Source organism: Tachypleus tridentatus, chromosome 6 (assembly GCF_004210375.1).
Source record: "Tachypleus tridentatus isolate NWPU-2018 chromosome 6, ASM421037v1, whole genome shotgun sequence".
NCBI lineage: Eukaryota > Metazoa > Arthropoda > Merostomata > Xiphosura > Limulidae > Tachypleus > Tachypleus tridentatus.
The window spans coordinates 3,223,090-3,339,597 of NC_134830.1; the positions used below are offsets into that span (position 1 = coordinate 3,223,090).

The window sequence follows — 116,508 nt, forward strand, 5'->3', positions numbered from 1 at the left end:
TTGGTATCATATTGCACACTTCACGAATATTAACTGGCAGTATAAACTCTGTCTTACACCCAGCGTTTTCGATTACTGTTGTTTAATAAGTGTGCACTCTTGGTCCAAAGAAATTTGTTTGTTTGTTATTATTGAGATTGTAAATTGTTGCGAGTGTCAGAAAAAGTTTCCGCTGTTTATGACATAATATAGAGGTTTAATGGTTACAATAATATTAACAGCATAATATTAATTGAAATTAGCCCCCGTACTAATTACTTACCTTTTGGGCCCTTAGATATGCTAAACTTTCCAATGACTCGTGTGCCACAGAGTTTGATATTACGAGAGTAAATTAAACACAGTGTTTATAGGTTAGGTGGGTGGGGTTTTGTTTATACAATTTCAGGTTTGAATTTTCATGTATTCGTCCCATTTTGCATAAAGAAATAATTCGAACTTATTAACAGAGTACTAAATATTTCGAATGTTACGAGAAAATGAGTTGGAATTTGTAGCTGTAGAAGATATTTTTTGTTACTAATTGAGTAAGTGTAACAATTAATGCGGATGACAAGTTAAAAAACATCTTCAATGAAAGTTTCATTAGGACGTTTACTTATAGATTAATAATATTAATAGTAGGTCTTAATTTTTGTTAAATTTTTAAATGGAATCAAATAAATGTATTCTTTTGCTTACAAATGGTATTTACACTAACAACGTAAGTGTTATATTACAGTATTGCCATGATAGTTTGAATACTCAAAATAGAATCTGGTTTTACAGATTTAAGGAAACAAATCTATAATATTAATATGTATGTAGTTATGTTTAAGAATTAGTAACGTGCATATTATTATAATGTTTCTTTTCATGTGTGTGCGTCCTTACACGTTGCTACACAAATCAAAAGTAATGGTTAAATACTTTGAAATAAATATGAATGGGAAAGCTGACTATAATAATATGATAGAATGCATTAATTTGATAGCAACAACCTTAAAGATTTTACTAAATGGTTCCACTAACATCTGATCTGATACTGTAGAGAATACCTTTGGAAAGATTGTGTATTGTAATGGTATTTTTGAAATGGATGAATTGCTAGTTTTGTAAAGCCAAGGGTAATGAAGTAATTCTGGAGTTATAGACAGGTTATCACTGTTAGCTGTGTCGGTTAAAGCAGTCATGAGATGATCACTTAGAAAATAATTTGTTTTATTTTTCTTATAAAAAGACAATAAATAGAGTTAAGAAACTAGGAATTACTCTGTCATAAATCATCTGATGAGTTCCCATATGGATATTATGCCTGCTGGATCATTTCATTTGTGTATTAATGGAAGAATACATTATATAGATGTGGACAGTTGTATCTTATGTTTTCAAAGTGTTAATTCTGTTCAGACTTTCATGCCATGAAAGTTGACTACATATTGTAATATCTGGCTTGTATTTTTTAACAATTAAAGTGGCTAGACTTTGGTTTGATTTCTGGGAGCATGTGTTTGGTTGAGATAGGTGAACAAAGTGTGTGAAATACATTAAGGGTTTACATTTGATTAGTTTAAAAATTGTTTGTTTTTAAAGAAGTAATAGATAATTCTTTGAAAGAGTTCTGTGTAAGTGAAGAAATTTGTGTGGAATCTTAGACTTGATTGTTTAAAAGATTGTTGTGATGTGGAATTCAGAGAAGTTGACACGTGATTGTAGAAGATGGCTATATGTAGGAAGTGCGTAAAGAAGTTGATACGTGATTGTAGAAGGTGGCCATGTGTAGGAAGTGCGTAAAGAAGTTGATACGTGATTGTAGATGATGGCCATGTGTAGGAAGTGCGTAAAGAAGTTGACATGTGATTGTAGAAGATGGCCATGTGTAGGAAGTGCGTAAAGAAGTTGACATGTGATTGTAGATGATGGCCATGTGTAGGAAGTCGCAAAAAAGTTGACATGTGATTGTAGAAGATGGCTATATGTAGGAAGTGCGTAAAGAAGTTCACATGTGATTGTAGAAGATAGCCATGTGTAGGAAGTGCATAAAGAAGTTGACATGTGATTGTAGAAGATGGCCATGTGTAGGAAGATGCATAAAGAAGTTGACACGTGATTGTAAAGATGGCCATATGTAGGAAGTGCGCGAAAAAGTCCACACGTGATTGTAGAAGATTTACCATGTGCAGGAAGCGCACAAAAGAGCCGACATGTGATTGTAGATGATTACCATGTGCAGGAAGCGCGTAAAAGTTCACATGTGATTGTAGATGATGGCCATGTGTAGGAAGTGCGTAAAGAAGTTCACATGTGATTGTAGAAGATGGCCATGTGTAGGAAGTGCATAAAGAAGTTGACATGTGATTGTAGAAGATAGCCATGTGTAGGAAGTGCATAAAGAAGTTGACATGTGATTGTAGAAGATTTACCATGTGGAGGAAGCACAAAGTTGACATGTGATTGTAGAAGATACCACATGATTGCATAAAGAAGCCGACATGTGATTGCAGAAGTGTAGGAAGGAAGCAGAAAGAAGCCGATCACGTGATTGTAGAAGATGCCAACGCAGGATATCCATAGAGAAGCTGGCAGTGATGCAGAAGGTAGCCACGCAGAATATCCATAGAGAGCTTGGCAGTGATTGTAGAAGGTGCACACGTGTAGGATATTCATAGAGAAGTTGGCAGTGATTGTAGAAGGTACCACGTGTAGGATATTCATAGAGAAGTTGGCAGTGATTGTAGAAGGTGCACACGCAGTAGGATATTCATAGAGAAGTTGGCAGTGATTGTAGAAGGTGGCCACGTGTAGGATATTCATAGAGAAGTTGGCAGTGATTGTAGAAGGTGGCCACGTGTAGGATATTCATAGAGAAGTTGGCAGTGATTGTAGAAGGTGGCCACGTGTAGGATATTCATAGAGAAGTTGGCAGTGATTGTAGAAGGTGGCCACGTGTAGGATATTCATAGAGAAGTTGGCAGTGATTGTAGAAGGTGGCCACATGTAGGATATTCATAGAGAAGTTGGCATGTGATTGTTACCTTTCCCACACATGGAAATCTCTTTCACACAATCTCAAGTGAATCTTAAATTCCTCTACAAATTTCCCGCACACAGCTACCTTCTACAAACAAGTGTCGACTTCTTTATGAATTTCCCACACACACAGCCATCTTGGACAATCACGTGCCAACTTCTTTATTCATGAAGACATTGAGATGTGATTGTAGAAGGTGGTTGTGTGTGGGAAATTTGTAGAGAAATTTATGATTCACTTGAGATTGTGTGAATGAGACTTCCATGTGTGGGGAAGGTAACACATGACTGTTTGAATAAAGTTACAAAATGTTTGAATTTTAAAATAAAGCTAATATATGAGAAAGAGTGATTGATATATCTGTGAATTTCATAGAGAATGTAACTGACTATTTCAAAAAATGATATTAACGTTTGCATGCAATTGAAAGAGTTTTTTGTATGTGTTATATTCATTATGAATTTGCATGTGATTAACAATGGTGATTATGTGTGGGAAATTTATAGAGGGATTTACAAATTGTGAATTATAGTTTTATATACAACTTTAGTTCTTTTCTTATACAGCATTTTAGAGAATTATAAAGCCACAATGCAAAAGTACACTAGATTTGAAAATGACAGCATTGGGGTCGTAGAAACTGACCATGTAGATGTCCAGCTAAAGGGAAGTTTGAATAACTCACGTGATTTAAAACACACTGGTATTAATGCTGTAGATGGAAATAAGGATGGAAAAGTAGTAGTTGAAATATCAGACCCAGCAGGAAACGTCAATCGCAACATGAGTTTCAGGTAGGAATATTTTATTTAGTTACATATTGTACATAAATAATTGTTAAAGTTCTTTTTTAACTCATCATATAGAAATGTAAATTAATTTATGTGTGTGTAAATAATATGACATTGTTCACAATGTATTATTTGGTATTATGCAGTTGGTCAGCTGTTTAATAATTATACTACAGATTTCATTTCATCAAAGATAAAATTGAAATTATATTCTGTGATATAGAGGCTTAGTGCATGTGTAAGAATAAACCAGGCATACTGATGTAATATCATTAACATACCTCCTAAATTAATTTAGATCAATATATGTAAGTTATAAAGGACATAATATCCTATAACTTTATATTCTTGTTAGAGGTCCTACTGTATTTCTGTGAATTACTTATTGAAGCTGCACTTTTGAGCCTTGAATTGGTGAAATTACAGTCTACATTTGAGGGTATGGCAGTTCATATAATGCATTAAGTTTCCATGTTACAGATTATATTAAATTCTACCTTTGGCAAAAAACAAAAAGGTATCTGTTTTTATGTAGTCTTTATTCTTCAAGTTTATAAAAAATGTATGCAGTTTTGAATGACTAAAGGCCAGATTTTCATTAGTAAGTTAATTCAATTGTATATATGTATAAACAGCTGGTTTGGGTTGAGAAAATTTTTTTTATGTAGAGCAGTGAACAATGTTTCGACCTTCCTTCTTTGGTCATCGTCAGGTTCACAAAGAAAGGAACAGGTAACACTGACCGATAGCTGACCACATGTTTGAAGGGGATTGTGTAATTGAGTGTAGGAATGTAGAGGGCATGCTAAGATGTTTGATTATATTTATTAATATAGGTATAAAGGCATTCCTTTGTATTGGTTTATTTTGGGCTTGAGTTGTTGTATAAGTAAGGCTTCTTTAATTTTACGTTTGTTTATGTTTGTTTCTTTATTTAGTATTTGAGTATTTTCTATGGTTATGTTGTGTTTATTTGACTTGCAGTGTTCATGTGTGAAGGTGACTTTTACTCTTTTATTTTCTTTTATATTCTTTTCTTTCAGTGACATCATATCTTGTTTCTAACAAGATGAATCCCACACGAGTACAGCGGTAAGTCTGCGGACTTACAACGCTAAAATTGAGGGTTTGATTCCCCTTGTTGGGTTTAGCAGGTAGCCTGATGTGGCTAAAAGAAAAACACACTCTTACAAGATGAGGTTCAAATTATTTGTTTTCTTTCACTGATAGTTTTGATGCCCTTTGTTCCCAACAGTGCTGTACCTGCTCAGTACATATTAATGTTGAACTTTAACCTTTGGTCAGAACTTGTCAGAGTGGATAAAAATTTTTTTCAATATAAAATTATTAAACTTTAGCTTACAATATTTTGACCATTAACATTTTATAATTATAATTAACAATTTTGATAGTTTCCAGCATAAACTACGGAAAATAGTGGAGCACCTGGCATTTAGGTAAGTTGTGCCATTAAAATTGATATTTTGATACTGCATAGTGTACTTGAGACACTAAGGTGTAAAGCACTCGATTAATTTTATAAAAACTTCACTATGTACTAAGATATTTATTATAAGGTTCTTAAGTGTTTGTTGTTTGGTGAAAGAAATGTAATTTCAACCAAATATTTTTGGAAAAATTGAAAATATTTTAAGTTCATTATATGTACTTTAAATTATAAGTGTTGTATATAACACATTAGGATGTTCTGTGAGAGATTAATAAAAAGAAAGTAAAATGCTTTAGTTGTTAAACTTTAAAATATTTGTTCTAAATACAATTTTATTTAAAAATATCTTCTACAAACTACAGATAAATTCACTGTTTGAATACTGTGTTTTCAAAATGTCTACTGTTCCAGGGTTTTTGGACTGCTTCTAATTATAGTTGATATCTGTGTTCTAATTGCTGACTTGGCGCAACCCAATCTTCCTGCTCAGAAACAAGAGGCATATGATTTTACAGCTATGTGTTTTGTTTGTTACTTTGTTGTGGAAGTTTTCCTGAGAATTATTGCTAAAGGGTAAGTTAGTGTGGATTATAAGTACAAAATATCTCAGTTACTGAGGTATAGATAAGTTTACTAATTAGTCTAATTCATCAGGTAGTTGTACCATGAGTCTTACATCACAAAAAAGTACCTCCACTTATTTATTAGCTAATAATACAGGTGTAGTTGTTTCAGTAATTGATTTATTGTACATCACTAAACAAATTCCTTATTGGCTTATATTATGTATATTGTGCTTTATGAGTCACTGATTTAGAGTGTATTGTTGGCTTATATTATGTATATTGTGCTTTATGAGTCACTGATTTAGAGTGTATTGTTCTATCAAGAAATACTACAGTTTGAACACAAACAAATTTTAACAAAATTAAAACTTGTCATAACTCAGATGTATAATGAACATAAGATTTTATCTTAGTTGTCCCTGTTATAAACCATTATAGAGATAAGTACAACTGGGGAAAGAAGCAGGGTAACTGAACTGTCACTCTGTTATAAACCATAATAGAGATACGTACAACTGGGGAAAGAAGCAGAGTAACTGAACTGTCACTCTGTTATAAACCATTATAGAGATACGTACAACTGGGGAAAGAAGCAGAGTAACTGAACTGTCACGCTGTTATAAACCATTATAGAGATACGTACAATTGGGGAAAGAAGCAGAGTAACTGAACTGTCACTCTGTTATAGACCATTATCGAGATAAGTACAACTGGGGAAAGAAGCAGAGTAACTGAACTGTCACTCTGTTATAGACCATTATCGAGATAAGTACAACTGGGGAAAGAAGCAGAGTATCTGAGCTGTCACTCTCAAGGACATGTTAAATTTTGTTTGTTAATTCTGATCTAATGAAGTTTTCAATAACAAAATAAAATATATTTTAATTTAAGATGAGAGAACTTTTATGGAATAGGTTCCACTTAGTTTTAGTTACTCAAAACTAAAATATGTGGTATGTTCATTATCAGAAAGTATTATTTATGTGATATTTTAAGGATTGAAATGAGAAGAAGGATTATTTGATGGCTGTTTTCTGATAATGTCACTTGTGTGATTAAACTGTGCGTTGTCTTGTGTAACAAGCAGTAAAATGTATATTAAACATGTTCTGATAATGTCACTTGTGTGATTAAACTGTACGTTGTCTTGTGTAACAAGCAGTAAAATGTATATTAAACATGTTCTGATAATGTCACTTGTGTGATTAAACTGTGCGTTGTCTTGTGTAACAAGCAGTAAAATGTATATTAAACATGTTCTGATAATGTCACTTGTGTGATTAAACTGTGCGTTGTCTTGTGTAACAAGCAGTAAAATGTATATTAAACATTTTGATTTGATCTAAAGGACCAAGGAGTTTTTTCACATATGGTACAATGCAGTTGACTTTGCCGTGGTGATTGTAGCATTTGTGGTGACTGTTGTTTACACAGCTATAGACATTGCGGGATATGCAAAGTAAGTTTGTTTTCTTTTTGAAACCAAACTAAGTTTTTACACCTTTTTGTAGTTAGTTCTTATAATTAAGTACATAGGTTTGTTGACATATTTATAGTTACATGATTTCATCAAGTGGTGTCAACTTGAAATTAATGTTTTTTGTAAAATGTTCCGCTTGTTTAAAATTACTTTAAAAAGTAAAGTTTCTCTATAATTACACATTTTATAGATGCAACAATCTTTTATGCAACAATGAATGTAACATGACTTGCTACTCTTAGTGTAACAGTCATAAGTGGTAGAGACAGTTGTTGAGCTGATATGCCCAAACACTTCATTGGAAAAGAAGACAAGTAAAACCTGTGTTTATGAGATAATTTCATATTTCTATGTGCATTACACTTTCTAACTTGCCTTAGGAAAGAGTGTAGTTGTACATCTAATTTAAGAATTAGATCATGTTATACAGATATTGACCAGGTTCACATGTACAGATACTTGATGTGTTTTGTCGGATGTTTTTTTTCTTTCTTTTTTGTGTGTGTATGTGTGTCTGTAGGTACGGATGTCGGACTTTTTTTGTGTGTGTGCGTGTGTGTGGGGTACGGATGCTGGACAGGTTCTGTTTGTACAGTTTGCATTGTAGGAAGTTCTAATCCAGGCCTTAACAAAATCCAGGTCAACTAAAGATTTCATCATGATGCTTATTATTTTCTGCTAAATAGAACTTCTGTACTATTGGAAGTCTGGAATTATTTTTGTGTTCTATGAGTCCCAAATTAATCTTTGTTTCTATTATTTTAATGATGGATTCATTATTTCTTGATGTTTATTTCAAGAATGAAGTGCTGCATTTGTAAGCATTTTACTTATTTCATGCTATTTTGTTTTTTCTTTCTCTCAATTCAACCAATCAGTGTGCATGTTTAGACTCAGATTAGGCCAAAAGCACTCAATGCTGTGAAAGTAGATAAATATACATTTCTGGGCACATAAGTAGTAAAGTTAGGTTAGGTACTCCTTGGGCTGGTGGCCCGGCATGGCCAAGCGTATGTTAAGGTGTTTGACTCGTAATCTGAGGGTCACGGGTTCAAATCCCAGTCGCACCAAACATGCTCGCCCTTTCAGCCATGGGGGCATTATAATGTGAGGGTCAATCCCACTATTCGTTGGTAAAAGAGTAGCCCAAGAGTTGGCAGTGGGTGGTGATGACTAGCTGCCTTCCCTCTAGTCTTACACTGCTAAATTAGGGAAGGCTAGTGCAGATAGCCCTCAAGTAGCTTTGCATAAAATTCAAAACAAACAATCCTGAGGCTGGATCCTTGGTTCGAAAGTATTTGATGAGGCCTGTTCTTATTGCAAGATACTTTTAACCTTTGTTAATATGAGTGAACTTAAAACTATTATTAACAGTTTGTCACTAATCAATGATCAAGAGGACTTATAATTATTGAATTGGTAAAAATATTAAGCCTAATAACCATTGATTAGAGACTTAGTTTGAACAAATAATTATCAAAAGTGTCATTTCTCTTTTAAAAACTGTTTGTCTATTTAATCACATGTGATAATTTATAATTTGCCTATATATTTACTATTTGCTTTAATTATAAAATTATATATATTATTTTCTAATTTCTGTTAAGGTTAGTTGTTATTGGACGACTAATCCGGATTGTCCTCTTTGTTCGGTTATTTACTGAGAGGAAGCACTTGGAGAAAGGAGCCAGGCACGTAGTATCCCAGAATAAAAGAAGATACCAGAAAGATGGGTTTGATTTGGACTTAACATATGTAACAGGTACCAGTTCAATAACCACAAATAACACTTGTCACAGTGTTAAACTGTTAGGGTCTAAATGAACGTAAATAATGTGAAACTACTCAAGAATCTGTTTACTAATTATTATGTGAGGCTTAATAAATATAAAAAAAATAGCCATAAACTAACGTTTTGTGTAAGTTAATCTGTACCCTCTGTGTGAATATGCTTGGTCTTTTCTGCTGTCCTGCAAGTTCCCACTGTGTATGTATATATATATGTGTGTGTGTGTGTGTGTGTATATATAAACTTGATCTTTTCTGCTATCCTGTATGTTCCCACTGAAATATATACATTTCGTCCTTTCTGCTGTCCTGCATGTTCCCACTGTGTGTGCGTGTACATATAAACTTTGTCCTTTCTCCTATCCTGCTGCATGTTCCCTCTGCATATGTAGACATGTTCCTTTTTGTTGTGTGTAGCCACTGTGTGGATATGCATGCTTAAACATATATATTTAACTTTTTGTAAAGTATGCAGTATTGCTTGTATTATCTTGTTTGAAAGTGTTATATATTCTCTGATATAGTAAATCTTACTGAAATGTGTTTATTTTATTGGATAGAATAATCTGGTGACTGAAATGAATGATACAAAACTAAACATTGGTTGTTTTAGTTAAGGAAGTTTTATCTTTGGAAGACAGTTTAATGTAAGATAATAGTAAAGAACAAGCTTGTATACAAAGACTTTTACCAACTTAATGTAAGATAACAGTAAAGAACAAGCTTGTATACAAAGACTTTTACCAACTTAATGTAAGATAACAGTAAAGAACAAGCTTGTATACAAAGACTTTTACCAACTTAATGTAAGATAACAGTAAAGAACAAGCTTGTATACAAAGACTTTACCAACTTAATGTAAGATAACAGTAAAGAACAAGCTTGTATACAAAGACTTTTACCAACTTAATGTAAGATAACAGTAAAGAACAAGCTTGTATACAAAGACTTTTACCAACTTAATGTAAGATAACAGTAAAGAACAAGCTTGTATACAAAGACTTTTACCAACTTAATGTAAGATAATAGTAAAGAACAAGCTTGTATACAAAGACTTTTACCAACTATATTAATTTCTTGTATTTCAGAGAGGGTGATTGCAATGTCTTTTCCTTCCACTGGTAAAATGTCCCTTTATAGAAATCCAATTGAGGTAAGTAAATACCAATTTATTTTATTTTGGAGTACTTAGCTGTAAATAAGAAAAGTGAAACATATATGGTTTACTAAGACTGACCAGGTTGGTTCATAGTTGGTTCTACATAACAGTTGTAGATGTTTTTATACAGTTTGATGCTTTTTGTCAAGTTCTTTTTTAACTGATAGTTAAAATACCTATTTCAAATGTGTAGGCTTAAGAAACAGTATCCTGCTACTGACCTTATGCTGTGTTTAAAAATGGTGATTTGATCTGACCTCATGCCATGTTAAATAATGGTGGTTTCATGCTAACTTCACTGTTTATTGAATAACGGTAATTTCTAACTGATATCGTGGTACATTGACAAACATTGTATTCGTGAAAGGGAAGAGAAGACGCATTAATGCTTCTGATTTCACGCTTCTTTGAATATGTCCTGCTTTATTTAATGTGTTTTTAATCAAATAAATCATTTTTAAGCCACCAATATTTTATGATCTTTCACTACTTGTAATCTTTTGTGTGTATCCTTTGACTGATGAAACTGAACACTATTCACACAGGAATTATGAATGAAGTACATTTAAAAAAATGATAGAAAAAGTGAGAGGTCATAAGAATTATTTTACCTCTTCACTGGATGTGAGTCCGTTGCTATAAGACACAGAAACACTGTTCAAATTTAGTGGTACAAAACATCCATTGATGTTATTGTTTGTTAACTGATAGAGTTAACTGGCTGGAACTAATTAATGTGTCAGTAAAATACGTAGAATAAAGATGAAATCTTTAAGTGTGAGAAGCTAAAGACAGAATGACTTAAGAAACCACAATTAATTCATCAATTTGTAGCTGTTTGCAGTACTGATAATGTTAAATTCCTTAACCAATCTAAAATAAGTGGTGTATAAAAACATATCAACAGTACGTCTGGATCTTAGAACAGTGGACTTTGTTTCCTTTTATCACTTGGCATGAAACAACACATATATTCTTCTCTTTTTTAAATCTTTTATAGATATTTTTATTTATACATTTATCACTTTGACTATTCTAAAACAGGTTTCCAAGAACATTATAAGCTGGTATGTTTGTGGTAAAATAATTTACTGAAGTTTGAATTTTGATGTAGTATGAGTATACTTCTCTAGAAGCTTCAGAAAACAATGCACATTTCTTGAAATGACTTATTATTTATTTACAAGCTTTCAGAAGATAAGTGTTGGTAAGTATATCAGTGACTAGTCATGAAGATAAGTGTTGGTAAGTATATCAGTGACTAGTCATGAAGATAAGTGTTGGTAAGTATATCAGTGACTAGTCATGAAGATAAGTGTTGGTAAGTATATCAGTGACTAGTCATGAAGATAAGTGTTGGTAAGTATATCAGTGACTAGTCATGAAGATAAGTGTTGGTAAGTATATCAGTGACTAGTCATGAAGATAAGTGTTGGTAAGTATATCAGTGACTAGTCATGAAGATAAGTGTTGGTAAGTATATCAGTGACTAGTCATGCCTTTTCCATTCATATATCAGTGACTAGTCATGAAGATAAGTGTTGGTAAGTATATCAGTGACTAGTCATGCCTTTTCCATTCATATATCAGTGACTAGTCATGAAGATAAGTGTTGGTAAGTATATCAGTGACTAGTCATGCCTTTTCCATTCATATATCAGTGACTAGTCATGAAGATAAGTGTTGGTAAGTATATCAGTGACTAGTCATGCCTTTTCCATTCATATATCAGTGACTAGTCATGAAGATAAGTGTTGGTAAGTATATCAGTGACTAGTCATGCCTTTTCCATTCATATATCAGTGACTAGTCCTGAAGATAAGTGTTGGTAAGTATATCAGTGACTAGTCATGCCTTTTCCATTCATATATCAGTGACTAGTCATGAAGATAAGTGTTGGTAAGTATATCAGTGACTAGTCATGCCTTTTATATCAGTGACTAGTCATGCCTTTTCCATTCATATATCAGTGACTAGTCATGCCTTTTCCATTCACTTTATGGCAGTGTGAGTTAAGTATACTGTGGTTTTATAATAGTGTTTGGTAAGTATATCAGTGACTAGTCATGCCTTTTCCATTCACTTTATGGCAGTGTGAGTTAAGTATACTGTGGTTTTATAATAGTGTTTGGTAAGTATATCAGTGACTAGTCATGCCTTTTCCATTCACTTTATGGCAGTGTGAGTTAAGTATACTGTGGTTTTATAATAGTGTTTGGTAAGTATATCAGTGACTAGTCATGCCTTTCCATTCACTTTATGGCAGTGTGAGTTAAGTATACTGTGGTTTTATAATAGTGTTTGGTAAGTATATCAGTGACTGGTTATAGTCATGCCTTTTTATAATGTTGCATTCACTTTATGGCAGTGTGAGTTAAGTATACTGTGGTTTTATAATAGTGTTTGGTAAGTACATTGTGGTTATCATGTTTAGTGTGTACATTATGATCAGTATCTATCTGGTTATAGTTGTTTGATAATCATGTTCGGTTAAAATGTTGCTTGGTGAGTGTCTGTCTGGTTACAGCTGTGTGCGGTAATCACGTTTGGTTATAATGTTGCTTGGTGAGTGTCTGTCTGGTTATAGCTGTGTGCGGTAATCGCGTTTGGTTATAATGTTGCTTGGTGAGTGTCTGTCTGGTTATAGCTGTGTGCGGTAATCGCGTTTGGTTATAATGTTGCTTGGTGAGTGTCTGTCTGGTTATAGCTGTGTGCGGTAATCGCGTTTGGTTATAATGTTGCTTGGTGAGTGTCTGTCTGGTTATAGCTGTGTGCGGTAATCGCGTTTGGTTATAATGTTGCTTGGTGAGTGTCTGTCTGGTTATAGCTGTGTGCTGCGGTATATGTTGCTTGGTGAGCTTTGGTTATAATGTTGCTTGGTGAGTGTCTGTCTGGTTATAGCTGTGTGCGGTAATCACGTTTGGTTATAATGTTGCTTGGTGAGTGTCTATCTGGGTATAGCTGTGTGCGGTAATCACGTTTGGTTATAATGTTGCTTGGTGAGTATCTGTCTGGTTATAGCTGTGTGTGGTAATCACGTTTGGTTATAATGTTGCTTGGTGAGTATCTGTGTGGTTATAGCTGTGTATAAAAGATTGAATGAGATTGATTTCCTAGCAGTTTTAATTTTCATTCAGTTTTAATTTCTGAAGGATCTTATTTATAATTTGTTTGAAACCATTTTAAAGTGCTTTTATTTTTGTTATGTACTCATCAGGAGGTTGGAAAATTTCTTGATTTGAAACATAGTGGACATTACAAAGTATACAACTTATGTAGTGAGTATATTTATAACTTAAGTATACAATAGTACTAGGTTCACATATCTGTTTTTAACATTAAGGTTATGACTGGTCTGCCTTAGAGCATCTTTTTTAAATGGTAAGGATTTCTGTTGGTTACCTGTCTAAGATTATCTAAATTCTTTATGAAATAATTACTTTAAATGCGTATCTTAAATATGCAAATGAAGCTATTCATGTGAAGCTAAAGGGTGTGGTGGTTGTTTAACATTTAGATAATGTTCTAGGTTATCTCTTGATGTGAAGCCAAAGGGTGTGGTGGTTGTTTTAAAATATAGATAATGCTCTAGGTTATCTCTTGATGTGAAGCAAAAGGGTGTGGTGGTTGTTTAACATTTAGATAATGCACTAGGTTCTCTTGATGTGAAGCCAAAGGGTGTGGTGGTTGTTTTAAAATATAGATAATGCTCTAGGTTATCTCTTGATGTGAAGCCAAAGGGTGTGTCGGTTGTTTTAAAATGTAGATAATGCTCTAGGTTATCTCTTGATGTGAAACCAAAGGGTGTGGTGGTTGTTTTAAAATATAGATAATGCTCTAGGTTATCTCTTGATGTGAAACCAAAGGGTGTGGTGGTTGTTTTAAAATATAGATAATGCTCTAGGTTATCTCTTGATGTGAAACCAAAGGGTGTAGTGGTTGTTTTAAAATATAGATAATGCTCTAGGTTATCTCTTGATGTGAAGCCAAAGGGTGTGGTGGTTGTTTTAAAATATAGATAATGCTCTAGGTTATCTCTTGATGTGAAGCCAAAGGGTGTGGTGGTTGTTTTAAAATATAGATAATGCTCTAGGTTATCTCTTGATGTGAAGCTAAAGGCCGTGGTGGTTGTTTGTTGTAACATTATAATAGTATTTAACTTTATATCCTCTCCACGGTTGCTTTTTTCTTGAAAATGTTTTAAATGTTCATGTCTCTATGGTTTTGCCATTGTTTAGAGTATTGTTAGTTGTATTCTAAAGATTAGTTAGTTTGGAGTGTTTGTTTTCTTTGTTAATGAGTAATATTGATCAAATATTGAGAAGAAATTAATGGAATTCTATTTTAGTATAAAAGTGTAGATTTACTTTCTTCAGTGGACTTTATTTCTGTTCTAGTTTTGGAATCATTGCTGTCTTTCTCTAGTCATATAATACATGTAAAGAAGTTGTAGATCCTGTAGTGTAGGGAAATTATTTTGGAAAAAATTTATTTCATCCAGCAGCCTAAAAAAGTCTTTTATGAAGGTTGACAGCCACAGTCTGTTATTTAAATAAAATGTATATATTTTTTATCTATGTTGAGGACTGTCTTTCTTTTTACATTTTTGAAATGTGAAAAACTACCTCTGATAATGATGCTAAGGTATTATTTTTTAAGGTAGCTATAAGTCTGCCATTGTGGTTAGAATTACCTTGTAGTATTTTTTTTCTTTTCAGTTAATGTTTTGGTTTGGAAATCTAGGAGTTTTGTTTCTTGTAAGAATGTGATGTTTTTTTGAAACTGTTAGTGTGTTTGTATTCTCTTTGATCAATGAAGTAACTTGTTTTGAAATTCTGCCATGTTAGTATGTTTTATCTCTAATAGTGTCAGTAAATATCCTTTTACTATAATTAAAAATAAAAACCTTTTCTGGCAGAATTGGAAAATGGGATTTCTTTGTCTGATATGTAAGAAAACACTTTAGTGAGACACTCTTTTTTTTATTATTATTATTATGTAAGTTTGATTAATTTGATGTGAAATCTGCTTAAATAACAAAAGTTTTTCATAATTAGATTGGTAATATATAAAACGTAAGCTGTTTTGTGATAAAACAACAATTTCTAACAGTTCTGTTTTGCATATAGGCTTAATAAAGTCTATAAACAAAATTGTGAAAATAAAACCTCACTATGTACAGTTTAAGTACACAAGTTACTGAAAACTTTTCCTGTAGGTGAAAGAACGTACGATGACACGTACTTTCATGGACGTGTGGAGAGAATCATCATAGACGATCACAACGTACCCTTACTGAGGTATTTGTATGTTTTATTAAGTTAATGTGTAACATACTTTAGGATTTTTATTTGAGTTTTATATATATATTTCATGTTATTCATGCTCTTAAATAGATATGCCAACTTTTGGCTATCACTCTACCTTTTGTTTAGCATGTAGTTCATAATTTTCAACACTATATAAGCTATAAAGCATGTAATTATACAGGATTTCCTGTAACGCAAATCTATAAAGTATGAAACATGTTTCACAGACTTGTTTGTTTATTTTTTATTAAGTAAGGAATAACTTACGTTACAGAGACATGACAAAGTACGTAAAAAATGTGCGAAGCTGGCTGAGTGAGGACAAAGAGAATGTTATAGCTGTGCACTGTAAAGGTGGAAAAGGTAGAACAGGAACAATGATCTGTGTTTGGTTGGTTGAAGCAGGTCTTTTTGACAGTGCTGAGGTAAGCCTTGTAAGGATTAACAGGTTTACTACTTCATATATGACGGTAAGTTAAATTAACAGTCTTGCACACCTTCAGATGAAGTGTGGTTAATTAATTTCATGATTGTTGACCACATGATATCCACCCTTTGTGATATTGTACCTTACTCCTTCACTTCATTGTGAACCTCTCTGTAATTTACCAAGAGTCTCCATTTGTACTTATCTTCTAATCTCTGCCAATTGAAGTGATTCATAGTTTAAAAGGCACCTCCACATGTACTTAGGTAAACAGTTTGGTCTGTCCTAGCATCTGACAGCTGGAACGATCAAACATTTCACAGATGATCATATTACCAACTGTGGATATCTAAAAACAGTTGAAATGAGAATTGTTTTGATTTTCTCTTTAGTAATAAAAATACAAGGAATAATCTTCCATTTAACCTTTAACACTACTGAGGTGTTTAGCCTTTTGTTACAAAGCTAGAAGTTTCATAAAGTTTTGTAAAGAGGTTAGAGAGTGCCTGTCATTCCTCTTTTCATTCTCTTTGTCTCTATTACAAGTCATTAAGTTTGGTAAAGGTCTTTCTGAAGGTTTGTTTCCAGCTACCAGACTGTGTAACAAAGTGGTGGTTTCTTCACTTTAAGCTGGCTGATAGTTATGTTTCTTTTCTTGCTGTTACTAAACTTTTGTCTAAGTTTAGTTGAACATTGTTTTGGACTTAGACTGTGTGCTACTTGAGTTGTTTCTTTCCTTCACATTAACTGATAGTTATGTTTTGCTTTACTTTCTATTTATAAGTTTAGTTGAATGTTGTTTTAGACGTAGACTGTATGTTACCTGAATTTTTTCTTCAGAAACTTGTTCCAGTCTGTCAGTGATACTCTTGTCAACTAGGTGTTGTATAACTTGTTCGTCTGTCAGTGATACTCTTGTCAACTAAGTGTTGTATAACTTGTTCCAGTCTGTCGGTGATACTCTTGTCAACTAAGTGTTGTATAACTTGTTCCAGTCTGTCAGTGATACTCTTGTCAACTAGGTGTTGTATAACTTGTTCCAGTCTGTCAGTGATACTCTTGTCAACTAGGTGTTGTATAACTTGTTCCAGTCTGTCAGTGATACTCTTGTCAACTAGGTGTTGTATAACTTGTTCCAGTCTGTCAGTGATACTCTTGTCAACTAGGTGTTGTATAACTTGTTCCAGTCTGTCAGTGATACTCTTGTCAACTAGGTGTTGTATAACTTGTTCCAGTCTGTCAGTGATACTCTTGTCAACTAGGTGTTGTATAACTTGTTCCAGTCTGTCAGTGATACTCTTGTCAACTAGGTGTTGTATAACTTGTTCCAGTCTGTCAGTGATACTCTTGTCAACTAGGTGTTGTATAACTTGTTCCAGTCTGTCAGTGATACTCTTGTCAACTAGGTGTTGTATAACTTGTTCCAGTCTGTCAGTGATACTCTTGTCAACTAGGTGTTGTATAACTTGTTCCAGTCTGTCAGTGATACTCTTGTCAACTAGGTGTTGTATAATTTGTTCCAGTCTGTCAGTGATACTCTTGTCAACTAGGTGTTGTATAACTTGTTCGTCTGTCAGTGATACTTTTGTCAACTAAGTGTTGTATTTGCTTTCCATTCTTTTTCTTACTCAATTTTTTGCCAGACTTTAGTTGAATATTCTTCTTGTGTTCAGAAGGACAAGTCTTTGTGACTTTTCACTGTTTTATTTATTGACTATATAACAAGTATATATTTGATTTTGTATTGTTTGTGTGGAAGGAAAGAAACATAAGGTAATTCAGAGCTTTTGATAAGTTACTTTATGCCTATGTAATTTTTTTAAAACTTTAAAATTTATTATTTTATCCTTTGACACATAAAGTGATCCTCTCTTCATGTCCACACTTTACATTACATTGCATCATTCTGTTCTTGTTTCATATGTTAGACTGAGTTGCTTGTTGAAAATGCTAGGATTTATATATCTCCTTTATTCAGTGTGATTTCCATATATATAGGCAAGTCTGGATTACTTTGGAAACAGAAGGACTGACCTGAGTGTTGGATCAAAGTTTCAAGGTGTTGAAACTCCTAGCCAAGTAAGTTTTAATATTTAGTACCTATTGTAATGCAGTTTTATCATTTTTATGATTTCATAAGTTATTTCTTTAAACGGCTTTTAAATCATGTTACCTTTGTGTGCAAGTGAGAAGATTACTTTGTGAAAGGAAGTTTTCCAAAATATATTTATAGGTGTCATCCTTTAATGTCTTGTTTGATTTTAGGATTTTCCTGTAGTAATAACTGCTATATCAAAAATAAGTTATAAGGAACTTTAATTCATTATAGAAAAATTTAAGTATAGGTTAAACCTAGCTCATTTTCTGGTTAATAGTTTGGCTTACAGTTTGTGTGTAGACTAAGTCAGTGTAGATAAAACTTATCATATAATCTGATAAATGTCCATCATATTTTAGACTTAGTGTAAATCAAGCATTATGCAATTTGGTAATAGAACATCAATGTTGTAAGTCAAGTGCAGATCAAGTGAAATGTAACCTGATTAGTAGTCCATCAGGATTCTAGGTTATGTGTTGATCAAACCTAATATGTAATCTGGTAAAAGTGCATCTCTTAGGCCTAGTGAAGATCAAACATAACATGAAAAGTGACGAGTGTACCATACTTCTATATTCAGTGTTAGTAGAACTCCTAATATATGATCTGACTAGTGGTTCAACATGGCTTCTAGGCTTTTTTTATCATACAATCCAACTAATAGTGTATCATGGTTTTTGTACCAACTGTTGAATTAACTTAGTAAATAATTTAGCATAATAGCTTTCAAACCATATCATGTGGCTGATAGTTGAACATAGCTTTAGACATGATGTTTATCAAAGCTAGCATGTAATCTGGTCATAACTACTAGGCTGCTTTTATAAATAAGTTTTAGATGAAAAAATTCAGATATATAAAATGCTAAATCAACATGTAAAAAGTTTTCTGAAAATTGTACCAGAACTTCAATGTAATTTTCTTGGTTTAACTAATATGTTATGTGGTTTTAAATATGACTAGCTTGTTTTGTGTACCATTGGAATCTGAAATAATTTTGTATCTGGTATCATAGAGTGCTGTTGTTTTGATTTGTATGCTATCAGCATACTTCAGTTTTAGTATTTTTCTAATGTTTAAAAATGTAATCCTGTAGAGTCGTTACGTAGGTTACTTTCAGCAGATTAAGGAGAAATACGGGGGTGAGCCTCCCGCTGATGTACCAACAATGAAAATACGTCAAATCAAAATATATGCTTTAGCAGGTAAGTTTTGGAAAAAACAAATGTTTAATAAACACGTGCTAGTAACTTGAGATTATGTGTGTTATAACTGTAGGTTATGCACTCTACTGTTTTGATAAGTTTGTGTTTCCTTCACTGCTTTATATGTTTAATAAACATGTGCTAGTATCTTGAGATTGTGTGTGTTATAACTGTAGGTTATGCACTCTATTGTTTGATAAGTTTGTGTTTCCTTCACTGCTTTATATGTTTAATAAACATGTGCTAATATCTTGAGATTGTGTGTGTTATAACTGTAGGTTATGCACTCTACTGTTTGATAAGTTTGTGTTTCCTTCACTGCTTTTCATGACATCTTTATAATTTGGAATTTTTTTTTATTTACTGCTTTTCTAGGTGTTATAATAACTTGTGTATATTATTAAAGTTATAGTTAATTCCTCAAACACTTGGTGTATTTTTCTAGGAGTGTTTATTTCTGTATTAAATGTATTTATATTCGTAAGGTAGCACAACGTACCTTCTATTTCAAGTTGTATATAAAGTACTTAACAGACCTTAATAAAAGTTACTTTTCCATATGTGTATAAATCTGTTGGTATGAAAGTTTGTTTTTTGTAGGTTGTGATAATAAAGTTTTGAAATGGCACCTCTAGGAGTTTTCAAATACTGTAATCTACAAAAAGTATCTTATTTACTAGTGTCTTCAAGCGAACTGAAGTAATATCATTATGGACCACTACAAATAAGATATGACTTAGACTGTTGCATTTACATAAACTGTAAATAAATGCAGTGGTCTAAGGTTACATCATTCATTAACCTGAAGCAGTATCATATTTACAGGTGTTGGTAAAAGTAATGGAAGCGACTTTTCATGTGAAATATTTCTTGAACGGAACAAGGTATTTGACTGTAACTTTGGAGATTGCAAGAACTGTCAGGTAATCAAACACATTTACATCATTAATAGTGTCTGTAAAGATTGTTCAAGTGAGGTTATTGTAAACATAAGTAGGTAAGAAATGAAAACCATTTGTATCAACTTTGCTTTTAACCTGATAATTACAGTTCTTTTATAATTCCTTATAAAATTCTTGACCACGTTTTTTGTGAAAGAAATTTTGAGATAACTGTTTACATATATTCAATCCAGGTAGAATACCAGAGTGAGGCAGATGTCTTACTTGTAACTTTGCTTAACTCTCCAGATCTAAGTGGGGATGTGAAGCTTCGATTTCAGTGCACCACGGTAAGTCTACCTTTCAGTAACATGCTCACAATGTAAGGTAATTACAACTAATTTTTACTTGTGTTTAAAGAAGGAAAACATTCATTTAGTGTAACAAAAGTTTCTTCTGATAAATTACTATTGCATCTGGAAACAATTTGTGCAAATAAGCTTGGTATTTGTCACTGAATGTTAATAGTTTTAACTGTTAGCATGTTGTTGATAAATGACAGAAACCTAGGTTTGAGATCAGTTACCTAAATTCAGTAAGGTGCTATGTAGTGGTTTCAGAAAGATACATTGTATAAAACTCATTTAAATATTATATCAAACTCTTACACCTGTGTGAATGCTACATGGATACAAAGAAATAATGTACATTCAGTGTTCTGTTTTACTCATGTAATTTAGTTACAGGACCATGGAAATTGCTTTTAGATACACTATTTCTTCAGGTTTCCCCTTCAGTAGCAGTCACTATCCTTCATCTATATCCCCCTCCCTCCAACCATCTTTGTTCAGTACCAGGTTTGCTACAGTTCATGTCTCTTTTAATCCCATCGTTCCATTACTAGTGATGTCTGTCACAATGGTACAAATCACCTGGTGACTGTTCTACTTCATGTGATTTTCTTTGGTTTTTGAATTTTGCACAAAGCTGCATGAGAGATATCTGTGCTAGCTCATGTGGCAGGGTAAGAATGCATGGAAGGCAGCTACTCATCACCCATCACCAACTTGTAGGATGCTCCTTTACCAATGAATAGTTGGATTGCAACTACAGCTTAAAGGGCAAGTATATTGTGATGGGGATTCGACCCTGCAACCTTCCAGTTATAAGTCAAACACTATTTCATTTGATTGAACAAATTATATATGTTAATAAAACCCAAGTATTCATAGTGAATATATTACACTATCTCATGTTTTTTCATTAACTTATTAATCCATTTATCTATTTTATTGTTTCAATCTTGTTTTAGTGGTTTGCATGAGATGTATCAGTGGTTCTTAAACAGTCTTTTATATATATATATATGAAACTGTTTGTTAGATATTATTTTTCGTAGAAAGGCAGAATGGGTTTTGAAAACTTTAAAAACAAAATAATGATGACACAGACACACTACATTATATATAAACTATTTACAGAAAAATGTTCCCAGAGGTTATGAAAACTGTCCATTCTACTTTTGGTTTCATACCAGTTTTATAGAGAACAAAAGGTAAGAAAACACTGTAATTTTATCTTGTAACAGCTTCTCGTGATTTAAAGTTTAAGCTGTATATGACCACTGTGAATGTTACTCTTAGCGTAGAAGAGTCCTGTGACCACTAGATGAAAATGCTCCTCATGTTTCTCTTTTGTCTCTTCTTAAGATTATACTTGACACGTGATTGCTTGGACAACCCTCACAAACCAAAAACGTGGCGAACATTCCGAGAGAAATTTGCTGTAGAATTACTGTTTTCCACACCAGGAGAAGAAGAAGAAATCCCTTTAAATTAATTCATAACATATCTAATATTTTGTTACAATAATTATAACTAGGCTTAATAGAATATTTTACTTCATAAGATGCCAACTGTTGATGTTTTATAGGGTTTTTGAAAGAAAGAAACATCAATGTTATTAGCGGAGAGGTGGTTCTCGTGGTTAAGTTTGTCTACTACAGAGAGTTTCAATATGGACAGACTACTGCGTAACAGCTCAATCAAATACAAGGGTTTCAATGTTTAGAGGACTTCCTGTGTTAGCTCTTCCACAAATCAAATACATTTTTGAGGTGTCTTGAGGCAATGTTGATAAACATAACCTCTTCAGTCATTCTAAATAATATCTTCTGGTGAAAGACCAGTTGAACTATCAACAAACAAAAGACGTGTTCTCAGGATAGTCGCAGAACATTCCATACATCAATGTGATTATGTTTCAGATACTCGAGTAGTTGCTCTGAACACTGGTTATAGAATGCCAGTTTATTTTTATGCATCAAATTAATTTTAATATCTTATCTAATGGCAGACATTAAAGTGAACTAATGTTTTTTTTATTACCAAAAATTATGCTAGCTGCTTGTAGTTAAGTAAGTCAATATGGCTTCCTTTAATATACATATTTATTTCATAGTGGTGCAATAACTAGATTATGTAAACAATAACATTGTTATAATATACTCAGCTGTGTTTTATTTACTGTTGTATCCTTGGTCCAAGGAGTGACTATTTTTCTCTCTCACAAAAATCCTTTTAGTAATGGACACATTAAGCAAGTACTATTTGTTATTCTCGATTACTGTTTGATTTTAGTAAAAGGAAACTTGTAAAGATGCATGAGAAGGAAATAAATACGATAATCTGGATGATGGATTGATTACATCTGAATGTAAGAACAAGCTATGATAACCAGAAGTCTAAATTACAAATAATCCAATAGAATTATTGATAGGGAGGTGTGACTTGACTTTCAGTATCCCAAGAATATAAATTTACATCATAACAAACAAAGTGTCAAATGATACAGAGAATTTATTTTTAACATTAGGTAATTAAACCTTACACTAACTGTTGAATTACAAAGTCTGTTTTGATGTTAACTTCACCTAGATCTATTCCTAGGGTTAAACTGATTTAATGGTGTCAACCACACACTAGTCTTATAATACTTTTTTATTTACAAATCAGTATCTTGATATCCAGTTAAGTGTATACTAGCTGATTACTACCTTATCTACGTGCAAAGGGATTCAATCTTGAGAACCAGCTGGAAGTAGATTCTCTGTAATATGGAATTGAAAACAAAATCACACACAATAAGCCTAATAAATGTAATACAACTTACCAGTAAACCAAAATAGATTCTTAAAATTAACATAAAGCCTGCAACATAACTGTAATAATATCAAGACACTTATCACACCACTTAACTCACTGTGCAGCTCATAGTGAAACTAATTCTTTCATTTATCACACCACTAAACTGACTGTGCAGCTCATAGTGAAACTAATTCTTTCATTTATCACACCACTAAACTGACTGTGCAGCTCATAGTGAAACTAATTCTTTCATTTATCACACCACTAAACTGACTGTGCAGCTCATAGTGAAACTAATTCTTTCATTTATCACACCACTAAACTGACTGTGCAGCTCATAGTGAAACTAATTCTTTCATTTATCACACCACTAAACTGACTGTGCAGCTCATAGTGAAACTAATTCTTACATTTATCACACCACTAAACTGACTGTGCAGCTCATAGTGAAACTAATTCTACTTACACTTGCTGGTCTTCATTCTTTTCTTCTTCTTCTGTCAAATTGTAATTTTAATTCAGTTATTAGTTATATTAACTGATTTATCTGAATATAAATCTTCTAACACAACAAAATGTGGAAGTTTATCAAAAGTACTTTCATGCTCAGTTTTTAACTTCCAGTACAATCAGGTTTCAGTTTATATGTTCTAGATTTTCTTTAAGATTTTCATTAGTAAACTATGAAATACCACTTCTACAAAACATAACACCTGAGTAAACTTTCCAACTTACCTTTTAACCATTTAATCAGTTCTTCCCGATAAACAGTTTTTAGAGGAACTGGTTTGTTTGTAGCTGCCTCTTGCAGCTTAAGTTTCTTTACAGCTTCAGACAATGATAACCCAAACCATTCAATTTCTTCTTCCTATATATTGTTGGGAAGAACTTATGTTAAACATTTCAGTTTTTGTTGTGATGACCACATGTTGAATTACTGAACCAGATAAAAACTCACTTAAAATGTTATTATCACAAGCTGACTGACTCTCTTAGGATGAATTGTTTATATTCGATCATGTATTCAACATGAAGGTCTCAGTTTATCAGTTTGGCATTAATTCTGTTAGTATGAAAAGATTTTTTAACAATCTTACATTTGAACACTGTCATATTCAGTCAATTGATGACAAACAATCACTTGTGAAGTAGTTGTTACTGCATGATACAACTACATTTGTTTAACCTTTCATTACAGGTTGGATGGAATCCATCCAGCTCATAACCACAAGTAATACTATAATTTTTTATAATGTATGCATATATTTACACATTGATAAACATTACAAGGCTTCATATATAAAGTATCAGATTATTGACTATCCCACATGAAAAGTTCATACATAAGTGTCAGATTATTGACTATCCCACATGAAAAGTTCATACATAAAGTATCAGATTATTGACTATCCCACATGAAAAGTTTACACAAAGTGTCAGATTATTGACTATCCAACATGAAAAGTTCATACATAAAGTATCAGATTGTTGACTATCCCACATGAAAAGTATTTTCCAAATTTACATGTGAAATCTTTATAACCTCCAGATAGTTAAAATAGAAAGTTTTTCTTAAAAATGTGTATCTGTTTTATTTTTACTATCAGATTGGACCAATCTTGTAACCATAATAAAAAAATTATGAAATGTATACAGATTATGCTTTTGATTTCCACAATGACTGCAAATTCCAACTCAAAAACACAAATGTTCAGTTTAATCAGTTTATACAGTGGAGCACCAGTAAGCCACGGACCAGTAAACCGCGAAATCGCTTAAGCTGCTGTAGCAAGTCTTGTCCCAAAATTTTTGATGTATTAAATCTACTACCTGGCTTTTTAAAGTTTCTCACACTCTCATAACTCAGCATGAAACTAACTTTTTTGTTTATATTTGTTATGTTTTTAAAAAATGTCAAATAAAATGGTTTGAAATGTATTTTATTTGTTTTTTCTTATTGTTTAACTGCCAGTTAATAAATTCGGTATTAAAAATTCAATAATTTATGCAACTGCTCAATATTGCTACCACAAGATTTAAAATGGCTGCCCACATGTAACAGAGGAAGACGAAATTTTACAATAAAAAGGTTTATTTTTATTGTAATCTTTATATTATTAAGAAATCTTAATCAAAATTGTGTTGTATATTTTATGTATTTAAAAGAGGAAAAGCGAACCATCGCAATGCATTGGTCGTTTGTGTTAAAACGGCACTTGTCAATTGTATCTGAATAGTCTATACATTAATATTATAATGATCACGCAATGGCTCAGATGAGGCTCCTTGGCAGAGCTGTTGGCGACTTCGGCTTTTCAGCCACAAAGGTTTAAGCCGCGGTTAAGCAGGTTGACCCCCCCCCAAATACCGCGGCTAAACGGCGCTCCACTGTACTTTATAACATTGCCTCTCTAACTGTATAGAAACATGGCACACATGCACTTTTGTTGCTGTATCCAAGGGTATAAAACTGACCTTTACAAAGTGAACTGTCTTTGCTGTGTTTTAGTGGACTAGTATTTTAAAAAATACAGTAACATTTCAGTTATAGTATATATATATTGTGTGTTAGTACTACTGACAAACAAGTTCTATAACTTTTTATTTTTTATATATAGCAAACAATTATCTCTTCTAGTTATGAACTATGTACTTGTTTGTCATAGGTTGCTAAGCCTTGAGAAATCTTGCATGTGGAGGAAGTGAAATAATATTTTTTATGTATATATACATTTGAATAACAAAAAACATTCATTACTATATCGATACACAGAATTCCATTACTGTAGCTAAGTCATTTTGAGCTTTAAAAAAAATACAAAGTTTTAAACATGCTAAAGACTAGAGTCACCAGGTGTGTCTCAAGAGATAATATTGAAAACGTACGAGAAAACCACTGTGGGAACATTCTAAGCTTTCTATTGGTTATTCTTGTGTCATATATACAAGTAAATGTTTGTAAAGGTCTGTGTTCAGAAATGGAAAGAAGTGAGTGAGGACACCGTGTTTGATTTTACTAATACATTAGTGGTATCTCAACAATTAGAAAAGATAAGAGGGTTTTATATTTTAACATATTCTAACTTGTCAATATTGGTAATTTGAGTTCCTAATTTGTACAGAACTATTGACATCACAAACATCTAATGGAACCAGTTCTGCACTCAAAAATTAATGTTCACGTGTTTTTTGTTAATAATTAAAATAATGTATAATATGAAAATTGTAATTTACAGGTTGATACAAACTTAATGACATGAATTCATAAAATAATAGTTCAATGAAATTCTGAATGCAAGTTGACAATGACAAGGCTTCTTACCCATGACCTGTATGTTAAGTAAATTAATAGCTGCTTTTGTACTTCAATCCATCCTTAGAAACAGGTTCACAGAAATATCACTTAAAAGCAGAACATAGAAACAAACTAACTCTGTCATTATGCAAATCAGCCAGCACTCCTACAAAATACATTTCACTATGTAACGTATTTCAACAAAATACATAATTATAAATAAAATAAATATATGTTTATGTTTATATGCATTTCTTTCCAGATCCAGGCACAGAATAGCTAAAACATTTGGCACCTGTCCTGTGAAAGTGGGTTTTCTCGGGGCACTCCTGTTTCCCACCACATCTCAGGCATTGGACCTTTAGATCCCAGCCAAGGCAATATTTTTGCCTGGCCCCGAATCCTGCCGTTTGAGATGATATCTCGATGACTTTTCGGTCAGCGGGTTCCGGCCAGGCCTACTTCCTTGTGCCTCTCTCACCCATCATTTTTATAATGCCCCACCTCACTTCATCACCTTAAATAAACCAAATCAAATTACAGGAAAACTTCCACATAAAAGTAAATAATCTTCCATAAGCAGGGACAAAGAGGAACCACAATGTTCCTGACCACCCCTGTTGGGGAGAGAATTCATCAGACTTCTCTCTCTCTAAACCCTTGCCAAGTTCGTTTGTGTTTGTACTTCAATATACACCTCAATCTGCTGGCTACTTTTCAACCAAATAGGTACATTGAGAAACCTATTTGTCAGTTGTCTTGAATTATGAACCATGTCTTGCTAAAAGTTTATTCAAGTATTACAAGTTCTTTTGTTATTATATATAATGTTTCATAACTCCAGGACATTGCTACTTTCTTGGTACAGACAACATTTCAATAACATTCCCAAATGTTTACTAGTTCTGTGTTATCTGTTAACAAAAAGTTGAACATTTTGGTTCTGAACTGACAAGATGTAAACATAGTATTTCATTTAAATATTTAATTAGATAGCTGGTTTCTTCATGTTTAACATATATAGACCCAAATATCTGGCATCAACACCTGACTAGTTTTTTATAATTATTCAACAGCTACTGTTTTATTAATAACTTATACAACTTGGATGTAACTGGCTTACTAATGTGTGTGTATATATATCCTACTTGCTGGTTTAAAACTAATAATTATGACAAAAGCTTTCAAATGTTGGTGATTAGCTGATAAACTACTGATTTATAAGCAATAAATGTCACTTGTACATAATATTGTTTATAAACACATACAGATTTTAAAATAACGTGTATATTTTAACTAAAAACCATTTCATCATATCTTTATTTAAGTCCAATTCACTTCTTTTTCATCTTTATCAGTATTATTTCTTAACAATAAATTACATGATTCCATTGTTGTGTCTCTTTTCACTTAACCACACCAACATGAATCAAAGGCCACCCATGCCAGTGTTTGTAAATTCATATTCAAAACTTTATTGAATTACTAGTTATGAATTTGTATATAATAATCATAATGTTAGTATTATACATAAGATAGTTTCTTAATTTAAAAATGAAATCCTAACTTTCAATTTTTGTATGTCACATGATATGTTGAATGCATCATTGGTTCAAATAGCATGTCTATAGTTTCTTATCGATTAATACTCAAACCACTGACATTGATAAACTGGAATACAAGACAAGAACTTCCTATCTTTTCTATTTACTGAGGTTTTAATATATTTATTTAATAAACCAAGATGGCCACACCAACCTCTTCCTAATGTACACTTAATTAACTCAATGACATATGTATCACCAACTAGCAACTCACAATGTCCTCTAGCAGCTTTATATTATATAAAAAAATGTTTTTCTTCATGTTAAATTTGAAGTGGTAAGGTAAGAGATTAGTGACCTTGAAATTACATATTTGTTTAGATTTGAATACAACTTAGTTACTAAGCTTCATAAATTATTGTGGAATTCTGTAATATCGATATATATTGGTGATTTTTTATTTCAAAATTTTTATATAAATAAAAAGCTGTTTTACATCCTCCAGCAACAAATGACTACAAAGTCATAACTAAAATATGATGAGGCTTAGCAACTTACAGCAGTAACAAATGAGTACAAAGTCATAACTAAAAGATAATCAAGATTAACAACTTACAGCCAGCAAGAAACGAGTACAAAGTCATAACTAAAAGATAATGAAGATTAACAACTTACAGCCAGCAAGAAACGAGTACAAAGTCATAACTAAAAGATGATGAAGATTAGCAACTAACAGCAGTAACAAATGAGTACAAAGTCATAAAATTTAATAATGAAGATTAACAACTTACAGCCAGCAAGAAACGAGTACAAAGTCATAACTAAAAGATAATGAAGATTAACAACTTACAGCAGTAACAAATGAGTACAAAGCCATAACTAAAAGATGATGAAGATTAACAACTTACAGCCAGCAAGAAACGAGTACAAAGCCAAAACTAAAAGATGATGAAGATTAGCAACTAACAGCAGTAACAAATGAGTACAAAGTCATAACTAAAAGATGATGAGGCTTAGCAACTTACAGCAGCAACAAATGAGTACAAAGTCGTAACTAAAAAGAGATAACTGTTTTCTTTTGCTTATTATTCAGTCTTATGTTTTAAGAAAAATAACTGAAATTTAAAAAATTAGTTGTGAACAATAATAATGTATATGTATACTTATAACCTAAATGTGATCATTAGTCATGTAGGCATTCTAGAAGGAAAAGAGGCATAATTTATATCTAGTTCCTAATTTTTTTTGGTGATTACAAGGTCAGTTAAATCAACCAGACCCATATAGAGATAAAATAGTGAAAATAACAAATAAAATATAAAGATTTTTTTCTGAAAAATTATTTGATAATTACTTGAGTGTTATAAATATTTCATGAAATATGAAAATTTTGTGATGCTTAAAATTACGTTGCATGTTGGACAGTCAAAAATAAAACAGGTCACAATACAAAATGACTTTGAAAAATCTTAATAAAAACACCTGATATTGTGCGTGTGAAGGCCATGTAACACTTAATTATAATCTTCAACATTTTGTGAAGATACTCATACAGTAGTGCAAAAACTATTAACCAACACAAAATGGTTGCAAGGTTAGTGCTAGGGACCAAGCTTATAGGGGAGATTTAATAAATTTGTTAACCTGAAGATGGCCTAATAAGATGAAAATGTTGTTCTCTACTTTATTTTAAAGTTTTACTTTTCAAACCAGACATCTTCAGAACAATTATAATTATTCTGTTCCTCACACTTCCTGATATCTCCAAACAAAGAACCTGAACATTTTATTTCTGTGAGGATGAGTTACCACATCACTAAAGATTATTATTCTGGCTTGCGCACACCATGAAAGGTCTAATCAAACCACCCTGAAAATAGAAGGTCGAATGAAACCCCCCTAAACATGGAAGGTCTAATGAAACCACCCTGAACATGGAAGGTCTAATCAAATCACCCTGAACATGGAAGGTCTAATCAAATCACCTTGAACATGGAAGTTCTAATCATATCACCCTGAATATGGAAGTTCTAATCAAATCATCCTGAACATGGAAGGTCTAATCAAATCATCCTGAATATGGAAGTTCTAATCAAATCACCCTGAATATGGAAGTTCTAATCATATCACTCTGAATATGGAAGGTCTAATCAAATCACCCTGAATATGGAAGTTCTAATAATATCAATCTGAATATGGAAGGTCTAATCAAATCATCCTGAATATGGAAGGTCTAATCAAATCACCCTGAATATGGAAGTTCTAATCATATCACTCTGAATATGGAAGGTATAATCAAATCACCCTGCATATCAAAGTTCTAATCATATCACCCTGAATATGGAAGGTATAATCAAATCACCCTGCATATCAAAGTTCTAATCATATCACCCTGAATATGGAAGGTATAATCAAATCACCCTGAATATGGAAGTTCTAATCATATCATCCTGAATATGGAAGGTATAATCAAATCACCCTGAATATGGAAGGTATAATCAAATCACCCTGAATATGGAAGTTCTAATCATATCACTCTGAATATGGAAGGTATAATCAAAGGTCTAGTTTCTAAAACACTCAGGTGTATCTTGTAATTTACAGTTTTTACTTATTTCTAAACAAACAAACATCTTAATAAATGTAGCGCTTTATGAAAACAACATTTATAACTTACTGGAATAATGAATTTCTTATATTTTTCATAAATCTGTTGTTGTTTGGTTTGATCATCTTTATACATTTCTCGACGGACTAATGTTAATAACATCTTTCTTCGTAGATCCAGAGCAAGCTGAGACTTCAAATCTTGTACAGGGGTCTATTTAAAGAAAACAGTCATGTATTATAAAGTTTAAATTTATTGAACACAATACCACACTAGTTTTAAATCAACATTTGATTTTGCCACATTTAGTTTTAGAATATTTTACTATCACTTCTGTATACATGTATAGATAAACCTTACATGCAATCACCATACTTATGTTATATACAACTTCTCTACCTATGTAGAGATACAACTCACATGCAACTTGTACAACTTCTCTAGCTCTGCAGAGATACAGCTCACATGCAACTTGTACAACTTCTCTACCTGTGTAGAGATACAACTCACATGCAACTTGTACAACTTCTCTAGCTCTGTAGAGATACACCCCATATGCAACTTGTACAACTTCTCTAGCTGTGTAGAGATACACCCCACGTGCAACTTGTACAACTTCTCAAGCTGTGTAGAGATACACCCCACGTGCAACTTCTACAACGTCTCTAGCTGTGTAGAGATACACCCCACGTGCAACTTGTACAACTTCTCTAGCTCTGTAGAGATACACCCCATGTGCAACTTGTACAACTTCTCTAGCTCTGTAGAGATACACCCCACGTGCAACTTGTACAACTTCTCTAGCTGTGTAGAGATACACCCCACGTACAACTTGTACAACTTCTCTAGCTGTGTAGAGATACAGCTCATCTGTAACTTCTATATCTATGGAAATATGGTAATAAATGATATTGTTTTCCTTAAGTGAACAAATATTTCAGGTAAATGGTCCTCTCTAAGCACAATAAAAAACTATTACCTCATGCCAAAAGCCTTAAATAAAGTTTCCAAACCTGTAGTGTCAACAAGTACTGAGCCAGCTTATGACATGCACAGTGAGCCTACTATCTGAATAACGACTCATCCTCGACAAGGCAAAACTGAGAAGGATTGGAGTTGTGCAGAGTCATACACTCTCTGATAAGGAAAACTTTATCCATCTGTCTGCTTAACAACCTTATACTGATGATATATTGGATGGGCCAATATAGATAAAGAAATGAGGAACTGAGCTAGTGTTTTGAAATAATAACTTCATGTAGCATGTAACCCACTTGAGGAAGGGGTAGCCTAGTGAAGCATTACTTGGTGGGAGCCAGAATCTTTTTTATATAAGGAATATTTTTTTTGGCCAATAAAGGTAGTAGAGGTACTGTGAAAAGAACCTTCCATATGGAGCTAAGGTGAGTGTTACGAGAGATTGTTCAACCAGTTACCAAATTATGTATTTCAAGTGTGGGTAACACAGGCAATACAGTATTGGTTAAATGCTCGGTAAAAATCAATTCTGACCCGAGAGAAACACAAGACTGCTTTAGTTGTCCTGACTACTGGGAATAGTCTTATTCTGAATGTAAGGGGTGGCCTACACTATGCTTACAAATAACTAATAACCATTGGGATTGGTCTGGTTCTGAATGTACTACACTTACAGATAACTAATAACCACTGGGATTGGTCTGGTTCTGAATGTAGGAGATAGTCTATATTACACTTACAGATAAATAATAACTGCTGGGATTAGTCTTGTTCTGAATGTACTACACTTAGAGATAACTAATAACCACTGGGAATAGTCTGGTTCTGAATGTTTGGAGTGGCCTATACTACAGTTAAAATAAATAACCCAGCTCTACATTCACTTAAGGGGTGTGTTCATTTTGTCTCTTACCAATGAGATTATACAATTGTCTCAATTTCTCTAGTGGCTTGGGACTGGAAAGCAAGGATTCTCCATTATTCCACAGAAGAAAGAAAATGGAATTTGTATATGGAAGGAAATCTGAGAAGTGTATGGACTTTCCTGTTATCTACATAAGATCCCACACTGCTAGTCCGTATAATGGGTTACCAGCAATAGTGAAGCAGTTGTGAGGGCACACATATACACCTGGTGCTTTTTTATTTCTACCTGAAATACATCTCACAAAGTAGAAAATGAATATATACTGTTCAAGCAGTTTTGTGGGAAATCAGACTTGAGCAGCTGGCATTAAGCAGGGCAGACGATTTCAATACTTTGTGTTACTTCACATTCAATGCAAATTTCTGGAGAGAAAAGCTACAATAAAATTGGACCTGCAAAACAAAGAAAGAAGTAACATATCACCTAAGTAAAGCCTCTGTGAGGATTGGAGTATAGTAACTTGATGGAGACAAAACCAGATCCCCTTCTACAAGATCTCATCCATGGGATGCCAACAGCTAAAGTCAAGAAAAACAAAAAAATTACCATGACTGGAGGAAGTATGAAAATGTGAAAAGTTTCCTCACCCATATAAGAATAAACCAGCTAGATGAAGATACAATCCAACAGGTCAAATTAGAAAGAGCAAATTGCTGGTTGAAGAGGAATCACATGGCAAGGAAAAACACTGTAAACTCCTTTGTAAAGGAGAGAACTATGAGTGATAACAATGCACAGGAGACAAATAGGGTAAGGAGGATCATACAAAATGTAGGTATGCAAGGGAAAAATGTTACAATGACAAGTACTGCTAGCAATAAAGAGAAAGATAATATATGGAAGATGTGGCCAACAGCTTAAATGAAAGAACCCTAGAAACTTAACAAAGGTTCCAATCAGAAATAGGAGTTGGACATGGTGAGTGTCTAACATAAATATCGGCTCAGAAAATATCCATAAAACCAAAGAATGAAATTGACAATAGGTAGAGAAGAGATGGAATGTGATTTATAAAACCATAACTAATGACTGGAGAAATGGGAAGAGGTCAAAGAGTAAAAAGGCCTGAAGAAAATGAATGAACCAATCCAGACTCACAGCATCCAAGCCAGAGCTAGACAGCCTGGGAGTGAAGATCAAAAGAGTGATTGCTAGGTATTGAGGAGAGTCGGAAAGGCAGCAATGAAATGACTTCCAAAGTGAGAACAAGTCTGCTAAAAACACTTAAAGAGACTGCTCTGTGGGAAAGATCTGGTCTTGGTGAAATAGTCAACTTGCCACCAAATTTATAGCTCCCAAGATATGACAGACTGACAATCAAATGTGGTGGTCTTTAGCCCATAAAGGAAAAGTCTAAAGCAAGGAAAACATAGATTATAAGAGTCAAAGCCCCACTGTCAACAGATCAAAGAACTGGCTGAGGAGGTGTCTGAATGGAATAAGAAAACCAGACACACAAGTTAAAGATTGAGATAAGCTCATGATGCATCCAACATTTAGGACATTGATAAAGAGAATTCTCTGGTGACTGAAATAAAGCAGGTGTTCAACACTGAACACAGAGGCATCATGTAAGACGTTTTAAGTAGATTCATGCCAAGCTACATAATATATCACCTGTGCTGCACTCTCCATGAGTAAAGAAACCTTAATATTTGAATGTAATTAGCCCTGTGACTTTCCACTGAACCACTGGGAAGTATTAAACAAATTTAAGTCCAATGAAGGTATGTAAGAGCAGAGCCAGGATCAAGTTAGTTACTATGACAGTGAGAAGCAACAAGGAGGAGGGATGCAACATAATAGAAAATAGTAAATATCTGGATGTAACTCATTAACTGGCTAGAATCCAGTGATAGACACACACAAACATGTTCAAAAGGAACATGGGACATAAAAGAGCCTCCAGAAAGACATTCTCTTACAGAGATAAATAAGATATGACAGCCTTGATATCAGAATTTCCAAGTCTTGAAAGTAAAAGACTACAACTGAGCCAATTCTGCACATAAAGTACAAAGAGATGCTTCAGAGATACTGGGTGTAAGTCAAGACTGTAGTGAAAAGGGAGGTCACAACCATGGATGTAGAAAGCAGAGGTCAAACACCCACGGAATATTGGAACAGCAGACTTAAGTAATGCAACTTCTGAGCAAAAATATACTAAACTTAATGGAAAACACAGCTACCCCGAAGGGAAAGACTGTGAATGGAATATTTTACTTTTTGAATGAACCAAAGGAAATGAAAGGCAGGCAAACAAAGCAAGATGTCGAGAAACCAAATTCTGGTGATCCATATCCAAGGAGATTATCCATTCAGAGAGAGAACTAAAGTTGGTTTGAGCGGAACACATCTATATAAAGTAATAAATCTCCTGTCTTCAAAAGAATGACAAAAATATGAGTTAAAACTCAAAGAACTGTTTTTTGGTATTCTGATGATGCTAGGTGTTGAGTGAAAAGTGAAGGAAGCACGTGTGTAACTCATTAGTCTGTGATAAAAAAAGATAGAGATGAGTAGGTGAAGAGGGAAAGAGAGAGCATTAAAATATGACTCAAGTTGGTGAAGATACAGTAAAAATAACGAGGAAACAAAAGACAAAGATTTGAAATCCAAGTAGTGAAGGACAAAGGTGGGGTTACCTAATCCTTGTCCACAAGATGGAACCAGAAGCAAAAGTAGGTATGACAACAATTAGTCAAATTCATTGAAAGATGGAAGCAGAAAGTGAATCATCCTTGATTCAAGATCAAAACAGAACCAACCACCTGATACAAAATGGCAATTACATCAGTGGCCATCAGAATGCTCTCACTCATCATTATAGTTATGCATGGATCCTGTTGACAAGTAACAGAACCTCTGGAAACATCAGAAGAAATGTGAATTTGTAATTCATATTATTCATGAAACCTGTTTTATTTTATATATAAACAAAAGTTAGCTTGGTATGTTGAGGGTATATACTATATAGGGCTAAGTCACTGATGTAACAACTGCATAAAAAGCACTGAACTAAACCCATACAATGGGTTTAAACAATGGCATATAGTTTCACGAATTTATATCACACACAATGGAATAAGTGTCTCCAACACTGAAACTTGATGGAAAGCAAAAATCAAATTGGAAATAATACAGCATTTTTCATCCACAGGAGAAATTATTTAAAAGCTCTAATAGAGGAGCAAACAATGTTTCGACCTTCTTCAGTCATCATCAGGTTCACAGTGCTTTCTTTACCCATACCAGTCATTTTTAAATATATAATTTTCTCTACAAGTGGGTTTTCTCATCATCACAGATTATTACTTACATTACATCTTTTGTACTCTGAGAGGTTACCCACGGTAGCCAAGTATTCACTAGTAAGACACCCATAACAAAGATTACCCATGGTACTCAAGTATTCACTAGTAAGACACACAGAACAAAGATTACCCATGGTACTCAAGTATTTACTAGTAAAACACACATAACAAAGATTACCCATGGTACTCAAGTATTTACTAGTAAAACACACATAACAGATTACCCATGGTACTCAAGTATTCACTAGTAAGACACACAGAACAAAGATTACCCATGGTACTCAAGTATTCACTAGTAAAACACACATAACAAAGATTACCCATGGTACTCAAGTATTCAATAGTAAGACACACAGAACAAAGATTACCCATTATACTCAAGTATTCACTAGTAAGACACACATACCTCCAGTATGTAGTTGTCAAATCCAAAGTGTTTATGAATTAACTGCAATGTTCTCTCTGTGACTGTGACTGCCATGTACTTGTCTAGGATTTCACTATAGACCACAGCTTTCTTTAATACAGGTATCCAATAATGAGAAACCCTAATATAAAAACAAAGTACAATGAAATAAAAACTTTCAAAACCATAGAATTGTTACATAATGTTGATTATAAATCACAGATGCCCACCAATCCTATTTTACAGAATTGTTTCTAACCTCAAATTATGATAATAACCTTTAAATTCAAAGTTTTTTTATGAATTTAGTAAACAATCTGGAAAATTTGTTATTGTATACAACAATACAATTACACTGTTGAAATCATTGTGATTTATTCTTTTGTAGCTGTAGTCAAACTTTTGTAACAATGAAATATTGACCAATCAGAAATCGTAGAGATGATTAGTTTATTCAGAAGTTGAAACAGCCATATTAATTATGTTGGAAAGATCTTGAAATGAGTGTCATTAAGTTAAAAATATGTATCTGAAAAAGCATGGATAGTGGGGGAATTGACAATCTTAGAAGATACACCTGAATAAAAACCTAACACCAACATACCACAAATTAAAACAAAAACTACAGAAGAATAAAGTTATGCAAGCTCAATAACTAAACATTACCCATAAAGGTAAAATAACAAAAACATTAACCACAACAGTCAAAATGGTGTCAAATACTGAAAGTTTTCCAAACACAAGTTCTATAGAAATTCAAATGTCAATATTCCTTTGACTGCTCTGTTCAAACTATTGAAAACTTTAATCTTTACTCTCCAGATTTAAGTATTACTCATATGTTGCAAGAAAGCAGCTACAGATGTAAAATCCTTCCTGCTTTTCTTCTCACAATCTGAGTTTTTGTTTTCATACTTTGAACTGGCACTCCTACTTTACATCACTTAAGGTTAATTAAGAACTTAACATTACACACAAGTAATTAGGCTTAAGGGTCTAAAAAAATAATTCAGTTAGGGGTTGATATAACTGTTCAGCTTTATCATAATTAACATTTTAATTTTCAACCCATGTGTGTGTGTGTGTGTGTGTGTGTGAATGCTAGGATAAACATTAAACTTATATCTAAGTATAAATTTGATCACACATTAGACATTATTTTTTTAAATACATGCAAATAATATTTACATAATAGCATATAGGCCTTATTACAGCTAACACAAGAAATTTAGCTGGTATATCACCACTTTATCAACAAAATAATAATACATGCTGAAATGGTTATTCTATTACAGAAAGAACATAGTACCATTGAGTCCAGAAGAACCAGACTAGACCTAGTTCTTTTGTTTGGTTAAGTACATCATTCTGAAATTTCAAAATCAATGTTTTACCACTTCATCAGCCAATAAAAGGATGAAACAAAACTGTGTCACATTACTGAAAAGTCAGCTATGTTGACAGCATTCAGCAATAGTTTTATTTTTACCACAAAAAGAAAACTGAAGGCAAACTGACTTATAACTATGTTGAAGGTCAAAGTGAATGACAATATATATAGAAGCAAATTTAGAAATAACTGGCAAACTTAAGCTTCTCATGTTAACTGAAAAGTTGACTTGTAAAAACAGTATGAATAGTGACAGGTGATTATGGAAATTGATAACAGACTAACCCTCAGGCCTGTTAACCCTATTGTGATATAGCATGTATCACAGGGTATATCATTATGTTTGTTGACTATAATTAGAGCTGGGTGATTATGGAATTTGATAACAGACTAACCCTCAGGCCTGTTAACCCTATTGTGATATAGCATATATCACAGGGTATATCATTATGTTTGTTGACTATAATTAGAGCTGGGTGATTATGGAATTTGATAACAGACTAACCCTCAGGCCTGTTAACCCTATTGTGATATAGCATGTATCAAAAGCCATGTCATTGTGTTTGTTGAATAGCATTCAAAATTTTATTCATCTGTTTGTTGTGAATTTACATCCATCAAATTATAATTTAAATTTTAGTATTATATTAGTTAATTTCTTAACTTAAAAGTAAATATTAAAATAACACACCTAAATATCAAGTTTTGTATGTCATGTAATATGGTGAATGTAGTATTTGTTCAAATTATACATTTGTGATGTCCACATACGAAGTCTTTAGTTTCATACAAACTATTACCTCAAATTACCAACACTGACAAGCTAGAATATAAAATAAAAATTACCAATCTTTTCTAAGTGTCAAGATATAACCCATGTTCCAAAACATGTACACTGGTCCCCACCCACACACCCATTCACCTCTTTCCTTGAGTGCACATGCACCACATCACTGTAACTTCTGTGATTTTTGCTAACAAAGGTTGAGAGGTCAGATTAATAAAAATAATAACTATATACAGATGCATGTACATGGTTATGAGATTTAAGCTATTTAGACCAAACTTTTTTGTTTTCATGTCATAATCTGTAGTCATTTCATGAAGAAAAATACATAATTTATATTTGTTTCCTAATTTTTTGTGGTGGTTATGAGGTTGGTCAAATTAATAGACTATATAGTTAGGGTAGATAAAATAACAGATAAAATATAAAGTTTTACTGAAAGCAAACATTTACAATGTATTTAAGAAGTTTTACAGAATACACAAATAATATCTGACTTTTTGTGTGCAAATAAACTTGCAATCTTTATTAAAAGCCTACCAAATCTTATAAAGATACACACACTGCATCAAAAGTTATAGTATAAATAATTAATATGAACTCACACTGAGCCCATCTTATACAAAATACAGGTAATAATTAGAAATAACAGAAAGACTAATTTGTTAGGTAGTTATGTTTGTGGCATTAATTCATTATTTCATATAACCATTATATATATCTCCTAATGTATCAAGTTGATTACCTACTGTAATATAATATACAATTTACTTAAACAAAAGTGTACAAACACAGTGGAGAAAGTTACAATGCAAAAAGAGTTTATTAAGCTATTTCTGGTTTAATCAAAGCCAATTAAATGAAAAGTAAGCTAGAATTTATACGATTATATAAACAGCTTTGTGAAAAAACAAACAAAATGATTGGAATAATGTATTGCACAAGATATCTTAAATAATAAAAATCAAAGCAGGGAAATCTTGGGCTCTACTGCTCACATTCTTCTATTTTGAAAAATATTAACTAAAATTAGCATTCTGCCACTGTGTGAAAATTATATTTCAGAGATGCCAACTATTTCAAATGACTGAGCGTAATGATTGTAGACAGACCCCCTTTCACAATTTTAGTCCTTTCAGATTTGCCAGAAACAAGACAATCTGGTGAACGAGGCCTCTTTTTCTCATCTTGTGAACGATCGCATTGGTGTTTCTGTGCCGCTTAGAAAATGAGAAATACCCATCTACGCGAGCGCTGATTGGCTGACAAGCACTGATGATGTAACTATGGATTCCCCACGTGCCCAGTATGGAGAAGCACCGCACTCAAACTATTGGTAGATGTCGGAGATACAAATAGTTTTTATTATTTCAAGTACAAACATGATTACTGCAAGTAGCCATTTGAACTGTCTTTTATTTATTATCAAAATTTATTTGTATCTCACTAGAAATTTTCTTTTCACACCTTTCAAGCCCTGGGGGAACAATTTATCACTTTACTGTATAGGCCTATATAATATATAATAATTTGGGAGTTGCAACAAGTTGTAATATTTGTCTTTATGAGTGTTTAATCGTAATGTATACACAAAAATCATAATGATTACGCTCAAATCGTAATGGTTGGCATCTCTGTATTTTGCATCAGTTCTTAATATTGTGTGCAATAATTGACCCTGAAAATCCAAAATACAAGAACTAGAATACTTTACCAAGTACAGGAAACCTACTAAAAAACTAGATGGTAAAAACAAATTTTCATTAAGTAATAACAATATTTTTTTATATAACCCATTACAACAGATTTCAATATTTAGGTAACAATAGAAGTCAAACTAACAAGCCTAGAAAACACTAGTTTCTTCCTTAACCCATTTAGTTTAATATTAAAAGTCAAATAGATCCACTTATTCTAGGATAAAGCAATTATTTACACTATGAAACTTTTAATCTTTAACATCAGCTAAGCATATAGATATGAATGCCAGTAATTTAACCCTCTTGCTACAGGTAGGCCACAGTGAACATGTCATAACAGTTAACATTCACATTCAAAATTTAAGTAAATTACTGATGAAAACAAATAATAAAGTTGGCATCACAGTGTAGTTAATAAATCAAATTTTTATATTATATAAATTTTAAGTTCTATATTTAAAAAATTCCCCAGTGTGAGAATTATGACGTTGTTCTCAAGGAGTTCTTCAATGTATTTACCACCCCTCTCTGAAGAATGGAATTTGGTTGGTTGGTTAGTTTGGTGTTTTATGGCACAGAGCAGGTAGGCTATCTGCACCAAACGTCTGGTAAAAAGTTAAAAGTAAATTTAGTAAAACTCTTAAAAGGAAATCAAGGTAAAACAAACAAAGTTTAAAATAAACAAACAGCATTAAAACCAATGTTAACATCTAGTATACAGTGTTAAGACAAAAACTACAGTAATACAATTTGTAAAGAACTTTCTGTAACTGTCATGACTCGCCAGGAAGACTAACAGGTAAGTTCAAAAACCACTGTCAGTCACCTGAAGTTGGCCTTTCCAGTCCTGGTTTTGAGCTATTTGACATTATGGCTATTTTCAGAGAGTTAAGTAATAAAAGTTTTAAAAGACTTGTAGTAAAACTGTATTTATAACTCACCAGGATGACTGATGGGTAGTTCAAACAGCAGCGTTAGTCACCTTAAATTGGCCTTCCCAGTCCTGGTTTCGAGTTATTTGATGTTATGGGCATTTTCTAATTTCTAATCAAACTAGATGTACTTTGATTCTTAATAGGGAATCACGTTAAAAAAGGTCTAATGTATAAATTTTCCATGATGACGAGAAAACCCACAAAAAAAATATATATGTAAAAACAGCTGGTATGGGTAGAAAAAGCACTATGTAGAGGAGCGAACAACGTTTCGACCCTCTTCTGTCATCGTCAGGTTCACAAAGAAAGAAAGAGGTAACTGACTGATAGCTGACCACCTGTTTGAAGGCAGTTGTGTAATTGAGTGTAGGAATGTAAAGGGCGTGCTTTTATGTTGGATTATATTTATTAATATAGGTATAAAGGTGTTCCTTTGTTTTGGTTTATTTTGGGCTTGAGTTGTTGTATAAGTAAGGATTCTTTAATCTTGCATTTGCTTATGTTTGTTTCAGTATTTAGCATTTGGGTGTTTTCTATGGTTGTTTTTATTTGAGTTGCAGCATTAAAAAGATTAATGGCCTTTAAAAAACTCAAAACATTTCTAAGGCTGACAGTGTCACCAATAACACTGTCTAACATCATGGATAAACCTTGGGACAGAATATGTTTAAAATGGTGCAGTTGTTGAGTCATAACGACAGTAAGACAGTAAAATGTGGCTTATTATGACCTAAGTGTTACACAGACAATACACTGGTGCATTAGTCCCAGATACAAAAAAAACAATGAGTTAAAAAACTGTGACCAATGTGTAGTCTAGTTAGAACAACTTCCTCTTTCTGTTCCTTACAGTAGCAAGACAGCCAAAGTCCAATTAAGGGTTTTATTTGAAAAAGATTGTTTTCACATTGCTCACTCCAAGTAAATTGCCAACTGGCATGGAGCCGAGCCTTGAATATAGGACCATAGTCCATGTATGGAACAGGAACAGCAGTGATGGCGCCAGAGCAGACAGATTTAGCTGTGGTGTCGGCGAGCTCATTCCAGCAAATACCAACATGGCCTGGTATCCAGAAAAATTGGATAGAAGTAGATGTTAAAGAGAAATGGAGTTTGAGTACTGCTTAGCTTTTATGTGATCCAAGGCAAGAGAAATGGCATACAGTTTAGCAGTAAACACAGAAGCTGTAGAGGGGATTGTGCGTGCAACTACCAAACCACAACAAACCATGGCAGAGCCAACACAGTCACCTGATTTCGAACTATCTGTATAAATAGGAATGGAAGAATGGTTCGAAAGATGTTCAGCAAATAGCAGACAGTATTTCCAATCAGGAGCACCTGCTTTTCTCAGATGACCTAAAGATAGGTCACATTTGGGGACTGTAAGAAGCCATGGTGGGATGGGCTGACCAGTGGATACAGAAATGTCATCCAAGGACAGACCCAATTCATCCAACAGCACCTGGATACAAAGGCCAAAAGGAGCAATGGCAGATCATCTGTTCTGAAAAAGTATGGCCTACCGAAGAAGTAAAACACAAACCCAGGTGGGATTCTTTGGTAAAGAATGAAGGTTTGAAGCATACAGTAAAGACAGTTGCAAACGGTGGAGGTGGAAAGAAGGTTCACGAGACTTCATGTATAAGCTCTGAACTGGGGAAGTACAGTAAGCCCAAGTACAGAACCAAAGTCCTTAATGATGAACGGGGTCTAGCATCTTTAAGGCTGAGGTCATGGCAGAGCCACAGACCAGTGATCCATAGTCTAGTTTCGATCAAATAAGAACACGATATATCTTTAGCACAGAACAATGATCTGCTGCCCAAGTGGTGGAAGAGAGGACACAGTGGATGTTCAGTGCTCTTGTACATTTGACTCATAGATGCTTGATGTGTGATATAATGGTCAACTTACGGACAAAGATAAGCCCCAAGAACTTTGTCTCAGGAACCACAGGCAGCACAACTTCACCGATATGGAGTTCAAGATCAGAGTGAATACCCTGTTGGTGGCAAAAGTGCATGCAAACGGTTTTGGAGAGTGAGAGGTTACAGCCATTTGCTGTGGGCCACTTCAGTAAATGACTGAGGGCAGTCTGTAGCTGTCACTCAATATACCTCATGTTTGATCACTGACATGAGATGTGAAAGTCATCGACATACAGCCTATTTGCAATAGTGAGAGGGAGTTGTTCAGTGATGGCATTAATCTTTATACTCAAAAGTGTGACACTCAAAATAGCCCTGAGGGCTCAATGTCAAAGAATATTAACACAAGATGTTTTCATCTGAGAAAAGGCTTCTCTGATTGATGAAGTTTCAAGTCAAATCAGGTGGTCCATGGTGGAGTGTTGTCATCAGAACCTACACTGGGTGGGCAAGAGGAGATTGTTTGATTTGAAGAACCAAACAAAATGAGCAATAACCATCCTCTCTAAGGTCTTACAGAGACAGATCATCAAAGCAACTGGATAGTGGTTTGAAGGAATCTTGGGATCCTTTCCAGGTTTAGAGAAAGGTAGGACAATAGCCTGGCACCAGGTATCAGGAAAAACATTCTCCTGCCAGATCCAGTTAAAAACAATAAAAAAAAACAGCAAGAAAACCAGGAAATATATGGTGTAGCATTTCATAGTGTACATCATCAGGTTCAACCAATGTACTGCCAGTTTCAGTTCCACCAGTGTGAAGGGATGATTATAGTCATAGAGACAATCAACTTGAAAGGAAAGAGGTGATTGCTCTGCCCAAATCCTGATGGCTAAGATGGAGGAAGAAGCAGAAGTGTTAGATATCCAGCCAAAGCTTTCACCTAGAGTATCAGTGAAGCTCCAGGTATCAGCTACTTCCTGGCCATCAGAGAGCAAGATCAAGAAGGGGACAGAATTATATTGCCCACTAATCTTTCAAATTTTTTCCCATATGACTTTGGAACTGGTGGTAGAAGACATGCTGGTTGTGAACTTAATCCAAGTTTTCTTCTGGCTTTGACGTCTTACCCATCAAGCATGAGCAAGGGCCTGCTAGGAAAGCGATGCAATATGAGAGCGTGGAATACCTACAAAAAGTATCCCAGGCCCGTTTCTGAGCCTTTTGAGGATATTGTGTAAAATGTGTTGAGGTTTTACAAATATATTCAGCAGCTGCCTGTATAATATAGTTAGTTACTGCTGCCATACAATCAACTATTGATGGCTTACAGACAATGGCAGGATCAAGTTCTGGAAGAGCAGTAAAAGAGGGCCAGTTTGCTTGATCCAGCTTTCATCAGGGCACGCAGGTCAGATGGCATCAATCATGGCTACTCTCTCTCAAAATTATAGGAAAATGATCACTGCCTCGTGGATTATTGTCAACCTCCAGGAAAAGTTGGAGAATAGTGAATGGAAGCAAACTGAGAGATCAATAGGAGTAAAGGACTGACTAGGTGCATGAAAATAAGTAGGAGAACCAGTATTGAAAAGAGAAAGATTGTGATCAGAGAGCATACACTCTACAGAGCGACCCCTCCAATCAATATCAGCACTTCCCCAGAGGGGATGATGTCCATTAAAGTCCCCCAGGATAGAAAAGGGAGATGGCAACTGTTTAATGAGAAAATCAAGGTCTAATTGATCATAGGTCTCTCCAGATGATAGGTAGAGAGAATAAACAGTGATGGTAAGACCCAAGGAAACACGGATGGTTACAACCTCCAAAGGTGTGTCAAGTGGCAAAGACAGGGTGGGCACATGCTGATCAACCAACAGTGCCACTCTTTCGTGCACTCATCCATCACACAACCTATCATTTCTGTACAAAAAAAAAACACACCAAAAGGTAACTGTATCAGCAGGTTTCAGAAATGTTTCCTGTAAGGAAAGACATACAGGATGGTAGGAAGCAATCAATGTTTTGATGTCATCCAGAGTAGAACATAAACCTCGACAGTTCCATTGTATGAGGTTGCTATTTTTATTTACATGTAGTGGAGAACCATTCTGTTTACAACTACTTCTTTATTCTTTACTGTCTTTATTCCAGGGAGGTCTATCGACCTCCATGGATCCTGCCCTGGGTTGATTGGGCAGATCTTTGCTTTGGAAGGGGATTCCAGTGATTGAGGACATGAACGAATGATTGTTTTGCATCTTGGGGTGGGAGAAGAAGATGTACCTGAGGAAATGCCCATACCCAGAACCAAAAGAAGTGGATCTTTGGATTTGCTGGAATGTGTGTTAGGGACAGAGATGGGTGTTGAAATTGATTCACCAACTTTTTTAACCATGGAGGTCGAAAGACTTTTCATTTGGTTTGAGAACGATTCTTTTGGAGGCACAGAGAGATCCACCTGCCCTCCCACTGTAGTAGTGAAACGAAGTGCAGCAGCATACATCTTAGATGTACTGGATGACAGCAATTTTCAACCCTCATGATAGGTAGTGTTTTGAACCATTTTCAAATGCTGCACCTCTTTTTCTTCCAACCATTTAGGGGAACAACAAAAGTAGGATGGGTGAGAGCCATTGCAATTGATGCAATGAGGGTCTGTTTCACACTCATAGGCATCATGATCCTTTCCACCTCAATCAGCATGTCAAGGAACCATGACATGACATCTTCGAGTGACTGAACTGTTGAGATTGAAAACATATGCTCAGAATCTTCAAGATGCAGTCATTTACCTATGAACTGTTTTTCACTATTTTAGTTAAGTTTTTATTTGAAGGATCCATAATAAAAAAGGAATATTTTGGTACACACTGATCCCACCTACCATGGAGCCCTATGAGAGGACACTGCAGCAATGCCAGGGTTTCATGAGCACTATATCTAAACACCAACATCAGTTTCAATGTCCACAACACCTGTTTAGAACATCCAACACTTGTACTTGGTTCATCCTAGAGCAAGTGGACCAGCCAAATGACTCTTAGGGGGCCACCCCAAGGCCATCCATCTACAGGAATTCAAGGCCAAAATGGTGGGTAAGGGTTGGACCCCTCAACCACTGGATACTCTACTCCCCTTCATGGATCACCACACACTGCAAATATGTGGGTGGATGTTTAAATCCTAGAGGAGATAAACCAAAAGAACAGAACCTTCCCTGGGTGGTCCTCTCACAGCCTACAGAAATCCACATTGAGGGGAGTATAGAATTTAACATAAATTATTCATTATAATATAAACCGTACTGAGGTAAAATTTAATTTTATAGGTTTTATTCCATTTTCTGTACAAAGTTATAAAACAGAAAACCAGACCCACTTGTCCCACCCACCTGTCACATTCTCTCTTTCACAGGTTGGTGATAATTCTTTGACATTTTACACTAAATCACTTGTAACCAATGGAAAAAAATAATTTCAATTTACTGAATGATATATAATGCAACATTGTTTTCAATACAGACTACTGTCAATTTCACCATTATTTTGAAAGGTTATCTCGTGGTGTTCAGATGAAGCAATTAACAGAATTATTATAAGGCTATTTTCTCTTAATTAAAAAGCCAGTTAAATTACAATAGTCATTGGACATTGTTGGTTTTGTATATGTTGCTATTATGTGTTAGCTGTATTATTTAAGTAAACAAAAATTATTTGGTGTTCATAAAAAAAAAGTAGGTTTAAGTTTCATCAGCAGCTTACAGCAAAAATACAAGAGGTCAAACATAAACACTATATACAAGAGGTCAAACAAACACTATATACAAGAGGTCAAACAAACACTATATACAAGAGATCAAACATAAACACTATATACGAGAGATCAAACATAAACACTATATTGGCTTTTTATGGATATAAATTTTTATTTATTATAATTGAAACAAAATTTCCCACAGAGTGCGCTCAAAAGCAGCTAACTCATAACAATGTTGAATATCGTGCACTATGTGTGGTTCAATCATAACACTGTTGAATACTGTGCACTACGTGTGGGTCAATCTTAACATTGTTGAATATTGTGCACGACATGTGGGTCAATCTTAACGTTGTTGAATATTGTGCACTACATGTGGGTCAATCTTAACGTTGTTGAATATTGTGCACTACATGTGGGTCAATCTTAACATTGTTGAATATTGTGCAGTACATGTGGTTCAATCACATTATTGAATATTGTGCACAACATGTGGTTCAATCATAACACTGTTGAATATTGTTCACTACATGTGGTTCAAAGAGCAATAAAACAAAACAATAAAGTATAAACAGGTTTGTTTGTTTTTGAAATTTGCACAAAGCTACTTGATGCCTATCTGCAGTAACCATCCTTAATTTAGCAGTAAGACTAGAGGGAAGGCAGCTAGTCATCACCATTCACTGCCAACTCTTAGGCTACTCTTTTACCAATGAAAGGATGGATTGACCATCATATTATAATGTCCCCACAACTGAAAGGGAGAGCATGTTTGGTGTGACAGGAATTCAAACCCAAGTATAAACAGACTTAAACTGTTTACAAGCCTTAACCTAATGATGATAAACAACTGTAGCTTACGTCTGCAATTATTTTAGAAAGAAAAATAGTAATTTCAATTTATTTTATATTTTTTATGATGATTTCAAAGTTGGTCAAATTGACAAAATCTACAAAAAGTTACTGTATAGAAAATATACCTTAAAAGTATAAATATATTTGAATGTAAATTACAGACTTACTGGAAAAACAAAGTTTCATGTTTATTATGAAGGTTTCACAGGCAACACGTATAAAATTTACAATATTTCAGATTAGGACAAACACTTGATTTTAACACGAAAATCATTTTGCATTCCAAGCAGTCAACACTGATTCTATTTATGGACAAATGTTTGGAAGAAATAACTAATTAAAAAATCTGATCTGTGTGTGTATAAAAGGCTCGTAATGTTTACTAAAAGCTTGCCAAATGTTTTGAAAAGTACAAAAACTATTAAAAGTAAAACTATGAAAACTGTTACTTTGTTGTTATATACGGTTGGTTACATTGCCTGACCCTGCTGATTTCTCCAAGCCTGTTCCCTTGTTATAAGGTTGGTTACATTGCCTGACCTTGCTGATTTCTCCAAGCCCGTTCCCTTGTTATAAGGTTGGTTACCTTACCTGACCCCACTAATTTCTCCAAGCAAGTTCTCTTGTTATAAGGTTGGTTACATTGCCTGACCCCACTGATTTCTCCAAGCCTGTTCCGTTGTTATAAGGTTGGTTACCTTACCTGACCCCACTGATTTCTCCAAGCCTGTTCCCTTGTTATAAGGTTGGTTACATTGCCTGACTCCACTGATTTCTCCAAGCCTGTTCCCTTGTTATAAGGTTGGTTACATTGCCTGATTCTGCTGATTTCTCCAAACCTGTTCCCTTGTTATAAGGTTGGTTACATTGTCTGACCCTGCTGATTTCTCCAAGCCCATTCCCTTGTTATAAGGTTGGTTACATTGCCTGACCCTGCTGATTTCTCCAAGCTTGTTCCCTTGTTATAAGGTTGGTTACATTGCCTGATGCCACTGATTTCTCCAAGCCTGTTCCCTTGTTATAAGGTTGGTTACATTGCCTGATGCCACTGATTTCTCCAAGCCTGTTCCGTTGTTATAAGGATGGTTACATTGCCTGATGCCACTGATTTCTCCAAGCCTGTTCCCTTGTTATAAGAATGGTTACATTGCCTGACCCCACTAATTTCTCCAAGCCTGTTCCCTTGTTATAAGGTTGGTTTCATTGCCTGATGCCACTGATTTCTCCAAGCCTGTTCCCTTGTTATAGGGATGGTTACATTGCCTGACTCCACTGATTTCTCCAAGCCTGTTCCCTTGTTATAAGGTTGGTTACATTGCCTGATCCTGCTGATTTCTCCAAGCCTGTTCCCTTGTTATAAGGTTGGTTACATTGCCTGACCCTGCTGATTTCTCCAAGCCTGTTCCCTTGTTATAAGGTTGGTTACATTGCCTGACCCTGCTGATTTCTCCAAGCCTGTTCCCTTGTTATAAGGTTGGTTACCTTACCTGACCCTGCTGATTTTTCCAAGCCCGTTCCCTTGTAATAAGGTTGGTTACATTGCCTGACCCCGCTGATTTCTCCAAGCTTGTTCCCTTGTTATAAGGATGGTTACATTGCCTGATGCCACTGATTTCTCCAAGCCTGTTCCCTTGTTATAAGGATGGTTACATTGCCTGATGCCACTGATTTCTCCAAGCCTGTTCCCTTGTTATAAGGATGGTTACATTGCCTGATGCCACTGATTTCTCCAAGCCTGTTCCCTTGTTATAAGGATGGTTACATTGCCTGACCCCACTAATTTCTCCAAGCCTGTTCCCTTGTTATAAGGTTGGTTACATTGCCTGATGTCACTGATTTCTCCAAGTCTGTTCCCTTGTTATAGGGATGGTTACATTGCCTGACTCCACTGATTTCTCCAAGCCTGTTCCCTTGTTATAAGGTTGGTTACATTGCCTGATCCTGCTGATTTCTCCAAGCCTGTTCCCTTGTTATAAGGTTGGTTACATTGCCTGACCCTGCTGATTTCTCCAAGCCTGTTCCCTTGTTATAAGGTTGGTTACCTTACCTGACCCTGCTGATTTTTCCAAGCCCGTTCCCTTGTAATAAGGTTGGTTACATTGTCTGACCCCACTAATTTCTCCAAGCCCGTTCCCTTGTTGTAAGGTTGGTAACATTGCTTAACCCCAAATGGAAAGAGTGAATTGTAGAACCTATTAATCAATTAATACAGTGTCACCTAAACCATCATATAATTAATAAGCAGTTTAACAGTATTTAAAAAGTTGGCATTGGGTGCTGCCTACAGTATTAGAAAGCAGTTCAAAATTGATGACAGTAGCAAACAGCCTTAGCAGCTATGTTATAACAAAGTAAGTTTGATGGTAATATTTTAATTATTGGATAACTGGAATAATAATAAATAGTAACAATCAGAAACCTTAACTTCAATTAGTTGCTACTTCTTATAAATTAATTTACTGTAATTTTGATGAATTAACACTAATCAATGTAATTGCTGTTTATAGGTAATCAATTACATTGACTAAATCACTTACACCTAATCTTGGCACTCAGTTGAAGTGATACATTTTTGAAAACAGGTTTAGTCTTTCAGAAAGTAAAGGCAAACTCTTTGAAACTTTCAATCAGACACACATGTAGAAGAATCTAGTTGGTAATTAAAACTGTTAAAAACCTACTTCTACGCCCGTGGTTTCCTTTTTTGGAAACCCTTGATAATTCCTTCTCCACCCCAGATTCCTGCATCAGCTTCCTTTGGGAAAATGAGAGGAATTGGAACATTTTCTACTCTCTGCCTGAAAATATAAATCAAACCTTTCACCATGTCAAATGTGTAATAAATCAATATGTTTTAAAATTTAATCTTAAGTGCAGTAAGTTGTGTTTTTTAAAAGGATGCAACAAGAATTATCTGAACAGTTGAGTTATCTGGAGAAAATCAGAAGATGTAGAAAATGTTTAAAGAAAAATCTGTCAACATTCAAAGCAAATATATTCCCTACAGAAATAAAAGCTTAGCTGGAAGTAAACAAACAGGTTACTCACAAAAAGTACAATTTAAATAAAGTTTAACAGTAATATGGATGATAAGGTCTGGCTTTATTTTGTTATTATTATTATTGAATAATTTTATTTTGGCTTAAAGGACTGAAAATTCAAGATGGACCAACAGGTTCCTTGTTGTCCCCAAACACTGTTAACCCTAAACAACTAACACAATAATCTCAAATTATAATAAATCACACATCACTAATTACACAGCCATGACATCAACAACAACAGTTTAAGTTTGCACACCACATTAAGGATCCAATCAGGAAGTTGATACTGGATGTGAAGTTCTCTTTTCAGCATGTGTTTTATTTAATCTTAACATGGCTCATAATAAACTTAACAAATATAATATAAATTATGATTAACAAATAAGAAAGGTTACCTTTCTCCAGTTTCTGGATCTTTCTTCCAATGGCCAGCAATACCTGGTTCTTCTCTGTAGTGAACTGGACTTGAAGGCTTCTCCAACTCCATTCTATGACGTTTATAATGCTCAGGTAAACGATCTAATATTCTGCCATATTTCCATCTTAAAGCATTTCTTGCTGATGATGCAGCCATAGCAATAAAATAATGACTGCTAAGAATGTATTAAAGAGATTCTATAAAATGTGAACACAAGGCCATTACCAACAAGAAAACGAATTCTTGTACTAGTATTATGAAGTTTTTATAAAACAAATTAAGTGCAATTTTCATGTGTTTTACTTACATAAAAATGATTAAATATTTCTAGTTCAAACGTTGATACATAAATTATATTTTAAATTTGTTATCACAATTTGTTCTGTGACAACAACTTTAGTATAAATGATAGAAATGTACCTATAAACTTTCATAGAAAGTTTCACAAAACAAATATCTATGTATATGTTACTGTAACTTATTAATCAACATTAACATTATTCTAACAAAAATATTTTACTAGAAGCAGATCAGTAAAAATAGCTATCCCTGTCTAGAAGTAACTGTTTATAAGTTTCAACCAACATGGGTGTTGTATAAAGATACTTCTACTTTCATGTGGGTGTGCCTTGTCACCTCACTCTATGTTGCAGTGTGTTGTATAAAGATACTTCTACTTTCATGTGGGTGTGTCTTGTCACCTCACTTTATATTGCAGTGTGTTGTATAAAGAAACTTCTACTTCCATATGGGTGTGTCTTGTTACCTCACTTTATATTGCAGTGTGTTGTATAAAGATACTTCTACTTTCATGTGGGTGTGTCTTGTTACCTCACTTTATGTTGCAGTGTGTTGTATAAAGATACTTCTACTTTCATGTGGGTGTGTCTTGTTACCTCACTTTATATTGCAGTGTGTTGTATAAAGATACTTCTACTTTCATGTGGGTGTGACTTGTTACCTCACATTATATTGCAGTGTGTTGTATAAAGATACTTCTACTTTCATGTGGGTGTGCCTTGTTACCTCACTTTATATTGCAGTGTGTTGTATAAAGATACTTCTACTTTCATGTGGGTGTGTCTTGTTACCTCACTTTATGTTGCAGTGTGTTGTATAAAGATACTTCTACTTTCATGTGGGTGTGTCTTGTCACCTCACTTTATATTGCAGTGTGTTGTATAAAGATACTTCTACTTTCATGTGGGTGTGCCTTGTCACCTCACTTTATATTGCAGTGTTGTATAAAGATACTTCTACTTTCATGTGGGTGTGTCTTGTTACCTCACTTTATGTTGCAGTGTGTTGTATAAAGATACTTCTACTTTCATGTGGGTGTGTCTTGTCACCTCACTTTATATTGCAGTGTGTTGTATAAAGATACTTCTACTTTCATGTGGGTGTGCCTTGTCACCTCACTTTATATTGCAGTGTTGTATAAAGATACTTCTACTTTCATGTGGGTGTTTCTTGTGACCTCACTTTATGTTGCAGTGTGTTGTATAAAAATACTTCCACTTTCATGGGGGTGTGTCTTGTTACCTCACTTTATATTGCAGTGTGTTGTATAAAGATACTTCTACTTTCATGTGGGTGTGCCTTGCCACCTCACTTTATGTTGCAGTGTGTTGTATAAAGATACTTCTACTTTCATGTGGGTGTGTCTTGTTACCTCACTTTATGTTGCAGTGTGTTGTATAAAGATACTTCCACTTTCATGTGGGTGTGTCTTGTTACCTCACTTTATATTGCAGTGTGTTGTATAAAGATACTTCTACTTTCATGTGGGTGTGTCTTGTTACCTCACTTTATATTGCAGTGTGTTGTATAAAGATACTTCTACTTTCATGTGGGTGTGTCTTGTCACCTCACTTTATATTGCAGTGTGTTGTATAAAGATACTTCTACTTTCATGTGGGTGTGTCTTGTGACCTCACTTTATGTTGCAGTGTGTTGTATAAAGATACTTCCACTTTCATGTGGGTGTGTCTTGTTACCTCACTTTATATTGCAGTGTGTTGTATAAAGATACTTCTACTTTCATGTGGGTGTGTCTTGTTACCTCACTTTATATTGCAGTGTGTTGTATAAAGATACTTCTACTTTCATGTGGGTGTGTCTTGTCACCTCACTTTATATTGCAGTGTGTTGTATAAAGATACTTCTACTTTCATGTGGGTGTGTCTTGTGACCTCACTTTATGTTGCAGTGTGTTGTATAAAGATACTTCCACTTTCATGTGGGTGTGTCTTGTTACCTCACTTTATATTGCAGTGTGTTGTATAAAGATACTTCTACTTTCATGTGGGTGTGTCTTGTTACCTCACTTTATATTGCAGTGTGTTGTATAAAGATACTTCTACTTTCATGTGGGTGTGTCTTGTTACCTCACTTTATGTTGTAGTGTGTTGTATAGAATGAAAACTACAGAATGCAGTTCTTATAAAAATAAGTTTCATCAAAATTTCACAACTGTATACTGTAATTTTTGTTTTATATACATGTGAGACAAGTTCTTACAAATATCTCTAGTTTTATACCTGTGAAAAGTACAGATCGGTACTCTGAAATAGAGGTTCCATTTTATTATTCCATACCTCTTAAAATAAAAAAAAATTGTAACAATCTATTTACAGATTGTATCTCCTGAACATGAACTTATAGTATTACATTAATAATATAGTCTTATATAGCTTAATATCCTTTAAACAAGGAGAAAATATGTTATTCTGGCCCTTTTTTTAAAATGCTATTTCACGTTATGTTTCGCTTCATTTGTATATCACAATCACAAGTACAAAAATATTAATTAATATAATAATGCTGTCATGATACATTATATGTAGCAACATAAAGTTAGTTTAAATACACAACTAAAGGACTTAACAAGTTTTATGTTAGTAGCAACATAGTTTAAATAGACAACTAGGAGCTTTACATGTTTTATGTTAGTAGCAACATAAAGTTAGTTTAAATACACAACTAAAGAACTTTACAAGTTTTATGTTAGTAGCAACATAAAATAAGTTTAAATACACAACTAAAGAGCTTTGCAAGTTTTATGTTAGTAGCAAAATAAAGTAAGTTTGAATACACAACTAAAGAACTATACAAGTTTTATGTTATATTTGTAAATACACAACTAAGGAGGTTTACAGGTTTCTGCTATGTTTGTAAATACACAACTACAAAGGTTTACAAGTTTTCTGCTACATTTGTTACAGTTCGTAATAACTCTTCTTTCAATGTGAATACAAATGTGAAATACTCATTTATACTCTTACTCTTAAACATTAAACTTTCCAATCTTCAGTTCAGCTTCATGTCCAGTTTCGACATACACAAGTTATAACTAATAAAAACACACAATACAAATTATTTTTGATTAACAATTAACTACCCAGTTTTTCTCAGATATTAAATCTAAACTATACTACTTAAGTGTGTAGTTGTTACTAATCTCCACTAACTACTATACAGTAATACTAACAGCACTATTACTAGTATAAACACCAACGACTACTGTCAATAATGATGTTCCTAAATACCACATTATTCATATTTTTATTGGTACCGTACTATTAATATGAAAGATAAGATGACGAACAGCTAATATCAATACACCAGTTCTAAAGCTCAATAAAAGTAAATTTAAGTGCAATTACAATGTACACTATTTGATAAATGAATGAACAATTTACAGATCTTGAAAAATAAAATACATCTATGCTTATCAATCAATTTAATAAATTACCAGTTCCTAATCTCTTACTAAAGAGATTATTCTGCTCTTTGATAATATTCTAGCAGCGCCATCTGTCAAAGAAACGAATTCCTGCGAGAAATCCAAATATGGATAAAAATTAGTAAGCAAAACACCCAAACTGTGTTATAAATAAGCATAATACAAAGAGAACTATGACACTCACATTATTTATGAGTCAAATTTAAAGCATTAATGATCTGAAAAGCAGATTTTGTTTACATCCGGTTAACAAAAAGAACGAAAAGTTGGTTTATATATGCAAAAACGGCTCGTTTGGGTTGAGAAAATATTTTACTCAATTTTTACTCAATTTTGAGAAAAATATTTTCTTAACCCAAACGAGCCGTTTTGATATATATTTCTCTACAAGTGGGTTTTCTCGACATCACTGAAAAGTTGGTTTGTTTTGAATTTCGCGCAAAGCTACACGAGGGCTATCTGCGCTAGCCGTCCCTAATTTTGCAGTATAAGACTAGAAGGAAGGCAACTAGTAATCACCACCCACCGCAACTCTTGAGTTACCTTTTTACCAATGAACCTTTGATCGTAACATTATAACGCCCCCATGGCTGAAAGGGCAAGCATGTTTGGTGTGATAGAGATTCGAATCCGCGACTTGAGATTACGAGTCGAGTGCTTTATCCATCTTGCCATACCGAGCCAAAACAAATATTCAATATGATTTCGAGATTGTGTTATAACGTAATGAGAACTGTGATGAAGATGGAATAGCTCGTCAGAAGAGCCCCCTGTTAGTACAGCGGTATGTCTACGGACTTACAACGCTAAAATCAGGGGTTCGATTCCCCTCGGTGGGCTCAGCAAATAGCCTGATGTGGCTTTGCTATAAGAAAACACACACACACACACAGTCGTCAGAAGAATTATTTAGGTTATAGAGAAATGGTGTTGTTGATTTCTTAACGTAGAACTATGCAAAGCTCACCACCTTGTCTAATATTTGCTCTTTTCAGAATATCAATCCTCAAAATTGAGTATTGTACGCCCATAAATATTTACTACTGATCCAATGTATGAGTTTTCTTACAGTAAAGCCACATCGGGTCTCTGCTGTGTCCACCAAGGTGAAATCGAAACCCCTGATTTTAGCGTTGCAAATCCACAGACTTTTCGCTGTCCCAGCGGGATACCTGATACATTGGAAAAACAAACTGAAATACTATTCTTTTTAATAAAGTAAAATAGTAAACATTTCAGTAAAGTATAACAACATGTTGTTTTGGATTTGTACATAATATCAAAATTATTAATAATTTAACATTTGAATGGTATTTCTTTAAAATACTCCTGATACAAATTTTACTGTTTTTACAAATTTGGACATCGTGATCACTTAAACAAAAGTTGTATGAATATACTTAGGTAAAGACTTTATAGAATTTTACCTAAGGGTGTTTTGTAACCTGTTCTTTCGTTGGGCGAGTTCCTTTAAATTATTGTATTAAAATAATGCGAAGTTCATTCAATGTAAGATAACAAATTAGTTTATTTATCCCTTATTGTTTACTACATGATGCTGTCATCTTTATGCATTTCTAGCTCCTATTTCACAGTCAACATTTACTCTTTAATGGGACTATAATTAATGTCAAATAAACTCATTTATACAATAATTTCTCGGCTAATTTGTCGAGTAATTGAATATATGCCGTAACTGATGCTGATCTGAAAACTTTTCAGTCACTGAACAAATCGAAAACAACTTATTGCTTCACTGATTCTCAAATTTATAGTGCACACTTGTTTTTAGATTTTTTGCAAAGCTTCTCGATTATTAACATTATAAATCTTCTGGAACAGAAGCGTTGCTAGTCTCTGGCATAAGAGGCTCGTGCCCTCAAATCCTCTGTTGATGTCTTAAAAATTAAATTTACAAATAATGATTGATGATATACTGAAACATCAAAAATTCCATAGTCCCGGAACAGAGACGTCTATAAATGCACTTTCTAAATCACTGTGTTAGTAGCTCTCTCTAGAAAACTACTAAATTAAGAGATTGAAAAGATAGCTCACAACACATGCTATAATCAAATTATTTTACAGTCTTATCACAAAATGTTTCACTTTTAAAAACCTTCTTTGAATATATTATTTATAACTTATAACTTTATTAATATTCGTTGTTCTTCTTTCAACTGGTGTGGAAGCCACTGCAATAAAACTTACTATTGGAACTGTGAGGCGAGAAATTATTTTAATTATTTCATTCAAATTCCTTTAATTTATAATGGGGAATTCTAAAATTTTAATAAAACATTCATCCTAAGCTCCTAGTATTATTTTGAATTGTTTATTGACGGTTACACCACGATATGTACCGAAATTTATTTATTTTAAATATTTTGTTCAAAGCTTCATAAGGAATATCTGTGTATAAGCGACCTTAATTACGTAGTGATAGAGGTAAAAGGAAGACAGATAGTCCAGTTAGCGATGGAACTTGAATTAATTAAAGTTATAGATAAGCTATTAAAGGCGCCATCTAAAATAACTTTTTTAATTGTTTACATATATACTTGGTGTTTGTGAAAGTATATTAACACACAGTAGTAGTTTTATCATGAATAAGATTGGATAACTATATGTATAGTTATAAATTATAATTATATTTAACACTGGTGACGTGCAAGATTATTTGTTAGAAGTGAATTTCATAATATATTTAGAAATTTAAACGACTATGCGATCTTTATTCCAAGAAATCATTGATGTTTTAAGTGGGTGATTAGTATGATTCATGGGGCATGCTCAGTGTGTTGATTTTTACTTATTCACAAGCTGAAAACCGAATGTAAAAACAGATAAATACAACAAATTCTGTAATTTAATGATCTATCTATTTTTTTATTACCGCAAGTAAAATTTAAATGACATTTGAATCAATTGCTTTTTTTTAAAAAAAAGAAGCACGTTTATAACATCTTTACTACACGCCGGATTCTCAGACATATGGTCGCCACCTACTTACCAGGATTCTAGGCCTGATGTGTATGGAGGATATAATGGGGAAGTGACGTTGAGTGAGAAGTTTGATATCGTTGTATAATCAAAAGTAAGATAAAACATAGTTTTTCTTCTTAGACTTTCTGAAGTCTAATATTGAAATAATTTAAGTATTGTAGTAAAACTAAATAGCATAATATTATATATATATATATATGGATTTAAAGTTAGTGTTGTAATTAGGTATAATTATGAAATGACACTACCACGGTATAAGTACTATTAGTATTACCACCAATGCAAATATTGAGAATAGTGATACTTATTATTTATTGGTATTACTACTTCCACTACTAAGTATGATGCACTGCTTTATCTTGTATAACTTCAAGTCAGCCACTACTGTGTAGTTATACTATAATATACAAGTTTATTAGTTGTGCATACAATACAACAAATAGTAGTAGTAGTATTAGTGCAGATATTATTAATATATTTAATTTTCATACATTGTGTAAAATATTAACTTCACATTTAATTGACAACAAATGGAAGATGTTTTTAGATCATGATTTTTTTTATTTAAATACAAAATTTTTATTTGAATTGTCTAAAATTTGGCAAACTAAATTTGCAAAGAATAGGTTATCTTATAATGTTATAGTCTATATTATTATATGTAAATTTGTCTTCTGTCTGTTTCTTTGAATTTATATAGTCAACTTGGTACTAGTAGAAATATTTTGTTAAGCCAATAAAAATATGTTGCCTAGTTTGCACCTTTTTTCAGATTTTTATTTCATTTCTTTAGTAGTTCCTGTGTGTTTTTTTTTATTTCAAAATCATATGAATCTGTGGTTTTTAGTAACATACCTATAATTTAAGGAGAATGTGGGACTTGTTGGTCCAACCAATCTACTGAACTTTAAAACATTTAAAGCCAATTCATATTTACCATGCCTTCCTTTAAATTGATGAACACTTTCCATAGAGTTGTAAGGTGCAAACCTTCTTGTTACATCTGTATTAACTTATGTCTGTATTCAGTTATAACTTATATTTTCTTTATAGTTTTATTAACTGCATTAGTTTTAATTTCTTTAATTATTTTGTAGGATATTTGTGTCCATTTATATGTGATTTTTGGACTGTAGGTCTTTGTTGTTCTAGTTTGTTATGTAATTTATTTCTTGTTATTCTTGTATGTGAATGAACATGATTGGTTCATATCTATGATGGTTTACAATTTTCATAATATTTTTTGGTTAATTCTATTTCATTAGCTTCATTTCCTCTTCATAACAAGAAACCCTCTTGACATCAAAATGTATCAGCCATTCTGAGATGTATCTTCATTTCCTCTTCATAACAAGAAACTCTCTTGACATCAAAATGTATCAGCCATTCTGAGATGTATCTTCATTTCCTCTTCATAACAAGAAACCCTCTTGACATCAAAATGTATCAGCCATTCTGAGATGTATCTTCATTTCCTCTTCATAACAAGAAACCCTCTTGACATCAAAATGTATCAGCCATTCTGAGATGTATCTTCATTTCTTCTTGATGACAAGAAACCTTCTTGACATCAAAATGTATCAGCCATTCTGAGATGTATCTTCATTTCCTCTTGATGACAAGAAACCCTCTTGACATCAAAATGTATCAGCCATTCTCAGATGTATCTTCATTTTCTCTTGATGACAAGAAACCCTCTTGACATCAAAATGTATCACCCATTTTGAGATGTATCTTCATTTCCTCTTGATGACAAGAAACCCTCTTGACATCAAAATGTATCAGTCATTCTGAGATGTATCTTCATTTCTTCTTGATGACAAGAAACCCTCTTGACATCAAAATGTATCACCCATTCTGAGATGTATCTTCATTTACTCTTGATGACAAGAAACCCTCTTGACATCAAAATGTATCAGCCATTCTGAGATGTATCTTCATTTACTCTTGATGACAAGAAACCCTCTTGACATCAAAATGTATCAGCCATTCTGAGATGTATCTTCATTTCCTCTTGATGACAAGAAACCCTCTTGACATCAAAATGTATCAGCCATTCTGAGATGTATCTTCATTTCCTCTTGATGACAAGAAACCCTCTTGACATCAAAATGTATCAGCCATTCTGAGATATATCTTCATTTCCTCTGTTTCTCTTTGACTGCTGGTCATTCTTGTGTGTGTGGGATTATCACAGTAAGGAATGTTGCTTAGTTTTGAAAACCTCAAGGAGTGACATTATTTGCTGCTATCTTTTGAAATGCTGAGTCATTCTTTTGTGTTAGGATTATCACATTAAGGAATGTTGAACTTAGTTTTGAAAACCTCAAGTAAATGTGACACTACTGTAGTTAGTTTTCTATTGTTACCATTTGACTACAGAATTGTTTGAACTACCTATATGTGTGTGTGAGAGAAGCCTGTTGTAAATGTGGAGCTTACTACTGTAGTTAGTTTTATATTGTTACCATTTGACTACAGAATTGCTTGAACTACCTATATGTGTGTGAGAGAAGCCTGTTGTAAATGTGGAGGCTTACTACTGTAGTTAGTTTTATATTGTTACCATTTGACTACAGAATTGTTTGAACTACCTATATGTGTGTGTGAGAGAAGCCTGTTGTAAATGTGGAAGCTTACTACTGTAGTTAGTTTTATATTGTTACCATTTGACTACAGAATTGCTTGAACTACCTATACGTGTGTGTGTGTGAGAGAAGCCTGTTGTAAATGTGGAAGCTGACTACAGTCGTTAGTTTTATATTGTTACCATTGGATCTCATATTCTAGTTTTATCAGTAGTATACCATAATAATTCAATAGGTTTGGTGACTTACCAGTACTTTGTGTATCCTTTAATATGAATTACTGAGGAAAAACAAAATGTGTTTTAATTATGTTTCAGTGAAAAAGTAACATAGGTTATTTAAAGTAACATTTTTTTGAATTAATTAATTTCAGATATGTTTTCAGTAAACTCCCATTATTTCTCCTATTGATTTTGCAATGTTGCATATTTTTCTTCCTTTACAGGATCTCATCCTGAAGGAGAAGAAACTTTCTACATGTGTTAACTATGAGATATCTTAGATAACTATCCCAGATCACTTCTTGATTTGAGACGCACTACATTGGAAGTAGAAAGAAGGGTAAATAGACATAGAAATAAGTAACTTATGACCTTATTACTCACTTTGTCTGTAAGCAGTAATATCAGTGTTTGTATTTATATCAGCAGTTCATTATAGTTTTCCAAGAGTTAAAATAAATATTCTATGCTGCATGAGAGACCTATGTGGTAGCAATAACCCTGTATGAGTGACAGCCAAGCAGTCCTGTGAGGTAGTTGTGTATGAGTGACAGCCAAGCAGTCCTGTGAGGTAGTTGTGTATGAGTGACAGCCAAGCAGTCTAGTGAGGTAGTTGTGTATGAGTGACAGCCAAGCAGTCCTGTGAGGTAGTTGTGTATGAGTGACAGCCAAGCAGTCCTGTGAGGTAGTTGTGTATGAGTGACAGCCAAGCAGTCTAGTGAGGTAGTTGTGTATGAGTGACAGCCAAGCAGTCCTGTGAGGTAGTTGTGTATGAGTGACAGCCAAGCAGTCCTGTGAGGTAGTTGTGTATGAGTGATAGCTAAGCAGTCCTGTGAGGTAGTTGTGTATGAGTGACAGCCAAGCAGTCCTGTGAGGTAGTTGTGTATGAGTGACAGCCAAGCAGTCCTGTGAGATGGTTGTGTATGAGTGACGGCCAAGCAGTCCTGTGAGATGGTTGTGTATGAGTGACGGCCAAGCAGTCCTGTGAGATGGTTGTGTATGAGTGACGGCCAAGCAGTCCTGTGAGATGGTTGTGTGCGAGACTGACGGCCAAGCAGTCCTGTGAGATGGTTGTGTGTGCGACTGACAGGCCAAGCAGTCCTGTGAGATGGTTGTGTGCGAGACTGACGGCCAAGCAGTCTGGTGAGATGGTTGTGTGCGAGACTGACGGCCAAGCAGTCTGGTGAGATGGTTGTGTGCGAGACTGACGGCCAAGCAGTCTGGTGAGATGGTTGTGTGCGAGACTGACGGCCAAGCAGTCTGGTGAGATGGTTGTGTGCGAGACTGACGGCCAAGCAGTCTGGTGAGATGGTTGTGTGTCTTGAGACTGACGGCCAAGCAGTCTGGTGAGATGGTTGTGTGCGAGACTGACGGCCAAGCAGTCTGGTGAGATGGCCAAGCAGTCTGGTGAGATGGTTGTTATTGGTGTTAAATTTTATTTTGAACACAAACAAGTAACTGTTTCAACTTCTATAGATCATCATTGAACTAAAAATTTTCCATTGGGTTCCTTGTCAGTGCAGAATAACTATCTTCATTGTAATTGTATGTATTCAAAGAAGTCTAAACATTTCACACTTTTTATTTTGTTCAACTCAACCAAAGTTTATGCTTGTTTAGTACTTACCACAAAATGGTTTGGGTTTAATTTAGATCGCAGATTGTAGTACGAGGGACTTCCATGTATTTCAACTTGTAAATATTCAGTTTCAACTTGTGTTTGTGATATGAATGAATGAATGTTTTGGAAAGGACTGTTAAATATCTTTTCCCAAAACAATCACACTATGTACTGAATGCCAAATAGTTTTGGTAAGACACTTGGTGACTTGATATCATATGTGATTGTCGTATGACTTGCTGTTCTGCATATTCACAATTGTTTTCAGATATTAAACCTCTTAATTATAGAGCAGTCTTTGTTGTTTGATAGGTACAGTTGTCTCATGTGGACATGTCTAGTCTCAACAGTCTCTTCTCCTTCACAAGTCCTGCAGTGAAAAAGCTGTTAGGCTGGAAACAGGGTGATGAAGAAGAAAAATGGGCTGAGAAAGCTGTAGATTCATTAGTGAAGAAACTAAAAAAGAAGAAAGGTGCCATTGAAGAACTAGAAAAAGTCTTAAGTTGTCCAGGACAGCCCAGTAAATGTGTAACAATTCCTCGGTCTCTAGATGGCAGGCTGCAGGTAAGTTGCATCTGAACCTTATTGACTGTTTTCAGTGAGTGTCACAGTATGTATACAGTATCATACTTATTACATTTGTGTCAGTTTACTTAATTTTCTTGTGTTTGTGTCATTTATACTGGATGTATAATATCTTTTGTTTAAAAAGATTGTCTATGCTTCCAAAAGTATAATTTTAAGTAAAATGTAAAACAGTATTCAGTATATAATTACAGGATTGTTTGAGGATGGCCGGAAGCTGGCTGATAGAATCACATAGAAATTTGGAAATTTGAGAATAATGGAACTTTAAAGTTTACAATATTTGTTTTTATAATCTAGGTATCTCATAGGAAAGGACTCCCTCATGTTATTTACTGTAGAGTTTGGCGTTGGCCGGACCTTCAGAGCCACCATGAACTAAAACCTTTGGATATTTGTGAATTTCCTTTCTCTGCAAAACAGAAAGAAGTGTGCATTAATCCATATCATTACAAAAGGATAGAAAGCCCTGGTGAGATCTCAGAGCTGTTTGTTAATTTTGTAAAAATTAACTTTGTATTTGAAACTAATTATCATACTATCAGTGTACATTATCTTTTCCTTCTATTGATGATAGAACCATTTTGGCCTTGAATTCCTGTAGATGGGCAGCCTTGGGGTGGCCCCCCTTGGCTGGTCCACTCGGGCTAGGGTCAACCAAGTACCAGTATTGGATGTTCTCAACAGGTGTTGTGGACATTGTATCTGACGCTGGTGTTTGGGTATAGTGGGTGGGGTTAGTGGGCACCAAAATTCCCCTTTCTATATTATGGATACACCAAATACAAATCTAAATAAAATTGTGATAAAACAGTCGATAGGTAAATGACCATGTCTTAAAGATTCTGAGGAGCAATCCTTACCATCTGTACCTTATTTTCTTATATTACATTCACTTTCAGACAAACCTATAGGGCAGATGTCTCTCTTTTTCATTCAGAAGGGACTAGAGGGACTTGCTGGCTCTCCAAAGTCAGTAAAGTAGCTTCGATCTGATGGCATATTGGTGGAAACATCTCAACACAGTGAACTCCTTATTCAAAGGCAATTGGAGATATACCTATTGAGGTTACACTTCATGCTACTTTATATTCATCATGAGGAGTTATTGTTGAGAGGGATTTGAAGAACATCTCAGAGTCCGAGATTCTCGCTGGTTTCTCCACCCAAGGAGTTTCTGCAGTGTAGCGTATCTCTACTCACAAAGATGGAATCATGATGCTGACCAGTGTCCTCATTCTCAAATTTATGTCACCACATCAATCTGCTACCATCAAGGCAGGTTATCTTAATTGCAGAGTACGGCTGTCTATTCCAAACCCTCTCCGAAGTTTCCAGTATCAGCTTTTCAGTCACTCGAAGACATGTCGTGGTTTCTTTATGTGTACTCGTTGAGGTGGCAAGGACCATGATGCCTACAAGTGTGAAATGGATCCTCATTGCATCAATTTCAATGACTCTCACCCATCCTACTTTTGTTCTTGCCCTAAATGGTTGGAGGAAAAACAGTTGCAGCATTTGAAAATGATTCATAACATTACCTATCCTGAGGCTCGAAAATTGCTGTCCTCCACCTCATCTCAGACGTATGCTGCTGCACTTCATTCCACAACTACAGTGGGAGTACAAACAGATCTCTCTGTGCCTCCAAAAGAATTGTTCTCCAAACTAGTGAAAAGTCTTTTGACCTCCGTGGTTAAAGAAGTTGATGAATCAACTTCAACACCCATTTCTGTCCCTTACATACATTCCAACAAACCCCCAGATTTATATCCTTTGGTTCCAGGTACAGGCACTTCCTCAGATACATCTTTTTTTGCCACCCCAAGATGCAAAACAATCATTCGTTCATATCCTTAATCACTGGAATTCCCTTCCAACAGCACAGACCTGCCCATTCGACCAAGGGCAGGATCCGTGGAGGTTAATGGACCTCCTTCGAATAAGGACAGTGAGGAAAAAAGATGTGGTCGTAAACGGAAGGGTTCCCCACTCAATTCATTTACATGTAAATGAAAATGGCCACCCTCATACAATGGAACTGTCGAGGTTTACATTCTGATCTGGATGACATCAAAACACTGATTGCTTCCTACCATTCTGTACGACTTTCCTTACAGAAATATTTCTGAAACCTATTGATATAGTCACCTTTTGGTGATTTTCTTTGTACAGAAATATAACAGGCTGTGTGATGGACGGGTGGCATTGTTTGTTAATCAGCATGTGCCCACTCTGTCTTTGCCACTTGACACACCCTTGGAAGCCGTAGCCATCTGTGTTTTTTTGGGTCTTACCATCACTGTTTGTTCTCTCTGCCTGTCACTTGGAGAGACATATGATCAATCAGACCTTGATGTTCTCATTGAACAGTTGCCATCTTCCTTTTTAATCCTGGGAGACTTTAATAAACATCATCCTCTCTGAGGAAGTGCTGATATTGATAGGGTGGGTTGCTCTGTGGAGTGTATGCTTTCTGATCACAACCTTTCTCTTTTTATTACTGGTTCTTCTACTCATTTTCATGCACCTAGTCAGTCCTTTACCGCTATTGATCTCTCAGTTTGCTCCCACTCACTATTCTCCCACTTTTCCTGGAGGGTTGACAACAATAATCTATGAGGCAGTGATCATTTTCCTATAATTTTGAGAGAGATTGGCCATAGTGGATGCCACCCAACTCAAGTGCCCCAGTGGAAGCTGGATGAGGTAAACTGGCCCTCTTTCACTGCACTCGCAGAACTTGATCCTGCCATCGTCTGTAAAGCCATCAATAGATGACTGTGTGGAAGTAGTAACTGACTGTGTTATACAAGCAGCTGCTCAATGCATTCCTAAAATCTCGACACGTTTTCCACTATATCCTCATCCATGGTGGAATCCTGCCTGCCACATGGCACTTAAGGCTCAAAAAGGGGCCTGATATACTTTCCGTAGATATCCCACACTCTTGAACCACATCGCTTTCCAATGGGCCCGTGCACATGCTCGGTGGGTAAGATGTCAAAACCAGAAGGAATCTTGGATTAAGTTCACAACCAGCATGTCTTCTACCACCAGTTCCAAAGTCATATAGGACAAGATTTGAAAGATCAGTGGGCAATATAATTCTGTCCCCCTCTTGATCTTGCTCTCTGATGGTGAGGAAGTAGCTGATGCTCTAGGTGAAAGCTTTTGCCTGGTTTCTAGCACTTTGCTTCTTCCACTTTCTTAGCCATCAAGACTTGGGCAGAGCAGTCACCTCTTTCCTTTCAAGCTGATTGTCTCTATGACTATAATCGTTCCTTTAAACTGATGGAACTCAAACCAACCCTTCATCAGTCTGACAGTGCATTGGTTGGATCTGATGTTGTACACTATGACATACTGTGCCATCTATCTCCTGTTTCTCTTGCTATTAATCTGGATCTGGCAAGAGAATGGTTTTCCTGATGCATGGTGCCAGGCTATTGTCCTAACTTTCTCTAAGCTTGGGAATGATCCCAAAATTCATTCAAACAATCGTCCAATTGCTTTGACGAGTTGTCTTTGTAAGACCTTAGAGAGGATGGTTAATGCTCATTTTGTTTGGTTCCTTGAATCAAAAGACCTCTTCTCACCCACTCAGTGTGGGTTCTGATGACAGTACTCCACTGTGGACCACCTGATTCAACTTGAAACATCAATCAGAGAAGTCTTTCTAAAACGATAACATCTTTTATCAATATTGAGAAGTCTGATAATACAACATGGAGGTACGGCATTTTCTGAGACCTCTATATATGGGTTGCGTGGCCATTATAATGGACAGGAGATTCCGATTTCGTGTGGGTTCGACACTTTCCCTTTCTTTTCTACAGGAACTTGGAGTCCCTCAGGGCTGTTTTCTGAGTGTCACACTTTTCAGTATAAAAATTAATGCCATCACTGAACAACTTCCTCTCACTGTTGCAAATGGGCTCTATCTCGACGACTTTCACATCTCATGTCAGTCATCATATTCAAAACAGACTGGCCCATTTCTCTTTAACATCTACTTCCATCCAGTTTTGCTCGATACCGGGCCACATTTGTATTCGCAGGAACAAGCTTGCTGACACCATAGCTAAATCTATCTGCTCTGGCACTGTTACCTCTCTGCCTGCTTCATACATGGACTATGGTCCTGTATTTGAGGTTTGGCTCCATGCCAGTTTGCAGTCGACTTGGAGTGAGCAACACGAAAACAAGCTTTTCCAAATAAAACCCTATATTGGTATTCAGCCGTCTTGCTTCCATAAGGATCAGAAAGAGGAAGTTGTTCTAACTAGACTACGCATTGGTCACAATTTTTTAACTCATCCTTTTCTTTTATCAATAAGCCACATTTTACTTTCTTGTCATCATTATGACTTTCAACTATGGCACCACTTTAAACGTGTTCTGTCCCAAGGTTTGTACATAACGTTAGACAGTGCTATTGGTGTTGGTGACACTGTCCACCTTGGTAATGTTTTTAGTTTTTTAAAGTCTATTAATCTTTTTAATGCCATCTGAGTTTTTAATTTATACTTTACATCTTTTTAATGTGGCTCGCTTTTAAAAAAAACAGTTCATCTAGTTCAATTTGAAATCAGAAACTGGCCTTAACATTAAATAACTCGAAACCAGGATGGAAAGGCCAACTTCAGGTGACTAATACTGCTGTTTGAACTACCCGTTAGTCATCCTGGCGAGTTATTGTTACAATTTTACTACACATTTTTTAAAGCTTTATTACTTTCCTTTTTTAAAATGGCCATAATGTCAAATAACTTGGAACCAGGACCGGAAAGGCCAACTTCAGGTGACTGACAGTGGTTTTTGTACTTACCTGTTCGTCTTCCTGGTGAGTTATGACAATTACAATTCTGCTACAGAAAGTCCTTTACAACTTGAATTGCTATAATTTTTCTTTTAACATTGTAAACTAGATGTAAACACCAGTTTTATGTTACTTATGTTTTTTTAAAATTTGTTTTGTTTCACCTTAATTTACTTTTATGAATTTTACTAAATTTACTATTTACTTTTTACCAGATGTTTGGTGCATATAGCCTAGCTGCTTTGTGCCATAAAACACTAAATCAACCAACGAACCATTTGTATTCTCAGCACCTCACGAGGTACACGTGTAGGTTTACAGATGGAAGACCACGAACCATTTGTATTCTCAGAACCTCGTGAGGTACACGTGTATGTTTACAGATGGAAGACCACGAACCATTTGTATTCTCAGCACCTCGTGAGGTACACGTGTATGTTTACAGATGGAAGACCACGAACCATTTGTATTCTCAGCACCTCGTGAGGTACACGTGTATGTTTACAGATTGAAGACCACGAACCATTTGTATTCTCAGCACCTCGTGAGGTACACGTGTGTGTTTACAGATGGATTAAAAGTAATGGTTTAAATACCAAAAGCTGGCAAAATATCAAGAAACCAGTAATCCTAATAAATGTAATTGCAGATGTATCCTCAAGATGGCTGATATGGATATTAAATTTTTGATTAAAATGAAGTACAGAACAATGTTTTCATTTTCTTAGGTCATCTTCAGGTTAGCAAAGAGGGTTTGCAACTAACCGTTGCCAAGTATGTCTTACGGACAAGAGTATAAATTGGTACAGAATTGTAGGGGCGCTGCAGTTGTATATTGGGTTATTAATTAGTATAGGTATAAAGGTGTTCCTTTATATTGGCTTAATTTTGGTTTTAGTTGTTGTATTAGTAGGCCTTCTTTGATTTTGCATTTTTTTATATTTGTTTCCCTATTTAGTATTTGGATGTTTACTGTGGTTCTGTTGTGCTTATTTAACTTGCAGTGCTTAAAAATGTGTGAAGGTGTTTTTTGTGTTCTTTGAATCTGGTTTCCATTTTTCTGCTTGTTTCTCTGATTTAAGAGTTGTGGCGGTTGTTGCATTGTATTTTATAAATAATGTTGGTGTGATGTTTGTCAGTGTAGTTTTTACATAGTATTGACTTTAGTTTTGTGCCTGGTTTTTGAATAAATTTGGTGTTTACTGGAATGTTGTGTTTTGTTAAGTTTTTTTCCAAATATTGGTTATTTGTTTGCTGATATCAAGAATAAATGGTATGCAGCAATGTCAGGTTTTGTAGTTTGTTGTATCTTGGGATTTATTGTTGTTTGTTTGTTGTTGGTATAGGTGTGTGTGTAATTTTTTCCACGGTTTTTTGGGTTTGGTTTTGTTGTGTTGACAGGTGAACTTCAAGTGGGGTTAGTTTTCTTGTGTTGACAGGTGAACTTCAAGTGGGGTTTGGTTTTGTTGTGTTGACAGGTGAACTTCAAGTGGTGTTTGGTTTTGTTGTGTTGACAGGTGAACTTCAAGTGGTGTTAGTTTTCTTGTGTTGACAGGTGAACTTCAAGTGGTGTTAGTTTTCTTGTGTTGACAGGTGAACTTCAAGTGGTGTTAGTTTTCTTGTGTTGACAGGTGAACTTCAAGTGGTGTTAGTTTTCTTGTGTTGACAGGTGAACTTCAAGTGGTGTTAGTTTTCTTGTGTTGACAGGTGAACTTCAAGTGGTGTTAGTTTTCTTGTGTTGACAGGTGAACTTCAAGTGGTGTTAGTTTTCTTGTGTTGACAGGTGAACTTCAAGTGGTGTTAGTTTTCTTGTGTTGACAGGTGAACTTCAAGTGGTGTTAGTTTTCTTGTGTTGACAGGTGAACTTCAAGTGGTGTTAGTTTTCTTGTGTTGACAGGTGAACTTCAAGTGGTGTTAGTTTTCTTGTGTTGACAGGTGAACTTCAAGTGGTGTTAGTTTTCTTGTGTTGACAGGTGAACTTCAAGTGGTGTTAGTTTTCTTGTGTTGACAGGTGAACTTCAAGTGGTGTTAGTTTTCTTGTGTTGACAGGTGAACTTCAAGTGGGGTTTGGTTTTGTTGTGTTGACAGGTGAACTTCAAGTGGTGTTTGGTTTTGTTGTGTTGACAGGTGAACTTCAAGTGGTGTTAGTTTTCTTGTGTTGACAGGTGAACTTCAAGTGGTGTTAGTTTTCTTGTGTTGACAGGTGAACTTCAAGTGGTGTTAGTTTTCTTGTGTTGACAGGTGAACTTCAAGTGGTGTTAGTTTTCTTGTGTTGACAGGTGAACTTCAAGTGGTGTTAGTTTTCTTGTGTTGACAGGTGAACTTCAAGTGGTGTTAGTTTTCTTGTGTTGACAGGTGAACTTCAAGTGGTGTTAGTTTTCTTGTGTTGACAGGTGAACTTCAAGTGGGGTTTGGTTTTGTTGTGTTGACAGGTGAACTTCAAGTGGTGTTTGGTTTTGTTGTGTTGACAGGTGAACTTCAAGTGGTGTTAGTTTTCTTGTGTTGACAGGTGAACTTCAAGTGGTGTTAGTTTTCTTGTGTTGACAGGTGAACTTCAAGTGGTGTTAGTTTTCTTGTGTTGACAGGTGAACTTCAAGTGGTGTTAGTTTTCTTGTGTTGACAGGTGAACTTCAAGTGGTGTTAGTTTTCTTGTGTTGACAGGTGAACTTCAAGTGGTGTTAGTTTTCTTGTGTTGACAGGTGAACTTCAAGTGGTGTTAGTTTTCTTGTGTTGACAGGTGAACTTCAAGTGGTGTTAGTTTTCTTGTGTTGACAGGTGAACTTCAAGTGGTGTTAGTTTTCTTGTGTTGACAGGTGAACTTCAAGTGGTGTTAGTTTTCTTGTGTTGACAGGTGAACTTCAAGTGGTGTTAGTTTTCTTGTTGACAGGTGAACTTCAAGTGGTGTTTGGTTTTCTTGTTGACAGGTGAACTTCAAGTGGTGTTTGGTTTTCTTGTTGACAGGTGAACTTCAAGTGGTGTTTGGTTTTCTTGTTGACAGGTGAACTTCAAGTGGGGTTTGGTTTTGTTGTGTTGACAGGTGAACTTCAAGTGGGTTTCTTGATATCACAAATTAATTGCAGGTGTTTGTTTTTCCTCTTTTCTTTGTGTTCAAAGTAAAATGTCTAACTACAAAATACATAAATAAAACATTTCATGTTTTGTTTCAGTAAGTTTTTCTTCAGTAACAGAACTCATCAATTGGACTGAATGATAAAAGATTCTATGAAATCCCATACATTCCAAAATGATATATTTACCTGTCTATACACACAATAACTATTCTGTCTTTGAGAATTTTGATATACTATTAGCTTTGAGCTACCTCACTCTTAAACTGTGTTTTAACATACACTGTACTGTTCTGTCATGTCATCAGTGTGTAACAATAGCTCTTTACCAATAGAAGGGTGACACCTGCTCCATCTGCTGTATATCTCCATAAGTGCTTGTCATCACTGTGTAACAATAGCTCTTTACCAATAGAAGGGTGACACATCCTCCATCTGCTATATATCTCCATAAGTGCTTGTCATCACTGTGTAACAATAGCTCTTTACCAATAGAAGGGTGACACCTCCTCCATCTGCTGTATATCTCCATAAGTGCTTGTCATCACTGTGTAACAATAGCTCTTTACCAATAGAAGGGTGACACATCCTCCATCTGCTGTATATCTCCATAAGTGCTTGTCATCACTGTGTAACAATAGCTCTTTACCAATAGAAGGGTGACACATCCTCCATCTGCTATATATCTCCATAAGTACTTGTCATCACTGTGTAACAATAGCTCTTTACCAATAGAAAGGTGACAGATCCTCCATCTGCTGTATATCTCCATAAGTGCTTATCATCAGTGTGTAACAATAGCTCTTTACCAATAGAAGAGTGACACCTCCTCCATCTGCTGTATATCTCCATAAGTGCTTGTCATCACTGTGTAACAATAGCTCTTTACCAATAGAAGGGTGACACCTCCTCCATCTGCTGTATATCTCCATAAGTACTTCTCATCACTGTGTAACAATAGCTCTTTACCAATAGAAGGGTGACACATCCTCCATCTGCTGTATATCTCCATAAGTGCTTATCATCAGTGTGTAACAATAGCTCTTTACCAATAGAAGAGTGACACATCCTCCATCTGCTGTATATCCCCGTAAGTGCTTGTCATCACTGTGTAACAATAGCTCTTTACCAATAGAAGGGTGACACATCCTCCATCTGCTGTATATCTCCATAAGTGCTTGTCATCACTGTGTAACAATAGCTCTTTACCAATAGAAGGGTGACACATCCTCCATCTGCTGTATATCTCCATAAGTGCTTGTCATCACTGTGTAACAATAGCTCTTTACCAATAGAAGAGTGACACATCCTCCATCTGCTGTATATCCCCGTAAGTGCTTGTCATCACTGTGTAACAATAGCTCTTTACCAATAGAAGGGTGACACATCCTCCATCTGCTGTATATCTCCATAAGTGCTTGTCATCACTGTGTAACAATAGCTCTTTACCAATAGAAGGGTGACACCTCCTCCATCTGCTGTATATCTCCATAAGTACTTCTCATCACTGTGTAACAATAGCTCTTTACCAATAGAAGAGTGACACATCCTCCATCTGCTGTATATCCCCGTAAGTGCTTGTCATCACTGTGTAACAATAGCTCTTTACCAATAGAAGGGTGACACCTCCTCCATCTGCTGTATATCTCCATAAGTACTTCTCATCACTGTGTAACAATAGCTCTTTACCAATAGAAGGGTGACACATCCTCCATCTGCTGTATATCCCCGTAAGTGCTTGTCATCACTGTGTAACAATAGCTCTTTACCAATAGAAGGGTGACACATCCTCCATCTGTTGTGTATCCCCGTAAGTACTTGTCATCACTGTGTAACAATAGCTCTTTACCAATAGAAGACAGACACATCCTCCATCATTGTTTAGTGTGTATTAGGTTCATTAATGTCTTCATCTTAACCTTCTTGTATATGGAGGGCTTTCTCTTTCAGAATCCAACCACAAGAGTGATGATTTTGATTTTTTTTTTTTCATCTGTATGGCTCGTACTATACTTCTCTTTATCTGGAGAGACCCCAGTTTTCCTCTTTTAAATCTCTCTGTGGTTTTGATATCTCAGGTTTGTTATGTTTTTTATCTTTCACCTATTTATTTTGATTTTTCGCATTTTTTATTGTATGTTATTATATTATATTATTTTTTATTATATGCCTCTCATGCTGTGAATCATTTGGTTTTCTTCCTTCTTTAGACTTCTGTATACATGTTAACACACTTCTGAATCAGTTGTTTTTTTAACACACTCAAATGCATCATCCTTCTTGACTCCAGGGTTCCTTTGCTGTAGCTTATGAAAGTTCCTCCATTCTATTCTTGGATTTCCTTGAACCATTTTGAAAGGATGATTCTCTGTTTGCAGTAACTCTTTCTTGTATCAGTTTTCTTGTCTTTTTTTTTTTTTTTATCCATTTCTTTCTTTACCTATTCTCCTTTTATCTGTTTTCTGAAGCCTTAGATTGTGATCCTCATAGTTTTTCTGAAGATACACAGTTGGTTCTTTTCAATACCCTTACATGGGTTTCATGTTCTGTTTTGTCCCTGCTTACTCTGTTGTAGGGACCTTCTGGGACATGATTCTGTTTGTCTGTTCCATTCTTACTTCTGTGAGCTCTCTCCAGTTTCTATTCTTCATCCTGCATTGTTAGGTTGTGTTCCCAACACTGCAAACTTACTTCTAACACCAGTCATATTGTTCCACCATCATTTCTCATCTCTCCCAGAATCTTTACACATTTTTTACCTGCTAAACCCTCCATCACTTTTCAGTCTCCCATTATTTTTGTCCCATTGTTATGTCCCCAGTGTAAAATATTATACTTCATGACATTTTGCTTTAAATTTCATTCTTTAAAGTGAGTTCATCTAGCTTTTTGCAATTACCCACTGGCTCCTCTTCTCCATCAATATAGGGTTCTATCCATCATGTGAAGAGATGTAAGGATTAGTCTCAGAGGTTAACATTTTATTCACATAATGTTTTTCTAAGAGACACATTTTCTTTCCTTTCCATAACTCATGTACATTGTTTTTTACCTTCTCTAAGAACAAAGTTAATTTTAAGTAAATATACTTATGAGGAATTTACTGCTCTTGAAGGATGTGTTTCTGTCCTGTTGGTAAATGTCACATGCAGTAGGAATGTTTATGCTAAACGTGTCCCAGGTGGGATGTACCGAAAGACTAGTGATGTGTGTTCAATCTGAAAATCATGTTCACAACAAATAGTTAATGTGTAAAATAAGGAAAGCTTTAGAATTACTCTAACAGGTGTAAGAAAAATGTTAACTTCAGTTAACTTTATAAAAGTTACAGTTTAAACACTGAAAGCTGACAAAATACTTAAATTCAATAGCAAAAAAATTCTTGTACAATCAAATTAACTACAGGTTTTTTTCACATTCCTCTAATTTGTCTTTTGTGGCTTGAAATTAGAAGTGTCTTAAAATAAATTTCATTTCAGAGCTATATTTTGTCTCCCACATCACTATGTGATAACCTATCCAGAACTTGTCAAGAGATTGAAGATTCTATGACATGCTATGTATGTTTGTGTGTGTGTTTATAGAATATAGTGTTAAATTTTTAGGGTTTAAATGCTGAATGTGAAATATTGGAAAATCTGGGTCTAAACGTTTTATAAAAGTATCTTGTTTTAATTAGTAGCACATTACCAGTTGTATAATTACCAGCTGTTGAATCTTGCTGTTGACAGTATTGGGTGTATAAGTATTAGGTTGTCCAGAAATAAATGTTTTTGAACTGCACAGTTTGAACAAGTATAAACCAGTGTTGTAAAACATGCTTTAATCAAAGTAATCACCATTTGCTTCAACACACTTTTGTAAATGTGTAATGATGCTGTTTATGCCCCTGCTATAGAAATCAGTTTCTATGGTCAGTGAACTCCCTAAAAGCTTCTTCTGCAGAAGTCTGGTGTTGAAAGCATTTATTGTTCAAGGAGTTGTCAAAGTTCTTGATAAAATGAAAATTTGTAGGGGAAAGGTCTGGGTAATAAAGTGAATGAGGCAGAACCTTGATTCTAAATTTGTTCCATTTTAGGAGCATCGTCGGCTCGTGCAGAACACACTTGTACAACTTTTTCACCTTTCCAATTGCACATAGGTGGTTGGCAATGCTTGATTTGCTTGTGCCTGGATTTTCTGCAAGTTCACGTACTGTTGTGTGAGGGTCTGTATCAACCACTTCCATTAATGTGTTTTTATCTAAGGATGGCTTCCTGCCACAACCTTCATAGTCTTGAAGGCTTTCATCTACATGTCAAAACCTTTGGAACCAATGTTGAAACCTGTACGTTCAGTAACAGGTGAAATGCCTGGTTTATGTTCCATGTAGTTTCTGTAGCTTTTCATCCAAATTTGAAGTGCTAGAGGAAAAATTAATAAAAGTCCTTGTCCATAATGCCTCGGGGGGTTGTGAAACTTTGAGTTGAGTTGAAATGGCAGACTATCAAATGTTGAAACCTGTACGTTCAGTAACAGGTGAAATGCCTGGTTTATGTTCCATGTAGTTTCTGTAGCTTTTCATCCAAATTTGAAGTGCTAGAGGAAAAATTAATAAAAGTCCTTGTCCATAATGCCTCGGGGGGTTGTGAAACTTTGAGTTGAGTTGAAATGGCAGACTATCAAGATACCTTGTAAACAACAAATGTTGGATTAAACCAACCAACGATAAGTTACTCTGACATCGTGAGAATTTCAACATTCATTTCTGGACAACTTAGAACGAGTATTTACAGATGGTGTTGTTATATGTTAAAAAGTACGACTTTCTGGAAGTATAAAAAATATTTTATAAAGATTCCTAATATAAACTGGAGTTTTATTTAATCTTAGATATTGAAAAATTAATATCTTTACATTTTTAATCACGAACATGGTACTACTTTAGTGTATGAAGTTAAACCCAACTTTTATAATTTAGTGAAAAGTTCTAAATCATTAATTTAAACTCACTGGCTCACTGTAAAACAGTTGACTCTTGTTGTTTTACTGTTGAGTCGAACAGATTAGAAACGTTTTGATGATCTCCAATAAATGTGAAATGGTTGTGGCTAATGTAAAGATGTCATTATTAGTCTTACGTACTATTCTTATAAAACACTTGTGAAATAAAATATTAACACTTGAAGTGATATATATTTTATTTTCCCAACATTGTGTGTAATTTTCCAGGACAAAACTTTGAACTTCTGTTTTATAATTTTGAATGTAACTTTTTCCATAGATTGTTTTACCTTTATGGTGGTGTTATCTGAATAAACTGACTGTTTTTCATATTCTTGAATACTTAGTAGTTTTTCATTCTTATAAATTTGTTATAAATATTTAAAGATATAATTATTCTACTGCTAGTGCTGCCACCTGTCTTAGTTCCACGTCACAGTGAATTTCCTCCAGGCCATCCAGTTGTCAGCAACTTTCAGACAGTTCCTGACACTGCCATGCCTCAGAATGTTAGTTATTCAGTTCAAGGCTTTGCATCTCATCCTTCTTCACTAAGTAACATATCTGTCTCAGCAGGAATTGTCTCTTCTGCAGGATCAGCACCAAATAGCCCTTTTGGACTTCCTGGTAGGAAATTTTATTGTACTATTTTAGATGATGTTCTAATCATATTTTTATCAGGTTTGTCATTTCATTTAATCATTTCTTATCATTAAGCTGGACTTTCTGTTTTGTGGATTTTGTTATACTTTTAAATTTTCCGGTAAATGTAAAACATTTCTTCTCTTAATAGATGTTACTGTTTGAAAGGTTTGGGTGTGCACATAGTAGTCTATGATGGTTTGACAATGTAATTATGAATGTGATTATATCAAGCTGTGTGTTACTTAAGCTGATCAATCAATTGAAAGTGATGTTTGTGATTACTCCACCAATTAATTAATCAAAATTCAGGTTGTATTAATTAACAGAAAAACAATTAATTCTTCAAAGTTAGTATTTCATGTTATTCAGCAATTGAACACTTGAAAGTGCATTTAAAAATGATTGTCGCAAAACACATAATTGAAATTAGGGTTTCTAATTATTCTAATTTATTGAATTACTGCAATGAAACATGTTTATTCTTATGGTTACAGTTACTATGACTTTGTTATTACTACAGTTACTATGACTTTGTTATTGCTACAGTTGCTATGACTGTTTGTTATTGTACCTAACTTGGAACTGCTGAGTAGATTTTTTATTATTATTCTTATTGAATTTGTGACTTAAGGGAAAGAAACTGGCTGACATCACCCACTCTTTGTTTCTGTATTCTTGTCGTATGGCTTGACGAACACTGGACTAATGATCAAATAATTTTTGTATTCTTGTCTTATGGCTTGACAAACACTGTACTAATGATTGAATACTTTTTGTATTCTTGTCGTGTGGCTTGACGAACACTGGAGTAATGATCAAATGCTCTTTGTATTCTTGTCGTGTGGCTTGACGAACACTGGAGTAATGATCAAATGCTCTTTGTATTCTTGTCGTGTGGCTTGACGAACACTGGAGTAATGATCAAATGCTCTTTGTCGTCTTGTCGTGTGGCTTGACGAACACTGGAGTAATGATCAAATGCTCTTTGTCTTGTCTTGTCGTCTTTGTGGCTTGACGAACACTGGAGTAATGATCAAATGCTCTTTGTCTTGTCGTGTTGTCGCTGATCAAATGCTCTTTGTCGAACACTGGAGTAATGATCAAATGCTCTTTGTCGTCTTGTCGTGTGGCTTGACGAACACTGGAGTAATAATCAAATGCTCTTTGTCTTCTTATCGTACGGCTTGACGATCACTGGACTGTAGGGTTATTCTTCTGTAGAAATATAACACATTTGTTGTACATACATACTCATGTAGGGAAGTGTGTTGATTTGTGTATGAATGTTTCTTTAAGGGTAGCAGTGCTATTATGGTATTATCTTCTGTAATAGTAGTCTCACTATTGAAGTAATATATAACTGTTTTGTATTGTGGTCATTACAATCAGATTTGTAGTAATTAATATTTCAAAGTTAACATGTGACCTGTAACAGATGCATAGTGGAATCAGAGTTGCAGTAATTAATATTTCAAAGTTAACATGTGACCTGTAACAGATGCATAGTGGAAATTGATTTCATGCATGCACACATTTGTTTTTCCACTAACTTAACATAAAACTTCATCACTGTAAGTTATTTAGTTATTGTTGAATGTAAGTTGTTTCCTTTTTGTTCTTAACTTTGTTAATCTCAACTAAAACAGCAGAAACTCCACCCCCAGCCTATAGCCCACATGATGATAGTCAACAAGGAAGTGAAACTAGCCATCAGGCAATGGATACAACCATCATCCCACCTGGTATGAGTGAAATATTAGCTCATTCTCTTATAGAAATGTTTTATGTGACAAAGTTGGTTAAATTGAGTCATGGATCTACACGTATTTGAGATACAAGTTAAATTATTTTGTTAAGATGGTAGTTTGTGATCAGGAAGAACAAGTGTGGACAAGAAACATTTGATAACGTTTCTTTAGTAATACTTATGAACATGTCACTACACTAACTGTAATATCCATGAGGCAGCGAGTATTATCACCAGGCTGTTACACATGAAATGTTTGATTTTCAGGGAAATGTGAAATAAGTACACCTCTTTGTTGTTTAATGTATTTAATCAAAATAAGCTCCTCTAAACTCAGTACACTTCTGGCAACGAGTTGCAAGTTTATAAATGGCATGCTTAGAGAACTGGATGTCCTTGGATGCAGTGAAGTCTTTGAAAGCTCTCTCAATTGATATTTGGTTTGAAAACCTTTTTTTTTCTTTTAAAAATGACCAAATGTTTAAGAAAGTGATAACCAGTAGGAGAAAGATCTTGGGGATGAGATAAAGTTTCATGTTGAAGTGTGTTTCGTTTTTGGACAGTAACGTACAAAACGTGCAGTTGAGCAATGTCATCAAGAATTATGGGCCCATTGTGATTGACTATTGCTGGATGTTTTTGTGACAACTTTTAATGCAAAAGTACAAATTCACAATGGTGTTTTTCTATTGTGATTGTTTCTCCTGAGTTCAAGAATGAATAATGGATCACACCTGCTGATGACCACCCAACACTGACCATAGGCTTCCCAGGATGATGATCTGGCTTTGGCAGATGTTTTAATGCTTTTTCATAGTCAAGACACTATCTGGATTGTTGTGAACAATCCATTTTTGTCACAATTCTGTGGAGGAACAGGTCATTGCTGTTGAGGAACAAATTTTGACTCATCTTATTTGATGTGGAGGAACAGGTCATTGCTGTTGAGGAACAAATTTTGACTCATCTTATTTGATGTGGAGGAACAGGTTATTGCTGTTGAGGAACAAATTTTGGCTCATCTTATTTGATGTGGAGGAACAGGTTATTGCTGTTGAGGAACAAATTTTGGCTCATCTTATTTGATGTGGAGGAACAGGTTATTGCTGTTGAGGAACAAATTTTGGCTCATCTTATTTGATGTGGAGGAACAGGTCATTGCTGTTGAGGAACAAATTTTGACTCATCTTATTTGATGTGGAGGAACAGGTCATTGCTGTTGAGGAACAAATTTTGGCTCATTTGATGTGTTTGCAGTCAGTTTGTGAGGTATCCATTGATCTTTTTCACCTCACCAGTTGCTTCAATTTACCAGGATCCTGTTGAATAACTAAGTTTGTCAGCAAATTGTTAGATATCGGATTCAACTGAGATCTTTAATTCATCATCCTTAATGGCTGGCTGATGAAAGCCACTAGTTTCGTTTTCAAAACTTGTTACCAGAGTAAAATCTCCTAAACTAGTGCTGTGTTGTGCACTCGTTAGCTGTGAAGTTATACAAGAAAATTACATGAATATCAATTTTATCCATGCTGAGAAAAATCAATATAAATACTAGTTAGTTAATAAAACTAAAGTGAGCTTGAAATGAACCACACAATATGCTGTATTATATTATTGTGACAAATTTGTTGATGCTTCTCTTACAACCACTAAAAATTGAGTTTTAAATTTGCACGTGAAAATCTGACATTTCCCCAAAGTCTCTTGAAGATAGTAGATTATATTGTTCATTAAACATTTAGTTTTTCTTTTAAATTTACACAAATAAAGTTATTGTTCACAGGAAAACACCGATGTTGTGAGTTTTGTTATTGTTCACAGGAAAACACTGGTGTTGTGATTTTTGTTAATGAATATTTTAGTTTTATCTTTTACATTTCAATGAAGAAATGTTTTTTTGCCAGTATAGGTTAGGAAGGTAAAACAGCACAACATATTTGTGAACATAAAATATATCAGTGTACAAATGATAATTGTATGTTTGTACACAAACATAAGGATAGTTTTTTAAATAATATTTTATAGCATTAATTTTCATAGTTTAAGTTTCATATTTGTAAAATACATTTTGTATTTTTGAATTACCAGTTTTTCACATATAGTAATTACAAATTTCTTGCCATGCTGACTTTGACCAAAGGTGATGAAGCTGTTACCTTTCCTGAAGGTAGGTTACTGTTGTGATTCTAGTACTAAAAGTTAACTTTCCTGAAGGTAGGTTACTGTTGTGATTCTAGTACTAAAATATTTGTGTTTCGGTAATAGCGTTTAATAAAGCAGTACAACTTGTATTGTTTAGGATAGGATTAAAATGAAAACCTTAGATATTAGACAGATTTTTTTTCTACAAGTTTGTAAAATAAATGGAGCATCATTACTGAAAAGGTTGATATTGTTTGTAGAGTACTAACTTATTGAAGTGTTAGTTTTGTATGTAGACATTGGTGAAATGGTTAGACTAATTATGTTAATTTAGTTTTAATGCTATTTAAAATGATGGTTTTCGTTTCCTAGACATGTCTCCAGTCACATATTCCGAGCCTCAGTATTGGTGTTCTATTGCATATTATGAACTAAACTCTCGTGTTGGAGAAGTTTTTCATGCTCAACATCATAGCGTAATCATTGACGGTTTCACAGATCCATCAAATAACAACCACAGATTTTGTCTTGGGCTTCTCTCAAATGTAAATAGGAACTCCACAATTGAAAATACAAGAAGACATATTGGAAAAGGTAGTTTATTGTTTATTTCATAATTATTTGCCATGTTGTCAATTACAAATGCATCCAAATGTTGCCTCAGAAATTTATATATGAATCACTGTTTTTATATTTCAGTGAATTTATACACTGTTGATTTATATCTAACCTGAAATACTTATATTGTTAACAGTTGTATTATAATACGTACACTGATGAGTCTTAAGACTTGTTTATATGCATACACATTGTTATGCCTAGAGAGTTATATGCATTGGTATATCTTAAGAGAATTATGACGTATGCAATGATTTCTCGTAAGATTATTATAATATTTATGTTGATATATCTTAAGAGTTAGGAAAGAAGAATTCATTTAGACAAACCATAACACTAGAGGAAATTAGAAACTGTAATTTTATAATAGAAATTTTACCATTTTTAAGTGTTGCATTTTACATACAGAATACTTGAGTATGTCAGTTGATTTTAGAGAGAGAAATAACCAAACAAGGTGATGATAGTCACACAGTTTTATTGCTTGAAACATTTTATTCTAGTATTTGTAGCAGTGTGCCTTGTGTGTAGTAGAAGGCACTAGACCAGGAATTGAGTTTAGATATTTCAATCATGTTGTCATGGAACTTTTATTTGAAATAAGTGTCATCTCATTTGTTGTAAAGAGATACAGTACAGTGGTTAGCTACATGCAGTTTGAAAGATATTTTAAAGTTAATACTCAACATTTTGATCATGCACCTTTATCCAGAGAGAAACTGTGGAGTGTGGGCCTGCTAGTTTAAAGTATTTTCTAGATTTGAACTTAATGGTGAAATGAAATAAATTAACTCCATTGTGATGGGTCACAGGTCAAAGGCCATGTCATCTCATTTGTTGACTTGCATTCAGAATGTTATTGAACTTCTACTTTTATGAATTTATCTCTTGAAGTTGGTTATCAAACTATAGATTATAATTAAATTTTCATATTATACATTATTTACCTGCTTAACTTAAATGTAAATATTAAACAAACATACCTAAATATCTATTTTTGTGTGTCGCATAACATGTTGAATGCAGCACCAGTTTAAATTAGATGTTTGTGATGTCAAAATACACAGTTTATAGTCACAATAAGCCACAGTTTGCTGTCTTGCTGTAGTTGCAACTCTCAATGACGGCACCATTTTAAACATGTTCTGTCTCAAGATTTGTGTGTAACATTAGTGTTATTGGTGATGGTGACACTGTCCACCTTGGTTATGTTTGTAGTTTTTTAAAGGCCATTAATCTTTTTAATGTTATTTAAGTTGTTTTAATTTATACATTAGAACTTTTTTAATGGGATTCCCTTTTAGGAATCAGTCCATCTAGTTTGATTTGAAATTAGAAAATGGCCATAACGTCAAATAATTTGAAAGCAGGATTGGAAAGGCCAACTTCAGGGGATTAACGCTGCTGTTTGAACTATCTGTTAGCCATCCTGGCGAGTTATAATTATTAAAATTTTGCTACAAATCTTTTAAAACTTTCATTACTTTTTGAAAATGGCCATAAAGTCAAATAAACCGGAACCAGGACTGGAAAGGCCAACTTTAGGTGACTGAAAGTGGTTTTTAAACTTACCTGTTTGTCTTCCTGGCAAGTTATGACAATTACAATTATGCTACAGAAAGTTCTGTACAAATTGTATTACTGTAGCTTTTATCTTAACACTGTAGACTAGATGTTAACATTGGTTTTAATGCCGTTTGTTTTTTAAACTTTGTTTTATTTCATCTGAATTTCCTTTTATGAATTTTACTAAATTTATTTTAAGTTTAACTTTTTACCAGATGTTTTGGTGCAGATAGCCTAGCTGTTTTGTGCCATAAAACACCAAACCAACCAACCAATATCTATTTTTGTGTGTCACATAGCATGTTGAATGCAGCACATGTTTAGTAAGATGTATATGATGTCTGAATACATAATTTATAGTTTGTACAAACATACCAAAATATCTATTTTTTGTGTCACATAGCATGTTGAATGCAGCATCAACTTAAGTTATATTTTTGTGATGTCAAAATACATAGTTTATAACTTGTATGAATTAGGAACTGAAATTGCCAATACTGACAAGGTGTAATATCAAATGAAAACATTGTTTGTTGAGCTATCACCTATATTTAGTAAATCAAACCCAGTGGCCCCCACTCACCTCTTTCTGTTTCTGGAAATGATCCCTTATAAACACCTACTTCTATATATGGCATGTGAAAAACCAATTGCAAGCACAGAATGGCCAATCAGTGTTTTTCTTGATCATTTTCAAATATAATCAAATCTTTTTCTTTAAAGACAAACCTTCATGCTGGTAAGTTCAGTCTTTAGCCTATTTGAAATGTCATAGTTTTTAAATTAAGTTATTACACATGATGAATAATACTGTAATTCTATGGTATTAATTTATAATGTAATTCTATGGTATTAATTGATTTTGTTATTCAAATGTTTATTTCACACACTACATTTTTAAAATTTAATATTTATTGATGTTATGACAAACAAGGTTATAACTAGAAACATGTAGGATTTATAATAATTGAAATGTGACTTTATTTTACCAAATACTAGTCCACTAAAATAGAGCCAAGATAGATCAGTTTTATATTACTGGATATGGTGACATGGATGCATGTGTGCTGCATCATTATAACATCTGTATTGTTAGCTAGGTATGACTGAAAGGTCTATGTAATAAAAATAATAAATCTATATAGATGCATAATGTTGGTATACTTAAGCTATTTAGTTGAAATGCATGTTTTTTGTGTTATGTATAGTCATGCCAGAACATGATTTATGGTAATTTTCTAATATTTTAATGGTGGTTACAGGATTGATCAAATCTACCAAACCTGTACAGAGATTCATAAGTTAAAATAACAGATGAAATACAAGTTTTATCTCAGGAAATATTTGATGAAAGTATCTGGACATTATAAGTGCATATGAAATTTGAAAATTTTCTGATTCATAAGTATTTTTAGTCTTAAAATCAAAATCATTTTGCATGTTGGATAGGCAACATGCAAGGAAAATAAAAGACAAGAGAAGACAGTGCTTAACAAACATTAACACTTTGAAAAGTTTATATTTTGTGTATCGAAGTATTATAGTGTTTATTGGTAATGTGCCAAATTTTATGAACATACACTTACTAATTTAGAAATAATAGCATGAAAACTATAACAAGACAAAATGGTTATGAGTTCAGTCCCAGTGACTGAGCCTATGCTGAAAGGGCTAATAATATATGGTTAAAAAAACAATGTTCTTCAGGAGACTGTAGTAAAGACTTGTGTAGAAATTGTTAAAAACATGGGAGCAGAAATAAGTAACTTGATATGTGAAATGTCAGGTGGTTATGGTGCAGAAATAAGTAACTTAGTAAGTGAAATGTCAGGTGGTTAGGGTGCAGAAATAAGTAACTTAGTAAGTGAAATGTCAGGTGGTTAGGGAGCAGAAATAAATAACTTAGTAAGTGAAATGTCAGGTGGTTAGGGTGCAGAAATAAGTAACTTAGTAAGTGAAATGTCAGGTGGTTAGGGAGCAGAAATAAGTAACTTAGTAAGTGAAATGTCAGGTGGTTAGGGAGCAGAAATAAATAACTTAGTAAGTGAAATGTCAGGTGGTTAGGGAGCAGAAATAAGTAACTTAGTAAGTGAAATGTCAGGTGGTTAGGGTGCAGAAATAAGTAACTTAGTAAGTGAAATGTCAGGTGGTTAGGGTGCAGAAATAAGTAACTTAGTAAGTGAAATGTCAGGTGGTTAGGGTGCAGAAATAAGTAACTTAGTAAGTGAAATGTCAGGTGGTTAGGGTGCAGAAATAAGTAACTTAGTAAGTGAAATGTCAGGTGGTTAGGGAGCAGAAATAAATAACTTAGTAAGTGAAATGTCAGGTGGTTAGGGAGCAGAAATAAATAACTTAGTAAGTGAAATGTCAGGTGGTTAGGGAGCAGAAATAAATAACTTAGTAAGTGAAATGTCAGGTGGTTAGGGTGCAGAAATAAGTAACAAGTAGGGTGGTTAGGGAGCAGAAATAAATAACTTAGTAAGTGAAATGTCAGGTGGTTAGGGAGCAGAAATAAATAACTTAGTAAGTGAAATGTCAGGTGGTTAGGGAGCAGAAATAAGTAACTTAGTAAGTGAAATGTCAGGTGGTTAGGGTGCAGAAATAAGTAACTTAGTAAGTGAAATGTCAGGTGGTTAGGGTGCAGAAATAAGTAACCTTAGTAGAGTGAAATGTCAGGTGGTTAGGGTGCAGAAATAAGTAACCTAGTAGGTGAAATGTCAGGTGGTTAGGGAGCAGAAATAAGTAACCTTAGTAAGTGAAATGTCAGGTGGTTAGGGAGCAGAAATAAGTAACTTAGTAAGTGAAATGTCAGGTGGTTAGGGTGCAGAAATAAGTAACTTAGTAAGTGAAATGTCAGGTGGTTAGGGTGCAGAAATAAGTAACTTAGTAAGTGAAATGTCAGGTGGTTAGGGTGCAGAAATAAGTAACTTAGTAAGTGAAATGTCAGGTGGTTAGGGTGCAGAAATAAGTAACAAAGTAAGTGAAATGTCAGGTGGTTAGGGTGCAGAAATAAGTAACTTAGTAAGTGAAATGTCAGGTGGTTAGGGTGCAGAAATAAGTAACTTAGTAAGTGAAATGTCAGGTGGTTAGGGTGCAGAAATAAGTAACTTAGTAAGTGAAATGTCAGGTGGTTAGGGTGCAGAAATAAGTAACTTAGTAAGTGAAATGTCAGGTGGTTAGGGTGCAGAAATAAGTAACTTAGTAAGTGAAATGTCAGGTGGTTAGGGTGCAGAAATAAGTAACTTAGTAAGTGAAATGTCAGGTGGTTAGGGTGCAGAAATAAGTAACTTAGTAAGTGAAATGTCAGGTGGTTAGGGTGCAGAAATAAGTAACTTAGTAAGTGAAATGTCAGGTGGTTAGGGAGCAGAAATAAGTAACTTAGTAAGTGAAATGTCAGGTGGTTAGGGAGCAGAAATAAATAACTTAGTAAGTGAAATGTCAGGTGGTTAGGGAGCAGAAATAAATAACTTAGTAAGTGAAATGTCAGGTGGTTAGGGAGCAGAAATAAGTAACCTAGTAAGTGAAATGTCAGGTGGTTAGGGTGCAGAAATAAATAACCTAGTAAGTGAAATGTCAGGTGGTTAGGGTGCAGAAATAAGTAACTTAGTAAGTGAAATGTCAGGTGGTTAGGGTGCAGAAATAAGTAACTTAGTAAGTGAAATGTCAGGTGGTTAGGGTGCAGAAATAAGTAACCTTAGTAAGTGAAATGTCAGGTGGTTAGGGTGCAGAAATAAGTAACAATAAGTGAAATGTCAGGTGGTTAGGGTGCAGAAATAAGTAACTTAGTAAGTGAAATGTCAGGTGGTTAGGGAGCAGAAATAAATAACTTAGTAAGTGAAATGTCAGGTGGTTAGGGTGCAGAAATAAGTAACTTAGTAAGTGAAATGTCAGGTGGTTAGGGTGCAGAAATAAGTAACTTAGTAAGTGAAATGTCAGGTGGTTAGGGTGCAGAAATAAGTAACTTAGTAAGTGAAATGTCAGGTGGTTAGGGAGCAGAAATAAATAACTTAGTAAGTGAAATGTCAGGTGGTTAGGGTGCAGAAATAAGTAACTTAGTAAGTGAAATGTCAGGTGGTTAGGGAGCAGAAATAAATAACTTAGTAAGTGAAATGTCAGGTGGTTAGGGAGCAGAAATAAGTAACTTAGTAAGTGAAATGTCAGGTGGTTAGGGAGCAGAAATAAGTAACTTAGTAAGTGAAATGTCAGGTGGTTAGGGTGCAGAAATAAGTAACTTAGTAAGTGAAATGTCAGGTGGTTAGGGTGCAGAAATAAGTAACTTAGTAAGTAAAATGTCAGGTGGTTAGGGTGCAGAAATAAGTAACTTAGTAAGTGAAATGTCAGGTGGTTAGGGTGCTTGACTTACAATCTGAGGGTTTGAATCCCTGCCCTGCTAAATTACTTACCACTTCAGTTGAGGGATGAGGGTATACTATAATGTAATGGTCAATCCCACTATTCATTGATAAGAGTAGCACAAGCATTTGCAGTTGGCAGTGCTGACTAGCTGCCTTCTCTCTAGTCATTCATTGCTAAATTAGGGATGGCAAGTGCAGATAGCTTTTGTGTAGCTTTGCAAAAAAATAGTAACTAAAAACAATGACAGAAACTAAAAAATGAAGTTATATTGAGGAACTTTATGTGGCATACATAAAATTTATAGTTTAAACAATATGAAGCTGATGTGAAATTTATTATTGTAAAGTTGGAGACAATGAAGTTGATGTGAAATATGTTATTATAAAGTTACAAATAATGAGATTGATATGAAATAAATTATTGTAAAGTTCTAAATGATATGAAATAGAAGTGAAGTAAATTATTGTAAAGTTCTAAATGATATGAAATAGAAGTGAAGTAAATTATTGTAAAGTTCTAAATGACGTGAGATTGAAGTGAAATACATTTATATTTAATTGTGTTAATGCATGTTCTTTGGTAAATGAAGGTACTGTCCTTGGTGATAATTAAAGGTAGTGTCCAAGAATTGTTATGTATGTAACTTGTGATTCTCCAAGAATTGTTGCTATGTAGATAACTTGTGGTGGTCCAAGAATTGTTGCTATGAAGGTAACTCCTGGTGGTGTACCAAGGATTGTTGTTACATAGATAGTTGGTGGTGGTCTGAGGATTGGCTACTTCTTGTCCATACTGAACAGAAGTAAGCCACTTAACTCATAAGTTCCTTCTTAAAGCTGCTTGTGTAGACAGATTTATCATGTTGGAGAAGTCCTTTGTCCATCCTACTCACAACCTTGTCCATTTGGATGGCTTTTTCAACATTTGTTTCAGTCAGGTCTAATCTTCTGCACTCAGACTGTTTTCTGGAATTGTCAGTTCACCTTTTTCTGTCTGCTTCTTCATTTTCTGCATGCATATTTGGGGATGTGGCCTTCAATGACATCACTAATCCGTCACAGCTATTCAGACATACGCTCATTTCACTGGACTCTGTATAATCGATGGAACTTTCCTTGGTATCTCTGGATGATCCCACCATTCTTCCTTCTTCCCTTGTAGATAATCTCCTTTGGTGTGTGGATAAGACTTGCACATCAGTGGGTGCCACACTTTCCTCCTCTTTGTCTAGGCTTGTATTTTTTTACAGATGCATCCTTTCAGGACTTGAAAGTATGGGCTGATCTCTAGGGGTCTTTGGGCAATTGTTTTCTAGATGAACAAGCTTTACCTATCAATGTTCTAGAGCTCCTAGCCATTTGTTAGGTTTGAGATCCCTTCCCATTGTCAGACATTTTCTGTAATGATCCCTTCTGACACTACCAACGTCATATTCACCTTGATCCTGGGCTCCATCTTGGAGAAGTTGTGCTTCCTGTGGTCTCTGCGGCAAAGTTCTTTTACCGTAAGCTGACTTTCATTCCACATATCAACCAGTTACACATCTTCCATTTCTTGGTGAGTGGTTCAATCTTTTGTGCTTAAGATTTATCGTGCCCTTGTTTGATCAAAACTGCACTGTTGATCTATGGTCTATGGCTTTGCTAGAACCATGGCCTTGAAGTGTTTTTACCCTATTCATCATCTGGGGCTTTGGCTTTGTGTGGGGGCTTTCTGCACTTCTCCAGTTCAAAGTTTGTATGCTGACTCTTGTGAACCTTCACTATACCTTCATTGTTTGCAACTGTCTTTACTGTATACTTCAAAAATTTGATCCTTACCTTTGTATTCAGGTGCTGTTTCCACATATCAGCCCATCCCACCATGGGTTATCACCATCCACAAATGTGACTTTTCTTTTGAGTCATCTGAAGAAGGTGGATGCTCCCAGCTGGAAGTACCGTCTTCCGTTTGCCAAACATCTTTTGAACCACCTTTTCCTTCCCATACCTATGGATGATTCAAATTTAGGTGACTCTGTCGACTCTGCAATAGTTTATTGTGATGTGGTGGTTTCACATAAGATCCCCTCTACAGTTTTTGTATTTGCTGTCAAATTGTACACCATTTCTCTTGCCCTAGATCATGTACTGTACTATTTATAGCAATTCTTAGCTGTCTACCAACCCTGGAATAATTTCACGTTATTCTCATCCTATTCTCATTGATATTCAAAATTGACTGGCCCATTTCTCTCTATCATCTACTTCTGTCCAGTTTTCCTGGATACTGGGCTAAGTTGGTATTCTCAGAAACAAGCTACCAACACCACAACTAAATCTATCTCCTCTGGCACTATCACTGCTGTGCCTCTTTCATACATGGGTCTTTTAGAGACCCAATCTTTGTACTTTCATCACTTGGACCTCACTCTGTGGCAAGTGACTTCACAAGGAATTTTTTAATTTTAAATCTGCACTGTATGCTAGTGTGAATCTTGTTTTCTTTCTTTGACTCATCATGCTTACCTTTGAAATGGAGTGTTTCACTTGTACGTGAATAACTGCAATATTTGCACTGTACCACCCATGGGGACAGTTGCCCATGAGTAAATAAAGGGTTTTGTGATCACCCATTGCATTGTCTTGGGTTTTGACATTCACTTGGGATCTTATTCTCACCCTCCTTTCTTCTACTGGGATATGGGAGTCAACAGCTGCTAGACTGGTTAACTATGGAGACATCATACTGGATGGTTTTCATATAAGATGGCTATAACCATTCAGTTCAGAGTGAGGTGGTAGTGGTGTTCTATCAGTGTAGAGAATGCAATAACCTCTCGTTTGCAATTTAGCATACAACATAGTGAGATATCCAACTGCAGTTAACCCTTTGATTGGGAGCCCTCTTCCTACCCTTGCATAGAATTTGGTGCCCCACAGGCTGGGTTTGGTATCGAGTAAACCAATCAACATGTTCTCACACGGGTTTTGGGTTTTCTGTCTTCCTACCTTAATTCATTTTCTGTCATGTGTCACAGTAGAGATACATGGGACTATTCCAATTCTATCCTTGACTGCTCCTTATTCTCTCTTGGTACATGGATTTTATTGCCCTTTGAGTACCAACTTGTTTCATGGTCGCAAGAGCTGATTGCATGTGATTAGACTTCTCTACAATACCAGTGACATGTATCCAGATTGATGGCTTATATACGTATGTAATACTCAGGAATTGAAGTCATTCTACATTTTCTGGTTCTCAGGTTTGAGTTGCAGATGATATGATCCTCATCTAATCCTTTCATGGTTTTAAGTTAACTTGCTACCATGCCCTACCCACTTTACACCATTTTTTCCAGTTTCATTTTGGAATTGAGTTGCTGTCTTTCTGTGGTTAGGAACACTCTCCTACCATAATCTCTCCCACTAGGATGAGCTCCTCTCATTTCCCTTCTTGATTTAATGTATTTCTCAATTAGGCAAGAAGTGTACCTGGGTCAGAAGTGGTGTGGTTCTCCTTTCTAGATCTTTGGATCTCTTTCAGTAACAGTGGTAACATTCTGACACTTTCAGGAGATATCTCTGTTCTTCCCTCATACTGGTTCCTCTTCCTAATCAGTGTGGGATTCTAGCTAATATTGTGAGAGGAAGGAAGTGATAATTTAGTGAAAATGTATTTCCAGTAAGTACTTCTCTACTCCACTGTGGCACAGCAGTAGGTCTGCATCCTTACAATGCCAGAAACCAGGTTTCAGTAGCCATGGGAACAAGGCACAGATTGCCCATTACTTAGCTTTGTGCTTTGTGCAGTAGTAGGTCTGCAGCCTTACTGTGCCAGAAACCAGGTTTCAGTAGCCATCTACAGGAGTCAACGTGTATTACTTAGTGGGTGGAGAGAAGTATCTGTCTGAGATACAATTACAGTATAAGAAAAACATTACTGTTATGGTATTGTAATCTACAGGGTTGACGTGTGTTAGTCAATGGTATTGTATTGTAATCTACAGGGGTACACATGTATTACTTAGTGGTATTGTATTGTAATCTACAGGGGTCCACATGTATTATGTTGGAGGAGAAATATATGCTGAATGCTTCAGTGACAGTGCCATCTTTGTTCAAAGTAGAAACTGTAACCACTCACATGGTTTTCACCCTACTACAGTTTGCAAAATACCACCTGGGTGTAGTCTGAAGATCTTTAATAACCAGGTAAGGAATTGTTTAATTATTCTTAACAGTACTTGATTAGTCTGAAGATCTTTAATGACCCGGTAAGGAACTGTTTAATTATTGTTAACAGTCTTTAATAACCAGGAAAGGAACTGTTTAATTATTGTTAACAGTCTGAAGATCTTTAATAACCAGGAAAGGAACTGTTTAATTATTGTTAACAGTCTGAAGATCTTTAATAACCAGGAAAGGAACTGTTTAATTATTGTTAACAGTCTGAAGATCTTTAATAACCAGGTAAGGAACTGTTTAATTATTGTTAACAGTCTAAAGATCTTTAATAACCAGGTAAGGAACTGTTTAATTATTGTTAACAGTCTGAAGATCTTTGATAACCAGGTAAGGAACTGTTTAATTATTGTTAACAGTCTGAAGATCTTTGATAACCAGGTAAGGAACTGTTTAATTATTGTTAACAGTCTGAAGATCTTTGATATACAGGTCAGGAACTGTTTAATTATTGTTAACAGTCTGAAGATCTTTGATATACAGGTCAGGAACTGTTTAATTATTGTTAACAGTCTGAAGATCTTTGATATACAGGTAAGGAACTGTTTAATTATTGTTAACAGTCTGAAGATCTTTGATAACCAGGTAAGGAACTGTTTAATTATTGTTAACAGTCTGAAGATCTTTGATAACCAGGTAAGGAACTGTTTAATTATTGTTAACAGTCTGAAGATCTTTGATAACCAGGTAAGGAACTGTTTAATTATTGTTAACAGTTTGAAGATCTTTGATAACCAGGTAAGGAACTGTTTAATTATTGTTAACAGTCTGAAGATCTTTGATATACAGGTCAGGAACTGTTTAATTATTGTTAACAGTCTGAAGATCTTTGATAACCAGGTAAGGAACTGTTTAATTATTGTTAACAGTTTGAAGATCTTTGATAACCAGGTAAGGAACTGTTTAATTATTGTTAACAGTCTGAAGATCTTTGATAACCAGGTAAGGAACTGTTTAATTATTGTTAACAGTACTTGGTTATTTTTCTTATTTCTAAGTTTCAGATTCAGAAATTCTATTTCAAACTTTATTATTTGAAGGTGAAACAATTAAATGTTGCCTCTTCAATGTGATTTAACTTCAATTCATAGTTTCTTTAAACCTAACAGAAATATCTTTGTAATTTGAAACTAATTCACTGATGACATTTGTACTGGTGATTTTTTCCATAATACGTTTGTTCAGAAGCACCTTCTGTGGCTGTTGAACGTTGGTTCCAAATCCTATGTATAAAAACTTTAATATGTGTTGCCACCACATCAGTATTTCAGTTGGTAGTTCAAATGTTAAAATCCAGGGCTCAGTTCTTCAGCAGGTACCCCAGTGTAGCTTTATTATAAAACAACCTATCAGTGAACTTATTGTTATTTGTTACACAGTATCTCACTAATAATTTTAACATTAATATTAACCTATACATAAAGAATATTCACATCATATTGAAGAGTTCCCAACTTAACATTAATATTAACCTATACATGAAGAATATTCACATCATGTTGAAGAGTTCCCAACTTAACATTAATATTAACCTATACATGAAGAATATTCACATCATGTTGAAGAGTTCCCAACTTAACATTAATATTAACCTATACATGAAGAATATTCACATCATGTTGAAGAGTTCCCATCTTAACATTAATATTAACCTATACATGAAGAATATTCACGTCATGTTAAAGAGTTCCCAACTTAACATTAATATTAACCTATACATGAAGAATATTCACATCATGTTGAAGAGTTCCCAACTTAACGTTTCAGGTTTTCTCATTTCTGTCACTTTTTATTAAAATATTTCATATCTTTGAAACCTTAGTTTGAGATCTTCATCACAATAACCAGTCTCTTTGTGTTATTTGAAGAGTTTACATAGTTTTATAGACCTAGATAAACTGCATTAAACTTATTACAATTCCCAGTAATTTGTTTATATTAATGAAAGAATTTTCAAGACAGGCTCATTAGCAAATTATTTATGGGAGTATCTATAGAATGTTGTGTGGGACACAAGTGTGACTTGTAATTAACTATTTAGTTAGAAAGTCAACTAAAGATGTATGTTATTATCAAGTGTTCATATAATTGTGTATGGGACACAAGTGTGACTTTGTTACTAAAGCTACTTACAGCTAATTATCTTTGATACATTATTTAATGCCTTCATTTACTTTTGTACAAGTATGTTTATCTTAAGATCCAGATTATGAATCAAACTGTGTGTGGGTTTAACTGATTACAAGACCATTAAATAAACTATTTGTGTTTTACAGGAATTTGCTCAGCTTCTGAGTCAGGCAGTTAATCATGGTTTTGAAGCAGTGTATGAGCTCACTAAGATGTGTACAATTCGTATGAGCTTTGTTAAAGGCTGGGGGGCCGAGTACCACCGTCAGGATGTGACTTCTACTCCCTGCTGGATTGAAATTCATTTGCATGGACCTCTGCAATGGTTAGACAAAGTGCTGACTCAGATGGGGTCACCACATAACCCCATTTCATCTGTATCATGACACAAGTTTTGATTCAAGTGAAATCTTTTTTTTTTATATCATGAACATCATGTTTGAACTTTGTTTTGTTTCCAAAGAAAGGTGACATTTTAGTTATTGATAATTTCTATCAAGAAGAAACTGGTATGAAAAGGCTACTGTAGTAATTTGTAGTTTCTTTGACAGAGAATGTTTTCATGGAAATCTTTTGTTCCTGTATAAACAACTGTTAAAGGTATATTTTTTCTTTCATGGTTTGATTGTAACAATAAGAAACAAGCCTGCCAGCTCATTTTTATTTGTACATAACCAGTAGGAATGTGTTTAAGTATGTCCTTCATAGATTGACTGCATGCAAGTGGTTTTATATTAATTAGCTTTTCTCTCATTTGTATAAGCTCAGTCATTCCTGCAGAGAAAACCATTTTGGTGTCGTGTGGTACTGGTGTTTATTTTGTATTGAGATAAATGTTGTAACATTTTAATTAAGTGATTTATTCAGCTGCAGTTAATGTTAACTGATGTGTTGCATACAATGCTGTTTGCTCGAGAGATGCATTTTTTTACATTTCACTTTAGTGTTTAATTTGCATTTAACAATCAAACATACTTGAGCAGAAGCTATTAATTAGTTTTGTCTTGTACATGAAATGTAGTTTTAATATTTTTATAGTTAAGTAATATTAGGTGTTACTGTTTTATAACTTGTTTAAGTTAAATGTATTTCAATGTTGGCATAACACATATTTTTAGTTTTGAGCAGTGTTTTGTTTATTGCTTTTGCAGTATTATAATATGACTTAGTAATAATCTAGACATACACATAGCTTGTAAAATGTTCCTTTATAGGTGTATATCTATTATAAACAGTAAATGTGTTTTATCAAATGATGACTCTCATTTCTTCATATTAACCTACAGATTATACATGCAGAGCACATCTGGAGAACGTCTGTGTTGTGCTATCTATAATTATTTTTAAGTAAATTTTTTATCTGCTTTCGCTTCAGTGTGTTATAAAGTCACGAAATCATCATATGTGTAACTTTTTCTAAGAGTTTGTGAATGAAATAAACTAATTACTTAATGTTTGGATATCAGTATTTCAACTATTTGTTGCATCAGAATAGCGTATAGAAAACATCTGATATCAGAATCTGTGTAAACAGTATATGGAAGTGAAATAAGTTTTGGTATATTGTGTCACTGAGTGTAAACAGAAACAAATGAACTTTTAATGTTTCATGTAAACAATGTATTGAAGCAGAAGTTTTTACATGTTTCACCAGTCATGTCACAATGCATAGAAATAAATTCTTAAGTTTTAGAATTTAAGGAAATAAAGTCAATCTGTTATATTAAAATACAAACCAGATATGAAAATTTAAACATGTAAATAACATATGACAGTTTGTACATTAACATTTAAACAAGATATAAAGGTTTATATACATACATATAAACAGGATATGAAAGTTTATTTGCATCAGCATGTAAACAGGATATGAAAGTTTACTTAATCTGTGTAGTTAGTGTCAGCAGTTGTTGTCGTGGCGATCTCTCAAGGTTGAGGAGGATGGTTCTCCAAGTTTATACTTAGGTCCAGAGATGGCTTTACTTTCTGGAAGTAAGGGCAGGTCAGTTCAGAGAGAAGGATAAGTTTCATTGGTAGCTGGTGTTGTTTCCTTTACTCTTGCTTCTCTTAAAAATGTTGTCTTCTTGAGGACTCAAAGAATTCTGCTCTCTAATGGATAAGGGATTTCCAGGTAGTTTGGTCATGATCGAGAATTTCCCAGTTGTTAACATCAGTGTTGCAGCTCTTGAGTGTTGTCCTCAGGCCATCTTTGAACTGCTTCTTCTGTCCTCCTTTCGTTTTTTTCTCATTTTTCAGTTGACCATACAGGAGTTATTTCAGCAGTAAGCTGTCATCCATTTGGAGTATGTGATCCATTGTTCCTTGGAGGTGGTTCTTGATTATGGTGGCATCAATGCTTCTTTGAGGATGCTGTGATTGATTCTGTATTCCTCCCATTTGATAATCAAGATACTCCAGAGGCACATTTGGTGGAAGTGTTCCAGTTGGTTCAGGTGTTGACGATATGTGACCCATGTTTTGGATCTGTACAGGAGGGTGTTTATAACAACTACTTTGTATAAGAGCATCTTGGTGACTGTCCTAATGTCTCGATCCTAGAAAACTTGCATTTGAAGACATCCAAAGGCAGCTTATGCACATTTCAAATGATACTGGATTTTGTAGTCGATGTCTGCAGAGGATGAGAGATGGCTTTCCACATAGCAAAAACTAGGAGCTGGTCTTGTATTTTAAGAGCAGGCAATACATGGTTGACTGTTGCAGTTGTTGGTTGATGGAGAACCTTGGTTTTGGTCAAGTTGATAGAGTCCCATTTTTTGGTAAGCAAAGTCAAAAGTACTAAGAATGTCCTGAAGCCCCTGGTCGCTGAGAGACGACACCTGATTGTCATCAGCATACTGCATATCAATCACAGAGGTCAGCGATGTTTGCTTCTTTTCTTTGAGGTGGCTAGGCCTGAAGAGCTGTCCATTTGTCCAGTATTCTATCTCGATGCTTGGTGGTAGTCTTGGCCCTATGAGATACATAATGGCACAGATGAAATTTGTGAAGAGGTTTGGTGCAATGACACAGCCTTGCTTCATTCCAGAGTTAACAGGAAAAGATTCCGTTAGGCCTCCATCAGTTTGAACCATTGCCATTATTCACTCATGGAGAAGATGCAGGATGATGATGAACTTTGCAGAGCATCCGCTGGCAGCAAGGATCTTCCACAATTATTTGCAAAACATGTTGTCAAAGACCTTGGTGAGACTGACGAAGACTATGTAGAGGGGCTTTTGCTGTTCTCGGCATTTTTTTCTAGAGTTGATGGACAGCGAAAATAATGTCTGTTGTCTTTCTTGATGATCAGAAACCACTTTGAGTTTCTGACATGATCTTCTCAGCAAGAGGTTTCAGTCGATCATTGAGAACCTTTGCCAAAGTTTGACCAGCAATGAATTGAAGTGAGATACCTCTTAAGTTTCCACAGTCTGATCTGTCCCCTTTCTTCTTCAGCTCAGATGTTGTTCATTCCTCAGCTTTATTGTTCTTCATCTTCATAATAGCGCTTTTCACTTCTTCTATAGTCAGGATTTTGCTCAGGGTGTCTTCAACAGGCTGGTGTGGGATATTCTGGAGAACAGCATCTTCATCGACATTTGGGTGGCGATTGAGGATCTCTTCAAAATGCTCCCTCCATCATCAGTTGATCTCCTCATCAGTCTTAAGGAGAGTGGTCCCATTTTGACTACACAGTGGAACTCTATTATTGGTTGTTGTTCCATAGATAACTTTGGTGGCAGCAAAGAAACCCCTGATGTTGCTGGTGAATATGAACATTGGTTAAGAATGCCAGAAAGTAAGACCTGTATATATGGCTTCTTGATGTAATATTTCTGACTACAAGCATTGTACTTTTGAAAGAATATGAGCAAAATGCACTCATGATATATTTGTTTACATGCAGTGTAATCTTAAAGTATCTTACTATACACATAGGATATTCTTGCAATTATATGTCTGTCTCTGTGGAGCAGAGCATCTTTATCTTTATGCAATGTGCTTTTGATATTTACAATATCTCTAAGTAAATGGAAGCGTTTGTATATGCACACAAAACATGTATTGTTGACAAGATATGACGTTCTGCTTCTTCTATAACACAAAAAGCTCAGAAACGTACCTGGAATAAATTTTGTAGATATTTCAAACTTACAAACCACATTGACATCTAACTTGCAGAGCTTATGTACAGGATTGCTGAAATGCAAAGACAGAAGGAATCTGAGATTAAATTTCTCTCCAGCATTTCTTCTTTTGGTGAATGTCTCGCTCATGTATCTAGCTTTTCAAACTTATCCTCTTCCTTCTTGTCTATTAAAATGTGAGTTGAACATCTGCCTCTTTCACATTGACTGATCATCCTTATGACTATTAGACACAGAACATCCATTAAACTCTTATATACAGTGTTGATTCTGTTGTTAGACACAGAACATCCATTAAACTCTTATATACAGTGTTGATTCTGTTGTTAGACACAGAACATCCATTAAACTCTTATATACAGTGTTGATTCTGTTGTTAGACACAGAACATCCATTAAACTCTTATATACAGTGTTGATTCTGTTGTTAGACACAGAACATCCATTAAACTCTTATATACAGTGTTGATTCTGTTGTTAGACACAGAACATCCATTAAACTCTTATATACAGTGTTGATTCTGTTGTTAGACACAGAACATCCATTAAACTCTTATATACAGTGTTGATTCTGTTGTTAGACACAGAACATCCATTAAACTCTTATATACAGTGTTGATTCTGTTGTTAGACACAGAACATCCATTAAACTCTTATATACAGTGTTGATTCTGTTGTTAGACACAGAACATCCATTAAACTCTTATATACAGTGTTGATTCTGTTGTTAGACACAGAACATTCATTAAACTCTTATATACAGTGTTGATTCTGTTGTTAGACACAGAACATCCATTAAACTCTTATATACAGTGTTGATTCTGTTGTTAGACACAGAACATCCATTAAACTCTTATATACAGTGTTGATTCTGTTGTTAGACACAGAACATCCATTAAACTCTTATATACAGTGTTGATTCTGTTGTTAGACACAGAACATCCATTAAACTCTTATATACAGTGTTGATTCTGTTGTTAGACACAGAACATCCATTAAACTCTTATATACAGTGTTGATTCTGTTGTTAGACACAGAACATCCATTAAACTCTTATATACAGTGTTGATTCTGTTGTTAGACACAGAACATCCATTAAACTCTTATATACAGTGTTGATTCTGTTGTTAGACACAGAACATCCATTAAACTCTTATATACAGTGTTGATTCTGTTGTTAGACACAGAACATCCATTAAACTCTTATATACAGTGTTGATTCTGTTGTTAGACACAGAACATCCATTAAACTCTTATATACAGTGTTGATTCTGTTGTTAGACACAGAACATCCATTAAACTCTTATATACAGTGTTGATTCTGTTGTTAGACACAGAACATCCATTAAACTCTTATATACAGTGTTGATTCTGTTGTTAGACACAGAACATCCATTAAACTCTTATATACAGTGTTGATTCTGTTGTTAGACACAGAACATCCATTAAACTCTTATATACAGTGTTGATTCTGTTGTTAGACACAGAACATCCATTAAACTCTTATATACAGTGTTGATTCTGTTGTTAGACACAGAACATCCATTAAACTCTTATATACAGTGTTGATTCTGTTGTTAGACACAGAACATCCATTAAACTCTTATATACAGTGTTGATTCTGTTGTTAGACACAGAACATCCATTAAACTCTTATATACAGTGTTGATTCTGTTGTTAGACACAGAACATCCATTAAACTCTTATATACAGTGTTGATTCTGTTGTTAGACACAGAACATCCATTAAACTCTTATATACAGTGTTGATTCTGCATTAAACTCTTATATACAGTGTTGATTCTGTTGTTAGACACAGAACATCCATTAAACTCTTATATACAGTGTTGATTCTGTTGTTAGACACAGAACATCCATTAAACTCTTATATACAGTGTTGATTCTGTTGTTAGACACAGAACATCCATTAAACTCTTATATACAGTGTTGATTCTGTTGTTAGACACAGAACATCCATTAAACTCTTATATACAGTGTTGATTCTGTTGTTAGACACAGAACATCCATTAAACTCTTATATACAGTGTTGATTCTGTTGTTAGACACAGAACATCCATTAAACTCTTATATACAGTGTTGATTCTGTTGTTAGACACAGAACATCCATTAAACTCTTATATACAGTGTTGATTCTGTTGTTAGACACAGAACATCCATTAAACTCTTATATACAGTGTTGATTCTGTTGTTAGACACAGAACATCCATTAAACTCTTATATACAGTGTTGATTCTGTTGTTAGACACAGAACATCCATTAAACTCTTATATACAGTGTTGATTCTGTTGTTAGACACAGAACATTCATTAAACTCTTATATACAGTGTTGATTCTGTTGTTAGACACAGAACATCCATTAAACTCTTATATACAGTGTTGATTCTGTTGTTAGACACAGAACATCCATTAAACTCTTATATACAGTGTTGATTCTGTTGTTAGACAAAGAACATCCATTAAACTCTTATATACAGTGTTGATTCTGCATTAAACTGTTACCTACAGTGTTGATTCTTTTGTTAGACACAGAACATCCATTAAACTCTTATATACAGTGTTGATTCTGTTGTTAGACACAGAACATCCATTAAACTCTTATATACAGTGTTGATTCTGTTGTTAGACACAGAACATCCATTAAACTCTTATATACAGTGTTGATTCTGTTGTTAGACACAGAACATCCATTAAACTCTTATATACAGTGTTGATTCTGTTGTTAGACACAGAACATCCATTAAACTCTTATATACAGTGTTGATTCTGTTGTTAGACACAGAACATCCATTAAACTCTTATATACAGTGTTGATTCTGTTGTTAGACACAGAACATCCATTAAACTCTTATATACAGTGTTGATTCTGTTGTTAGACACAGAACATCCATTAAACTCTTATATACAGTGTTGATTCTGTTGTTAGACACAGAACATCCATTAAACTCTTATATACAGTGTTGATTCTGTTGTTAGACACAGAACATCCATTAAACTCTTATATACAGTGTTGATTCTGTTGTTAGACACAGAACATCCATTAAACTCTTATATACAGTGTTGATTCTGTTGTTAGACACAGAACATCCATTAAACTCTTATATACAGTGTTGATTCTGTTGTTAGACACAGAACATCCATTAAACTCTTATATACAGTGTTGATTCTGTTGTTAGACACAGAACATCCATTAAACTCTTATATACAGTGTTGATTCTTCTGTTGTTAGACACAGAACATCCATTAAACTCTTATATACAGTGTTGATTCTGTTGTTAGACACAGAACATCCATTAAACTCTTATATACAGTGTTGATTCTGTTGTTAGACACAGAACATCCATTAAACTCTTATATACAGTGTTGATTCTGTTGTTAGACACAGAACATCCATTAAACTCTTATATACAGTGTTGATTCTGTTGTTAGACACAGAACATCCATTAAACTCTTATATACAGTGTTGATTCTGTTGTTAGACACAGAACATCCATTAAACTCTTATATACAGTGTTGATTCTGTTGTTAGACACAGAACATCCATTAAACTCTTATATACAGTGTTGATTCTGTTGTTAGACACAGAACATCCATTAAACTCTTATATACAGTGTTGATTCTGTTGTTAGACACAGAACATTATACACAGAACATCCATTAAACATTATATACAGTGTTGATTCTGTTGTTAGACACAGAACATCCATTAAACTCTTATATACAGTGTTGATTCTGTTGTTAGACACAGAACATCCATTAAACTCTTATATACAGTGTTGATTCTGTTGTTAGACACAGAACATCCATTAAACTCTTATATACAGTGTTGATTCTGTTGTTAGACACAGAACATCCATTAAACTCTTATATACAGTGTTGATTCTGTTGTTAGACACAGAACATCCATTAAACTCTTATATACAGTGTTGATTCTGTTGTTAGACACAGAACATCCATTAAACTCTTATATACAGTGTTGATTCTGTTGTTAGACACAGAACATCCATTAAACTCTTATATACAGTGTTGATTCTGTTGTTAGACACAGAACATCCATTAAACTCTTATACACAGTGTTGATTCTGTTGTTAGACACAGAACATCCATTAAACTCTTATATACAGTGTTGATTCTGTTGTTAGACACAGAACATCCATTAAACTCTTATATACAGTGTTGATTCTGTTGTTAGACACAGAACATCCATTAAACTCTTATATACAGTGTTGATTCTGTTGTTAGACACAGAACATCCATTAAACTCTTATATACAGTGTTGATTCTGTTGTTAGACACAGAACATCCATTAAACTCTTATTTACAGTGTTGATTCTGTTGTTAGACACAGAACATCCATTAAACTCTTATATACAGTGTTGATTCTGTTGTTAGACACAGAACATCCATTAAACTCTTATATACAGTGTTGATTCTGTTGTTAGACACAGAACATCCATTAAACTCTTATATACAGTGTTGATTCTGTTGTTAGACACAGAACATCCATTAAACTCTTATATACAGTGTTGATTCTGTTGTTAGACACAGAACATCCATTAAACTCTTATATACAGTGTTGATTCTGTTGTTAGACACAGAACATCCATTAAACTCTTATATACAGTGTTGATTCTGTTGTTAGACACAGAACATCCATTAAACTCTTATATACAGTGTTGATTCTGTTGTTAGACACAGAACATCCATTAAACTCTTATATACAGTGTTGATTCTGTTGTTAGACACAGAACATCCATTAAACTCTTATATACAGTGTTGATTCTGTTGTTAGACACAGAACATCCATTAAACTCTTATATACAGTGTTGATTCTGTTGTTAGACACAGAACATCCATTAAACTCTTATATACAGTGTTGATTCTGTTGTTAGACACAGAACATCCATTAAACTCTTATATACAGTGTTGATTCTGTTGTTAGACACAGAACATCCATTAAACTCTTATATACAGTGTTGATTCTGTTGTTAGACACAGAACATCCATTAAACTCTTATATACAGTGTTGATTCTGTTGTTAGACACAGAACATCCATTAAACTCTTATATACAGTGTTGATTCTGTTGTTAGACACAGAACATCCATTAAACTCTTATATACAGTGTTGATTCTGTTGTTAGACACAGAACATCCATTAAACTCTTATATACAGTGTTGATTCTGTTGTTAGACACAGAACATCCATTAAACTCTTATATACAGTGTTGATTCTGTTGTTAGACACAGAACATCCATTAAACTCTTATATACAGTGTTGATTCTGTTGTTAGACACAGAACATCCATTAAACTCTTATATACAGTGTTGATTCTGTTGTTAGACACAGAACATCCATTAAACTCTTATATACAGTGTTGATTCTGTTGTTAGACACAGAACATCCATTAAACTCTTATATACAGTGTTGATTCTGTTGTTAGACACAGAACATCCATTAAACTCTTATATACAGTGTTGATTCTGTTGTTAGACACAGAACATCCATTAAACTCTTATATACAGTGTTGATTCTGTTGTTAGACACAGAACATCCATTAAACTCTTATATACAGTGTTGATTCTGTTGTTAGACACAGAACATCCATTAAACTCTTATATACAGTGTTGATTCTGTTGTTAGACACAGAACATCCATTAAACTCTTATATACAGTGTTGATTCTGTTGTTAGACACAGAACATCCATTAAACTCTTATATACAGTGTTGATTCTGTTGTTAGACACAGAACATCCATTAAACTCTTATATACAGTGTTGATTCTGTTGTTAGACACAGAACATCCATTAAACTCTTATATACAGTGTTGATTCTGTTGTTAGACACAGAACATCCATTAAACTCTTATATACAGTGTTGATTCTGTTGTTAGACACAGAACATCCATTAAACTCTTATATACAGTGTTGATTCTGTTGTTAGACACAGAACATCCATTAAACTCTTATATACAGTGTTGATTCTGTTGTTAGACACAGAACATCCATTAAACTCTTATATACAGTGTTGATTCTGTTGTTAGACACAGAACATCCATTAAACTCTTATATACAGTGTTGATTCTGTTGTTAGACACAGAACATCCATTAAACTCTTATATACAGTGTTGATTCTGTTGTTAGACACAGAACATCCATTAAACTCTTATATACAGTGTTGATTCTGTTGTTAGACACAGAACATCCATTAAACTCTTATATACAGTGTTGATTCTGTTGTTAGACACAGAACATCCATTAAACTCTTATATACAGTGTTGATTCTGTTGTTAGACACAGAACATCCATTAAACTCTTATATACAGTGTTGATTCTGTTGTTAGACACAGAACATCCATTAAACTCTTATATACAGTGTTGATTCTGTTGTTAGACACAGAACATCCATTAAACTCTTATATACAGTGTTGATTCTGTTGTTAGACACAGAACATCCATTAAACTCTTATATACAGTGTTGATTCTGTTGTTAGACACAGAACATCCATTAAACTCTTATATACAGTGTTGATTCTGTTGTTAGACACAGAACATCCATTAAACTCTTATATACAGTGTTGATTCTGTTGTTAGACACAGAACATCCATTAAACTCTTATATACAGTGTTGATTCTGTTGTTAGACACAGAACATCCATTAAACTCTTATATACAGTGTTGATTCTGTTGTTAGACACAGAACATCCATTAAACTCTTATATACAGTGTTGATTCTGTTGTTAGACACAGAACATCCATTAAACTCTTATATACAGTGTTGATTCTGTTGTTAGACACAGAACATCCATTAAACTCTTATATACAGTGTTGATTCTGTTGTTAGACACAGAACATCCATTAAACTCTTATATACAGTGTTGATTCTGTTGTTAGACACAGAACATCCATTAAACTCTTATATACAGTGTTGATTCTGTTGTTAGACACAGAACATCCATTAAACTCTTATATACAGTGTTGATTCTGTTGTTAGACACAGAACATCCATTAAACTCTTATATACAGTGTTGATTCTGTTGTTAGACACAGAACATCCATTAAACTCTTATATACAGTGTTGATTCTGTTGTTAGACACAGAACATCCATTAAACTCTTATATACAGTGTTGATTCTGTTGTTAGACACAGAACATCCATTAAACTCTTATATACAGTGTTGATTCTGTTGTTAGACACAGAACATCCATTAAACTCTTATATACAGTGTTGATTCTGTTGTTAGACACAGAACATCCATTAAACTCTTATATACAGTGTTGATTCTGTTGTTAGACACAGAACATCCATTAAACTCTTATATACAGTGTTGATTCTGTTGTTAGACACAGAACATCCATTAAACTCTTATATACAGTGTTGATTCTGTTGTTAGACACAGAACATCCATTAAACTCTTATATACAGTGTTGATTCTGTTGTTAGACACAGAACATCCATTAAACTCTTATATACAGTGTTGATTCTGTTGTTAGACACAGAACATCCATTAAACTCTTATATACAGTGTTGATTCTGTTGTTAGACACAGAACATCCATTAAACTCTTATATACAGTGTTGATTCTGTTGTTAGACACAGAACATCCATTAAACTCTTATATACAGTGTTGATTCTGTTGTTAGACACAGAACATCCATTAAACTCTTATATACAGTGTTGATTCTGTTGTTAGACACAGAACATCCATTAAACTCTTATATACAGTGTTGATTCTGTTGTTAGACACAGAACATCCATTAAACTCTTATATACAGTGTTGATTCTGTTGTTAGACACAGAACATCCATTAAACTCTTATATACAGTGTTGATTCTGTTGTTAGACACAGAACATCCATTAAACTCTTATATACAGTGTTGATTCTGTTGTTAGACACAGAACATCCATTAAACTCTTATATACAGTGTTGATTCTGTTGTTAGACACAGAACATCCATTAAACTCTTATATACAGTGTTGATTCTGTTGTTAGACACAGAACATCCATTAAACTCTTATATACAGTGTTGATTCTGTTGTTAGACACAGAACATCCATTAAACTCTTATATACAGTGTTGATTCTGTTGTTAGACACAGAACATCCATTAAACTCTTATATACAGTGTTGATTCTGTTGTTAGACACAGAACATCCATTAAACTCTTATATACAGTGTTGATTCTGTTGTTAGACACAGAACATCCATTAAACTCTTATATACAGTGTTGATTCTGTTGTTAGACACAGAACATCCATTAAACTCTTATATACAGTGTTGATTCTGTTGTTAGACACAGAACATCCATTAAACTCTTATATACAGTGTTGATTCTGTTGTTAGACACAGAACATCCATTAAACTCTTATATACAGTGTTGATTCTGTTGTTAGACACAGAACATCCATTAAACTCTTATATACAGTGTTGATTCTGTTGTTAGACACAGAACATCCATTAAACTCTTATATACAGTGTTGATTCTGTTGTTAGACACAGAACATCCATTAAACTCTTATATACAGTGTTGATTCTGTTGTTAGACACAGAACATCCATTAAACTCTTATATACAGTGTTGATTCTGTTGTTAGACACAGAACATCCATTAAACTCTTATATACAGTGTTGATTCTGTTGTTAGACACAGAACATCCATTAAACTCTTATATACAGTGTTGATTCTGTTGTTAGACACAGAACATCCATTAAACTCTTATATACAGTGTTGATTCTGTTGTTAGACACAGAACATCCATTAAACTCTTATATACAGTGTTGATTCTGTTGTTAGACACAGAACATCCATTAAACTCTTATATACAGTGTTGATTCTGTTGTTAGACACAGAACATCCATTAAACTCTTATATACAGTGTTGATTCTGTTGTTAGACACAGAACATCCATTAAACTCTTATATACAGTGTTGATTCTGTTGTTAGACACAGAACATCCATTAAACTCTTATATACAGTGTTGATTCTGTTGTTAGACACAGAACATCCATTAAACTCTTATATACAGTGTTGATTCTGTTGTTAGACACAGAACATCCATTAAACTCTTATATACAGTGTTGATTCTGTTGTTAGACACAGAACATCCATTAAACTCTTATATACAGTGTTGATTCTGTTGTTAGACACAGAACATCCATTAAACTCTTATATACAGTGTTGATTCTGTTGTTAGACACAGAACATCCATTAAACTCTTATATACAGTGTTGATTCTGTTGTTAGACACAGAACATCCATTAAACTCTTATATACAGTGTTGATTCTGTTGTTAGACACAGAACATCCATTAAACTCTTATATACAGTGTTGATTCTGTTGTTAGACACAGAACATCCATTAAACTCTTATATACAGTGTTGATTCTGTTGTTAGACACAGAACATCCATTAAACTCTTATATACAGTGTTGATTCTGTTGTTAGACACAGAACATCCATTAAACTCTTATATACAGTGTTGATTCTGTTGTTAGACACAGAACATCCATTAAACTCTTATATACAGTGTTGATTCTGTTGTTAGACACAGAACATCCATTAAACTCTTATATACAGTGTTGATTCTGTTGTTAGACACAGAACATCCATTAAACTCTTATATACAGTGTTGATTCTGTTGTTAGACACAGAACATCCATTAAACTCTTATATACAGTGTTGATTCTGTTGTTAGACACAGAACATCCATTAAACTCTTATATACAGTGTTGATTCTGTTGTTAGACACAGAACATCCATTAAACTCTTATATACAGTGTTGATTCTGTTGTTAGACACAGAACATCCATTAAACTCTTATATACAGTGTTGATTCTGTTGTTAGACACAGAACATCCATTAAACTCTTATATACAGTGTTGATTCTGTTGTTAGACACAGAACATCCATTAAACTCTTATATATTCTGTTGTTAGACATTAAACTCTTATATACAGTGTTGATTCTGTTGTTAGACACAGAACATCCATTAAACTCTTATATACAGTGTTGATTCTGTTGTTAGACACAGAACATCCATTAAACTCTTATATACAGTGTTGATTCTGTTGTTAGACACAGAACATCCATTAAACTCTTATATACAGTGTTGATTCTGTTGTTAGACACAGAACATCCATTAAACTCTTATATACAGTGTTGATTCTGTTGTTAGACATCCATTAAACTCTTATTATATACAGTGTTGATTCTGTTGTTAGACACAGAACATCCATTAAACTCTTATATACAGTGTTGATTCTGTTGTTAGACACAGAACATCCATTAAACTCTTATATACAGTGTTGATTCTGTTGTTAGACACAGAACATCCATTAAACTCTTATATACAGTGTTGATTCTGTTGTTAGACACAGAACATCCATTAAACTCTTATATACAGTGTTGATTCTGTTGTTAGACACAGAACATCCATTAAACTCTTATATACAGTGTTGATTCTGTTGTTAGACACAGAACATCCATTAAACTCTTATATACAGTGTTGATTCTGTTGTTAGACACAGAACATCCATTAAACTCTTATATACAGTGTTGATTCTGTTGTTAGACACAGAACATCCATTAAACTCTTATATACAGTGTTGATTCTGTTGTTAGACACAGAACATCCATTAAACTCTTATATACAGTGTTGATTCTGTTGTTAGACACAGAACATCCATTAAACTCTTATATACAGTGTTGATTCTGTTGTTAGACACAGAACATCCATTAAACTCTTATATACAGTGTTGATTCTGTTGTTAGACACAGAACATCCATTAAACTCTTATATACAGTGTTGATTCTGTTGTTAGACACAGAACATCCATTAAACTCTTATATACAGTGTTGATTCTGTTGTTAGACACAGAACATCCATTAAACTCTTATATACAGTGTTGATTCTGTTGTTAGACACAGAACATCCATTAAACTCTTATATACAGTGTTGATTCTGTTGTTAGACACAGAACATCCATTAAACTCTTATATACAGTGTTGATTCTGTTGTTAGACACAGAACATCCATTAAACTCTTATATACAGTGTTGATTCTGTTGTTAGACACAGAACATCCATTAAACTCTTATATACAGTGTTGATTCTGTTGTTAGACACAGAACATCCATTAAACTCTTATATACAGTGTTGATTCTGTTGTTAGACACAGAACATCCATTAAACTCTTATATACAGTGTTGATTCTGTTGTTAGACACAGAACATCCATTAAACTCTTATATACAGTGTTGATTCTGTTGTTAGACACAGAACATCCATTAAACTCTTATATACAGTGTTGATTCTGTTGTTAGACACAGAACATCCATTAAACTCTTATATACAGTGTTGATTCTGTTGTTAGACACAGAACATCCATTAAACTCTTATATACAGTGTTGATTCTGTTGTTAGACACAGAACATCCATTAAACTCTTATATACAGTGTTGATTCTGTTGTTAGACACAGAACATCCATTAAACTCTTATATACAGTGTTGATTCTGTTGTTAGACACAGAACATCCATTAAACTCTTATATACAGTGTTGATTCTGTTGTTAGACACAGAACATCCATTAAACTCTTATATACAGTGTTGATTCTGTTGTTAGACACAGAACATCCATTAAACTCTTATATACAGTGTTGATTCTGTTGTTAGACACAGAACATCCATTAAACTCTTATATACAGTGTTGATTCTGTTGTTAGACACAGAACATCCATTAAACTCTTATATACAGTGTTGATTCTGTTGTTAGACACAGAACATCCATTAAACTCTTATATACAGTGTTGATTCTGTTGTTAGACACAGAACATCCATTAAACTCTTATATACAGTGTTGATTCTGTTGTTAGACACAGAACATCCATTAAACTCTTATATACAGTGTTGATTCTGTTGTTAGACACAGAACATCCATTAAACTCTTATATACAGTGTTGATTCTGTTGTTAGACACAGAACATCCATTAAACTCTTATATACAGTGTTGATTCTGTTGTTAGACACAGAACATCCATTAAACTCTTATATACAGTGTTGATTCTGTTGTTAGACACAGAACATCCATTAAACTCTTATATACAGTGTTGATTCTGTTGTTAGACACAGAACATCCATTAAACTCTTATATACAGTGTTGATTCTGTTGTTAGACACAGAACATCCATTAAACTCTTATATACAGTGTTGATTCTGTTGTTAGACACAGAACATCCATTAAACTCTTATATACAGTGTTGATTCTGTTGTTAGACACAGAACATCCATTAAACTCTTATATACAGTGTTGATTCTGTTGTTAGACACAGAACATCCATTAAACTCTTATATACAGTGTTGATTCTGTTGTTAGACACAGAACATCCATTAAACTCTTATATACAGTGTTGATTCTGTTGTTAGACACAGAACATCCATTAAACTCTTATATACAGTGTTGATTCTGTTGTTAGACACAGAACATCCATTAAACTCTTATATACAGTGTTGATTCTGTTGTTAGACACAGAACATCCATTAAACTCTTATATACAGTGTTGATTCTGTTGTTAGACACAGAACATCCATTAAACTCTTATATACAGTGTTGATTCTGTTGTTAGACACAGAACATCCATTAAACTCTTATATACAGTGTTGATTCTGTTGTTAGACACAGAACATCCATTAAACTCTTATATACAGTGTTGATTCTGTTGTTAGACACAGAACATCCATTAAACTCTTATATACAGTGTTGATTCTGTTGTTAGACACAGAACATCCATTAAACTCTTATATACAGTGTTGATTCTGTTGTTAGACACAGAACATCCATTAAACTCTTATATACAGTGTTGATTCTGTTGTTAGACACAGAACATCCATTAAACTCTTATATACAGTGTTGATTCTGTTGTTAGACACAGAACATCCATTAAACTCTTATATACAGTGTTGATTCTGTTGTTAGACACAGAACATCCATTAAACTCTTATATACAGTGTTGATTCTGTTGTTAGACACAGAACATCCATTAAACTCTTATATACAGTGTTGATTCTGTTGTTAGACACAGAACATCCATTAAACTCTTATATACAGTGTTGATTCTGTTGTTAGACACAGAACATCCATTAAACTCTTATATACAGTGTTGATTCTGTTGTTAGACACAGAACATCCATTAAACTCTTATATACAGTGTTGATTCTGTTGTTAGACACAGAACATCCATTAAACTCTTATATACAGTGTTGATTCTGTTGTTAGACACAGAACATCCATTAAACTCTTATATACAGTGTTGATTCTGTTGTTAGACACAGAACATCCATTAAACTCTTATATACAGTGTTGATTCTGTTGTTAGACACAGAACATCCATTAAACTCTTATATACAGTGTTGATTCTGTTGTTAGACACAGAACATCCATTAAACTCTTATATACAGTGTTGATTCTGTTGTTAGACACAGAACATCCATTAAACTCTTATATACAGTGTTGATTCTGTTGTTAGACACAGAACATCCATTAAACTCTTATATACAGTGTTGATTCTGTTGTTAGACACAGAACATCCATTAAACTCTTATATACAGTGTTGATTCTGTTGTTAGACACAGAACATCCATTAAACTCTTATATACAGTGTTGATTCTGTTGTTAGACACAGAACATCCATTAAACTCTTATATACAGTGTTGATTCTGTTGTTAGACACAGAACATCCATTAAACTCTTATATACAGTGTTGATTCTGTTGTTAGACACAGAACATCCATTAAACTCTTATATACAGTGTTGATTCTGTTGTTAGACACAGAACATCCATTAAACTCTTATATACAGTGTTGATTCTGTTGTTAGACACAGAACATCCATTAAACTCTTATATACAGTGTTGATTCTGTTGTTAGACACAGAACATCCATTAAACTCTTATATACAGTGTTGATTCTGTTGTTAGACACAGAACATCCATTAAACTCTTATATACAGTGTTGATTCTGTTGTTAGACACAGAACATCCATTAAACTCTTATATACAGTGTTGATTCTGTTGTTAGACACAGAACATCCATTAAACTCTTATATACAGTGTTGATTCTGTTGTTAGACACAGAACATCCATTAAACTCTTATATACAGTGTTGATTCTGTTGTTAGACACAGAACATCCATTAAACTCTTATATACAGTGTTGATTCTGTTGTTAGACACAGAACATCCATTAAACTCTTATATACAGTGTTGATTCTGTTGTTAGACACAGAACATCCATTAAACTCTTATATACAGTGTTGATTCTGTTGTTAGACACAGAACATCCATTAAACTCTTATATACAGTGTTGATTCTGTTGTTAGACACAGAACATCCATTAAACTCTTATATACAGTGTTGATTCTGTTGTTAGACACAGAACATCCATTAAACTCTTATATACAGTGTTGATTCTGTTGTTAGACACAGAACATCCATTAAACTCTTATATACAGTGTTGATTCTGTTGTTAGACACAGAACATCCATTAAACTCTTATATACAGTGTTGATTCTGTTGTTAGACACAGAACATCCATTAAACTCTTATATACAGTGTTGATTCTGTTGTTAGACACAGAACATCCATTAAACTCTTATATACAGTGTTGATTCTGTTGTTAGACACAGAACATCCATTAAACTCTTATATACAGTGTTGATTCTGTTGTTAGACACAGAACATCCATTAAACTCTTATATACAGTGTTGATTCTGTTGTTAGACACAGAACATCCATTAAACTCTTATATACAGTGTTGATTCTGTTGTTAGACACAGAACATCCATTAAACTCTTATATACAGTGTTGATTCTGTTGTTAGACACAGAACATCCATTAAACTCTTATATACAGTGTTGATTCTGTTGTTAGACACAGAACATCCATTAAACTCTTATATACAGTGTTGATTCTGTTGTTAGACACAGAACATCCATTAAACTCTTATATACAGTGTTGATTCTGTTGTTAGACACAGAACATCCATTAAACTCTTATATACAGTGTTGATTCTGTTGTTAGACACAGAACATCCATTAAACTCTTATATACAGTGTTGATTCTGTTGTTAGACACAGAACATCCATTAAACTCTTATATACAGTGTTGATTCTGTTGTTAGACACAGAACATCCATTAAACTCTTATATACAGTGTTGATTCTGTTGTTAGACACAGAACATCCATTAAACTCTTATATACAGTGTTGATTCTGTTGTTAGACACAGAACATCCATTAAACTCTTATATACAGTGTTGATTCTGTTGTTAGACACAGAACATCCATTAAACTCTTATATACAGTGTTGATTCTGTTGTTAGACACAGAACATCCATTAAACTCTTATATTCTGTTGTTACAGAACATCCATTAGTGTTGATTCTGTTGTTAGACACAGAACATCCATTAAACTCTTATATACAGTGTTGATTCTGTTGTTAGACACAGAACATCCATTAAACTCTTATATACAGTGTTGATTCTGTTGTTAGACACAGAACATCCATTAAACTCTTATATACAGTGTTGATTCTGTTGTTAGACACAGAACATCCATTAAACTCTTATATACAGTGTTGATTCTGTTGTTAGACACAGAACATCCATTAAACTCTTATATACAGTGTTGATTCTGTTGTTAGACACAGAACATCCATTAAACTCTTATATACAGTGTTGATTCTGTTGTTAGACACAGAACATCCATTAAACTCTTATATACAGTGTTGATTCTGTTGTTAGACACAGAACATCCATTAAACTCTTATATACAGTGTTGATTCTGTTGTTAGACACAGAACATCCATTAAACTCTTATATACAGTGTTGATTCTGTTGTTAGACACAGAACATCCATTAAACTCTTATATACAGTGTTGATTCTGTTGTTAGACACAGAACATCCATTAAACTCTTATATACAGTGTTGATTCTGTTGTTAGACACAGAACATCCATTAAACTCTTATATACAGTGTTGATTCTGTTGTTAGACACAGAACATCCATTAAACTCTTATATACAGTGTTGATTCTGTTGTTAGACACAGAACATCCATTAAACTCTTATATACAGTGTTGATTCTGTTGTTAGACACAGAACATCCATTAAACTCTTATATACAGTGTTGATTCTGTTGTTAGACACAGAACATCCATTAAACTCTTATATACAGTGTTGATTCTGTTGTTAGACACAGAACATCCATTAAACTCTTATATACAGTGTTGATTCTGTTGTTAGACACAGAACATCCATTAAACTCTTATATACAGTGTTGATTCTGTTGTTAGACACAGAACATCCATTAAACTCTTATATACAGTGTTGATTCTGTTGTTAGACACAGAACATCCATTAAACTCTTATATACAGTGTTGATTCTGTTGTTAGACACAGAACATCCATTAAACTCTTATATACAGTGTTGATTCTGTTGTTAGACACAGAACATCCATTAAACTCTTATATACAGTGTTGATTCTGTTGTTAGACACAGAACATCCATTAAACTCTTATATACAGTGTTGATTCTGTTGTTAGACACAGAACATCCATTAAACTCTTATATACAGTGTTGATTCTGTTGTTAGACACAGAACATCCATTAAACTCTTATATACAGTGTTGATTCTGTTGTTAGACACAGAACATCCATTAAACTCTTATATACAGTGTTGATTCTGTTGTTAGACACAGAACATCCATTAAACTCTTATATACAGTGTTGATTCTGTTGTTAGACACAGAACATCCATTAAACTCTTATATACAGTGTTGATTCTGTTGTTAGACACAGAACATCCATTAAACTCTTATATACAGTGTTGATTCTGTTGTTAGACACAGAACATCCATTAAACTCTTATATACAGTGTTGATTCTGTTGTTAGACACAGAACATCCATTAAACTCTTATATACAGTGTTGATTCTGTTGTACAGTAGACACAGAACATCCATTAAACTCTTATATACAGTGTTGATTCTGTTGTTAGACACAGAACATCCATTAAACTCTTATATACAGTGTTGATTCTGTTGTTAGACACAGAACATCCATTAAACTCTTATATACAGTGTTGATTCTGTTGTTAGACACAGAACATCCATTAAACTCTTATATACAGTGTTGATTCTGTTGTTAGACACAGAACATCCATTAAACTCTTATATACAGTGTTGATTCTGTTGTTAGACACAGAACATCCATTAAACTCTTATATACAGTGTTGATTCTGTTGTTAGACACAGAACATCCATTAAACTCTTATATACAGTGTTGATTCTGTTGTTAGACACAGAACATCCATTAAACTCTTATATACAGTGTTGATTCTGTTGTTAGACACAGAACATCCATTAAACTCTTATATACAGTGTTGATTCTGTTGTTAGACACAGAACATCCATTAAACTCTTATATACAGTGTTGATTCTGTTGTTAGACACAGAACATCCATTAAACTCTTATATACAGTGTTGATTCTGTTGTTAGACACAGAACATTCATTAAACTCTTATATACAGTGTTGATTCTGTTGTTAGACACAGAACATCCATTAAACTCTTATATACAGTGTTGATTCTGTTGTTAGACACAGAACATCCATTAAACTCTTATATACAGTGTTGATTCTGTTGTTAGACACAGAACATCCATTAAACTCTTATATACAGTGTTGATTCTGTTGTTAGACACAGAACATCCATTAAACTCTTATATACAGTGTTGATTCTGTTGTTAGACACAGAACATCCATTAAACTCTTATATACAGTGTTGATTCTGTTGTTAGACACAGAACATCCATTAAACTCTTATATACAGTGTTGATTCTGTTGTTAGACACAGAACATCCATTAAACTCTTATATACAGTGTTGATTCTGTTGTTAGACACAGAACATCCATTAAACTCTTATATACAGTGTTGATTCTGTTGTTAGACACAGAACATCCATTAAACTCTTATATACAGTGTTGATTCTGTTGTTAGACACAGAACATCCATTAAACTCTTATATACAGTGTTGATTCTGTTGTTAGACACAGAACATCCATTAAACTCTTATATACAGTGTTGATTCTGTTGTTAGACACAGAACATCCATTAAACTCTTATATACAGTGTTGATTCTGTTGTTAGACACAGAACATCCATTAAACTCTTATATACAGTGTTGATTCTGTTGTTAGACACAGAACATCCATTAAACTCTTATATACAGTGTTGATTCTGTTGTTAGACACAGAACATCCATTAAACTCTTATATACAGTGTTGATTCTGTTGTTAGACACAGAACATCCATTAAACTCTTATATACAGTGTTGATTCTGTTGTTAGACACAGAACATCCATTAAACTCTTATATACAGTGTTGATTCTGTTGTTAGACACAGAACATCCATTAAACTCTTATATACAGTGTTGATTCTGTTGTTAGACACAGAACATCCATTAAACTCTTATATACAGTGTTGATTCTGTTGTTAGACACAGAACATCCATTAAACTCTTATATACAGTGTTGATTCTGTTGTTAGACACAGAACATCCATTAAACTCTTATATACAGTGTTGATTCTGTTGTTAGACACAGAACATCCATTAAACTCTTATATACAGTGTTGATTCTGTTGTTAGACACACAACATCCATTAAACTCTTATATACAGTGTTGATTCTGTTGTTAGACACAGAACATCCATTAAACTCTTATATACAGTGTTGATTCTGTTGTTAGACACAGAACATCCATTAAACTCTTATATACAGTGTTGATTCTGTTGTTAGACACAGAACATCCATTAAACTCTTATATACAGTGTTGATTCTGTTGTTAGACACAGAACATCCATTAAACTCTTATATACAGTGTTGATTCTGTTGTTAGACACAGAACATCCATTAAACTCTTATATACAGTGTTGATTCTGTTGTTAGACACAGAACATCCATTAAACTCTTATATACAGTGTTGATTCTGTTGTTAGACACAGAACATCCATTAAACTCTTATATACAGTGTTGATTCTGTTGTTAGACACAGAACATCCATTAAACTCTTATATACAGTGTTG

The 116,508-nt window shown here is 34.1% G+C and overlaps 3 protein-coding genes across 16 annotated transcripts; 2 read left to right on the plus strand and 1 right to left on the minus strand.

Annotated features, from left to right (window-relative positions):
• Nucleotides 1–252: 252 nt before the first annotated feature.
• On the plus strand, nucleotides 253–22,856 carry LOC143251843 (phosphatidylinositol 3,4,5-trisphosphate 3-phosphatase TPTE2-like). 8 transcript variants are annotated; one of them, XM_076503109.1, is made up of 16 exons: nucleotides 253–388; nucleotides 3,577–3,804; nucleotides 5,214–5,258; nucleotides 5,663–5,824; nucleotides 7,166–7,276; nucleotides 8,905–9,059; nucleotides 10,174–10,238; nucleotides 13,462–13,522; nucleotides 15,463–15,544; nucleotides 15,828–16,023; nucleotides 17,979–18,059; nucleotides 19,175–19,283; nucleotides 20,109–20,206; nucleotides 20,419–20,514; nucleotides 21,646–21,719; nucleotides 21,874–22,856. In XM_076503109.1, exons 2-16 carry the CDS (start codon nucleotides 3,602–3,604, stop codon nucleotides 22,001–22,003), a joined length of 1,668 nt encoding a protein of 555 aa, XP_076359224.1. In that variant the 5' UTR covers nucleotides 253–388; nucleotides 3,577–3,601; the 3' UTR covers nucleotides 22,004–22,856. The 8 variants fall into 8 exon arrangements, 6 of the variants coding, with proteins under 6 accessions (XP_076359224.1, XP_076359226.1, XP_076359223.1 ...); XM_076503111.1 differs by having other exon boundaries at nucleotides 15,828–15,978; XR_013028668.1 differs by having other exon boundaries at nucleotides 257–527; nucleotides 15,828–15,978; nucleotides 20,095–20,206.
• A 148-nt stretch (nucleotides 22,857–23,004) lies between these two features.
• Nucleotides 23,005–55,019, minus strand: mRpL28 (mitochondrial ribosomal protein L28). Its single transcript, XM_076503112.1, is given in 8 exon segments — nucleotides 23,005–23,272; nucleotides 23,777–23,807; nucleotides 24,046–24,178; nucleotides 30,827–30,970; nucleotides 36,384–36,525; nucleotides 50,362–50,478; nucleotides 51,120–51,317; nucleotides 54,897–55,019. Coding segments are annotated over 7 exon segments (798 nt in total). The 5' UTR covers nucleotides 51,299–51,317; nucleotides 54,897–55,019; the 3' UTR covers nucleotides 23,005–23,220.
• Nucleotides 55,020–57,437: 2,418 nt separating this feature from the next.
• On the plus strand, nucleotides 57,438–94,671 carry LOC143251846 (protein mothers against dpp-like). 7 transcript variants are annotated; one of them, XM_076503113.1, is made up of 10 exons: nucleotides 57,445–57,984; nucleotides 60,927–61,042; nucleotides 62,636–62,887; nucleotides 63,209–63,380; nucleotides 76,190–76,408; nucleotides 78,073–78,168; nucleotides 80,317–80,343; nucleotides 80,691–80,912; nucleotides 90,891–91,051; nucleotides 93,358–94,671. In XM_076503113.1, exons 3-10 carry the CDS (start codon nucleotides 62,657–62,659, stop codon nucleotides 93,595–93,597), a joined length of 1,368 nt encoding a protein of 455 aa, XP_076359228.1. In that variant the 5' UTR covers nucleotides 57,445–57,984; nucleotides 60,927–61,042; nucleotides 62,636–62,656; the 3' UTR covers nucleotides 93,598–94,671. The 7 variants fall into 7 exon arrangements, with proteins under 7 accessions (XP_076359232.1, XP_076359228.1, XP_076359230.1 ...); XM_076503115.1 differs by having other exon boundaries at nucleotides 78,076–78,168; XM_076503117.1 differs by lacking the exon at nucleotides 80,317–80,343 and having other exon boundaries at nucleotides 57,438–57,984.
• The last annotated feature ends 21,837 nt before the right edge of the window (nucleotides 94,672–116,508 follow it).

Excerpts from the sequence above, each read along its gene's own strand:
- LOC143251843 (XM_076503106.1), top strand. The coding sequence starts at position 684 with ATGGTATTTACACTAACAAC. Across the intron at positions 5,259-5,662 it reads GTGGAGCACCTGGCATTTAG|GGTTTTTGGACTGCTTCTAA; the intron begins GTAAGTTGTGCC and ends CTACTGTTCCAG. Across the intron at positions 10,239-13,461 it reads TTTATAGAAATCCAATTGAG|GAGGTTGGAAAATTTCTTGA; the intron begins GTAAGTAAATAC and ends TGTACTCATCAG.
- LOC143251846 (XM_076503113.1), top strand. The coding sequence starts at position 62,657 with ATGTCTAGTCTCAACAGTCTCTTCTCCTTCACAAGTCCTGCAGTGAAA. Across the intron at positions 80,344-80,690 it reads AGCTGTTACCTTTCCTGAAG|ACATGTCTCCAGTCACATAT; the intron begins GTAGGTTACTGT and ends TTCGTTTCCTAG. Across the intron at positions 80,913-90,890 it reads AAGAAGACATATTGGAAAAG|GGGTCCACATGTATTATGTT; the intron begins GTAGTTTATTGT and ends TGTAATCTACAG.